This window comes from Notolepis coatsorum (assembly GCF_963971535.1).
Source record: "Notolepis coatsorum genome assembly, chromosome: 7".
NCBI lineage: Eukaryota > Metazoa > Chordata > Actinopteri > Aulopiformes > Paralepididae > Notolepis > Notolepis coatsorum.
This window is the reverse complement of record NC_140171.1, coordinates 59,290,715-59,434,893: the sequence shown is the minus strand read 5'-3', so window position 1 is coordinate 59,434,893 and position 144,179 is coordinate 59,290,715. Positions and strand designations below refer to the sequence as shown.

Sequence of the window (144,179 nt, the reverse complement as noted above, 5' to 3'; positions counted from 1 at the left end):
TGCGAACATGTGTGTGTGTGTGTGTGTGTGCAAAAACACACGCACGCGCTCATGTTCAAATGGAACGCTGCAATCTATAACAACCACATTTAAACCCCTATTAAAGTCGATATTGAAAATGATCCTAGATGACTAGCACTCTGACATTTATGTCCTTCAATGTTAAGGGCATCAATAATCCCATTAAAAGGAAAAAGATTCTCAACTATTTAAAGAATCAAGATTGCGGCATTGCATTTATTCAGGAAAGCCACTTAACTGATGCAGAGCATGTGAAGTTGCAAAGAGATTGGGTTGGGTCAGTATTTTATTCCTCATTTAATTCCAGATCAAGAGGAGTGGCCATACTATGTCACAAACAGTTAAACCTAAAAATACGTTCTCAAGAAAAAGACACTGCAGGTAGATGGATAATCCTCAAATGTGACATAAATCACGAACCTTTTACACTTATTAATATATATGGCCCCAACAAAGACGATGCACCCTTTTTTAGGAAAATTCTATTATCCTCTGCTCAAAACTATGGCACATGTATCCTTGGAGGTGACTATAATTTAACACTGAGCACATCAGATAGATCTAATAGCATCCCCCAGCCATTAAGTGCCGCAGCCAAAGTAGTAAGGGACGGTATGTCTGAAATGGGTTTGGTCGATGTTTGGAGAATACTTAACCCACTGGAGAGGGAATACTCATTTCATTCTGCGGTACATGACACTTATTCCAGATTAGACTTGTTTTTAACAACTAAATCACTACTTCACAATGTAATTGAATGTAAATATCTAGCCTCTACAATATCGGATCACTGTCCTTTGAAATTGAAGGTGAAACAATATTTGGACAAACCTAAAACTAAGGGTTGGAGATTCAAGCCATATCTCCTTAACGACCCAGATTTTGTTAACTTCCTAGAAAATCAAATTGATGACTTTTTAATAATTAATGTAAACTCTGCCTCCCCAAGCATAATCTGGGAGACACTGAAAGCTTACCTAAGAGGTCAGATAACGTCTTTTGGAGCTTTTAAACAAAGAAAAAGTAGACAGTATCTAAACACACTAGACAAAGAAATTCATGAACTAGAGAAAAAACACGCAGAATCCAATAGAGCAGATACTCTGCACATACTAGTAAAAAAGCGGCTTGAATATAGCAACTTAACTACTAGCCAAGTAGAAGCAGACATGGCCAGAACTAAATACCACTACTATGAAAAGGGGGACAAAACCGGCAAGCTACTCAGCTGGCAAATAAGAAAAGAAGAGATGGCAAAAACAATAGACTCAATCAAAACTAAGGATGGTGATGTATTACATAAACCTGAAGAGATAAACCAGCGTTTTGAAATGTTCTACCACAATCTATATACGTCTGAAAACCAAGACTCAACTGCTACAAAATGCGAGGAATTCTTGGGAAATTTACCGATTACTAAGCTTCCTGTAGAAGTGAGAACTACTCTTGAAACAGAAATATCAAAGGAAGAAATCACCAAGGCTATTAACTCATTGCAAACGGGCAAAGCACCCGGTCCCGACGGCCTACCTGCTGAATTTTACAAACTGTTCATAAATAAATTAATCCGCCCTTATATGGACATGCTCAAAGACAGTCTCAATAATGGTAAATTACCACCAAGTCTAGAATTAGCAACAATCAATGTACTTCCTAAGCCCTCTAAGGATAAACAACTTTGTGACTCCTATAGGCCCCTGTCAATGTTAAATGTGGATTATAAAATATTTTCTAAAGCACTCGCACTAAGAATGGACCCTGTGATGTCTCTCTTAATCCACGAGGATCAGACGGGTTTTATTCAGCAGAGACAGGGATCTGACAATATCAGAAAACTTTTTCATATCATTGAGCTCTCTAAACAAACGAATGACTCAAGACTTGTAATCTCGATGGATGCTCGAAAAGCTTTTGATACAATAGAATTTGAATATCTTTTTTATACTCTGAAACAGATGAATTTTGGTGATGTTTTCATTAATTATATTAAGATGCTTTATTGCTCTCCGAAGGCACAAGTGTTGACAAATGGTATACTTTCCAAACCCTTCCAATTGGGACGTGGAGTACGACAGGGCTGCCCACTCTCCGTATATCTGTTCGCCGCAGCCATTGAACCGTTGGCGGTGGCAATACGGAACAACAACAATATATGTGGCATAAAGACTGGAGCAAACGAATCCAAACTCTCACTATATTGTGATGATTTACTAATTTATATTACCCAACCAGATATATCCTTGCCGCAATTACTCAACATACTAGAAGCATACAGTGCCATATCTGGTTACACGATAAATTATGACAAGAGTGAAATAATGCCACTAAATAGTGTTACCACCCAGAATACCCACCCAATGATTTCCCATTTTAAATGGGCACCAAAAAGCTTCAAATACCTGGGAATCCAAATATCTAATGACCTGAACCAAACATACCAAAATAACTATCTACCTATTATGGAAAAAATCAAAACAGACCTATACAAATGGAAAGATCTACCAATTTCTTTAATTGGACGTGTTAATGTGGTCAAGATGAATGTTCTGCCTAAATTAATTTATTTGTTCCAGTCAATTCCACTCAGCTGTCCACCAAGCTTGTTTACATCACTGAATAAAATCATTTCAATGTTTTTGTGGTCCCAGAAACGGGCTAGGATCAGATTAAAAGCACTACAGGCTCCCCTGAATAAAGGGGGCTTAAACCTCCCCAACTTCAGACTGTACTACCTAGCCTGTCAATCACGTGTTATTTGGTGTTGGCTCAACAGTGAGAGGCTGCCCACACAAGCATGGGTTAAACTGGAAGAGAACATAATCCATCCTACTCCACTACAGGTAATCCCCTATATAGACACGCAAAAAACCCTTAACTCTATCACTAAAAACCAGATTATACATCATACCTTTGCATGTTGGAAAGAAACTATTAAACTAATGGGAAATCAAAATACCTTGTTAATGAGCATGCCCCTGTGGAACAACCCTTGTGTCCCCAAAATTATTAGTGATGGAATATCTGAAAATTGGAGAACCAAGGGAATCAGCGAAATAAGAGACTTGTATAACCAAAGCATCTTTTCTGATTTTAATTCCCTGAGAGCGAAATATAATTTACCTTCATCCATCTTTTTTAAATACCTACAGATACGGAACTGGGTCAAAAATAACAGTTATAGCTATCCCCATATGTCTGAAACACCAATAGAGAAACTGTTTAACACTACAAAAACATCAAAGGGCCTGATATCTAAAATCTACACACTGATGAACACTGAACAGAAAGATGATAGGATGCTACAACAAAAAGATAAATGGGAAAAAGATATTAAACACAAATATACCATGAAAGAATGGCAGTCATTGCTCCAGAACTCCCAAACAACTTTAACAAATACCAACCATAGGTTAACACAATTTAATATACTACACAGAATTTATTATACACCTCACAGATTATATCAATTTAGCCACGAGACATCACCCAATTGTCTTCGATGTCAACATGCTAAAGGGGACCTAATCCACACGTTCTGGAATTGCCGGAAGTTAAATTATTACTGGAAATTTATATTTGAACAACTTTCAAAAATTATTGGAAAGACGATGACTCCTGACGCACGAATAGCTATTTTGGGTGATATCTCTATGCTGATTAACTTTGACAACTTTGAAAATAAATGTATCCTGTTAGGAATGTCTGCTGCAAAAAAATGTATTCTTTGTCATTGGAAATCTGAACCCCCTCCCCCGACTAAACAATGGTGGGCAGAACTCCTATCCTATTGCACACCTGAAAAAATCATGTATAATGTGAAAGGAAAAATAATACACTTTCAGAAGATCTGGGGTCGGGCAATGGATTACATACCAAATATGGGTATAGAACTGGAGAGAGCCAATTGAAGCATAGAGATTGTGGATATTGTCTTTTTATATTCTATATTTGTCTGCCTGTTTTTTTCTTTTTGTTGTCATATTTATTATTTTATTCAGGTAGTAGCACAGACAATCATGGTCTTAAAGTAAATCATGCATTCGATAGTTTTTTCTTTTTTTTTTGTACTAGGAAGGGTCGGGGAAGGGTTAGTAATTGTTTAGTTAGGAAATGTAATTTATATATTTATAACTTGCATTTTACAACTGTATGTAAATGAAATGTTAAAAGCAAATAAAAGATAATAATTGAAGAAAAAAAAAAACGTATCTTACTGGTTATCTGAGTAAGATGTACTGGCAGTTTATTCCAATATGACATGGCTCTATATAACACAGTTTTCTTTGCTGCATTGGTTTTTGGTAGTAGCAGTGTGAACGTTTCCCTACAGGCATGCCTAGTATTATACTTATGTCGATCATGTGTACATGTTAGCTGTGAATACAAACAGATAGGTTCTCTTGAGATATATATATTCCTCATGAACAAGATCAGGCTGCAATCCAGTCTGTCTTCCACCTTCAACCACAACAGCTTGGTATGCATCCCCTCCACACTGTTTCTCATTGAGCAGTTCAGGGCCAGACAGGCCGCTCTGTTCTGAGTGAGCTGGATCTTATTGAGCTCTTGTCTTGAGGCATTAGACCAGACAGCTGGACAGTAGTCAAGGTGAGAAAGAACTAATGACTGTATCACTTGCTTCAATATCAGATCGGCTAGAAAATACCTACACCTTCTGCTCATTTTGGCAACCACATTGTTGTTGTGAGTTGACCATGAGAGTGTTCCATCAAGTGTGACACCCAACAGCTTTGCCTCTCTAACTTGCTCAATAGCTGTTCCGTCTAAAGATATACTTAGCTTCACGTCTTTTCTTATAGTATGCTTGGATCCCAATATTAGGCTCTTGGTTTTTGAGATGTTTAACTTCAGCCTGTTTTCAGACACCCAAGTGGACACTAAGTTCAAATCTCTCTGAAGGACTTCATTAAGCTCTTCTGTCTTGTCTGATGATGCATACATTGTAGTATCATCGGCGTACATAACCATACATGTATTTTCTAATACCCATGGCAAATCATTTGTAAAAATGGCGTAGAAGAGGGGCCCCAGGCAGCTTCCCTGTGGAATTCCACACTGTAGGGATTTAAAGTTGGACAGGGTACCATTAAACACAACACATAGATGTCTGTTACATAGATAGCTTTTTATCCAGTTAACAGCTGCAGTTCTGAATCCATATGCAGTTAGTTTTATGAGCAGCAACTCGTGATCTACGGGGTCAAAAGCTGCACTGAAATCCAGTAGTACAGTACCCACCATTTGCTTCCTGTCAATTTGTTGTAGCCAGTCATCTGTTAATTGTGTTAAAGCTGTACATGTAGAATAACCCTCCTTATATGCATGTTGGAATTGAGAATTTATACTGTTTTCTGAGAGGTAATGCTGAATCTGTTTAAAAACAACACCTTCCATGATTTTGCTTAAAACTGGCAAGATACTAATAGGTCGACTATTTGCTCCATTAAAAGGCTGTTTAGCATTTTTTGGAAGTGGAGTGACCTTAGCTATCTTCCACATTTGAGGAAAAACACCCTCACTTAGACATAGATAAAAAATATGACACAGTGGCTTTGCTACAATTCTGGCTGCCAGCTGGAGCAGTTTACCATCTAAGTTATCATGACCACAAGGTTTGTCACACTGTATGGACAAGAGAAGCTTTTCCATTTGCTCTAGATTTATATCCATAAAATCAAATTCACATTTTTTTTATGCATAATATGCTGTTTAATTATTGATTCAGACAGCTTACCATCCACTGGCAGCATTTGATTCCTTATAATCTCCACCTTATCAATAAAATAATCATTAAAATGATTGGCTATATCTCGAGGTTTGGTAATAAATCCACCAGCTGCTTCTATAAACGAGGGCATCGTATTTGTTTTATTCTTTCCCATGACCTCATTTAAGGTTCTCCATAACTTTTTGCTGTCACCTTTAATTTCTTCAAACTAGGATTTATAGTATTGTTTTTTCTTCTGTGTATTCATTTTCGTGACTTTGTTTCTCAGAAAACGGTAGGCCTGCCAATCATCCGAGCCACCGGATGCAATAGCATCCTTTTTCAATTGATCCCTCTCTTTCATACAGCTTCTCAACTCCAAATCAAGCCAAGAGGCTTTAGTTGTTTTGACTGTTAATTTCCTCATAGGGGCGTGTTTGTCACAGATGGATGAGAACAGTTTCATAAATAATTGTAAGGCATTCTCTGTACTCGTTAGTTCAGTCACATTATCCCATTGTATCTCGTTCAAGTCTTCAACAAACACATTTTCATTGCAATTATTGTACATTCTCTTGTATATAACTTTAGGCCCAGCTTTTGGCACCTTAGTTTTCCTTGCTACTGCAATGATGTTATGACCACTAAAGCCTACTGGCACAGATACTACTTTTGAACACATCTCCACAGAGTTTGTGAAAATGTGATCAATGCAAGTTGAAGATCTTCCTGTGCACCTGACGTTAACTCTGGTTGGTGCATTCACAATCTGTGATAGATTGCACACATTGGCCACATCACTTAATTTCTTTTTTAATGTACATGTTTTGGAGAACCAGTCAATAGTAAGGTCTCCAACAAAATATAAATTTCTGTTAATATCAGTGACTATTTGTAGCATCTTGCATATATCTTCAAGGTACTGTATGTTTGAGCCTGGTGGTCTATAGCAGCAGCCTATTAGAACTGGTTTAAGGTGAGGTAGATGAACCTGTAGCCATAGCATTTCCACACCAGGTGCACTTAGATCTATTCGTACTTTGACAGGTATATGTTCTTGAATATAAAAAGCAACACCTCCTCCATGCTTATTTCTATCAAGCCTGTATAAATTATACCCCTGTATTGCAACCTGATTGTCATATATTGATGTGTCTAGATGTGTCTCAGATAGGGCTGTAATATGTAAAGCATTTTCAAATAGGACAGAACTCAGTTCTTGTACCTTGTTTTTTTGACTACAAATATTTAGATGGGCAATTCTTAGTCCCTTCTTCGGTAGTTGTAAAGTCATTATGACATTATGATGGATGATCACTCTTCGGTCTTGAACCCTGTGGGAGATATTCTGCGAGTCGAAGGACATGATTGTCCAGGAGATCGAGCGCAGTGTCCGCATCTTCGACAAGGCCAGGCCGACATGCCTTGCCACAGACTGGTCGAAGGAAGGCATCGGATTTTGGTTGTTTCAGAAGCACTGCCTGTGCACACCAGTTAGACCTTTCTGCTGCACCGACGGGTGGAAGATCACCCTAGTCGGCAGCAGGTTCACGCACACAGCGGAGTCCAGATACGCGCCTGTGGAGGGCGAGGCCCTCGCAGTTGCAGACGCCCTAGACAAGGCGCAAACTTGATTGTGGCAGTCGATCACAAGCCGCTACTGAAACTCCTTGCGGACAGAGCACTTGACGACATACCCAACCCCCGCCTCAGGAACCTCAAGGAGAAGACCCTGCGGTATCGCTTCCGCATCGTCCATGTCCCGGGCATGAAGAACAAGGCGGCAGATGCCATGTCCCGCAGGCCGGTCGGCACCTCGCGGCCGCCACGTGCTGTCTCTCCTGCGCCGAGCTGAGCCGGAGGACGACAGCGACATTGAGGATGGTGACCTGACGTGGTGCGCCGCAGGGCTGGAGTCATTACGGTCTGTGACATGGGATCGTGTCAGGGATGCCACTAGCAGTCAAGTCAAGTCAATAGTTTTATTTGTCACGGCATACAAGTATACAATGAAATGCGGGTGGTCTTGCCCGCAACAATGTGCATTACAGTGGTACAAAATATGTAGAATCCAATTAAAAAAGAACATTGTGCAATAAACAGTTAACAGGTAACAGGTAACATGGTGTGACATCTCGGTATCTGTACATAGTTATTTACAGAGCATATAGGACATGCTAGGTAGCTTTAGTAGTGCAATACACTGTTCCTGTTGTTATACTAATTTAAAGTGGCCTTTCCTTTTGGCCATAAGTGTGCGTGTGTGCGGCATGAGTGTGTGCCCGCTCATGTTAAAGTGTTAAAGTGGCTGCTAGTGTGTGAGCGTGCACAGCGTGCGTGTCGTGTGTGTACTCATGTGTGCTTGTGTGTGGATAGTAGCGACGGCGATATGCGCGCCTTGGAGGTGATGGTGGCTGATGGCTTTCCTGAGTCAAGGGTCGGGATGCCGGAGGCGATTCGCGGCTTCCACCAGTACCGTGAGGACGTCACATCCACTGACGGGGTGGTCCTGTTCAAGGACAGGGTGATCATACCGCCTTCACTACGAGGTGAGGTACTGAGCGCCCTCCATGCTGCACACCAGGGCGTCTCGATGATGACGGCTCGCGCGGAATCCTCTGTGTTCTGGCCGGGCATGTCAGCCGACATCAGCGCCGCTCGGAACAGCTGCGAGCAGTGCCACCGGATGGCGCCCTCGCAACCTGGGGCCCCACCGACCCCCGCCCATCCCCGCCGTTTACCCATTCCAGGCGGTGTGTTCTGACTTTTTCATGCACAGGGGGGTACACTACCTCGTGACGGTGGACCGTTACTCGAACTGGCCGATTGTCTCAAGGACATCAGGCGGCGCTCCCGACCTCATATGCTTTTGCGACATACGGGACGCCTGAAGAGCTCTCATCAGACGGGGGGCCTGAGTTCACCTCTGCCGAGACCAGGTCTTTCCTGCGAAGATGGGGCGTCCACCACCGCCTTTCATCAGTGGCGTTCCCCCACAGCAACTGCCGTGCGGAGATTGGGGTGAAGACCATGAAACGGCTGATCACCGACAACACTGGCCCGAAGGGCGACCTCGACACCGATGCTGTGCAGAGGGCGATTCTGCAATACCGCAATACGCCTGACCCAGACACGAAGATTTCCCCCCGGCCATGTGCGTGTTCGGCCGCCCGATACGTGATTTCATCCCGATTGCCCCCGGAAAGTACAGGCCGCATGAGACTTGGCGCGAGACGCTGACAGCGAGGGAGGAGGCCCTCCGCAAACGCCACATCCGCACAGCGAGCACCTGGGCAGAGCACACTAAACGCCTCCCTCCGCTCGTAGTGGGGGACTTGGTCCGTGTGCAGAACCAGACAGGGCTCCACCCCAACAAGTGGGACAGGACAGGCTGCGTCGTGGAGGTGCGTCAGCACGATCAGTATGTGGTCAAGCATGGCTCCGGCAGGGTCACGCTTCGGAACAGGAGATTACTGCGCAAGTCCTGCCCGGTTCGCGATGACCGGCTTCCGCCCCGATCGATCTATGATGATCTGCCAGTCCGCGTCGCCGCGCCAGTGCCCGTCGTCATTCCTCGGCTGCCTGGCCTCACACGCAGCTCTGGGTTGCCCGTGACGGGGCCTCGGTCCGGCCTGCCACCTGCACCGCCGTCGGCAAGTTCTCCTCAGCGCTGGACACGGCCCGCCTCTGCCCCGCCGGTGACACCGGCTCGGGACCCGCTGCCGGCCCCCGTGGCCCCGGTGGCTCTGTCTCCGCCGCCGGACGTTGTCGCGTCGCCGCCGCCGGTGGCATTGGGATTACGCCGGTCTGCCAGGGCGACCTGCGTACCCGCCTGGCACAGTGACTTTTCTATGGACTGACTTTACATGGGTGGTGCTCATGTTGTATGCTATACTTGTTGGTTCGCAACTGGTGCACTTGACTCTGCTGTTTACTGTTTGCTTTTGCAGTGTTACTATTCTAGGATTGTTTTATTTTAGCCTTTATTGTAGTTGTGTTAAAGACTCGGGAGGAGATAGGGAATATTGCACTCCGGTTACATATTGGTGCACGCACCGGAAAGGGAAGTAGTTAGACTACTGCTATGATGTAAACAGACACACGTTTCCCCCGGCTCATGACTTGTTAGATTATTGTCATTTCGCCTATTAAAGCAAGTGAACAAATAGAATGTTGTTCTTATTTACTAACATTCTAATTAATTAGATATTGGTTATACATGCAACATGGACAATTATAGAATAGAACACTGGAACTGAACATCTTTAAAAATAATCTTCAACTAGGCATCAGCTGTTCCCTCCTTCTCTTGTTAATAGCATGAACCCAAAATCTTCTCCTCCTCCTCTGGAACATTCGAAGCAGGAGCCCGCGAGTGCATGCACGCTACAACTGATTCATGCCATGGGCATTTCATTAAAATTTTCATGCAGTTCTCACTTTTGATAATTAAGTAGGTAACTCATTATCTCCACCAAGCAGAACCTGTGATCGGTTCTGTGTCTGTGAGTGAGTCTGTGACTCTATCTGTCTGCAGCTAATCTTGCAAACTACAAGGCCGATTTGGATAAACCGTTGCACATAGGATGGCAGCAGGCCATGGACCTCGATTCTGGACTCTTTTTTCCCCCAAATGGCTCAACGACAAGTATTTTAATTAATTCCCATCATTCTGCATTGAAATATATTCAGTATGAAGTTACACCTTTTGAACGCAAGAGTGCGATACTACACGGCCTCTCCACTTCTTCACTATGAATTGAAAATGGGGGACCCTGATGTAAACAAGACAAACGTCTTTCTCTGGTCTGCATCCCCTTAACAATTGTGTGTATTGAGCCGTACTGTATTGTACCCATTCTGCAATCTGTTAAATAAAGTTTTCATTCATTCATTCATTCATTATTTTCACCTGACAGCAAGGAATTTCACTGGGAGAGCGTAACATGCGCAGAGGTTCACGCCATCTCTCCCAGATACCCTCCCTGCGGAACTGGCATCGACTAGTAGGAGTCACGATTGCAATGACCAGGACGCCTGAATTCTTTTACTAACAGATTTTTTGTTCCGCGTTCGCGTTCTGCGCTCTGATTGGCCACTGATGTTTCTGGTCGCGCCAATCGTGTGAGGGCAAGTTCTGCCACCGGTTAAGGTTTAAGGTTTAAGGTCTGAAGTTGGTTAAGGTTAGAGTTTGTCTTAGAGCAGGGCGATAGAACACCAGCCCTGATTCCAAACTCTAACCTTAACCAACTTCGAAAGAGTCGTCTAAGCCTAACCAGTGATAAACAAGGCGTTAGGTAGTTTGCTGCTGTTCGAGGCGGAAATGGGCGCGTCACGCGATTGGGCGCACATGTCACATGACCAGAAACGTCAGTGGCCAATCAGATCGCACCAGAAACGTCAGTGGCCAATCAGATCGCTGAACGCGAACACGGAACTGGAAATCCGTAAAAGAATAGACGCGACCAGGACTCATACCCCAATGTTTCCCACCAGTGAGTCAATTGTGTTCATAAGGATGTCTGGCCAAGCCGGAGGTACCGCTACCGGAAACTGAAGCTAGGTCTCAGCAGCGGTCGGCGACGTCCCAGTCTCTTCATGTTTGTACCTGTTTTTGTTATAGTTTTCGGTTTTCTATTTTATGGGTTAGGCAGCCAGGCTGTCAACCTTTCTTTAGTTCTTGCTATTTTTGTATCCTGTGTATCCTTCTTCATTAAAGGAGTATTCACCTTAATAATAATAATAATAATAATAATAATAATAATAATAATAATAATAATAATAATAATAATAATAATAATAATAATAATAATAATAATAATAATAATAATAATAATAATAATAATAATGCAGGACCTCTTTAGAGGTCTTTATTCGGCATGCAACAAGCTGGGACATGCAATGGGAGCGGCACACACACAGTGGAATGCACACACAGGCATTGTCTTTTTTCTCAGTCGCAGATGCGATTGAGCTCTGCGCTTAACCCATCCCGTCGTCCTTCCCCCCAAGGGCAGCCGGGAGCAGACAGGGCATCGGCGAGGTACCGTGCCCGGGGACCAATCCATGTGCTCCTGCCCATCTTCGTCAAGGACGCGACAGCGTCAGCGATCTGTTGTGTGCATGTTTTTCCATTGGGTTTATCTTATCGGGGGGGAAACCCTTGCGAGCACGGGGAGCACATGCAAACTCCACACAGAAAGGCCTGGGAGATCCCCCACCTGGGTACCTGTCAACAGGGTTTGAGTTATCACCTGAGAGCTATGGGGGCCCCCTGAATTATTTGTTTTACACTTTTTTTCTGACATTTTGGCCGTTTTCGAAGTCATATTTAGAGGAATATCTCATTAGGATCAGAGTCTAATACTAATGAAAACTAATTAAACTGGCCCCCGTAAATGTCCAAACGCCCCCTCCCACCCCCTCCTAATGTACTGTAACAGTTTCCTCCCCCTCGTATATATATTTTTTCTGTTAGGATCTCTGTTTAACAGTACTGTATATTTGTATATATTGTATGTCACAAATGTAACAGTACTGTATATCTGTATGTCATCATGTATGTCATTAACACTTTGGTCGCCGGCCAGAAATCCGGAAATAGTTACCGAACGTGTTATAAAGCAATTTAGACCGGGATGGATGGATGTATGGATGGTTTGATTGATTGATTGTTTTATTGTTTGATTGATTGATTGTTTTATTGTTTGATGGATTGATTGTTTTATTGTTTGATTGATTGATTGTTTTATTGTTTGTTTGATTGTTTGATTGATTGATTTATTGTTTGATTGATTGATTGATTGACAGTCCGACTGACTGACTGACAGTCCGACTGACTGACTGACAGTCCGACTGACAGTCTGACTGACTGACTGACAAACTTGAAATGCAGTAATACTATTATATCGATCAGGTGGGAATATATTGTATTGATCAGGTTAGTAGATAGTGTACCGATCAGGTATTATAGATCATGTGCATGCAATAAACAAACAAAAAAAACATTTTGACTGTTTCTCATTCATGTACTGTGCATAATCTGCTCCTGTGTTGTAGACACTGTGTTGCTCTGAACCTTCAAGTTTCTTTAATAGTTGTCATACAGAAGTACAGAATACTTTTATACAAAATGCTTCTTACTGTTACGCTCCAGAGACTGTGCAAGACAAGATAAGTATGAAATAAAATAACATAGTATAGCATGTACATTAGAAGTAAAAAAAAAGGTCACAGTGTTCAGTATAGACATATGTACAATGTTCGATGCAGAATAGACGTAACTCAGTTACCATATAATATACAATATACTATGCAGTGTACTAATATACAATACTATATAGTGCAAGGCAGAAATGGGATGAGGTGCAATTTAGGTACAATTTACAGTAGGTGTACGAGTTGTAGTGCAAATCCTTTATCAATAAATATAAAGTGTGTTTGTGTGATCTAAAGTGTGGAGAGTGGGTGCTGCAGTGTGTTGTTTGTTTAAGTGAGTGTGTGCGTGTGGGTGTGTGTGCTGTGTGCATTTGATGGTTGTTGCATAGTGTTTATTGCAGCCTGATGGCCTGGGGATAGAAGCTTCTTCTGAGTCTTTCTGTGCTCGCCTTAAGACTCCGGTATCGCTTGCCTGACCGCAGCAGTTCAAAGAGGCAGTTGTTTGGGTGGCTGGAGTCCTTGATGATTCTCTTAGCCTTCCCCCTGCACTGCTTGTTGTAAATGTTCTGGAGGGTGGGAAGCCCCCCTCCAATTGTGCGTTCGGCTGAACGTGTCACTCTTTGTAGTCTGCTACGGTCTTGTGCAGTGCTATTCCCAAACCAGGAGGTGATGTTGCCAGTCAGGATGCTCTCTATTGTACATGAGTAGAAGTTCCTAAGGATCTTCTGACTGACTTGGAACTTCCTTAGGCGCCTGAGGAAGTAGAGGCGTTGTTGTGCCTTCTTCACAACACTGTCAATGTGTGTGGTCCATGTCAAGTCCTCGGATAAGTGGGCTCCGAGGTACTTGAAACTGTTCACTCTCTCAACCGGTGCCCCGTCGATGCTGAGGGGGCTGTAGTCCTTGACCCCCGACCTCCTGAAGTCCACAATCATCTCTTTTGTTTTGCTGACATTCAGGGAGAGGCAGTTCTCCTGACACCACTGTGACAGATTCTCTACCTCTTCCAGGTAGGCCCTATTGTCGTTGGCAGAGATCAGGCCCACCACTACTGTGTCATCAGCAAATTTGATGATTGTGTTGTTGTTCCGCTGTGCCACGCAGTCATGTGTGTACAGGGAGTAGAGGAGGGGGCTCAGAACACAGCCCTGGGGGGCCCCTATGTTGAGCGTGATGGATGAGGAGGTGCAGTTGCCTGCTCTTACCACCTGGTGTCTGCCCGTCAGGAAGTCCAAGACCCACTGGCAGAGGTCATAGTTCAAGCCCAGGTCCCTGAGCTTGGCTATGAGTTTGGAGGGGACTATGGTATTGAATGCTGTGCTGTAGTCGATGAACAGCATTCTCACATAGTTCCCCTGCCTCTTGTCCAGGTGTACCTACCTGTTTTCCAATTTATTCGTCCATACATGATAAACACATTCATAAAGTAATAATATATTGTATTTGTAACTGAGGGGTACAATTCCCTGACTGTATTAATCAAGTACTGATATCATTAAATCACTACCGTCTATGTACTCCTGGCCAATACTGTACATAAGTATGTTAGATTAGAACACTCCCACAATAACACGGTTTTCCACACAAAATACTCGTTTACAATATTTATTACATAAAAGGGATATTAGGTTACAGTACTTTGGTCACTTGGGATGCGCTTATAAGGCAAATATAATGTGCAGGCAAATCAATAATGAATAGTAAGTATTATCTCTATGGTTATTCTGGGAAAGGGGGTACTACCGGTTGTAAGCCAGCAGAGGGGGCCAAAGCTCTATGCAAGTCCAGGGTTCAAGGAGGCGATGTCACCCCTGGAGCGGCGGGGAGAAGCAGCCTGGTCCCAGGATGCGCGCCGTGTAGGTGAGAGCCGTGGAGTCTCTGGTACGACAGAAACGGGCTTGAGTGATGTCCCCACGGGCACATGGATCCCACAGCCGTGGGTGTAGACGGTTCTCTGCTTCCAGTAGCTTGGTGAAGAATGAAGAATAATAATCCTTGCCGGAAAAGTGGCACCGCGGGCGGGGTGTAAATCCCCCGTGGTGCTGCTGCTCCGGTGTAGATATCCTCCGGTGCGGTAGTGCACGGTTGACCTTGACGTTACTATACTATTAGCACGGGCAATAAGTGCTCTATTATAGACGCACAATTACTCACTCCACGTGGTCTTTGACTCGTAATGAAGGTTTACTAATAAATAGCGAACGATACGACAAACAGACGTATTAGGATAACACGAGGCTCTATCTTGGGGCAATGCGGGCCCATGCTCTGCCCACGTTGCGTAGTGGGTGAGACGTTGCTTGGATAACTGAACCAGACTGAACTGAAGGCGAACTGAAAGGGAACTGCAAGGGGGGTTCTATATTTGCCGCGCCGTATTTATGTGCACGGTGAACAAATAGTGCCATTCTGCTTTCGGTAGCCGTATTAGTGGGCAGAAGCTGGGCATGTACAGACATATCTCGTCGGTACCTTTGAAGTCAGCTCGAAGGGGTAAGGCAGTGGCGCCTAGGGGATCGCTTCCAATAGGAGAACGAATATTATGGTCTGTCCTGGAGACTAAAGGGATATTCAGTGCATATTGTACAAGGAATATACAGGGGATATCAAACGATATACAAATATTATACATGGGATCTCAGGCAATAAATATATATATTCGGTTTAATCTGACCCTTTGTAACAGCCGCCCCCTAATTAGTCCCACCTAATTAGCTAAGCAGGGACAGATTAACCGCACTGTCCACTACTCAATGTCTGTGAGGGGTCGGGCAGTTCACAAGTCAGGGGTCATGGTCGTCATTAGGCGAGTCGGGGAGCCTTGGCGACTCTATCAGCCTCGCCACGGGTCGGTTGTAGATCCGCCCTTGGCCGAGCACTTCTGCCACTCTGACCTTTCCGTCGGCACCAGTGGTCACTTTGCTTACGCGGCCGGCCGGCCACGCAGCTCGGGGTGGTGACTGGTCTATGGTCATGACGACTGGACGGGATGAAGGGGGGCTTAGGAGGAAGCGGGCCTGAGACTGCTTTGATCTGGGCTTGGCTGCGCTTTCTCCTCCTCCGTCTGTTTCTCTTGTTCGCTCTGTACCCCGTATGAGGAGGGGCCGGTCCCGGCCGCCCCGTCAAGGAGTCGCTTGGGGTGCTGGGTTCGTGGTCAGCTACGTCTGAAGCGCAGCTGAGGGGGGTGGAGTTCCGAACTCCCTCAGGTACCCACGGTTCTCTCACAGGCTTCTCGCTTAATTTCAATAGCCTCTGCTGTACGGGGGAGAGGCCGGTGTCTTCTTCTGTCGCTCTGGAGTGGAGGCAGCTAGTGGCTGCTGTTCGGTTGAGAGATTTAGCGAGGGGGCCTTGTAGTGTCCACCCTAGGCGGGTCTCGACTGCTGCAGGACAGCCTCGGGTTCCGGTATGGACCCGGTCTATCGGGACGATGAGGTCTGCATGGTCGGAGCCTATCAGCAGGGTCGGGGTGGCGCCGTCTATGAGCGGGATAGGTAGTTGACGCAGGTGCACACACTTATCCATCAGCTGTGGGATGGGGTAGGTGTACTGTGATAGTCCTATTTCTTGGCTGGTGAAAGCATTTGTAATCCTATACCGTCGCTCTGGCTGCCCGCTTGCTGCGATAGTGAAGGAGACATTCTCGCCCTTTATCGTCTTTAAATCTCTTCTTATTGTCCGAATCGTCATTTGGTTCTCGCTCCCCCGCAGTCCCAGCTGGGCCGCAGCGGACGCGAGCAGAAGGGTCTTCTCTGACCCGTCATCAAGGACGGCGTAAGTGTCCATGACCTTGTCCCCGTGGCTCAGGAGCACTCTGACCACTTTGAGGAGCACTCGGGGGGTCTCGCTGTGCTGGTCAATGTGGAGCACTCCTGTTGGTCGGTTGTCTTGGACCTTCTGGTGGGCTCTGCACCGTGCTGCGCGGTAAACGGCGCCCGCCTGGGCCGCCTGGCGCCACTGGTTCACTTGGACGGGGTTCAGTGTCTTATATTCGGCGCACTGTGCCAGCCAGTGTCCGCCGTCGCAGTAGGTACAGTAGGGAGCGGTCTGGGGGCTCTTCGGTGCTGGTGCCACCGCCTCGGCATGGTACATTACCGCGACGGGCCCACTCTGTTGTCCTGGGTGACGCCTGTTGATGTCATGCAGGACCTCCAGGTGGGTGCCACCGCACCTGCTGCACTTTTTCTTCAGGCGGCACTCAGCTGCTAGGTGGCTGCGCGCGCAGCGGAAGCAGCGGCGGTGGTCCTTGACCCACTGGCTCACATCATCCGTGGTCAGCTTCTTGAAATCTTCGCACTGATGGAGCCGATGTTCTCCCTCACAGTACTGGCACTCAATCTTCCACTGGTCCTCTTTCGTCGAGGGGGTGTTGTGGTTCTGGTGCTGCGGTACTGACTCTGATTGGTGCATGACAGTCACCGATCTTCTTCCATCATTTATTCTCCTGGGTCCCTCTCTGGAGCTTGGCGTGCTCCGCCCGAAGGTGTCCAGTCGTAAGCTGCTGACCTCTCTCGCCAGGAAGTCGGCCAGATCAAGGAGGGATGGCTCGGGGCCGTCGGGGTCGCGGTAGTCCCTCTGCCGCCGAAAGCGCTCCTGTCTTGCGGGTGGCAGCTTCTCCAAGATCCTCTCAACGTTAGAGTTGGCGTATATAGCTCATGCCTGCCCTTTTCCCGTTGCGCTCCCAGCATCCCCACCAGGGACTGCACTTTGATTGACAGGTCGTCTAGTGAGCGATTGTCTGTGGCTGGTACTTGGTGGGTACCGAAGGTCGGGTACCCAGGTGCTGTTCCTCGGGGCTGACGGTGCGTCAAACTCACCCGTGGGTTGAGTCGGGGTTTGTAGCGCAGGGCCTCGGGGCTGACTTCTGGGCTGTACTGGACCTCCTGGTCCTGAGTACGTGGCTGCGGGTCGGGGCTGTACTGGGCCTCCTGGGCCAGAGCACGTTGCTGCTGGTCGGCTTGACACTCCTCCTCTTCCTCCTCCTCTTCCTCTGCTAGGACCTGGAGTCTTCTGTTCAGTCTCTCGGCGTGGTTCGGTTCTGTACCCCGGTTGCTAGGTCTCGTATGGACCGGCTGGGGAGGGGGTTCGGAGACGTGGACAGGCTCCTCCTGTTGGCGGGGTCCCGGGTCGCTTCGTCGGGTAGGGGAATGTGTCCTAGACCCGTGTCTGGACGATCTCTGAGAGCTCCGTGCGGAGTGAGGGGGTGTCGCCATGGCAACCAGTTTGTCCATCAGCTCCGCCTGCAGCCGGTCGCGCTCTGCCTCGCGCCGGGCATGGGCTGCGTCGCGCGCGGCTTCGCGCTGGGCATTGGCGATGTCGCGCTGCGCATTGGCGCTGGCCTGGGCAGCGTCGCGCTGTGCGTTGGCGACGTCGCGCTGGGCATTGGCGCTGGCATGGGCGGCGTGGAGCTGTGCATTTGCGACGTCGGCGCGGCTTCTCTCGATGTTCTCTTCTGTCTGGAGGCGTCTGGTCTCCAGCCTTATGCGGTCGTCTTCGCTCCTTTGTTGCGCCTGGAAGCGCTCTCGCTCACCTGCGAAATGTTCGCGCTAGCACGTCTGTTGCGCTTGAAGTCGATCGCGTTCGGTGGAGGCTGCCAGGGTGGCGATGAGTGCCTGCGCCAGCATCTTGTCCGCCTCGCTGGGGGAAGACGCCGTTCGGGGCGATCGGCTCCCGGCAGTACTGGTTGGAGATCCATTCTCCTGTTGCGTACCGAGGAGATCCATCCCCTGGGTGCGCGTCTCTTTAGGGTTGTCTTCCTCCCGGAGCTGATCGGGGGCTATTTGGTCGGTATTGTCTGGGGGTAAAGTCGTGTCAGTTCCCTCCTGGTCCCCACCGTGAGCTTGGTCAGTTACATTAGCACCCACTAGGGCCTCTGTGGTCGGGGTAACCTGGTTGTTAAGGTCAGACATAATTTTACTTTCTACTTTTTCCGCGTTTAACTTCCCTTTAAAGCTAGGTATTGGACTGACAGAGTATGCCTCTAGATAGGGAGGTGGCTGTCGTCTGCGCTGCGGGCGATCTAGCTTAGGAGAACCGTTTGTGGAGTGTTCGTCATCGGCCATGTCAATATTAATATTATATTAATATTACGCTAATTATTCTCCGGCTATCGAAGGACCAATTGTAACTGAGGGGTACAATTCCCTGACTGTATTAATCAAGTACTGATATCATTAAATCACTACCGTCTATGTACTCCTGGCCAATACTGTACATAAGTATGTTAGATTAGAACACTCCCACAATAACACGGTTTTCCACACAAAATACTCGTTTACAATATTTATTACATAAAAGGGATATTAGGTTACAGTACTTTGGTCACTTGGGATGCGCTTATAAGGCAAATAGAATGTGCAGGCAAATCAATAATGAATAGTAAGTATTATCTCTATGGTTATTCTGGGAAAGGGGGTACTACCGGTTGTAAGCCAGCAGAGGGGGCCAAAGCTCTATGCAAGTCCAGGGTTCAAGGAGGCGATGTCACCCCTGGAGCGGCGGGGAGAAGCAGCCTGGTCCCAGGATGCGCGCCGTGTAGGTGAGAGCCGTGGAGTCTCTGGTACGACAGAAACGGGCTTGAGTGATGTCCCCACGGGCACGTGGATCCCACAGCCGTGGGTGTAGACGGTTCTCTGCTTCCAGTAGCTTGGTGAAGAATGAAGAATAATAATCCTTGCCGGAAAAGTGGCACCGCGGGCGGGGTGTAAATCCCCCGTGGTGCTGCTGCTCCGGTGTAGATATCCTCCGGTGCGGTAGTGCACGGTTGACCTTGACGTTACTATACTATTAGCACGGGCAATAAGTGCTCTATTATAGACGCACAATTACTCACTCCACGTGGTCTTTGACTCGTAATGAAGGTTTACTAATAAATAGCGAACGATACGACAAACAGACGTATTAGGATAACACGAGGCTCTATCTTGGGGCAATGCGGGCCCATGCTCTGCCCACGTTGCGTAGTGGGTGAGACGTTGCTTGGATAACTGAACCAGACTGAACTGAAGGCGAACTGAAAGGGAACTGCAAGGGGGGTTCTATATTTGCCGCGCCGTATTTATGTGCACGGTGAACAAATAGTGCCATTCTGCTTTCGGTAGCCGTATTAGTGGGCAGAAGCTGGGCATGTACAGACATATCTCGTCGGTACCTTTGAAGTCAGCTCGAAGGGGTAAGGCAGTGGCGCCTAGGGGATCGCTTCCAATAGGAGAACGAATATTATGGTCTGTCCTGGAGACTAAAGGGATATTCAGTGCATATTGTACAAGGAATATACAGGGGATATCAAACGATATACAAATATTATACATGGGATCTCAGGCAATAAATATATATATTCGGTTTAATCTGACCCTTTGTAACAGTATTGATAATATATCAATTAGTTTCACCTGGAAATACTACTACCTTATCAACCACCATGCCTGGCGCTAACGAACAAGTAAGTTATAACTACTGGTGTAGGTCCAGAAAACATTATTATAAAATACAGAATACTTTACAATGCAGAAAACTTGAAACTTTGATGAAGTGAAATTTTTATTTCACAATATGTTCAATAAACTGGGTGACAGTCATCAGTACCAACCATTGTTGCTGTGCATTAGACACATATGGTGGTAACATTCACAGTATACAATTATTGTAGCGGCAACATGCCGGTGCCGCTTCCTGGTATAGACGGGGAGTGAATCCATACGCGCTCAACGTCCAAAGAAATAGTCTTCCACACATTAAGCTCCGTTATCAGACACCGATGTGGTGATCCGATTTAATTAGAATAGGTAGGTTACATGGGAGGGTTGATCAAAGCGATCCTAAGCATCATATAACCTGGTCTAATTACTTAAAGTGTTTCCTAAATAAGACTAATCTAAAACGTTCCTGAAGCTTCCTGAAGCGCTGAAGCGGTAAGAAAATCATATGCTTTCCCCGTCGGCTACCAACCCACCAGCTGATTCCTATCACCTATTTAATGATCTCCGCCGCGCTGTGGCCGATCACCTGACAGGTGCAGGTGATCCACCCACAGTACAACAGAGTCCACCCAACAGGTTACACAGAATCATAACATTCCCATAAATCATTACATTCCCATAAATCATTACATTCCCATAAATTGATGATAATAATAATAATAATAATAATAATAATAATAATAATAATAATAATAATAATAATAATAATAATAATAATAATAATAATAATAATAATAATAATAATCAATAATAATAATAATAATCAATAACAAAAAAAACACTCGTTCGGCCTTTACACCGGCCCCTAATTGTGCCTACACAATTACAAAATATGGTCGGGCGAGTGTTCATTACAGCTGGCAATCCTCCTTTGACTCCAGTAGTAGGCCCTTGTTATCCGGAAAGGTTTCCAGGATCCGCCCAAGTGGCCAGGAATTCCTGGGCGCTGTGTCGTCCACTATGACCACCAAGTCGCCAGGGGCGAAGTTCTCTTTGGCTATTTATGTTATCAGCTGTGCCGTGGCAGATTCACCTGTCACGTGAATCACCACAATACAACTGAGAACATTCCACGTCACAAAATAACAAATCATCAAGTGGATCCATAATCCACTTCACTCCAGAGTTTGCCATGGTGGTGCCTTGGAATGACGATGTGAATCAAACACCACTCATGTTCTTTCCACTTTCTTTCTTTCTTTTGTGATACACACTGTGATGGGGTATGTACCAGACACAGCCATCTTGGCTTGGTTCTTGAAGAGGTACATTCTCTGTGGTTTTAGATATTCCATCCCCTTTCCTCTTCGATCTTACAGTCTTCTCTCTGCTCTTAGATCTTCCTGTTTTCCTTTGCAGGCTTATGGCTCGTTGTGTTGCCACCTGTCTGTACTCTGCATGGTACCCTTCATCCTTCCTCTTCTTTTGCAGGTGCATGGCTCGTGTCGCCACCTGTCTGTTGTTGCGTGTCATCACATCTCCTTTCCGAAAGGAGAGTGGCAAGTTATACTGACCATCTTTTAAGTTTATCGAACTGTTGGTGATGGCTTTGGGTCTTCTTGTCACATCCACCACGTTGACGTTCAGTGGACCATATCTTCTTGTCACATCCACCGCGTTGACGTTCAGTGGACCATAGACCGCCCATCCCAAGAGTGACCTTACAGCATATGGTCCGTCATCCTGGCTGTTCACTATCTGCCGAGGCTCCATGGCTCTCGGAGTATTGACTCCAATCAGAAGCTCCACATCTGAGTCAATGTAAGTGATGTGAACATCCTTCAGGTAGGGCCATTTCTTCAGTTCCTCTTGAGTAAGGATGTTTTCTTTTGACACTGGGATTGCTGGTTGAGTGTATAGCGTAGGCAGTGCAATAAATGTGTCATCATTGATGTTGCCTACCTCCAGGCCTGAGATCTCATATGCTGGGACATGTTTCTCTTGTGCCATTGTCTTAAGGAGAATTGATGTTTTCCGGCCCTTAGCGTTCAGCTTCCTCATGAGGCTCTCTGCAAAAGGATGCCGAGCTGCCATGGTCCAAGAAGGCATATGTCGTTACATACCCACTTCCGTCAGCCTGTTTCACCTTTACTGGCACGATGGGTAAAGCACAGTCCTTACCGGCCCCATTATGTTCACCAAGCCTCACCAGAGCACTACCCACAGTCTTCTTGGTCAGGGGTGGTGTCCTCTCCTGTTGAGGTGATTTCCATTCCATTGTCCGGTCCTTCTTGGTCATTTGTCTCTATGTGTAGCAGAGTCAGGTGTTCTTTCTGGCAATGCTGACACCTCATCCGCTGGCTACAATGCCTACTGAGATGTCCCTTGGTGAGACAACCGAAACAAAGTCCTTTCACCTTTAAGAACTCTATTTTGTTCAGATGTTTCTGAGCTCTTATCCTCCTGCAGGCTTCAAGTGAGTGATCGCCTGCACAGTACAAGCAAGGAGTTCTAAAAGCTACAGAGCCATCTGCCTTGGATCCTACATTACCGACGGTTGACGGTATGTTTGCGACTGGTGTCACTGTCGTGACGAAGCTGCTTCTCTCTTTAACCGGTGCAGCCGCTGTTCCTGCTCTTGTTTGCCATACAGAGGCTGCAGTCTTGAGGTACCTTGGGGCAGCTCCGTCAGGACTGTAATCCTGAATATTGCCCCACAATGGGTCGGAGGCGATTTTGGCTTGTTTCTCCAGATAAGCCACAAGATCCTTGAATTTGGCTCTTTGCTGGGTGCGCTCCTGGATGTCGTAGGCCGTGGACCCCCACCTTTCTCTGATCCTAAAGGGTATCTTGGATAAGATCAGTCGTAGGTTAGATGGATTGTCCAGCTCATCCATGTAGTGAAGCTCCTGCATTGCATTACTGCATCCTCTCAGGTAGAGGGCGTAGGCGCGCAAAGCTTGACTATCCTCTGGTTTGATGCTGGACCAGTCCAAGGCCTTCTTTATATAAGCATTTGTTATCCTTATTTCATCACCGAAATTCTCTTTAAGTAGTCTTTTGGCTTCCACATATCCATCCTGTGGATGCATGTGTAGGCAGCTCCTCACAAGATCTTTAGGTTGCCCTGTGGTGTATTGTTCCAGAAAGTAGAGTCTATCTTGCTCGCTGGTGGTTCTATTTTCTATGCCGTACTCGAAGGCTTGCATGAATGACCTAAAGTTCATAGGATCTCCGTTAAACATGGGAATCTCCCTGGTTGGGAGTAGCGCCAGATTCTGCTGTGTGACAAGTATATCTGCAATGTCGTTCTGCCTTGCCATGACATTTGATAGAACCTGGTCTGTTTGGGTTTGACCCTGTTGTCCTGCAGTAGCTACAGATGGTTGTAGCTGAAGCTGCACAGGGTTCTGATGCTGATATGGTGCATGTGGTTGTTGCCAAGGTTGTGGCTGAGGTAGCACATATGGTGGTGGTCGATACTGTACAGGTGGTAGTGGCTGTACATATGGCTGTTTGGGTCTCACTACTTGTGGAGGCCTCTGTTGTTGTTGTTGTTGTTGTTGTTGTTGTTGTTGTTGTTGTTGTTGTTGTTGTTGTTGTTGTTGTTGTTGTTGTTGTTGGTGTTGGTGTTGTTGTTGTTGTTGTTGTTGTTGTTGTTGTTGATGCTGTTGCTGTTGTTGATGCTGTTGTGGTTGTTGCTGTTGTTGTTGTTGCTATTGTTGTTGTTGCTGTTGTTGTTGTTGCTGTTGTTGTTGTTGTTGTTGCTGTTGTTGATGATGTTGTGGTTGTTGCTGTTGTTGTTGTTGTTGCTGTTGTTGTTGTGGTTGTTGTTGTTGTTGTTGTTGTTGTTGTTGTTGTTGTTGTTGTTGTTGTTGTTGTTGTTGTTGTTGTTGCTGTTGGTGTTGTTGTAGCTGCTGCTGTTGATGTTGTTGTGGTTGTTGCTGTTGTTGTTGTTGTTGTTGTTGTTGTTGTTGTTGTTGTTGTTGTTGTTGTTGTTGCTGCTGCTGCTGTTGCTGTTGATGCTGTTGTGGTTGTTGCTGATGTTGTTGTTGTTGTTGTGGTTGCTGTTGTTGCTGCTGCTGTTGCTGCTGTGGTTGTTGTTGTGGTGTGTGCGCCCATGCATACTGGTCCAAGAGCTGTCTTTGCACAGGGGTTTTTGGAACAGCATTTATGGATGCATATTCTACCGTGGATTGCAATATCGGTAGTCCTTCTGAGGTGTCTAGAGCATGTGCTTGGTCAACATATTCATTCATACCATCTCTAGGTTGCATCTTGTACACATATCCGTCCTCTTGAGAGGGTGGCTGGTTAATTTGTGATGGATACCTCATGGTTCTAGATGAGTTGGTTTGTGATGATGTCTCATAATCATCCAGTATCTTGAGTTTGGCCGCTGATACAGCCATGTCTGTGTCAAAGTCAATTTTATCCTTCTCAGCCTTTAATTTAGCCCTGGCTTTAGCCTCCTGCAGACTTAATTCAGCCTCTAATTCAGCTTCCTTTAGGCTTAGAGATTGTCTGGCTGAAAGTGCAGCGGCTTTTGCCTGAATGGTGGCCCTCTCGTTTTCAGCCCTTCGACGGGCGGCAGATAACCTGGATGATTGGCTTCCACTTGATGATTTGGATGATTTTGATGGGGTCCTGGAAATGCTATCCTCTGGGCCTATTGTAGCCTGAAGGTCCCTTTCCAGCTTATCTTGAGTCTCTACTGGAGACTCTTGGATCCCAGACCCAGTTGGACTTTGGGCTGGAGTTTGCCTTTCCTTATTCCCTTCCATCAACCATTTTTCCATCACATTAATAAATGCATTGAATTCAATCTATTCTTGGTTTATACCGTTGTGTTTCATCATCATCGTCATCCTGTAAATATGGCTGTACAGACTCAATTGCTATCTTAAAAGCACTGAGTGTCTTATTGAACAATGCCATGTCCGTTCTTACTCCTTGTTCATCATTTGATTTCATCATCAGAATAATCTCATTTTTCTTGCGGGTGCATGCTGCAAGCCTGGCTTTACGTGATGCCATTAATTGTTTCAGCTCAATATCCGCATGTGTCAAATCCATGTTCTCTGTTTCAATATCTGACATCTTGTCTATATTTATCCACCACTTCTTAAGACAGCTTTATAATTTGGCTTATATTCCACAGCGCCGTTTGCGCGCGCCACGTACGCAGTAGTGTCTATTCCATTCATACATTCTACTCGCGCACGTTCCATTTGATGTCCTCGAGCCGGGAGGGAGGATCCTCCCCTCTTGGTGGTGATGCTTTCGTTGATCGATCTGTCCTGCTGATCACAGGCAGCGATGTCCTCGGGCTGTGATCATTCACTGTGTGGTGGTAGTTGATCGATGATCGGTGATTGTCTCTCTCAACAATGCTGGATCCTTGTCAGTCCTCTTGCGAGTCCTCCTCGTCAGTTGTCCTTATTGACGCGCCTCTGCCTTGGGTCGCGTCAATATCTGCGCGAGTCCTCTTTCACTTTATTGAAGCTCGCCTGGTTTCAATAAAAGCGATTTTCTTACTTAATGTAGCGGCAACATGCCGGTGCCGCTTCCTGGTATAGACGGGAAGTGAATCCATACGCGCTCAACGTCCAAAGAAATAGTCTTCCACACATTAAGCTCCGTTATCAGACACCGATGTGGTGATCCGATTTAATTAGAATAGGTAGGTTACATGGGAGGGTTGATCAAAGCGATCCTAAGCATCATATAACCTGGTCTAATTGCTTAAAGTGTTTCCTAAATAAGACTAATCTAAAACGTTCCCGAAGCGTCCTGAAGCGCTGAAGCGGTAAGAAAATCATATGCTTTCCCCGTCGGCTACCAACCCACCAGCTGATTCCTATCACCTATTTAATGATCTCCGCCGCGCTGTGGCCGATCACCTGACAGGTGCAGGTGATCCACCCACAGTACAACAGAGTCCACCCAACAGGTTACACAGATTCATAACATTCCCATAAATCATTACATTCCCATAAATCATTACATTCCCATAAATTGATGATAATAATAATACTAATAATAATAATAATAATAATCAATAACAAAAAAAACACTCGTTCGGCCTTTACAATTATGGTAATTTACCAAGACAATACCTTATAAAAAGTGAACACTGGATGATAACCAACCATTGTTTCAGTGCATTTAGAAGTTTGCTGGTAACATTCACAGTATAGGATTATGGTAATTTACCAAGACAATACCTTATAAAAAGTGAACACTGGATGATAACCAACCATTGTTTCAGTGCATTTAGAAGTTTGCTGGTAACATTCACAGTATAGGATTATGGTAATTTACCAAGACAATACCTTATAAAAAGTGAACACTGGATGATAACCAACCATTGTTTCAGTGCATTTAGAAGTTTGCTGGTAACATTCACAGTATAGGATTATGGTAATTTACCAAGACAATATCTTATAAAAAGTGAACACTGGATGATTACCAACCATTGTTTCAGTGCATTTAGAAGTTTGCTGGTAACATTCACAGTATAGGATTATGGTAATTTACCAAGACAATACCTTATAAAAAGTGAACACTGGATGATAACCAACCATTGTTTCAGTGCATTTAGAAGTTTGCTGGTAACATTCACAGTATAGGATTATGGTAATTTACCAAGACAATACTGGGTGACTGTCAGCAACCATTGGTTCTGTGCAAATGGTAAAAATGAGGGGGGAAAAAGATAAATAAAAAAATAAACTATATACACACACAATGCAAATGATGAATGGAGTCGACACAGCTAGATCGCTAACATAACGTCTCATCTGCAAGTAGTCCAAACATGCCTATGCAATATCGACAACTGTGTCCCAAATACATGTGTTCAACGCATTTGTCTTGTACAGAAAACAGTTCAACTACCCATACCCTATACTATACTATACTATACTATACTATACTATACTATACTATACTATACTATACTATACTATACTATACTATACTATACTACTCTCAGCTAGCTATACTATGTACCGGAGTGGTACACATTGTTCTGTCTGTATCACACAATGATGGGTTATTTAGAAGTACTCTGTACTTCTGTGTGCCGGATTATTTAGAAGTAGTCTGTACTTCTGTATGACAACTAATAAAGAAACTATTTAGAAAAATCCTTCTTTGTGTGATACAGAGTGAAGCATTTGTCACAATGCAGGGGGACTTTGCACGATGTGCAAAAATATCTGGTTTCACCCCTGAGGCCACGCCTAAGGCAGACCCGACATTTCCTACATGGTAGCTTTCGCTTGGGGGTGGCTTTGTATGCCACCATTACATGCTTCCCAAAGCCACCCACTAATCTGCTCTGCGGGTCCCCCGGTGGGGCCCTAGGGTCGCGCTGCCTGTCACGCCCCACCTGCTCAGCCCCTGCCTCCTCCTCACCCCCACCGCCGCCCTCCTCCTCCTCCTCTGCCACCCCAGGAATCTTCAACTCCTGAGCCCCTGTGTAGGTCCGCGCCACAGCCCTGGTGTACCGGAAGAGGTTGTATTAATACCCTTGTGGGTGCCTGGTTTTGTACAAGACAAACGAGTTGAACATACATATTTGGATCAGATACAGCACAAACTTTTTGGTCTACTTTCCAGTCTTACGTGTAGCCGGATAGTACGCCAAATTTTGATCCAGCTGGTCGACTCCTTTCATATAGCGGTTGTAACACATGATGGTTGACGGCTTGAGCATCTCCACCCTCACCGCTTTGCCCTTCTTCCGCTTCTGCCACACTTTCGCCATTTCCATGGTGTCCTCATAGAAGCTGGTGATAGTCTTCATGATCCGTTTATCACGCCATGCCACGATCATGACCTGCTTGTTGTTGACCGCAATGCGCTCCCCCACACCGATGTCAGCATTGGTCAGGTTCTTTATGATGGCTGGCTCCCCCCGGTGCTTCCTGAGGGTACCACAGACGTCGGTCCTCAGCTGTCGGAGCCTGGTGCACATGCTCACCGAGTTATAGAAATTGTCCATGTATAAGGTATGCCCTGCTCCGGCCAAACGTCCAAGCAGACCGACGACCGTGTCCCCCAGGTTCGCGCTATCCCGGCAATATGGCTTGAACGCGAAGCAATATCCTGTGCGTGATTCGCACAGGAAGTATGACTTGATGCCATACAGGGTTGGCTTGTTGGGGTTGTAGACACAGAAAGCCAGGCAGCCTCGGCATGCCATCATACCCTTGTCAATGGCAAGCTCATGTTCGGGCTGGTACAGTTCCTTGCACCTCATGTTGACATGGTCAACTACAGGGCGTACCTTACATAGTTTATCTCTAACATCTAGGGATGTGTTGTCGGCAAAGTGGAGGAATCGCCAGATCAACTCATACCAGTTGCGTGGCATGGTGGCTGAGTAGTACGGTGTGAACATCATCTCATCAGTGGTCCACATCATGTCCATGCGAGGCTTCCAAAGGACACTGCTCAGGAAAATGAGTCCAAGGAACTTCTTCAGCTCCTTCAATGTGAGGGCCTTCCAACCCAGTGCCCTGCTACTGGTTAGCGTGGGATCCAGCCGGGCAATGAACTGATCAGCGTAGAGGTTGGTCTGGGCAACAATGGCGTTGAGAAAGTCATCTGTCAGAAACAGGTCTAGCCATTTTGCAGGCCGGTGCGAATTCAGTGCCGCGGCGTCCTGGAGCAGCCGCGGTTGGGATGTGAAGGGGATCCTGCGAGGCACCCAGCCCTCACGAGACCAGGCATTCTCCTGGTCCTGACGGATCGCAGACCTGCTCTTCGCTCCTCCACGTCGCACGCCACGACCTGTCAACGTAGTTACAAACTGTGTGTGAGTGAATGAGTGTGTGTGTGTGGGGTTCAGATGTCAGAGCTGGACGTGGTGTGGGGGTCAGAGGTCAGAGCTGGAAGTGGTGTGCAGAGTGAGGCCAACTTACCGCGCTTAGATGTGCGTTTCCGCCCTGCAACTGGTTCCGGCATGTCCTGACTATCATCCAGTTCTAGAATCACATGATGTAATACATTACACTAGGGCAACGTATTGTCATTTTATTTACATGATATATGTGTTATATTTTCAGGTGACTGTGATGCTATGTTGTGTGGGCCATTGCCAGTCTCTGCGTCACTCTCTGCGCCATAATCTGAATTGGATTGAATTCATTCAGTAAGTAAGTCTCATAAAACACAATAGTAATACATTTACATACATGAATGCAGTTAGTACATACCCAAGTATGTGGGTGTACCACCGCCGGACGCTGAATCTGTGTCGGATCCTGTAATGTACATAAAATAAATCAGCGGCCATTGTACTCAAAGTGATGGTCACTCCTCCCCCCATATTAGTTAGATGAAATGGGGAGCACATAAATATAAATCAATGCCTATATGACGATATAATCTCCTAATAAAATAACTTGGAATTACATTCAACAAGGCCATGACCTCCCCCACATTAGTTAGATGCATATCACATGTGAATCAAGGCATATATGACACACACACACACAAACACACACACAGACACACACACACACACACACACACACACACACCTGTACATCAAAGCCATGTACTTCAAAGTGAGGTCACGCCTCCCCCCATATTTTAAATGAAATGGAGAGCACATGTAGTGAATAAAGATAAATCAATGCCTATATGACGATATAATCTCCAAATAAAATAACTTGGAATTACATTCAACAAGGCCATGACCTCCCCCACATTAGTTAGATGCATATCACATGTGAATCAAGGCATATATGACACACACACACACACACACACACACACACACACACACACACACACACACACACACACACACACACACACACACACACACACCTGTACATCAAAGCCATGTACTTCAAAGTGAGGTCACTCCTCCCCCCATATTTTAAATGAAATGGAGAGCACATGTAGTGAATAAAGATAGATCAATGCCTATATGACGATATAATCTCCAAATAAAATAACTTGGAATTACATTCAACAAGGCCATGACGTCCCCCACATTAGTTAGATGCATATCACATGTGAATCAAGGCATATATGACACACACACACACCTGTACATCAAAGCCATGTACTTCAAAGTGAGGTCACTCCTCCCCCCATATTTTAAATGAAATGGAGAGCACATGTAGTGAATAAAGATAAATCAATGCCTATATGACGATATAATCTCCAAATAATGTAGCTGTTTGAATTACACATGTACACAATATTATACTTCATCGATTTGAACCTGCATGTATATACACTATTATTCACATTGCATTCGTCAAAATGACTTACCCTGCTCCCCTCGACCACCACCACCACCATGGCCCTCGTCATGGCCCTCGTCGTGAGATGAATCAGATTCTATAATAAATAAATGGACAACGTTGGTCGTCGAATATACACCAAAATAAATAACATGGATCAAAATGTGCTGCACTTACCATGGTATCTCCGACCAAGATCAAGGTTGTCGTCAGAGGACTCCTGATCTATAATAAATACATACCGGCGTTGGTTGGCGAACTAGCGTTACATATTCACAGTATACAATGAATCAATTAGCATTAGGTAAAGCATTATCAAATATACACGTTTCACACACACAATCACATCTACACGACCTTACCTGGTGGTTTCCAATCGGCGCTGCCGTCCGATTAATGAACAGTTGAATCGCTGTCCGATGAGTCTGAAGAAGACTCAACAGCCACCTTCCTCTTCCTCGAACTGCGACGGGGAGATACGCTGCCGGTACCGGGGCAAGACACGCCGCTGGGCCCAGCGACGGTCTCACGGCGCTCCCCGGTCGGAGCTACCAACGGACCGGTCGTTGTTGATGCAACAGGTCCAAATGCCAGCTTGGTTTGAACAAACCGATCCCCCGTCGGCCTGTCCCCACGCTTACCTACACTACGTCTCCTCATACTGAACTAATAACCTAAATAGAATAACTAACTGATCAAACTACTATTACTACTACTAAAATATACTAACTAGACTACACACTAATCCCTCACAATAGTACTACTAGTTAGCACGACTAGGTACTTCTAAAGCACAGCTGAAACCTTACAATTATTCTGATACTATCACTAATACTGTATAAAACTATAACTATACGACTATAGGCTGATCTTTTAATCGAAACCGGTCTCTCAACCTCCCTGACGGCTCATACATCCCCTCTTCCTGGACTACCTCTCGCCCCCCTGCCACCCCCACCCGCCGCACCGCTAACTTCGATAACCTTCGCTCCTTCCTCCCTGCTCCCCCATCCATCTCCCTTGCTCTCCTCAACACCCGTTCTCTCTCTAACAAATCACCTCTGATCTATGAACTACTACTGGACAACAACCTGGACCTACTCCTCCTCACTGAAACCTGGCAACAGCCCTTGGACTTCTACTCCCTCAACCAAGCTACCCCCCCAAATTACAGCTTCATCGCCAAGCCCCGCCTCTCTGGCCGAGGGGGGGGTCTTGCCGTTTTTCACAAACTCTCCCTATCCATCACTGAACTGCACCTAAACCTCCCTCCCATGCTATCCTTCGAATACCTTGCCCTCTCCCTCCCCAACTCTATCACTGCACTACTCCTCTACCGCCCTCCAAAGCCTCATCCCTCTTTCTTAACTGAACTTTCTGATCTCCTGACCATAGCCTCCACTCTCTCCACCCGCCTCCTACTTACCGGTGACCTCAACATCCATGTTGACCAACCAAACTCAAACCTCACTCCTGACTTCCTCTCCCTCCTTGACTGTTTTAGCCTCACCCAGCACATCAACTTCCCCACCCACAACAAAGGCCACACACTTGACCTTGTTTGCTCTGCCTCCCTACCCATATCCAATCCTCACCCCATCCCATTCCCACTCTCTGACCACTACTGCATCCTTTTCTCTGCTCCCCTTCCCCCACCCCACCACTCCATCAAACGCACCATCTCTTTCCGTAACATAAAATCCATCGACCCTCTCACACTGTCTCAATCCATATCCTCTGCCTTTCCCCCTGACTCCGCCCCCTCTAACCCCGACGACTATGCCCTCCTCCTCAACTCTACTCTCTCTGACTCCCTCGACTCACTGGCACCCCTGAAAACCATCACTGTCTCATTCACCACCTCCTCCCCCTGGTACACTCCGGAACTCCGCTCCATGAAGCAGACCGGCCGTCAACTAGAACGCCTCTATAAAAAAACCCGCCTCACCATCCACGCCGACCTCCACAAACAGCACGTCTCCTCCTACCGTGATGCACTCCAAGCTGCCAAATCTGCCCACTACTCCACCATCATCAACAGCAGCAACCGCAACCCCCGGACCCTCTTCTCCACTGTCAAGAAACTCTTACAACCCCCGGACAATAACTCACTCTCCTCCCCTGACCTCTGCAACTCGTTTCTCCTCTTCTTCAATAATAAAGTATCTTTAATCAACAGCTCACTGACTGCCCGCATCGCCAATTCCCCCACCCTCGCCCCCCCCACCAACATTTTTCCCCCACCTGACTCCATCCCTCCCACCCCTTTTACTGCCTTCGCCCCAGTTGACTCCTCCTTCATCATGGACCTCATGACTACCTCCAAGACCACTACCTGCTCCCTTGACCCCCTACCCACTACTCTCACCAAAGCCTGCCTCCCTGCTCTCATCCCCCACCTCACCGCCCTTTTCAACCAGTCACTATCCCTAGGCCACGTCCCCTCCCCCTACAAACTCGCCGCTGTCACCCCTGTCCTCAAAAAACCCACTCTTGACCCATCCAGCCTCTCCAACTACCGCCCCATATCCAATCTTCCTTTTTTCTCAAAAACACTGGAACGTATTGCTGCCTCCCAACTCCACTCCCATCTCCAGTCCAACACCCTATATGAACCCCTTCAGTCTGGCTTCCGTCCCGCTCACAGCACCGAAACTGCACTGGTAAAGGTCATCAATGACCTCCTCATCTCCGCTGACTCCGGTGCCCTCAACATCCTGATCCTACTCGATCTCAGTGCAGCCTTTGACACAGTGTGTCACTCCATCCTCCTCCAAAGGCTGCACCAACTGGGTGTTGAGGGCACAGCACTTGACTGGTTCTCCTCCTACCTCACTGACAGACACCAATTCATCTCCCTCTCCGGCCACACCTCCCCCCCCTCCCCAGTCACACAGGGGGTCCCCCAAGGCTCAGTCCTCGGCCCCCTGCTCTTCATCTGCTACATTCTCCCCCTTGGTCACATCATTCGCAAATACCACCTCAACTTCCACTGTTACGCTGACGACACCCAAATATACATCAGTACACAATCCCCCCACAGCCCACCCCTCAGTCACATCGAATCATGCATCACCGAACTCCAAACTTGGATGACCCACAACTTCCTCAAACTCAACAGTGACAAGACTGAACTCCTCATCATTGGCACCAAAACCACCCTCACCAGATCCGGACCCATCACACTCACCATCAACGACTCCACCATCACCCCCTCCCCCCTAGTCCGCAACCTTGGTGTCCTCCTTGACCCCACCCTCTCATTTGACCCCCACGTCCGCTCCATCGTGAAAACATTCTACTTTCACCTCCGCAACATCGCAAAAATCCGTCACTGCCTCTCCCCCCCCGCTGCTGAATCCCTCATTCACGCCTTCATCTCCTCCCGCAACTCCCTCCTCACTGGTATCACCTCCCGCTCCCTCCATAAACTGCAAATGGTCCAAAATTCAGCCGCCCGCCTCCTCACTAACACCCGGTCCCGCGAACACATCACTCCTGTCCTCCACTCCCTCCACTGGCTCCCGATCAAACACCGCATTAACTTTAAAACACTACTCCTCACCTTCAAAGCCCTCCACAGCCTGGCCCCCCCCTACCTGACTGATCTCCTTCTCCCCTACCGCCCAACCCGTTCCCTCCGGTCCTCCTCCACTGCCTCCCTCACTGTCCCGACATCCAAGCTTAAAAACTTCGGTGATCGGGCCTTCTCTCGCACTGCACCCCGACTCTGGAACTCCCTCCCCCAGTCCATCAGAGACTCCCCTACACTCTCCACCTTCAAAGCTCGCCTCAAAACCCACCTGTTCTCCCTTGCCTTCAACCCCCCCCACCCCTAAACCCCCCCCTCCCCTCCAACCTGATTGATATGTCTCTAGTCTTTTTTTTTTTTTTTTGTGCCTTCAGGCTGTCTCCCCCGTTCCCCCCATGGTCTCATGTTCCTTTGTTTTTGTTTCTTTGTTGTTTTGTTTTGTTTCTTTGCTTTCGTCTCTTTGTTTGTACCCCTGCTCCCGACTACTGTCAGCGACTTCGGGTTATTGAGAAGCGCTATATAAATTAAATGAATTATTATTATTATTATTATTTATCTCAATGCAAATATCTCTCTCTCAATCTCTCTCTCTATCTCTCTATCTATCTATCTCTCTCTATCTCTCTCCCCAACAAAACCTTGTCAATTCTGGGACGGCGTAAACTTTTATACCTGCGGTCAGGTATGCTGGCCAATCAAATATCAGCTTCATTGTAGGCTGCAATATCATTCTATTGGGATACAGTGTTAGAAAATAGGGGGACACTGCCACCTAGTGTAATTTGAGAGGAAATGCAGTTTCCGGTTCAAACTCAAGTCCAAAAGCTCCGTGGTGAAGTTTATACTGGGAAAATGGAAAAAAGATGTAAACAGATCAAAGACGCTGTCCAGCGTCTTCGGCAGAATAAGCATGGCGGGGAAAGATGCTGCCCAGCGTCTTCGGCGATTAAAGTGTTAACTGAGAACCTTAAGTCACAGTAACAGACCATATTTCAGTTGCCTTAACTGAGAATTGTAAATCTTAGCCAACTGAAAACATTTGAGTTGATCAAAAATTTGAGGCAGGAGATTACGTAATTTTTTTTACGTTCTGGAAACTTATTGGGTTTTACAGTGCATAATTGTTAAGGGGATGCAGACCAGAGAGACTTTCGTCTTGTTTACAATCAGGGACCCACATTTTCAATTCATCAGGACATGCATGACATACAGATAGACAGTACTGCTACATCTACACATTTGAGAGTATATACATTTGACGAAGAAATTGTACATTGGAGGAGGTTGGTAGGGGGTGGGCGGTGGAGGGTAACTGTACATTGGATTATTGACGAAACCTTACTTGGTTCCAAGATGCTGAACGTGTTTTTGTTGTGCTGTATGATGACAATACATTTGAATCTAATCTTATTTACCCATACGTTACTATTGGCCACTCGTGTTAAACTAAATGCCCAGTGATTAATATCTCACGTTGTCGCTTGTTGTTTCAGAAACTGGGTTTGGACATTTACGGGGGCCAGTTTCGAATAGCGGTCTCCGAATTGCAGTGCTCCTTGAGAGTGGTTTTGAAGGTGGGTAGTGATTCACATTCCTTTACAGCTGTGGGTAGGGCGTTTCACATTGATGTGGCATAATTGCGAAACGTGTTTAGTCCCTTGTTTGAGCCGAATCTGGGTTTAACATGATTTGTGGAGCTCCCTCTGGTGTTGTGATCGTGGTATTCACTGACCTTTGGGAAGTATTTTGACATGTACATGGGTACCTTGGTCGTGTAGTGTATCTTGTAGACCAGGCCCATTGCAAGTTGCTGTACTCTGTCGTCTACTCTAAGCCATCCTAGGTTGTCAAAGTGGGCAGGGGAGATCAAAGTCCTTTTAGCTTGGCCCTCAGAGCCCACCACTTCTAAATATTCTATATATTTTTTAAAGTGACATAAAAACGCCACTGTGCGTGCGTGCACGTGTATGTGTGTGTGGGGGGGCCTCCACAAGAATCTGGCCCAGGGGCCTCTGAAGTCTTAATCTGGCCTTGAACAAGCCGCGTATTTGTAAGTCATGTGTAACACTGTGATTTGCCATATCTTGCTATGCTCGCTCATGCCTGTATTTTTTATGTCCGTTCTATTTTATAATTTTTTGACTATTTTTAAACTGAATCATTGTAAACTATTTTTACTATTTGTGTTACTGAAAACTGTAAGCGGAGAGCCTATTGGGATGCTAGATCCTAATGTGAAACACTGTGATTCTACCTGTCTATCTTTTTATGCTCGCTTATGCCTGTATTTTTTACTGTTGTGAAGCACTTTGAACTGCAACCTCTGTATGAAAAGTGCTATACAAATAAAGTTATTATTATTATTATTATTATTATTATTATTATTTGTAAGTCAACCTAAGATTTTCTCAAACTATTTTGAGTTCCTTCGTCTTTCCCTTATTTCTCTTCTGCTTGTTTTGATGCTGTGAAGCCAGATGATTGAGATTTTGGACATCACATTCTTACTGTGAGTGCTGATCTAGAGTTGGTTCCAACCTTGTTACCTTAACTACGGTCATGTAGATAATTTCCCCTGTGCACTGACCCAAGACCAGCACTCTGTGTGCTTTGTCGACAACCCAGGTTGTTGTGCACCAAGAACCACTCAGCATGTCTTGATTTCCTCTGTCTTGCAGTACAACTTGAGAACAGAAATTTGAACTCCTCTCTCCTCTCCTTGTCTCGTGTGGCCAAGCCGGTCCGGCCTCCACACGCTGCTACCGTTGTTGCCGGTCCTTCCAGGGGTGAGATGACATCAGACTCTTGTGTTCCACATCCCTCCCTGGTTTTGTTTATGTAGATTATAGTGAGCGGGCCCGATCACAATTATTACACGAATCAATGATTTCTCCCACCCCTACTGAAACGTGTGACCCAGATGTCCTGGTCACAGAAGGATAAATATTATGCGTGTCTACTTTGCTTATAACTAGGGCTGCAACTAACGATTATTTTGGTCTACTATCTGTCGATTATTTCTGTCACACCCTCCATCTCTGCTTCCTGTGGGCGCGGCTCCTTTTCCGGGCTCTTAGCAGACTTCTTAGCTTAACATAACAGACCGACAGTAAGTTTGGGGGAACTAATGGGATAACTGGTGGGGTTGCAACAAAAGTGCAACTAGGGCTAAAAACGCAATGAAATAAAATAATAATACATAATATATCCTTAGCAGACTTCTTAGCTTAACATCCCAGGGAACTAATGGGATAATTGGGGAAGTTGTTTGCTCCTGACAAGAGTCTCAAAGTCTGGGGTGATGGTAGACGAGCAACTCTGAGGTCATGCTCAATGTCCTCTGCTTTGTCTTCAGCTGGACCAGAGCTGAGAAGCCACTTTCACAAAGATAGGTAGTGCAAAAAAAATAAAAATCTGCGTCGACGAGTTTTTATGATCGTCGTCGATTATGTAGACTAATCGTTGCAGCCCTACTTATAACACAAGTGAGCTGGACGCTCTTTCCATCTGACTTGATGGTAACTCTGTAGGACTGTCTTTTGTCACTTTTAGAGTAACATAGGTCTGAACTTGAGTTGTAGAAAAACTTGTTACTCATGTCTTTCTGTGGTAGTTGGTAGTATTTCCGAAAAAATACACTGGGTCCATAGCCCGAAGTCTTGTGTAGTACATGTCCAAATTTAATAAAAGCCTGTTCAGAAATGAGTGATTAGGAGCGATTTTGGTTATAAAAAAAACTAAGCTGCAGAAAACGTGTTCCTCATTGACTCCAATGCATTCTGCGGAAATTTCTCTTCCTGTTTGCGCTCATGACTTTTCAGCTAGATCCCTGATTCCAGACTCATTGGTTACAACTAGGGATGGGCATTTTATTAAAAAAAATCCAGTTTATCGCATGATGTACTCGAGTAGTGATAGATTACTCTTGTCTTCTCTCCTCCTACAGCAAGTTGTTGACGCGCACACACACTCACACCCGCTGCTCGCAGTGCCCTCATTGCCCCTCCCCCTCACAGACCCATCTGTCAACATTCGCTCTGAAGATGGCAAGCATGCAGCTCCCCTTTTAACATCACTGAAGCATTAAACAAAATGGCCCAGTGAACTTTCACTTTAGTTTAATACACAGCATTGTCTAATGTTATCTAGCTGGCTAGCAACTGTAGCTAACTAATATGGGCTGTGCTGGCTGGCTACCTTAATTCGGAATAGAGTGGAGCTAACTGTACAAATCGATGTGATTGTTGGCTGAGACTGTATTTTGTACGGCTGGCTGTTATGGATTCGGGTAGCTAGCTGGCTGACAGTTCATAGTGCAGTAGCTGGCTGGCTGTTGTAATCTGTCAATCGATTACTCACGCCCATCCCTAGTTACAACCCTGTCCAATAATCTTCAAGATTGAATTGAATCTTCAAATGATTGACGGAGGTAGAGGCTCGGGAGTCGGGAGTGGTATTTGAAAAAATAGTCTGCCGTGTACTTCGGCGCACGCCTCTCATATCTGCATGTAACTCGAGAACCGCTGACCGGATTTTGGCAATCGATGGGCAACAAATGGGGATTTAATTCGATCTATATATTGTATTAAAAATATGCACACCCGAGCCGCTAGAGGTCGGCAAAGTGGCACGTCGTGCCAGTGGGCAAATCGTCCTCAAAAGGGGCCAGGCCATTGCATGTTAAGAGGTTAATATGTAGAAGACATTTGTAGGCTGGATCATCTCTACAGCACAGAATTTACACATGTACCATTTGGCGATTGCACTAGGGCCATGTTGTGGTTTAGATGAGATTCAGATTAATTGTTCAACCCTAATTAATTGATGGATGGTGTAATTTATCTTCAGCCACAGGTGTTGGTGGGGCGGCCAGGGGGGCCACCCACAGGCCTGCCTGCGACTTGAAGGGCAAGGTCACAGACATGGAAGTGAAGATCCTGACCTACCAGGGGAAATGGGCTCTCTCACAGAGGTGAATGATAAGCTGAAGGCTTCTACGGCCCAGACCTGGCAGATGGTCATCAAAACGGAGCTAGATGTTAAACTACTCCAGACCCAACTTCGGTAAACATCTGCATTTTGTAGCTTATTTTCACATTAGTTTCAAATGTATTATCATTATACAGCAGTACAACAAAAGTTTGGCATCCAACGAGTGCAAATAACCGTAAGGTGCAATAGTAATATAGAATGTACAGGTGATTAAACTGAGTATAAAATATATAAATTGGTGCTAATCTGATGTATTTACAGAGTTGTAGTATTAATATGTATAAATAAAGACACTATGGTATTTACAGAGTTGTAGTATTAATATGTATAAATAAAGACACTATGGTAGTATAAGTCATACTGACCAGCAGCGTAACTAGTAAATATATTGGGGATGGGTGTGAATAATCGATTACTTAATAGGCTCACTTAAGTGGTTTTTGAGGGTGCTCCATTCTTTAAATATTTTTTTTTATTTAGATTTGTTTGCCACCAAGTACCTGTTTGTGTGAAACGGAAAACTCTCTGAAATCCTGCGAGGTGTGAATAGTTGCAGGGAGCGATGGAGCATTGATAGTACACCTGTTGGGAGTGAAACGTTTGCTAACTTAGCATTATCCAAACGATAACAGCGGTTGGTGTTTTTGCGAAGATGGGGATAATCTGTTAACAGCAGCTAGTGTGGTCCAGGGGCGGATCTAGGATTGTAGGAGATCCGGGGCTTAGCCCAGATGGGCCCCCCCCTTTTTTTTTTTTACATTTTTTTTTTTTTTTTTATTTTGTGCAGGCAAGGGGTGGTTTGACAGATTGACAGATTTTTTTTGAATTTAATTAACCTGTACGTGCAATTTCCTGCAATATAGAGCCTTCAATCTTGACCAATAAAGCTGCTCTTTTCACTATAAAACTCAGTTAACCATAACGTAGTTATGGTTAGATTTATATATGGGGGGGGGATATATCATATTTTTCATATGATCAAAAAGTGGTGGAGCAAGACCATACCTTTGCTCCCCCAAGTTCAATAGTGGGAGAGCAGAGATGCTCCGAATGCTCTTATGGCCAGGCGTCTATGATTCACTGATACAAAGTAAAATAGTGCAGTGCAATAAAATAGTTAGTAAAATAGAATAAAATAATGCAATAGTGCATTGCAATAAAATAGTTATCATCGTATTTTTTCGGGAGGCCGGTAAGGAGTGCATTACAGTAGTCGAGTTGGCTTGAGATAAAGGCATGGATCTGGTTTTCAGCGTCCTTTTGATTTATAAATGGCCGTACTTTAGCTATGTTTCTAAGGTGGAAGAATTACGTTTTTGTCAACTTGTTGATTGTGATTTAAAGCTTAGATCTGAGTCTACCATAACACCAAGACTTAACTCACTTAAATACAGTTAGCAGCTGGATAGACCACAGATGGAAATTAGCTTCTGCTAAATCTGGTGCAAACATATTTTCATGTAACAATGATGAATTGTAAAAAAAAAAAACAAAAAAAAAAAAATCATTTTTTTATTTTTTTTTTATTTTTTTTAATTTTTTTTTAAATAGATTCGGGGCTTTTCAGAATACATCCGGGGCTTGAGCCCAGGTAGCCACCCCCTAGCTCCGCCCCTGGTGTGGTCCTTGTCCTGTTTCAGTCACAAAGAGGAGGAGCTACAGTCTCTGTTGGGGGTGAGGGAGCAGCTGCAGCAGGTGACAGGGGAAAGGGAGGAGCTTCAGCGAGGCAACACCAGCCTGAGGGAGCAACACCGGGTGCTTCAGACCCTAATAGGCAGCCTGGAGACAGAGCTCCACCATGTCAAGGTACAAGTCAAGTCAAGAGTTTTAATTGTCACGGCATACAGGTATACAATGAAATGCGGGTGGTCTTGCCCGCAACGATGTGCAATACAGTGGTACATATAATAGAATCAAAAGAAGAAACAACATTGTGCAGTAACAGGTAGCAGGTAACATGGAGTGACATCTCGGTATCTGTACATAGTTATTTACAGCGCATGTGTGACATGCTAGTTAGCTTTGGTAGTGCAATACACTGTTCCTGTTATTCTAATTTAAAGTGTCCTTTCCTTTGGCCATAAGTGTGCGTGTGTGCGACATGAGTGTGTGCCCGCTCATGTTAAAGTGTTAAGTGGCTGCTCGTGTGTGAGCGTGCACAGTGTGCGTGTCGTGTGTGTGTTCATGTGTGCTTGTGTGTGGACAGTTCAATGTTCTGAGCACTCAATGTACATTGTTCATGGCTCTGATGGCCTGGGGGAAGAAGCTGAGCCTAAGCCGCTCTGTCCTAGTAGCTGGGATTTGCAGGCGTCTGCCTGACCTCAGCAGCTGAAACAGGCTGTTATTGGGGTGGTGAGGGTCTTTCATTATCCTGCAGGCTCTGGATTTGCACCTCTTGTTGTATAGAACCTGCAGGGGGGGTAGTGCAATACCCGTGGTACGCTCGGCTGAGCGCACCACTTTCTGTAGGGCCTTCTTGTCCTGTGCCGTGCTGTTTCCATACCAGGCAGTGATGTTTCCGGTCAGGATGCTCTCTACAGCTCCTGAGTAGAAGGACTGGAGTATCTTCCCCGATACTCTGAACTTCCTTAACTGTCTCAGGTGGTAGAGACGCTGTTTCGCCTTCTTTACTACTGTGCCTATGTGTGTTGACCATGTCAGGTCCTCTGAGATGTGGACCCCCAGGTACTTGAAGCTGCTCACCCTGTCCACGGTAGCCCCGTTTATCATCAGTGGTGTGTGTGTCTCCTGCTGTCCTATAATCCACGATCAGTTCCTTGGTTTTGCCAATGTTCAGGAGCAGGCTGTTGTCCTGGCACCAGCGTTCCAGTACCTCAACCTCCTCCCGGTAGGCCTTCTCGTCGTTGTCCGAGATCAGCCCCACCACCACCGTGTCATCTGCGAACTTCACTATGGAGTTGGAGCTGAACTTGGCCACACAGTCGTGTGTGTAGAGTGAGTACAGCAGGGGGCTCAGAACACAGCCCTGGGGGGACCCGATGCTCAGGGTGATGGTGTTGGAGGTCTGACCCCCCACCCTGACCGCCTGGGGTCTTTCGCTCAGAAAGTCCAGTACCCAGGCGCTCAGGGCGGAGCTCAGACCTAGCTCGATCAGCTTGTCCACCAGTCTGGTGGGGACTATGGTGTTGAACGCTGAGCTGTAGTCAATGAACAACAGTCTCACATAGCCCCCCTTCTGACGGTCAAGGTGCGAGAGGGTGCTGTGCAGTACCTGGGAGACCGCGTCGTCGGTGGACCTGTTTGTCCTGTATGCAAATTGCATAGGGTCCATATCACTGGGGAGGGAGGCACAAATGTGGTCCTTGACCAGCCTCTCGAAACATTTCATGACCACAGAGGTGAGTGCCACCGGTCTGTAGTCATTTGGACATGCTGGGGAGGGTTTCTTCGGCACAGGGATGATGGTAGACCTCTTGAAGCAGGCAGGGACCACTGACTCCGCCAGTGATTGATTAAATATGGCGGTGAACACAGGGGCCAGCTGGTTGGCACAGGTCTTGAGTATACGTCCTGTTATGCCATCTGGGCCAGCAGCCTTCCTGGTGTTCACCTGCATAAATGCTCTTCTCACACTGTGTTCCGACAACGAGAGAGCGTCCCCCCCCCCTCGCGGTTGCCCCCCCCCCCTCCACAACAGCCGGCGCGCCAGTGACGTCACTAGCCGGAGAGCCAGCAGCGCCACTGTCTACACCAAACCGAGCGTAGAAGGTGTTGAGCTTGTCCGCGAGGGAGGCGTCGTCGCTCCCCATTGAGGGGGCGCTGACTTTATAGTCAGTTATTGTCTTCAGTCCCTGCCATAATCCTCTTGTGTCGTTTTGTGCCATTTGTGTCTCCAGTTTGTCAGCATATGTCCTCTTAGCAAGTTTGACAGCTTTGCGTAGAGTATAGACTGAAGCCTTATACTCCTCCATGTTTCCTGACTCTCTACCCAGGTTGTAGGCGGTGGTACGAGAGTTCAGAGCTGCTCTAATAGTGCTATCCACCCACGGTTTCTGGTTTGGGAAAATCCGCACCGTTTTCCTGAGGACAATACCATCAGCTATTGTTGTTATGTAGCACACCACTATGTCTGCTAGTTCACTGACGTCACTGGCGCTTCCTATGAACATATCCCAATCCGTGTCTGCAAGCACGTCCTTGAGCGTGGCCTCTGATTCGTCGGTCCACTTCTTTGTCTCACGTGACACGACGGCGTCACGTGATCTCTGTTGATATGCCGGAAATAGCAAGATGGAGTCATGATCGCTCGAGCTTGTGGACCCCGTTAATGGCGGAGCAGCTACTGCCTTGTAACCCGCTTTGAACGGGGAATAGCAGTGGTCGAGTGTGTTCTTCCCTCTGGTGGAGCAAGTGATGTGCTGAAAAAAGGACGGCATCACTTTCTTCAGGTTGGCCTGGTTGAAATCGCCGGCCACTACCATCGCTGCGTCTGGGTGTTTGATCTGGTGTCTGTTGAGATGATCGTGTAATTCGCCCAGCGCTTTGCCCGTATTCGCGTGTGGGGGAATATACACGGCAGTCATGACAACTGCTGTGAACTCCCTCGGGAGGTGAAACGGACGACATAGGATAGAAAGATGTTCCAAGTCCGGCGAACACGAGTTTGAGAGGACCTGCACCCCCTCGGGATTAACCCAGGAATTGTTCGTGATGAGGCAGACTCCGCCGCCGATGGTCTTTCCTGAGCCAGCCTTGCGATCTGCACGTAAGACTGTGAAGGCATCCGAGGGAGAGACGCTTTTGTCTGGGGTCGTCGACGTGAGCCATGTCTCTGTGAGACATATAATGTTGATGTCTCTCATCTCCCGTTGGAACCGGACCCTCGCTCTCAGATCATCCATCCTACCCTCCAACGAACGGGCATTCGCCAGAAAGATGGATGGAATTGCTGGGCGGTAAGCAGCTCTTTTTAGTCTCAATCTGATACAGGTACATACTTGTCCTTATCTGTCCTATTCCATGTGACTATTCATGTTTTCCCTGTGTTCACATGAATTTCTGTGCTGAAACGTGTTATTTATAAACTAATGCTCCTATTCAAATTGAGCAGATGACTTGCTTACAGCACAACATATAGGATGCATTGTGTTGCAGGGTGTCTGGCTGTCTGCGGTGTATTAAAGTATTGCATTTATAATTCTCAATTTAAGGCCTTTAAAGTGTGGTTGTGAAATTTGTATTACATTTAACTCTCTGTAGTATTAAAAAGGTATTACAATTCTTACATTTAACTTGTTGAAATCTGCAAATACCCTGTTCTATTCTGTCCTTTTCAGTCTGGACTGTTGTACCCATCACTAATAATAATGATGGTAATAAAAAAGTCAAGTCTGGCTTTATTGTTTTTACGAACATCCTAGGAAACATAGTGATTTTATTGGTTTCGAAAGCATGAAGATGCCGTCTGAAACGTGTATTTTAACCGGCTGTTTAAATCTCAGTCACGCATGAGTCACGCAAATGATCCAATTACAGAGTTAAGAAATTGTAAAACATCTTTAAGGGACCCCCATCTCTCCCTCCAGACCCGGATGTCTGTTCAGAGCTCGACCTTGTCAGACTTCCAGGCCACTCTAGCCGACACGAAGGCGGTGGTCTGTTCCATGGAGGACACGATGGCCCAGCAGAGGGACACGATCACCCAGCAGAGCGACGAGATCCACACCAGTGAGATGGCACGCCGCCTCCTCCACAACACCGTCCAGGAGCTCAAGGCAGGTTCACAAGACTAACACTGTACAAAATGAGGTAGAGGGGTAGTGCAAATCTTTTGGTAATAAATGGATCAAATATGGTAAAGCAGTGGTTCTCAACTGGTGGGTCGCATGGCCATTTAGAGTGAGTCGTGGATGTGTTGTTAAAAAAATAATTGGTCGTTTCCGCACCTCTGGTAGTCCAGTTGTTCCCCCCCCCCCCTCTGGTAGTCCAGTTGTTTCCCCCCCCATCTGGTAGTCCAGTTGTCTCCCCCCCCCCCCCCTCTGGTAGTCCAGTTGTTTCCCCCCCCCTCTGGTAGTCCAGTTGTCCCCCCCCCCCTCTGGTAGTCCAGTTGTTTCCCCCCCCCCCCTCTGGTAGTCCAGTTGTTTCCCCCCCCCGCGTCTGGTAGTCCAGTTGTTTCCCCCCCCCCCCTCTGGTAGTCCAGTTGTTCCCCCCCCCCCCCTCTGGTAGTCCAGTTGTCTCCCCCCCCCCCTCTGGTAGTCCAGTTGCCCCCCCCCCCCCTCTGGTAGTCCAGTTGTTCCCTCCCCCCTCTGGTAGTCCAGTTGTCTCCCCCCCCCCCCCCCCCCCTCTGGTAGTCCAGTTGTTCCCCCCCCCTCTGGTAGTCCAGTTGTTTCCCCCCCCTCTGGTAGTCCAGTAGTTCCCCCCCCCCCCCTCTCGTAGTCCAGTTGTCCGTCCGTCCGTCCGTCCGTCCGTCCGTCCGTCCGTCCGTCCGTCCCCGGTAGTCCAGTTTCAGTTTCCCCCTCCCTATGTTTTCAACAACCAAACGGGTGCCCGGCCCCTGACTAACCAGGTCTCTTGTCCCCTGCAGGGAAACATCAGGGTCTTTTGCAGAGTGCGCCCCGCAACGGCCGGGGGTCAGATGGACCACATCCAGCTGCCTGTCCATGACAACAAGGCCCTGAAGCTGGCCAAGACTGAGGAGGTGAGTCTCTACCCTGGCCAACGCTTCAAATGTATTGTCGTCATGCAGTACAACGAAGAGAAGTTGTTTGGCATCCAACCAGAGTACAAATATGTACATATACATACAAATATACATTGGTACTACAGAGTAATAGTGCTAATCAGATGTACAGAGTTGTAGTAACCTCTTAGTTAAACAATTGCCTAAAAGTACATACCCAAGTAAATTGAAGATTGTTCCCAGTGTCAGAAATATTGAGTATATGCTTCAGTAAATTGTAATGAACCAAAGGAGAATATAAATGATTTATTTTTTTCATATTTGACTGTGAATAACACCATGCTAACATTAAAAGTAAAAAAATTGCCACTGAGCTCGTCCAGCAGCCTCTTGAGATGAAGTAAAAATCTAAGCAAATTAACAAAGGGCAGATGATATGTGGTAGGTATATATATAGTGTGTGTATACAGCACTATTGTACATCAAGTCAAGTCAAGTCAAGAGTTTTAATTGTCACGGCATACAAGTATACAATGAAATGCGGGTGGTCTTGCCCGCGACGATGTGCAATACAGTGGTACAATCTTATAATAGAATCCAATAAAAAAACAACATTGTGCAATAAACAGGTAACAGGTAACATGTGTGACATCTCGGTATCTGTACATAGTATTTACAGAGCATATAGGACATGCTAGGTAGCTTTTGTAGTGCAATACACTGTTCCTGTTGTTATACTAATTTAAAGTGGCCTTTCCTCTTGGCCATAAGTGTGCGTGTGTGCGGCGTGAGTGTGTGCCCGCTCGTGTTAAAGTGGCTGCTAGTGTGTGAGCGTGCACAGCGTGCGTGTCGTGTGTGTGCTCGTGTGTGCTTGTGTGTGGATAGTTCAGTGGTCTGTGGCACTCAATGTTCATTGTTCAAGGCTCTGATGGCCTGGGGGAAGAAGCTGAGCCTAAGCCTCTCCGTCCTAGTAGCTGGGGTTCGCAGGCGTCTGCCTGACCTCAGCAGCTGGAACAGGCTGTTATTGGGGTGGTGGGGGTCTTTCATTATTCTGCAGGCTCTGGATTTGCACCTCTTGTTGTATAGAACCTGCAGGGGAGGTAGCGCAATACCCGTGGTACGCTCGGCTGAGCGCACCACTCTCTGTAGGGCCTTCTTGTCCTGTGCCGTGCTGTTTCCATACCAGGCAGTGATGTTTCCAGTCAAGATGCTCTCTACAGCTCCTGAGTAGAAGGACTGGAGTATCTTCCCCGATACTCTGAACTTCCTTAACTGTATCAGGTGGTAGAGGCGCTGCTTCGCTTTCTTTACTACTGTGTCTATGTGTGTTGACCATGTCAGATCCTCTGAGATGTGGACCCCCAGGTACTTAAAGCTGTTCACCCTGTCCATGGTAGCCCCGTTAATCATCAGTGGTGTGTGTGTCTCCTGCTGTCCTCTCCTATAATCCACGATCAGCTCCTTGGTTTTACCAATGTTCAGGAGCAGGCTGTTGTCCTGGCACCAGCGTTCCAGTACCTCAACCTCCTCCCGGTAGGCCTTCTCGTCGTTGTCCGAGATCAGCCCCACCACCACGTGTCATCTGCGAACTTCACTATAGAGTTGGAGCTGAACTTGGCCACACAATCGTGTGTGTAGAGTGAGTACAGCAGGGGGCTTAGAACACAGCCCTGGGGGGACCCGATGCTCAGGGTGATGGTGTTGGAGGTCTGACCCCCCACCCTGACCGCCTGGGGTCTTTCACTCAGAAAGTCCAGTACCCAGGCGCTCAGGGCGGAGCTCAGACCCAGCTCGATCAGCTTGTCCACCAGTCTGGTGGGGACTATGGTGTTGAACGCTGAGCTGTAGTCAATGAACAACAGTCTCACATAGCCCCCCTTCTGACGGTCAAGGTGGGAGAGAGTGCTGTGCAGTACCTGGGAGACCGCGTCGTCAGTGGACCTGTTTGTCCTGTATGCAAATTGCATAGGGTCCATATCACTGGGGAGGGAGGCACAAATGTGGTCCTTAACCAGCCTCTCGAAACATTTCATGACCACAGAGGTGAGTGCCACCGGTCTGTAGTCATTTGGACATGTTGGGGAGGGTTTCTTCGGTACAGGGATGATGGTAGACATCTTGAAGCAGGCAGGGACCACTGACTCCGCCAGGGATTGATTAAATATGGCGGTGAACACCGGGGCAAGCTGGTTGGCACAGGACTTAAGTATGCGTCCTGTTATACCATCTGGGCCAGCAGCCTTCCTGGTGTTCACCTGCATAAATGCTCTTCTCACACTGTGTTCCGACAACGAGAGAGTGCCCCCGCCCCCCCGCGGTTGCCCCCCCCCCCCCCCCCCCCCCCACCCCCCTCCACAACAGCCGGCGCGCCAGTGACGTCACTAACCAGAGGGCTAGCGGCGACACTGTCTACACCGAACCGAGCGTAGAAGGAGTTGAGTTTGTCCGCGAGAGAGGGGGCGCTGACTTTGTAGTCAGTTATTGTCTTCAGTCCCCGCCACAAGCCTCTTGTGTCGTTTTGTGCCATTTGTGTCTCCAGTTCATCAGCATATGTCCTCTTAGCAAGTTTAACAGCCTTGCGCAGAGTGTAGACTGAAGCCTTGTACCCAGGTTATAAGCCGTGGTGCGAGAGTTCAGGGCTGCTCTAATAGTACTGTCCACCCAAGGTTTCTGGTTTGGGAAAACCTGCACCTTTTTCGTGAGGACAATACTGTCAGCTACTGTTGTTATGTAGCTCACAACGGTATCAGCGTACTCGCTGACGTCACTGGCGCTTCCTTGAAACATACATGCTATCATACAGAGTTATATGGGTAGTTTAATCGGAGATAATAAATAGAGGGTGGTGTTCATGTGTGCATTGGCACAAATCTGGCATGTGGTGATTTCCATTTGAAGCGTCATCCTCCCGTCTTCTCCTCAGTCTCATGTGGGCCGGACAGGAGACACCCAGAAGAGCTACAGCTTCAGCTTCGACCGGGTGTTCAGCCCCACGGCTTCCCAGCAGGAGGTACACACACAGACATGACTTATCAAGACCATAATATACATTTCTTCTTAATTTTCATAATTTCATTGAGCTGCATTTAATACTTCCTGAAGTGTATCATAATGACATCACACATTCCAACTCTTTAAAGCCCCAATCTGTGTTTTGTGTGTTTAACCATGTAATTGGGTTATATCCTCTTGGTTTATTGATGGGAAATAAACTCTAGCAAAACATTTATGAATTGTGTATATAAAATGTTCTATCTCCACCCATTTGCTAGGCCATATACTAGGGTTGGGTAAGTTACTCAAGTACTTATCACTAAGTGCTCATTTGTGCCACTGAAACAAATCTTACTCTGAAATCCTGCGAGGCGTGAGTTGTTGCAGGAAAAAACACTAGTCAGCTGTGGAGCATCACAGCGAACCGTGAACACGTTGTTGTGTTAAACTAGTTTAGACTTACTAAAAGTTAAAATAGCGAGTTTTGTGTTTGCAGTTCCAAATTGTGCCAACATCATGTAGCGTTCATAGACTATTGATGCAGATTTCTCTAATGAAACCACCATGACTAATGGGCCAATACAATTGTATTCTCTCGGCTGTAGATCTCTTGTTTTCTGCTCCGTTCCCTCAGGTGTTTGAGGAGATATCTCAGCTGGTGCAGTCGGTGCTGGATGGCTACAATGTTTGCTGCTTCGCTTACGGTCAGACAAGCAGCGGGAAGACCTTCACCATGGAGGGAGGCGAGGCAGACGAGACCAGAGGAGTCATACCCAGAGCCGTGCGGCAGGTCTTCAAGGTGGTCCGGAGCCTCGAGGAGCAGGGCTGGGAGGTCAGTTGATGAGCTGGTTAGGTCTTTAAGACCACCTGGAGGAGCAGGGCTGGGAGGTCAGTTGATGAGCTGGTTAGGTCTTTAAGACCACCTGGAGGAGCAGGGCTGGGAGGTCAGTTGATGAGCTGGTTAGGTCTTTAAGACCATCTGGAGGAGCAGGGCTGGGAGGTCAGTTGATGAGCTGGTTAGGTCTTTAAGACCACCTGGAGGAGCAGGGCTGGGAGGTCAGTTGATGAGCTGGTTAGGTCTTTAAGACCACCTGGAGGAGCAGGGCTGGGAGGTCAGTTGATGAGCTGGTTAGGTCTTTAAGACCACCTGGAGGAGCAGGGCTGGGAGGTCAGTTGATGAGCTGGTTAGGTCTTTAAGACCACCTGGAGGAGCAGGGCTGGGAGGTCAGTTGATGAGCTGGTTAGGTCTTTAAGACTACCTGGAGGATCAGGGCTGGGAGGTCAGTTGATGAGCTGGTTAGGTCTTTAAGACCACCTGGAGGAGCAGGGCTGGGAGGTCAGTTGATGAGCTGGTTAGGTCTTTAAGACTACCTGGAGGAGCAGGGCTGGGAGATCAGTTGATGAGCTGGTTAGGTCTTTAAGACCACCTGGAGGAGCAGGGCTGGGAGGTCAGTTGATGAGCTGGTTAAGTCTTTAAGACCACCTGGAGGAGCAGGGCTGGGAGGTCAGATGATGAGCTGATTATGTCTTTAAGACCACCTGTTAGAGACCACCAACTATTGTCTCCCTTGTATGGGACCACAAAAATGTATGGCATGCCCTGCATGAACACATCAGAATTCAGGGCCAACACAGTAAATAACAGTTGATTGTACACTTGTTCAAGTCATTTACATTATGGAATTTATAGATGCTGTTAATTTGGTTGCTGGTTGTAGGGATATATATATATATACAATGTGTGGCTTGCTTCTCATCCTATATCAAATATTGTCACCTACATGGCTAGATGATGATGATGATGATTATATAGATATTAATATTGGATGGTTGTAGGGCATACTATATATATTGGGTTGTAGGGCTATTTATATATTTCCAAAGGTAATTTGACTAACGGTCCTCTACAACGCTCGCATGGGCCAGTAATTTATGAAACCTTTCCAAGTGAAGACTAACTAGATCGGATGGATCGTTGGAGCTGGTTGACTTAATGTCTTTGTCACAATCACTGATCCCGGATCACCTTAAATGTAAATAAGATGTGTAAAAGACCAGACTACTTTTCGTTAGGGCTGGGCGATTAATCAATTTTCAAAAAAAAAAAATTCAAGAGTCACCTTATTTTACAAAAAGTGATGTTTGGTTATTTGCACCTTATTAATCCCAATAGGGAAATTCATTCTTGTTTGATTATCAAGAGGCACCTTTTCATTTTTAAGTAACGTTTGGTGAAAAAGCAAGTTGTTGCACTATTAATCCCAATAGGGACATTTATCTTTGTTTGATCAAGAGTAACCTATATATAATTTTTTTTTTCCAAGTGAAGATTGGTGAAAGTTAGGTTTGCACTTCAATCCCAATAGGGAGATTCATCTTGGTTTTGTGTCAAAGGTTATTTGAATGATTTCCTTGGTGTTTTTAGTTAAAAAAATCTATATATATATATTTATATAGAAATCTCCCAGCCTTACATTTTTTCTTTTTTTTTGTAACTGTCCCCCATGTTGTTGTCGTCTTCAGTACAGCTTCACTGCCAGCTTTGTGGAGATCTACAACGAAGCCCTCCGCGACCTCCTCTACACCGGCAAGGCCAAGGAGAGGCCGGAGTATGAGATCCGCAAGTCTGTCACCAACGAGATCTCCATGACCAACCTCGACTACAGGAGCGTCACCACAGAGGACCAGGTACACGGATCTCGGAGGATGAAGGAGCCGGTTAACCCTTTCACTGCCACACTACAGAAGGTTAACCCTTTACTATCACACTACCGACGGTAGTGTGATAGTAAAGGGTTAACAGTTTGGTAGTGTGGCAGTGAAACCTGTGTATTGTCGCAGTGAAAGGGTTAACCCAGGAAACTTGAGGCGTATATACTGTAAATATTCTTTATTGATCCCCTTGGGGAAATTCTGGCATCATAGCAGTAGGGGGAGGTACAGGTATGGGAAGGGTAATGGTAGAAAAACATAAAATTAGGAACTATATAATTAACTCTGAATATGAGAAACAAATTGTAAACAATATTATTATATAATTAAATGGTATACACAAGAGGTACCCTAATTGGTATGTTATTTGTATTTTTATACCATGGACCATTATCCAGATTTAGTACATTGTGTGTGTATTTTGTTTAGGGCTGTCCTCCATAAAGAAATTATTTTGAGTTAGTTGATCGAGCTTGTAAAATTGTCTTTCCTACATGCTCCCTTTTCAAGAAATTACTCGTTCAGCTTAAAGGCATAAAAAAACCTGACCAATTAAGCCCAACGGGCCCGGTACAGGGCAGAGATTCATATCGCGCCATAAATCGATCAATACGGAACGTATTAATTAATGTTGCGTAACTCTGTCAAAGCGGCAATAAACGTGTGTATTTTCAGCACTACATTTGTTTACATGATTTTAAGCCCTAGCCATATTATCTTTTTTTTTAATCGCCTAAAAATATACATAAGTAAATGGAAGACTTCATACTTCAAATTGCATGTGTCCGGATGGCAAAATTCAGTACTCATCTACAAAATCATCTGCCCTTTATTTATATTTCTTTGTACACCTGATCTCAAGAAGGTGCTGAATGAGCTCAGTCAGTGGCGTCTTTTTCACATCTGGTCAATGTTAGCATGGTGTCAAAGATGAGAGAGAAAAAGAAAATGTATATTCTCCTTGTTACTATAGGCTTGAGTAAATTGTAATGAACCAGACGCAATATTTCTGACACTGGTAATTACATTCCCTGAGGTCCTTAGATGCCAAGAACATGCAAATGGACCTTATGTGGAGCAATCTTCCATTTACTTAGGTAGTTTATTTTTAGGTGAATTTTCTGAAAATATAGCTAGGGCCTAAGAGGTTAATTGATTAAGAAGCTGTAGCCATAATTCCCTAAAAGGGTAGATTAAATGTAGTGTTGTCGTGCAGCACAAGCACAGTACAACGAAAAGAAGTTTGGCATCCAACCAGAGTGCAAATGTAACTGTAAAGTGTGAATACAATGTACAGGTGATTCAACTGATATATACATTTAAATGGTGCATTTATCCAAAGCACTTTACAATAAAAAATCCTCTTCACCCAAATTAGTACTACTGAGTAATAGTGCTAATTACATTTACTGTATGTACAACAGAGTTGTATTATTAAATGTGTACAGGTATAAAGACACTGGTAGTAAGTCATACTGGCCAGCAATGTAACTAAGAGATATCTATAGATGTGAAAAAAGGATTATATGCAGCAATGTACAGACTGATGTGGATATATATATATATATATATATATATATATATATATATATATATATATATATATATATATATATATATATATATATATATATATATATATATATATATATATATATATATATATATATATATCAGTGCTGTGCTGTCAATCGATTAAAATATTTAATCACATGATTGTCCATAGTTATTTTCTTAAAAAAGGATTATATGCAGCAATGTACAGACTGATGTGGATATATATATTAGTGCTGTCAATCGATTAAAATATTTAATCACATGATTTTCCATAGTTATTTTCTTATCTAATCAACACGAGTCAACAAATGCTTGCTTTATGCAGCCATTTAACACAAAAGGATGACCCTCATGCATTACAAATTTGCATCAAATTCAAAACGGAGTGATGCACAAAATAACTTAAAAGAAAATAATAATTTACAACCATGAATAAAGTGCATGAAATAATAGGGGAACGAAATGTTAGGAACTTGTTACATTCACCCACACAAGGGCTGAGGACTCACCCCCCGCCCCCCCCCCCTCTCTCTCTCTCGCACACACTCTCCCAGCTCTCTTTCTCTCGCCCCTTCCTCATCTCTCACACACACTTTGAGTCAGAAACAAACGTAGTAGCACAGGGCTGTACAATGCTACGAGGGCATAGCATATTGCCCCTAAAAATAGCCTGTGCTAGTAGTGAGAAATATTTGGGGGCACCCTTGCTAGTACTGATTTCAACCCTTTCATTCGTATTTCACTCCTTTTTTTCAAGGAATTTAAACATTGCGAACTAATCTTGTTGGCCGTTTTCTATATGTATTCTCTCTTGCCGTCTGCCCGAGGAGCGGGGCTATTACTTACACTCACACATACGGGTACTTGAGAGGTGCTGTCCGTGCTGAAGCAGAGCTCATCATAGCGGAGAGAACGAAATGTTCGAAAAAAAACATTCATAGCGCGACTTGTGTAACATTAAGTTACACTGTTATCGTTAGCAAGCTAAGCATGCATAGCATGACCGGTGTAACGTTAAGGAACTTGTGTTCCGTGGGGAAAGACCGGTCATCACTGCATACAACTTGGTTGAATCCAATATCCATTCAGAAACTTTGTATTATGAAATAATTCTGGGATGTATTTCCCTATGCCTTGTTTGGTGCAAGTTCAGCTGACACTGTTGACACGCCCACTATGCAAAGCATCATGCATCACTCAACTCATCACTCAACTCATGGAAAATATATCATCAGGCTATTTATCTCTACTAATAAAATGGAGTATTGAGCCGTTTTTAACAGTGGGGTATTAGGTGGGACATTCTGATTTAAGAACTTGACTGCTTGTATTAATTGATAAAAAAAGAAGCCATGTGCAGTAATATAGTTATATAAAAGAATAATAAGCAATGTTGATTATGTTAATAAAAAGAAAAAAGATTCTGTGCCTCTAGTGAAAAAGCTTAGCGTACAGCCCTGTATCAATAATACACCTGAGTGAAGTCTAGTAAAGTTAATCGTGAGTTAAAAAAAATAGTGGCGTCAATAGAATCGTGCGTTAACTTTGACAGCCTTAATATATATAATCAGTGTAAGTATATGGGTGGACTATAGTATGAGGTAGGTAGATGGGTATAAATTGATCCGTTTTTTCGTATACTACACATCCTTCTCACCCCCTCCTGTCTGCCAGGTGTACAACCTGATCGCACTGGTCAATCGGAGCCGCTCCACGGCGAGGACCAACGTGAACGAGCACTCCTCCCGCTCGCACTCCATCTTCAAGCTGGGCGGCATGTCAGCAGGGACGTCAAGTGCAAGTGTAAGTATCTATTTTATTTGTATTTATTTCGCACCGTTTCAGCAAAACGGTAAAAAATTGAAAACATTGACCATGACAAAGTGTATATAAAGGTGCTGAGTAAAGGCAAGAGACCCATGCGGGCATATACAGGGCCTCAACTCATTAAATCATTGAATAAAAAAAAGTTAAGTGAAATAAGTTCATAACACTTTTTCATAATAACTAACATTAATATTAGTCTAAACAAATTAAGTGACATTAATGGTTTTATGAGATTGAAGCTATTCATTTAACAATGTATATTTAAGCTTGGATTTGAGTGATGAAATGGATGAGCAATCTTTGTTGGATGAGGGTTTTGAATTCCAAATTGTAGGAGCTCTAAATCTTATACTGAACTGACCTAATGTTGTGCGGAAGAAATTATGATTATTATTTGATTGCCTTGTTGGATATGAATGAATACTGGAGTTTGATATGGAAAACAATAGGAAATAAATCTAAATTAAAAGTGCAGTTGAACATAAATACATATCAAAGATTGATAGTATTTTAAGTTGTTTAAAAAGAGGAGCAGATGGTTCATAGAAGTAGTGGCAAGCCTTATCCTTCATTTGACTACAGTGCTGCTACAGGTAATGATTATATTCTACGTATTTCTAACATCAATGCCCTGGTTACTCATTATCGCATGTTATGTCATTAACAGGATTTATAAAAAAAAAGTCTAAAAGTACAGTCATGGGTTACATTCACATGGCAAGCCTTGGTGCTCAATTTATTTCTCGGGTCAGATTCCAGTGTGAACTGGTCACTGCTCCTGAACTGACCGCATGTGCAAATGAACAATAAAGAAGATGGGATGTAAACATGGTCAGCTAATTAAAACGCATCTGACCTGTATCTGATTCAGGACCACATATGAAAGTGGCACAATAGAAAATATTAGATTCCATGTCATTTGTGCTGTTCACTGTTTTGAAGAAGAGAAAAATAACCCTCTTACACTCCGCACTATTCCTAATTATACTAACATACAGTACACTAGCACCCAAGTCTTAACACTTTGATGAACATGCTGATAGAGTTGTACCCTTCCTACTGATTTGTCGTACAGTAAGTCGCTTTGGATAAAAGCAGCCATAGTATCAGGCTGGAATGGCCACTTGGCACAAATGGAGCATAGCGTTTATTTCCACTGGGGCTAAACAGGGTTTGCACTCGTGGTGCTTTAGTAACTTTAGACAACAGCATCTACCCAGTGGCTTTCCCTTTTATTGTGTTCCAAACTATTGCTATCAATGATTTTCACTGTATCTCGCTCTGTTTGTAGCCTCTCTGTGCCTGGTGGACTTGGCTGGCAGTGAGCGTGTGGACAAGAGTCTGTCACAGGGGGACCGGTTCAAAGAGATGACGGCCATCAACGGCTCCCTCACCAACCTGGGCATGGTCATCCATGCCCTGGCCAACAAGGTGAGACCACATCCTGCCCTGTACTGAGGTCGAGAGGTCCTGCCACCCCAGCATTTAAAACCCTGTACTGAGGTCGAAAGGTCCTGCTTGTAAAGTCAACTCTTGCTTTCCACTCCAAAGGACATAAGGAAACAACTCCAAGTTCCAACTCCAAGTCACTTTTTATTTTCAACTTTTCAACAGTTTTAGTTGCAGTTGATTCTTGACTGGTTGGTTCTTCATATAGGTTGAAAACCTTCGAAAACAAAGAAAAAGGTTTTAACAATGCAATAAACATAAACAATAAACAACAATAACCATCTTTTCAAACCAATAAGTTCTTTTTAAACATGGTTGATTTTAAACATTAAATATATATTTTAAATAATCAAACGTCTTTTAACGATAGTGTTTACACAATGAATGCCAAAATGTAAAGTATTAAATTACCTTATAAAGTCGACATTTTAACACAGTCTTAAATTAACTCGACATTTTAACCCAATTATTAAAGTAATTTTCAATGAATCATTTCTGAATTGTAACCTTTAATAAATGATTCAAGTTAGTAAACATTTGATTCAAGTCAAGTAAACATTTGGTATTTTAAATTGAATAAGTGAAGAAATATAGCTAAACTTTAAGCTTGTAGATCAGCTCTGATTGAACAAGGCATTTTAAACCTTTAAACATGAGTTGTCGACCTTTTTAGTAGTCTTTCAAATTCTTAAATCATTTTAACATTTCTAACTTGGTCTTAACTTGTAAAGATACTTTTAAACATAAATGAAAACCAACTCTCAAGCAAGTGAATGTGTAGACTGAAACAGTTGGAGCTACTAAACACACAATTGAATTAGCCTGATTTTAACCACATTTAAGCAGAAGTATAAATAAACAGTAGAATAAGTAGAACATAACCGACCATTGGCGTCTTTGGGGGTAGAGCTCCTTGGGTCGACCTTCAGCTTGCTTTGTTTGTTTGTTCTGTGAGTGTCTCCACCACCTTCAGCTTGCTTTGTTTGCTTGTTCTGTGAGTGTCTCCACCACCAGCCTTTAACCCTTAGAAGTCTAACCTAAATAGCTCCTCCTCCTGAGAATTTCCCCCTTTTTTTTTGTTACATAATATAAAATTACAGATTCATACCTTCAAAATAAGCCATCAATTGTCAAATTTGAGACGATAGTTTTCAATCAATGTCCTATCAAACATTCTGGTAAAATCCTAACACCTTTTCAGTATAGGACTTTGAACTAGATCCAAGTTCATTCAGCTATCTGATGAGAGAACTACACTCCCAGAATTCAATGTGATCATTGTCACTAGCACCATTTCACACCTGAGCAAAGGCCCAGTCATTCCTTTGTTATTCCAGTGAATGGACCCAGCAGGAGGCCTAGCCTGTGTGTGTTTCTGTGTGTGTGTGTGTCTGTGTCTGTATCTACAGTACTGTACCATATCAAAAAAAAATAAGCAAACTAGACTAGATGTAAATGTAATGTGTAAATGTGTAAATGTAAATGTGTGTGTGTGTCTGTCTAATGATTTTGAATAGACTAAGCCTAGCTAGTAGCTAATGTTAGATTTCTGAGAAAGTAAACTATCATCTAACAAAATAACACAATAGCTATGCTAAGAACTGTATTACATCGGTTTAAAAAGTATTATAATGATAAAACAATTGCTAGCACTATTATATTGCTATAGCATCGCAATAGCTTGAATTTCTTCACCTCCTGGGGTAAAAAAAGATAGTGAGAAGGCTTTTGATAAAACTGAACTCTTTTACATGATGCATTTAGCGAATGAGACAGTATTAGTTATTTTGTTAAGCTTGTTGATACATTACATTACAATATTTTACATTTCGTTCCATAATAGCAAAGCTGTAGTCTGATTTACCATCTAAATGTGTTTACTTAAGTGTACATATTATATGAATATTCAAATGATATATATTTTGAAAACACACACACACACACACACACACACACACACACACACACACACACACACACACACACACACACACACACACACACACACACACACACACACACACACACACACACACACCTTAAATGTCAGGCACATGGACAGTGGACTATGAGGTGTAATGCACAGTGAGCCTTTAGATATGTTGTGGTCTTTATAGCTGGATCAGGACTGAGCAGCCAGAATGGATGGCTTTTCCATGAAAACCCAGCCGATTCTCTTACAGAAGGTAGGCTGCCTTGATGGAAACAGACATGTGGGTTGTTAGAAACTGCACTGGGCCAAATGGGCATCAGGATCTACCAGATTATTAACACTTGTGACTAAATAGCTCCTCCTCATGAGAATTTCCCCCTTTTTTTGTTACATAATATAAAATTACAGATTCATACCTTCAAAATAAGCCATCAATTGTCAAATTTGAGACGATAGTTTTCAATCAATGTCCTATCAAACATTCTGGTACAGTCATTACAAATTTGCCATAGAAACTGTGCATTGGGGGAGGTTGGGTAGGTGGGGTGGGGCTGTACATTGGAGGTGGGGGGGTTGGGTAGGGGGGGGGGACACTGTACATTGGAGTACTGACATACATTTGACATGGAAACTGTACATTGGAGGAGGTTGGGTAGGTGGGGTGGGGTTGGGTGGGGCTGTACATTGGAATAGCCATGCTTGGTCTTTATTGTACAACTGGGTTAGGACATTTGTAGGGGCCAGTTTTGAATTGCAGTCTCCCGTAGGTGTTCTTTGAGAGTGTTTTTGAAGGTGGGTAGTGATTTACATTCCTTTACAGCTTTGGGTAGGGCGTTCCACATTGTTGTGGCATAATTGCGAAACGTGTTTAGTCCCTTGTTTGAGCCGAATCTGGGTTTTACATGATTTGTGATTTACATGACTCAGACCGGGAGTAGTCTCAGAGAGGGAGATACAGAGGAGAGATGGAGGGAGAGAGAGGGAGATAGGGAGATATAGATAGAGAGAGGGAGAGAGAGAGGGAGAGAGATATATATAGGTTAGAAAGCAACCTGGGTTCTCAGACAGACAGACAGACAGACAGACAGACAGACAGACAGACAGACAGAGAGAGAGAGAAAGAGAGAGAGAGAGAGAGAGAGAGGCGACGTCATCTTTCCTTCACAAAGCGCATCGAACGCTGTCAACTAAAGCACCGTGTTTACTACAGCGCGCGGGTGACCAAAACACCAAACGCGTCACACAGTAGCCAGAACCTGGGTTCTCAGACAGAGAGAGAGAGAGAGAGAAAGCTCCCGTCTGGTAGAGATTTGGGCTCTACTGAGCCTACCTTTCTAGTTGAAACGTTGCAATTTTTACATCATGCGTAAGCTGTCAACTAGCGAGATGCGTTGTACTTGTTACAGAGCTGGTTACAGAGCTGGTCCACACTGCTATTATGAAATGACCCGAAATGTATGTAATTTTGTCAACTAAAGCGGTCCGTGTTTAATAATAATAATAATAATGACTTGGATTTATATAGCGCGACAGCGCGGATGAGCAAACTCGTCACACAGCAGCCAGTGATCATTCATACCTCGTATACACAGACGCACTCTGCCATACAGTAGTTAATGTTAAATAAAGCCCATTTGAATTGAGAGAGAGCGAGAGTGTGTGTATGTGTATGTAAGCTTTTTTTTTTTTTATCTGAGAGAATGTCCGCGAATGTCCTCAGACTCCTCACGCAGGAGAGGAGAAACGACTGCAAAAAGTCGAGTCCCGTGGATATTATTGCAACAGATAATTCATACATTATTATGTTTAGAATTTGGATGGGGGGGTAGGCTCTGATACCAGTCTCACGCCTCTGCGGGGGTGTAAGTGTAACACCTATTCACAGCGCACACGCCGCTATTGTGTGTGTGCGCGCGTCCATGTATGTGCGTTTCGTGACGCGATTGTAGTTCTTATCGCAAATGGAGATTATTACAATCATGCCATCTAGCAAGAATTAAACGTATTTACAATTCGTATTAGGTTTAGCAAGTTGGGGGACGTATACCTTACATGTCAAAGCACTAGAAATGGCAATTTTTCTATTTTTATCGATTTCTGAAAAGATGTCCTTTTTGAGCATTTAAGAGGGATTCTAATTTCTTTTGTTGTCCGCCGACGGGTTCCAAGCTCCAGTGTGACCCCTAAGGGTTAACAGCTGTTCAATCAGCCAACGGCAGCCATCTTGCAGCTGATGCACTCTGGGAGATGTAGTTGGTAGTTGTCTGAGGTGTCTTGACATGCTCCACTCATGAGTTTTAACTCAACACCTCCCACTTGAGCTCCTGGGTTCTTAACCACAGAGGTCACTCAAGTCCTTCACGCCTCTGTTGTTCTTCAGTAGGAAGTAGAATGACCAGCCGTCTGACATCTCGATGCAGAATTGTGGCCGGGATTTTGGTTTTCACTATTTGATTTTGTGGGCTTTCCTTTGTCATTTGCTTTCGTGATGGGGACAGGATAGCTGGGAAAGGTCCTCACCAGCACATCTCTTACGATGCCTTTGCGGTCAGCGTTGACACTGACTACTCTAGCCAGCTTGTACTGTCCTCTCAGGGCATTTTGGTCAGCCAACCAGACCACATCTCCAACAGCAACATTTCGCTCTTTGGTGTGCCATTTGTTCCTTATGAACAAATTAGGACCGGCCAATTGGCTCCATTTCTTCCAGAACTTGCTGACTTCTGCCTGAATATTCTGAAGTCTTTTGTATGGGTAGCCATCAAACTGAAAGTCTCCAGGGTCACCTTTAGGATGGGCACGTCCTAAAAGCAGAGAGTTTGGAGTGATGTACTCTATGCAGTCTTCCCTGCTTTGAGTTCTTGCATCGATGGGTCTCTCATTAGCAAGGTTGGCTGTCATGAAGAGAAACGTTTGGAATTCTCCCCATGTGAAAACACCTTCTCCACCAAGGTTGCTTAAGGCCCGCTTCACTATTCTGACAGCTGCCTCTGCTGCACCGTTCCTGTGGGGAGAGTCTGCGGGGTGGATCTTCCACGACCATTCTGTGCCATGTTTGGCAGCTCTTCCTTCAAGTTCAGGCCTGTTCAGTTGGTCAAGGAATTTGTAAAGCTTTTCCAGAGCAGGCTTGGCTCCCACAAAGTTAGAGCCAGGGTCTGACCAGAGTTTCCTGGGGTGTCATCTCAGCGAAGTGAACCTTTGATAGGCGAGCAGGAATCCTTCGGATGACTGGTCACTCACCACTTCAGTGTGCATGGCTCGGGAAGCCATGCAGCAGAAGACGATTCCCCATACCTTGAGTCTGGTCCTCTTTTTGACCTCATCCTTCACTTCATAGGGGCCGAACAGGTCCATGGTGGTGAATTCAAAGGGTGCAGCTGGGCCTGTTCGCTCTGGAGGCAGGTCAGCCATGATTTGTTGACACTGTTTTACATTGTTCTTTCTGCAAACGACACAGCTGTCAACCACCCTCTTGGCAAGTTTCCGGCCTTTTATCACCCAAGCCTTTTTCCTCATGCGAAGAAGGGTTCCTGCTACTCCCTCATGGTTTGCTTTGTGGGATTCTTGTGCCAGCAATGTAGACACCCACGATTCAAAAGGTAAGACTGGCACTGCAGTCTTCACTTCGTTGAACATCTGGATTCTGCCTCCACAAAGTAGGAGTCCAGAGTTCACGTCTTTGTATACTGCCAATCTGCTTAGAGTCGTCTCTGGGAAGGCTATAGCTTCTTGAGCAGCGAGGAAAAGGTCTTCAGATGCGGTCAATTTCTTTTACAGTCAACCCAGCTTGTTTGGGTGATGCCTCCCACTTTGACTGCCCTGGCACCTGGCACTTCCTCTCTAGCCACTGCTTGACAGCTCGATAGACCCAGGCGATGACTCTCACCAGTTTGGACAGGTTGCTGAATCTTCTTATTTCCACAAGATCTTTGACCCAGCCAGTGGGCTTCCTTCTTAGAGGAGTTGGCATTTCCTTTTGACTTTCCTGTGTGGTCAGAGGGTCGTCTTCCTGCGGACTGATTTTAGCTTGAGCTCGTGTGATTGCAGCTGAAAATGCCTTCCTTTGGAGTCTGTTTACGCTCTCCCTGGCCTGGGCAGCTACCTCTCCAGCTGATTTAATGGGCCACTCCTCCACTGGCCACTTCAGGAAATCTGGTCCATTTTGCCAGGTGGAATCCTCTTTTAAATCTTCAGGAGTGCCTCCTCTTGTAATGATGTCAGCTATGTTCAGACCTCCACGGATCCACCACCAGTCCTGCACTGGTGCAGTCTTTTGGATTTCACCCACTCTGTTGGCAAAGAAGCTTTGGTACCCATAACTGTCTCTCTGGATTGCCCCAAGGACCGTCTGACTGTCCAGCAGATGGAACCATCTTCATTCGAGCATGCTTTTCCACATACTTCCTGATTCTGGCTGCGAAGACTGCTCCACAGATCTCAGCTTTTACAGCTTCTCCCTTTTGATCCAGAGGTGTCAGTTTGGCTTTTGATTCCACGAACCGAACTTCAATGCCATGACATGTTTCCCACCTTAAGTACATCACAGCTCCAAAGGTTTTGTCACTTCCATCAGAGAATGTGATGCCCCAAGGGTTTCCTTTCCAGTCAGCTGGTGTGAGGCTTCTGTAGAATTTCACCTGACCAAGCTGTACATATTCTTCAAAAAGCTGTATGGCTTCTTCTCTGATGCTTTCCGAGAGTGGTTTGTCCCAGGTTTCTTGGGTCAGCTTGCCACCTCCTCCCTCTTGGAATGCCTTTCTGACAAGAATTGCTCCCTTCTGCTTGACCGGTGCTACTAGGCCAATTGGGTCGTACAGCCCGGCTACTTGGCTTAAGAGAGCCCTTCTAGTCAGTGGGTTTGGTGTTTCGGTTCTCACCTCTTCTTTGAGGAGATCTTTGCCAACTCTCATTTTCTTCTTTCTTTTGGAAAAGTTAACAGAGGTCAACATGTAGAGCTTGTCTTCGTCCACTTGGTAGCCGATGCCTAGAGCTTTGTTGTCTTCTTCCCTCATTTGATTTGGGAGAATGAAGGTTTTCCCTTGTTCCTCTTTTAGGACTTCCTTCTCTGTTCCTTTCCTCCCACTTTGCCCTGACCGGACCCATGGTTTGAGGAAGAAGCCTCCAGCTCCCAAAATCTCTTCAACTTTTGCAGTGATTTTGTCGAGTTGATCCAGGTTATTGTGGGAGGTCAAGAGGTCGTCCACATAACTGTCCTCTTCAATGACTCTGCGTTCATCTTCCAAGTGAACAAAGCTGGGCAGGCTCGCCGTTTCTCTCATAGCCAACTGAGCGATGCAACCAGCAGGTTTGTCCCCGATGTTGACTCTGGTGATTGCATATTCACTGATCTCCTCTTCTGGGCTGTCTCTCCAGAGGAATCTGTGTAGATGCATCTCACGCTGCTCCAGCCACACAGAGTTGTACATCTTCTTTATGTCTCCTAGAGCTGCATGCACACCTTCTCTGAACCGTAGCAGTACAGCTCTAATAGGGTTGAGTACATCTGGTCCCTTAAGAAGGATGTCATTCATGCTCATGCCTTTGTACTTCTGGCTGCTGTTCCAGACAATACGAACTGGTGTTGTCACTGAATGGGGGTTTGGCGCCACCAGGTGGCTCACATACCACACTGGTCCAGTCCACTTGTCAATGATGTCATCGGTGAGTTTTATGGCTGCTCCTCGTTCGACCATTTCCTGGATTTGGGTTGTATATGCGACTTTCCAGTCTGGTTCTTTGCTCAGTTGTTTTTCCATCCTTAAGAAGCAGGCCTGGACTGCACTTTTGTTGTAGGGGAGAGAGACAGGATCTACGGTCCAAGGATATTTTGCATCCCAGTGTGGAGATGGGGTGTGAGCATCCTCCTCTTTGTAGGTGAGGCCTCCTTTAATGATTTCATACTCCCTCTCCTCTGCCAGGGTCATTTCTTTTCCTCCTGGTGGACAGTTTCCACAGCGACATCCTCCACATTTTGGTTCACATGCAGCTCCGATGCTATCCCAGTGCCACCACTCAAGGAACTCACGGTTACTGGCAACTGTGAATGTCTCTTGATATTTGACTGCTGCTGTTCTCATGGAGCGAGCAAAGTGAGTTCTTGATTCATATGCTTCCACGTCCACCTCTTCATGCAGATCAGGATGTGCTCCGCCCACCGTCTTCCCCAGTGGACTCTCCCATAAGACAAGGTCTCCAACTACTTTTACTCTTTGGGGAGCAAGTCTTCCCTCTCGGTGGCTTATGAGTAGTTCAACCTCTTCTGGCCTTTCCAGCTCTTCAAGCTTGACCTCCGGGAAAAACCTTTGCAACCTCTCTGGTTGAATCACTTGATGGACCTTGGCGATTTCATCTAGGCCGTAGCAGACTAGTTTGTGGGCTCTTTCAGTGCCTGTAGGAGTCTTCACTCTAACTTTGAGGAGGTATCTCTGAGTGTCCACCTTCATGGCCATTCCTCCAACCCCATGCACAATCAATGTTATCTTCTCTCTTCTCAACCCAAGTCTTTCAGCAGCCTTATGGGTGATGTAGTTTGTATCTGACGCTAGGTCAATCAATGTCCCAATTTTCTGACCAGCGTTTGCAGTGACTTTCATCAGCATCATGATGACAGGAAGCTCGGCGAGACCATTTCTTCGCAGTAGTTCAGACTGGCCGGAGGTTTTGAGTGCCACTGTAGTTTTGTTAGTAAAAGCCCTTCTGCCTCGATCTGCCATTTCAGAGGAGAGTTCAGACAAGAATGACTCTTGTTCCTCTGTGAGTTTGCCTTTGTTGCCGTCTCTTCCACCTCTTCCTTCTTCCCATCGAGGCTTGAATTCTCCTTTTGGGCAGAGGATATAGTGGTGGTCTGCAGCATTTCCTCTGTTCTTACAGTCTGCATTTCTGCATAGGAATGTCTCTCTGCAGTATGCAGTTCCGTCATGGCATCCGAGACATTTCCTGCATGCTCCCAGCTTCTTCAAGGCAGCCGTCTTCTCCGAAAGCTTCAGTCCCTTGAACTTCCGGCAAAAGAACAGTTTGTGGTTATGTCCACTGTCGCCATAGACAACACATACGTCAAGCTCTAGTCTCTTTGTGTTCTTTGTCGAGGCAAACTTTCTTTCATTCTTTTTGTCCGGGCGATCTGGCTTGTCAGTCTTCTCCACAATTCTTAGTTGATCAAGCCTCTCCAGTACGTCTTCCTGGTTCTTCAAATATTTCAAGAGCATGTCAAAATGGTTCTCTGCTGTGACATTGCTGCTGGGATCTACCATGAACATCAACCAGTCTCTCTTGATAAAGTCAGGTAACTTGCTTTCAATTGATTTGATCACAAGTGCGTTGTTCATGGCCCCAGAGTTGCCCAATTCAGTGAGATCTGACAGAGCCTTCTCCACAGTTTGTATAAGGTCGATGACCTTTCTTGGCTGGTTTCCTTTTACATATGGTATCCTGTCGAGCTCTTCAAGGATTTCCACAGTGATGCTTGATTTATTTCCATGCCTGTTCTCTAAGACTCTGAAAATTTCTCTGGCTGTAGTGTAGGTAGAAAGTCTGAGTTCTTTGGAGATTTTCTCCTCCACGCTGTCCAAGAGCTGGATCTTTTTAACTTCAGGGGATCCGGATGGCTCTCCCTGCCTTTGCAGGCTTTCCCAATCTTTTCTCCATCTGTGATATTCTCTCTTATTTCCAGAGGAGGTAGGTAGGGTGGTTGGCTTTATCCTCACCAACGGTGTCGTCGGATGGTGTGGTGCAACTCCTGTGCCTTGCTCAGCATTCCTCAGGCTGCGTGCAGATGTAAACTGAGGTTTACTCATCTTCAGCCTGAGAAGGGTGTCTTCTAGCTTCTTGAGCCTCGCATTCAGTTCATCTCTGGATTCGTCAGGTATCCATTTCTCCCACGTGGACATTATAGAGATGGCCTTGTCTCCCATCTCGTCTGAGAGCGTTAGGTGCTGTTCATAGCACTCTAAGGATTCAGTCCTCACTGGCACAGTTCCTGCTGCTTCACTTACTTTCTCAGCTCCATCAATAGCTGTTTCCAGCTCATGTTTTCCATATTTGGACCACAGGATCAGCTGCACAATGTCTTTGATCTCTCCCATCTTTGTTTCGGCTTCTTTTGAAGTATGTTTGAGGTCGTCCTCTTCCTTCTCGTCAAGCCCTTCATCCTCAGGTTTTACTTCAGCCTCCAGCCCAAACCTGAATTCATCATTTGCCTCAAGCACGGCTCTATAACAGAGTGAGAGTGTGCTGAACTCATCCATCAGCTCGGATCGCAGCATGGCGTCTGCTCCTCTGGCAATGTGGTTGGCTTGTTTGGTGAAGCAGCGTTTTGCTGTGGTCCTCTCCTTCTTTAGTTCTTTGACCTCCGCCATATCTTCAGCCATCTTTCCCTTCCGTGTCAGCAGTATTGGGTCGAAGCAGTTTTATCCTCGTCCTCCACTGCTAGCACTTGGTTTTCAACTGTAAAGTCAACTCTTGCTTTCCACTCCAAAGGACATAAGGAAACAACTCCAAGTTCCAACTCCAAGTCACTTTTTATTTTCAACTTTTCAACAGTTTTAGTTGCAGTTGATTCTTGACTGGTTGGTTCTTCATATAGGTTGAAAACCTTCGAAAACAAAGAAAAAGGTTTTAACAATGCAATAAACATAAACAATAAACAACAATAACCATCTTTTCAAACCAATAAGTTCTTTTTAAACATGGTTGATTTTAAACATTAAATATATACTCATAGCCAAGCTCAGGGACCTGGGCTTGGGCTATGACCTCTGCCAGTGGGTCTTGGACTTCCTGACTGGCAGACCCCAGGTGGTGAGAGCAGGCAACTGCACCTCCTCATCCATCACCCTCAACATAGGGGCCCCCCAGGGCTGTGTTCTGAGTCCCCTCCTCTACTCCCTGTACACACACGACTGTGTGGCTCAGCGGAGTAGCAATACAATCGTCAAATTTGCTGACGACACAGTGGTGGTGGGCCTGATCTCTGCCAACGACGAGAGGGCCTACCTGGAAGAGGTCAAGGTCCTGGCGGGATGGTGCCAGGAAAACAGCCTCTCCCTGAACGTCAGCAAAACAAAGGAGATGATTGTGGACTTCAGGAGGTCGGGGGTCAAGGACTACAGCCCCCTCAGCATCGACGGGGCACCGGTTGAGAGAGTCAACAGCTTTAAGTACCTCGGAGCCTACATATCCGAGGACTTGACATGGACCACACACATTAACAGTGTTGTGAAGAAGGCACGACAACGCCTCTACTTCCTCAGGCACCTAAGGAAGTTCCAAGTCAGCCAGAAGATCCTTAAGAACTTCTACTCATGTACAATAGAGAGCATCTTGACCGGCAACATCACCTCCTGGTTTGGGAATAGCACTGCACAAGACCAAAGCAGACTACAAAGAGTGACACGTTCAGCCGAACGCACAATTGGAGGGGGGCTCCCCACCCTCCAGAACATTTACTACAAGCGTTGCAAGGGCAAGGCTAAGAGAATCATTAAAGACTCCAGTCACCCGAACAACTGCCTCTTTGAACTGCTGCCGTCAGGCAAGCGATACAGGAGTCTCAAGGCGAGCACAGAAAGACTCAGAAGAAGCTTCTATCCCCAGGCCATCAGGCTGCTAAACGAACAATGAATGAACACTACACAACAACAACCACCAAACGCACATAGCACACACATCCACACGCACACACTCACTTTAAACAAACACACTGTAGCACCCACTCCACACACTTATAGCACACACCCACTTTAAACAAACACACTGTAGCACCCACTCCCCACACTTTATATTTATGGATGAAGGATTGCACTACAAACTCGTACACCTTACTGTAAATTGTACCTAAAATTGTACCTCATCCCATTTCTGCTTTGCACTAGATAGTACTGTACATTAGTACACTGCATAGTATTGTGTATTGTATATTATATGGTAACTCAGAACATTGTACATATGTCTATACCGAACACTGTGACCTCATTTTCTTCTTCTAAATTCATGCTATATTATGTTATTATGTTATTTGATACTATCTTGTCTAGCACAGTCTCTGGAGCGTAACAGTAAGAAGCATTTTGTATGAAAGTATTCTGTACTTCTGTATGACAACTATTAAAGAACTTGAACTTGAACTATATTTTAAATAATCAAACGTCTTTTAACGATAGTGTTTACACAATGAATGCCAAAATGTAAAGTATTAAATTACCTTATAAAGTCGACATTTTAACACAGTCTTAAATTAACTCGACATTTTAACCCAATTATTAAAGTAATTTTCAATGAATCATTTCTGAATTGTAACCTTTAATAAATGATTCAAGTTAGTAAACATTTGATTCAAGTCAAGTAAACATTTGGTATTTTAAATTGAATAAGTGAAGAAATATAGCTAAACTTTAAGCTTGTAGATCAGCTCTGATTGACAAAGGCATTTTAAACCTTTAAACATGAGTTGTCGACCTTTTTAGTAGTCTTTCAAATTCTTAAATCATTTTAACATTTCTAACTTGGTCTTAACTTGTAAAGATACTTTTAAACATAAATGAAAACCAACTCTCAAGCAAGTGAATGTGTAGACTGAAACAGTTGGAGCTACTAAACACACAATTGAATTAGCCTGATTTTAACCACATTTAAGCAGAAGTATAAATAAACAGTAGAATAAGTAGAACATAACCGACCATTGGCGTCTTTGGGGGTAGAGCTCCTTGGGTCGACCTTCAGCTTGCTTTGTTTGTTTGTTCTGTGAGTGTCTCCACCACCTTCAGCTTGCTTTGTTTGCTTGTTCTGTGAGTGTCTCCACCACCAGCTTTTAACAGCTGTTCAATCAGCCAACGGCAGCCATCTTGCAGCTGATGCACTCTGGGAGATGTAGTTGGTAGTTGTCTGAGGTGTCTTGACATGCTCCACTCATGAGTTTTAACTCAACACTGCTACCCCAGCATTTAAAACCCTGTACTGAGGTCGAGAGGTCCTGCCACCCCAGCATTTAAAACCCTTGACTGAGGTCGAGAGTTCCTGCCACTCCAGCATTTAAAACCCTGTACTGAGGTCGAAAGGTCCTGCTACCCCAGCATTTAAAACCCTGTACTGAGGTCGAGAGGTCCTGTTACCCCAGCATTTAAAACCCTGTACTGGGGTTGAGAGTTCCTGCCACACCAGCATGTACCCCATCTCATACAAGTTCCTTGGGGTACACCTGAACAATAAACTGGACTGGTCTGACAACACAGAGGCCCTCTACAGCAAGGGACAGAGCAGGCTGTTCTTCCTGAGGAGACTCAGGTCCTTCAATGTGTGCAACAGACTGCTGCAGTCTTTTTACCAGTCTGTTGTGGCCAGCATCCTCTTCTATGCTGTGGCATGCTGGGGAGGCTACATCAACTCAAGGGACACCAACAAGCTCAACAAGCTGGTGAGGAAGGCTAGCTCCATGGTGGGAGTCGAGCTACCTAGACTTGAGGTGATGGCAGAGAGGGGGATGATAAGGAAGCTGGCTGCCATCATGGAGAACCCCTACCACCCCCTCTACGACGAGCTAGTCAAGATGAGAAGCTCGTTCAGCCACAGACTCATTCCCCCCCGACACTCAACTAACCGCCTCGGACAGTCCTTCATACCAGCGGCCATCAGGCTCCACAACAGTGGGCAGCGACTAGCAGCCTCCAGGCTCCACAACAGGGGGCAGCGACAGCGACTGCTACCAGACATTGACCTGGGACTTATAGGAACCCAAGGAGGACAACCTACACTACCTTAGGCTTACTGCACCTTATGTGGATACTGTGATACTGTGAATAATGTATATTTCAGTGGATACCGTGATACTGTGAATAATGTATACTCAGTAGATAGTAAATTATAACACTACCTTATGCATACTGCACCTTATGTGACACTGTGAATAATGTGAATATTTCTTCAGCTAGTCAGATAGTAAATTATATTGACCATATTGATCAAATTGTTTACACTGCCTGTGTTGTTTTTTACTACCTGTACACTGTGTTGTTTTATTACCTGTACCCCCCCCCCTCCCCCCCATGCTGCTATGATGCCTGAATTTCCCCAAGGGGATCAATAAAGGAATATCTTATCTTATCATTTAAAACCCTGTACTGAGGTCAAGAGTTCCTGTTACCCCAGCATTTAAACGCTGGCCAAATCTATCTGTTCTAAGTCTATTTCATAAACTCTTGTCTTACCCACTGCTGAATGCAGTATTTGGAGTAGAGCACTGACTTATAATCAGCCTCGTCTTTAAAATAACCAATGACATGGCCAAGACCTTTCAGCAATCTAGTATCGGAGCTTGTACTCTGATACTGATGAATGAGAATTTTCTTCGGTAAGAAGAGATTCATGATTATGATTTCAATGTCCATTTTCCTCAATTTATCCAATTCAGTGAGACTACCCTTAGTTGAGCCACAGTATTTGGTTGGAGATGATGATGAGGCGCAGCGCGAACCACCTGATTGGACCGTAGCTTTCTGTACTCTGGGTTCCTCCTCCTGGACTTCAGCCTGTTCTGTATCACACTAGCTCCCGCTCAGCGTCTCATTGCATATATCTCGCTTCAGCGTATATACACTGAATAAATTTCAAAATGTACCTTTAAATGCCAGCATTCATCTGGCCACACCCCCATCCGCTTACCTACATAAGCAGGAGTGGTGCCACACACTCATCTCCTTCTCAAATTTCATCACAAGCAACGTGCTGCTCATATGCCCACTTGACGTGGAGAAAAATATTTACTCTGAGGAAAGGAAGAACAAGGAGATACGTTGACATCATATCTTTATTTTCTCTCTCACTATTTTCGAGAAAATACGGCGATATTGTCTGCGTCACTGGAGTGTCTGGAAGATGGTGATCATTCTAAAACCTCCACCGGGTTTGTATGGGGAGCACGCCGCTACATGCCTCTCAACTACAGTTCTTTGCTGTGTCTGGTTGCGGTAAAACCTTCAGCACAGCTGAACTGTAGGACGCGCCGCTGTTGTGAGAAGCGGTGTTTTCCAGGTTGGTGAGTATTGTTTTGCATGCAAGCTTCACTTGTCTGTTAGTGCTACGGGGGCTAGCTGACAATGTTTACGAACACTGGCCCCAGACTAGGGTCTTTTGTTCAGCCTCTTAGGCAACAGCAGAAGACCTTGGTCTGAAGCCCATTAGTTAACTAGTGGGCCACGACCATTAACACTGGTGATCCCTGTGTTTTCTGGACGAGTGGATTTTTCTCTGTCACCGTGTAGGCCCCGTCTTTCATATCCAAATGAGAGTATTCCTCACGAGGAAATATAGGCATAGATGTTCGTTAGCGGAAGATCTGTGTTCAAGCCAACTACAGACCAGAATGATGGGTATTGTGCTGGCTCCGTCGGGTGTTGGTAAAATCACCGTTGTAAAACTGTGTTAACATCTTGTTTCTCTTTTCTCTTAAAAAGTGAGGAGGGTTTCAGAACGGCGGCCTGTCTGAGTGAGTGTTATGTCATGTATTATTGTGTACAAGTTCAGGTGATAGCTGCTTAGCTTACGTGCTAGTGGTGGCCTACTGTTAGCCAGTCAGCTGTTAGCTGCGGCGCTAGCCTGCTGTGATCACTAGGCTAGGAAACGAGGCTAGGCTAGGAAACGTTAGCTTGCTGCAATCGGCCGAGGCCCAGCGCGGGGTGGCTTCGGCCCCTCGCGCGCCGCTGCGGTTCTCAACTCCCCTCTCCCTCACAGGGAGAGGCAGGTGGGATTCCCCTCTGGTCGCGTGCGCCGTTCGCTCGGCGTCTCGCGGGCAGGGGCGGTAGCGCCCGACGGTTAGAGTGGCCGTTAGCTTAATGCTACACTGTTGAACGTGCTTTGATTATAACATGTTTTAAACACTCTTGACTACGACGTCATCTTTGACAGAGGATGTTCGTCGACCCTGCCCTGAGCCAGGACGGCAAGGACTGCGTCAACAAGGGGGACCGTAGCGACGGGATGGAGCGGCGAGGCTGCCCAGGTCAACAACACAGAACGGCTGTGTTTACTACGGTGCCTAGAGACTGCACTTCGCTTGATCTGCGCTCCGGGTAGGCTAGGTCTGGACCAGACCTTGAACACTTTTTCTTGCTTTCCCTTCTAAATGTTTTGTAAATAACGATGTTTTCCAAAACGTGTGCTGCTGCACTACATTTAGGATACAATGCGAGTTATGTGTGAATTGTCTTGTCACTGGTATTAGCTTCTCCATGCAAATAGGGTTGTTTATTACAGATGTGAAAATTATCTGGTTTGTTGTGTTGAGAAACATCATGTGTGTTCTTGTACCGAGCACTCTCAACTAAGGGGGTTAAACTAACCTATAAAGTTATGCTTAGTGACATATGAGTAAAGAATGATTATTTTCTCAGCCTGTAATGACAATGAACAGTGTGTTCACATATTAACAGGTTTACCTGTTCAACTGGCCGTATTAAGGGTAAAGTAGGAGGCTTGTGTTTCCCCCCGGTTCCCTGGGGACTTCTTCATCCACCTCTCAGACATGTTGTTGCACTACATTGTGTCACTGTGTGGTAGGGATACGATGTAACCCTTAGCTTGATTGCTGAGGTTGTGCTAAAACAGCTGGAGAAACTTTATTTTCCTAAAAGAAAAGATTGTTTGGTCGCTTTCGTGTGTGCTTAGCAAGGCCTGTGGCCGATACTAATCGGGAATTATGTATTCTCTCATTATGAAAAACGGCGTTCCTCTGTAGAGTGTTTTTGCCATTTTTTGTAGGTGATGATGGGTTGTGTGTGTCATGTGACCTACAACTGGGTTGGACTGGCCACAGAAGCACATGTGTAAGTTTGGTACCGGGGCTCTTGGAGAGCCCTCTCTATTCTGTGTTTTTTCCTTAGTAAAAATCAGATAGCAGGTTAGCTCATGCGCTGTGTGAAGCTGTCAGATGCTTCATGAAGCTGACTATGACTGTGTCATACTCTCTTTTTGTCATTACATCGTATCATGGGTGTGGGGTCGTAAAGGGGTGAACTGGTAACCTTTCCTCCCCCTTTTTTCTGTTGGTCAGGGGTAAACCCACCTGTCCTTCAAGGTTCCTGTCACATTGCGGTTCGGCACGTTACAGGGTGAGGAGGGGGGGGGGGGGGGGGGGGAGTTTCCTGGTCCCACGGCCTGGAATATTGGGCGTGTGCACCGCAGAAATTCCCCCGCCATAGAGTACGTCACTGTGCGTGTCTCTGTTGGTAGGACTTCCGTGTGCTGTTCAGGTCCATGTGATGGATCTGTTTCGGGTGGATGGATTCCTTCCGTGTGAGGGAGCCTCCTTCAGAGTACAGAGCCTCCTCCTCAGATTGTCAAGGTGAGTGGACCCTCAAGAAGGAGTCCTACTCTATTGTGTATGTATTCGATTCAATTCGATTATTGAGTGTGTATGGGTTCAGTGCCTCCTCCCCGGAGAGCCCTAAAACCAATTTTTTACATGGCTCAAGGTGCAATATATTCTTTTCAATCTGTACAGCTCGCGTTGGGAAGTCTCTCTGGGGATTCCCGTCTCCTTCCTATGGGAGGGTGGTGGGATGTAAAAATGTGAAAACATTTTACCCCCGGCTGTGTAGACTGGGATACATACTGTTGGTGCTTCCTTCTTTTCTATTAAAAAGAGTTGGAGTTAGGAAGTATCACACCCCTCTTGTCGTTCCCCTGGGCGCCTTGGGGATTCAATGACAGGTCTAAATAGCCTGTTCATTGTTGTGGGTGTGTCCCGACGCACGTATAGTGCTAGCTCGGGGTGTTCTGTAAACAGGCGACTGACTGGCACGCCTTGGTTGCTTGAGGTTAAAACGGCGTTTTTATAAAGAAACTGGGATGGAGGTTTTTCCTCTTCCGACGACCAAATCCGACGACCTGGTTTGGTTGTCGACGGATTCTCGTTCATATCTGGGGGATGATGACGGAATGGATCTGAACATATGTAGAGGGGTCTCACGCCCTGGGGGTGGGCCACCGGGCGCGGTTCGCCCGAACGTCTGGGTGGCGCCTTCTTTTCATGTTTAAGATCAACACGCATATCTGCCCCTTCTCCTGGAGTAGGCATGTCGGCGTGGTTAGGGCACGGGACTGGTTCTGGTCACGCTGGTCCGGATCAGTTGAACCCGTTGTCCGCCGGGGATGCAGATCTGCTGTTCTGGTACCCTGAGGGACTTGGGCTTTTTTCAGGGGGAAAAATGCCAGGTCGGTCCGGGTGTCACAGGGTTAAGCGCTATGGAGACCCTGGTTGGGTACATTTTTTACGGCCATGCCAACCTGTACACGCTCGATCTCGTCAGATCTCGGCCGCTACACAGGTTGGTCCTGGTTAGTACTTGGTTGGGAGACCGCCTGGGAATATCAAGTACGGTGTGCTTGGGGCTGGTTCGCCATTCTTTTTCGCTCCTCTCTCACGCATGGCGAAGAGGGGCCTGTTGGGGTGGTCTTTGACCTCCTCTGGTGACCCTGTGCTTCCCGTATCGCCGGGCCCGGTCCGAAGTCATGTTTCGTCGACCCGTAGGCCTGGGTCAACCCTTTTTTGAAAACTGAAACACTTGTACTGCGGTATAGCCGGTGTATACCCGCAGGTGTGTTTTGGAGTTTTTTTCTTGAGGGGTTATAGGAACAACCACCGCATTGGGTAACACCAAGGTGGTTGATTCCCTGGTGTGTTGGAGCAGTGTCAACTCCCGGGTTCACCGGTTGAGGGTGCCCCTGCACGTTCATGACGTCTGCCAATCGTGTCAGCCTTCTCTGCCTCAACCCCTCTGGGTGGGTTTTTTTTTTAAATGGAGGCTGCAACAACGCCAGCTTACGCCCCTTCCGCCGGTGCGGCTGTGTCCAGCTGTCCCCTCTGGCGCCTGTCTCATCCACAGTCTCCAGGCTAGGGTTAACAGCCTGTTGCCTGGTTTTTCCCCGGTGCGCTGCCTACTTCCGTTGGTTAACCTTTTTTGTGTGCTTACGGCCAATGCTGACTGCCTGTTCTGCAGGGTCAGTGTGCCAGGCGGTGTACTATTGGGGGGACAGGGCCCGCTCGGCTGAGGGGCCTTTGTCCGAATACGCTGGCGATGTGGGGGGCGGGGTCACTAAGTGCCCACCTGGTGGGGTCTTGATGCTGGCATCATGGACTTCTCCGGGCCCCCGTTCCAGGGGGTCCAGTCCCTTTGGTGGGTCGGGGTCTTCCTTTGTGCTCCGCTGCTACGGCCTTGCCACGGGGTTGGGTTTGCCCTTGACCCTGTGATTCTGGGGGCAGTAACGAGGTTATTCCCTCCGTTCGTTCCCGGGTGGCATGCGGGTTGTGCGTGTGTGTAGTCGTGGGGTCAAGCCACGGCCTGCTCACCCTGTGCGTTGAGTTGCTTGAGTGCCTCTTCGCATGGTCGGGTCCGTCGCCCTCCCGTGAAGCCCCCAATAGGGGGGGTGCCCTCCATTAGGGGGGGTCGGGGGGGCTCGGTCCTCCCTGATCTGATGGTTGTGGGGGGCCTCAGCGGGGTACATTTGTCGAGCTTCTAGCTCCCGCTCAGCTCCTATTATGCAATGAGACGCTGAGCGGGAGCTAGTGTGATACAGAACGTTAGGTTATGACTATAACCAAGTTCTGTTAACACTAGTGGACGCTCAGCGTCTAGACCCCGCTGCGGCCCTTGATTTTTCATTGTGGTGAAATTTGTTGGGAAGGAGATGAGTGTGTGGCACCACCCCTGCTTATGTAGGTAAGCGGATGGGGGTGTGGCCAGATGAATGCTGGCATTTAAAGGTACATTTTGAAATGTATTCAGTGTATATACGCTGAAGCGAGATATATGCAATGAGACGCTGAGCGTCCACTAGTGTTAACAGAACTTGGTTATAGTCATAACCTAACGTTTTCTAACCAGCTGTCAGAACCACAGTGTTGTGGACTAGGTCTCCCAAAATGAGTTGTAAAACAAGTCGACTTTCAGCCCAATAACCAACGCAGGAGATTGTGTTTGTGTATGCATGGAGTCGTTGCATGCTTTATACATGTAGTCATTACATGCTTTATACATATTGATCTGTCAACAAACGACCTCCATCTATAAAAGTAGGGATATTCGATATTGGCTTTTTTACCTATACCGATATTGTCCAACTCTTAATTTCCGATACCGATATCAACCGGGGTTGCAGGGTTCCCCCCCCCAAAAAACTGAATAATTTCAGGTAATTAACATTACATATCTCTTGTTGTGGAATTAACACTTTGCATACTTTTGACAATACATAAAATCAGAATTTGTTCTTACTTGCTTGCCTGGGTAAATAAAGGTTAAATAAATGAGAATTTCTTTTTTGAAAACCGATACCGATTTCCGATATCACATTTTAATGCCAATATTGGGAGATAATATCAGACATCCCTAGTTAAAAGTATATCTCCTGTGATTCATGTACATGGTAGTTCTACTTGAGTTGCATTAAGCTCTCGTCGGACCATCCTCACTTTTAACATTTCATCAGGCCTACATAATCACCTAGACTATCACTTATTTAAACTACAACATTCACATATCCAATTGTCCACAAGTACATTTCATAACTAGTTAGATTTTCCACCAATCTTTTTTGTGCTTCGTTTGTCTTACGTTTGTGGTCTTGTCTTTCAGGATAGCCATATTCCCTACAGGAACAGCAAGCTGACCTACCTGCTGCAGGGCTGCTTGGGAGGGAACAGCAAGATGTAAGCTTCACTTCCTCGACTTCTTCAGTTTTGATGGACTCTTTATTTATTTTGACTCATGAATGCATACTAGGGATGGGCAGGAGTCATAGACGTAACTATGCACAGCAATATACCTGATGTAACTTTAGCAGAGGGGCTGGATATAGGAGGACATTAGTAAAGAGGCTGGATATAGGAGGATGTTAGTAAAGTGTGACAACTTGCGCCAGAGCCAGATTTCGGCTTCAGCGGCTAAACATTTTTGGTGGTAATATTTTTAGCATGTTTGTTTTTACCTGTAACTGCTGTAAAAAATAAATAAAAAAAAAAGTCTTATTTCCCCTGCAGGCTGATGTTCGCCAACATCTCCCCGGAGCTGGACAGCTTTGGGGAAACTGTCAACTCTCTGCGATTTTTGCCAGCAAGGTCGGTGACCTTAGTTGATTCACTTAATATGGAGTAGGGATGAGTTAGAATTTTCGAAATAGCCTGACAGTCGCCACATTCGATTTTCATGTCTGAGTCGAATTTTATATCTTACATTTTTTTTTAAATGAGAAGCAAACCACCATTCTTACTTAATTCATTTGTATATTTAGAGGCAGCCTAATTGAGCTAAAAGATGCACATGCTACTGTTTCTGTTTATTAAAACCGTTTGATGGGCCAATGCAATGCTGATATTATAGGATACGTTGGTGAATGGTGTAATTTTGATTTATAAAACTATTTAATATAATAAAATTTCGAAAATGATTTTGGTCGTCATGCACATCCCTAATATGGAGAATTCGTCACATCATGCATTCCAGAGCTTGTAATCTGGCCATGTCTTACAGTGTTTTTTTTCTTTTTTTGTATAGTTGTGAATTTGGCATTACATTTTGCTCTAAGAGGTATTACAAGTCTTAAATGTAACTTGTTGAAACCAATAACAGTGTTTTTATTTTGTTACAGGTGAACAACTGTGTGATTGGCACTGCCACAGCCAACAAGTCGTCATCTGGCCAAGAGTTGACTGGCTAACCCTGACCAAGAGTCAACCGTCTCCCTTGCACCCCCCCCCCCCCCCCCCCCACACACGCACACGCACACACACAACATTAAGGGATACATGCCATTATCTTTTACACCCCCCTGTTTATGCTAATGTTGTTTATGCCTTACTCTTGTTTTTATATTTAATACTGTTTTTATATTTTTAAGATCTAGGACTGTGACGGCTAGCACCTAGGGCTGCATTTTTAATTTTTTTGTTGTAACAATGACAAAGATCATTGTATATCATTGTATTGTATTGAGTTGGGTTAGACAGTCCAACTGACTCCCGACCCAGAAGTTGAGTTGGGTTGAGCAGCCCAACTGATCTTCTTCTTGGCCCCTTAACTCAAAGCGGAGCGTAGGCCGACTCTCGACGACTATTCTCCATCCAGCACGCTTTGGGCCGTATTCTCCGCCTCTCCCCAGCTGGTACCACGTCTCTGCCTCGGTGTCCCGCCTCAAGCTGTTTTTGGGCCTTCCTCTCTTCCGCTTCCCCTGGGGATTCCACGTCGGGGCCTGGCGTGTGATGGTATCCATCCCCACTTCCGTCTCCGGATCTGGCCCTCTACTGGGTCCTGGCTCCCTCTCTACCATTGCCTATTTCTTTTTTGTCATTGTGTTTTTAAGGTTGATCTATTATTTTACTAATAAATGCGTTTTTAATGATTTGTGGTCCAAATGAGTACTTTTCTAATGTTACATATCCACACTTAGTTATAATAGATGGATCAGTGTACCTCTTCACCAAGCTTTTTCGTATGCTTTAACGTTTTATACATGCCTTGTGTGTTTTATGCCTCGTTTTTTTAAAGCCTATGTTTTTACCTTGTGGCCGTGCTTTGGGATTTGGCTCCAAATGTAAAGCACACTTATTAAGTGATGTAATTTCTCAAAGACGAGCTAAATTATATTGTATCCCTATATGATATGATAATAGATTCATCATCACACCGTTTCTGATAGTGTCGCCTGTGTATCAATAGATTCATCACCGTTTCTGATAGTGTCGCCTGTGTATCAATAGATTCATCATCACACCGTTTCTGGTAGTGTCGCCTGTGTATCAATAGATTCATCACACCGTTTCTGATAGTGTCGCCTGTGTTGTATCAATAGATTCATCACACTGTTTCTGATGGTGTCGCCTGTGTATCAATAGATTCATCACCGTTTCTGATAGTGTCGCCTGTGTATCAATAGATTCATCACACCGTTTCTATGGCAATGGACCAGCAGTCTAGACAGATGTGGTGTTTTTGTGTCGGCCCAGTCTGTCTGGGATCCTGTTAAAGGCGACGCGGCGCTGGCTCTCTGTCTGCAGAACAAGATGGAGATGCATCCAGCTGCAGGACGGCAGAACCATACAAGGCTCCTCCCACTGCCACGCTCTCCGGACCCCCACGCTCTGCGGACCCACGCTATCCGGACCCTCGCTCCCAATGGCTGATTTGGGTCACGTGACTGTCCAACCCAATGGCTGAATTGGAGTATTGCACTGCGGGATTGATTGATTGATTGAAAACTTTATTAACAGATTGCAGAATGGGTACACGTGACCGTCACAGGCCGGATTGATTGATTGATTGATTGAAAACTTTATTAACAGATTGCAGAATGGGTACAGTACAGCTCAATACACACAATTGTTAAGGGGATGCAGACCAGAGAAAGACCTCAATGCAATACTGTTACATTTGTGACGTACAGTAAATATATACAAGGGGGAGGGAACTGTACATTTATGATGAATTGAAAATGGGGGACCCTGATGTAAACAAGACGGAAGGCTTTCTCTGGTCTGCATCCCCTTAACAATTGTGTGTATTGAGCTGTACTGCAGATATATTTCAATTGCCTTACTTAAGTATTATAGGCCTACAGCAGTATTGTACAGACAGTAACTATACTTTTGCTCACACAATATCTTGAATGAATGAGTTTATTTATTTCGAACATAAATTGAAAATAAATAATAATAAAAAACAAGTAATAAACAGATACAAAAAAACGCATGTGTTGGATATCAAAATTGTACAATTAAAAATACTACATGGGGCCTATAATCTCCGCTACGCCACCCGACCGCCTGGTCCATCCATCCTTTTCTATCTTTCCCTATCTCCTTATCAATAAACAAATAAACCTGTTCCGTTCTCTGATCTTTTAAAATTGACAAAGTGGTTTAGGCTACTTAGATTACAAGTCAGTTTTGGGAAAGTTATGTGAACACAGAGGGGCAGAGCTCGAGTTTTATATTAAGATATTATGTGAGCAAAAAAGAAAAGAGAAATATATAAAGTATATATTTTACTCATACAGTATGTACATCCTCTGGCCTGTTTGTAGAACTTCCCTGTGTTGACAAAGCTAAACCCTATTGATATGAAGTCTAAATAACATGAGAAGATGCCGTCATTATTGCACTACTTATTTGCTGCTATGTTTCAATATTATGAGAAGAATTATAATAATACTTTTGAGTTTTATATTGTTTAAAACTTCAACAGCAGAAGCTTATATGCTAACCATCAAAACATTAAAGAATATTTGGAGCAATTCCATAAACCTTTCAATATCATAGCAATATCCGAAACTTGGTTTAGCTCTGAGAAAATAGTTGACATTGAGTTGAATGGATATGAACTCAATTATATTAACAGGATTGGAAAAAAAGGTGGGGGTGTAGCCCTATATATAAAAAATAGCCTGAGGTCTTTCTCTGGTCTGCATCCCCTTAACACATCCTGCGCCATTCACATTGTACGACGTGTTTTAAGTTCATGCGAATTCTGCCAATCCACGGCGTACAACGTTATTGAGATCATATTTAATTTGTTCGCCATGTTATTCATATTTCCCTCACGGAACCTGGTCTGATCCAGTGTGAGCCGGCACAACTCTTCAGCGCTTCAATACTGCCCCCTGGGGGATGATCGGCGAGTTGCCAAACCGGAAATGGCCGAGTCGATCTCGGTGCGTCTCCGAAATGCGTCCGGCCACTCGCATATTGTTGCGGGACTGTAGACGCACGTCCGTGTGTAGCGATCGCTGCCATAACGCAATAATCGATACGATTTGGCCGTGTATTATGATTATACAAAACGGAAATGGATTTAGGCGATCGCCGTCAAATAAGTGGGATCTTTTTGCTCCAGTCTCACCGGCCAACGGTAAGAGTACGCTGACGTTACTTTCAGCCTGTTTGTTTATTATTATCCATGCAAACTGCTCTGATCAATATATCACCCATACTACATAAAGCATTTAACGCCGATCACGGAATTATAAACGACCCCCCCCCCTATGTTCATCCGCGCATGATCAGTCATAACGTTTAGGATCATGTACAGTTGAAATTTTTTATATAGCGTGGATCGGCAACAAACGGCATTTGATAATCTATATGCGTTTATGCCTATATCTCACGTTCTAGGAATTACTGCAGAAAACGATAAAAACATATTTATATTCTAGACGGTATTTTTGTATGAATGTATGCATGAAAAAGTTAAACGTTCCTACATCCTGAACGATAGATAATCGATGTTGAATGGGCCATAGTAATGTCAATTTAGCAATACAATTTAAAAAGTTATAGCCCTGCAAAGAAGGTGAACATCTCCATAGACTTACAGTGCTGGCAGAGAATGGTATAAGATGCTAAAATAGCGTGGGAGGGAATGTGTTAACAATTGTGTGTATTGAGCTGTACTGTACCCATTCTGCAATCTGTTAATAAAGTTTTCAATCAATCAATCAATCAATCCGGGCCTGTGACGGTCACGTGAACCCATTCTGCAATCTGTTAATAAAGTTTTCAATCAATCAATCAATCAATCCCACAGTGCAATACTCTAATTCAGCCATTGGGTGGGACCGTCACGTGACCCAAATCAGCCATTGGGAGCGAGGGTCCGGATAGCGTGGGTCCGCAGAGCGTGGGGGTCCGGAGAGCGTGGCAGTGGGAGGAGCCTTGTAAGGTTCTGCGGTCCTGCAGCTGCATACTATTGACAAGATGGGAAGCAGCGTCTTTAGGAAGAAGAACTCACCAGTTTTAGGGGCATGGTGGACTGCTGTGTCTACTTAGCTTCAGATTGTACAGAAGCTCTACATTTGCATTAAGGCGCAGCGTGATTTTAAACTGTGAGTTGAATCGCTAGCTTGTTTATTGTTAGCTGGCTGGCTAACGGACCTAGCTTGCTCGACTTGCCAGTGTTTCATTCTGCTAACTGCATGAAGGTGAAGGTTTCGTCATATTGATTCCTAAATTATCAGGGTGAGAAATGCAGTGGCCTGGCATGTTTATGATCATAGTAACGTCGTTAGGAAACCTAGCTGCTCAAATACAATTTCATAATAGTCTTTTGTCGTGCTGTGTTTTTGGTCGACACACAAGGGCTAGAGATGTGGCCAGTCAAGATGATATCCTATATATCTCTTCTCTAAGTTCCAACACCTTGTCATGGTCTTCACATGAATCACGTCCTCTCCTCCAACATGTGAAACATTCGGTGATCATCGCCCTGGTGTCTGCAAATACATCTTTAATGATGTGATTGATTGATTGAAAACTGTATTAACAGATTGAGTGGGTACAATACAGTACAGCTCAATACACATAATTGTTAAGGGGATGCAGACCAGAGAAAGACGTTCGTCTTGTTTACATCAGGGTCCCCCATTTTCAATTCATCATAACATACATGACATACAGATAGACAGTACTGCTACATCTATACATTTATGATAGGGATGCCCGATCGGTATCGGCCGATATTCAGTATAAATATGAGATCGGTGATAATGCTTTATTTTCGCCGATCATCAAAACCGATCGAAAAACATGATCCAATTATTAGCGGAGATCTCACTGCTGACTTCTCTCTCAGACACACAGAGCTGCTTGCAGCATACGGCCGCTCCTCCTCCTCCTGCCCCTCCCGCACTCATGTAAACAAGAGGCTCCAGCTGCCTCCGGCAACAGTCTGCTCTAGTGCATGCGACGTGAGCTAACATTGGCTACCTACCGAGCTAACGTTACTGTTTAAACTAAATGACCCAGTCAACTATTCACTTTTAGTTTAATACATGAGGCATTGTCTAACGTTATCTAGCTGGCTAGCTACTGATAGCTGCTGATATCAACAAATGCTCCAGCAATAGTCGAGTGCATGATAAGTTACCTCCGTTTACTCGGTAGCTCACGTTAGCTCACGTTAGCTCTAAACTAAATAGTTCACTGAGGCGTTGTGTTAACGTTATCTAGCCGGCTAGCAGTAGCTACAGATATCTCCTGATATCAATGTCTTATAACATTGATTCAATGCGTATTCGAGCTGAGGGCATGCTGAATGTGATTTATACCAATAGGGTCCAGCTGCAGTGCCGGAGAATCCTGGCTGTAGCTGGAGGCTACTCGAGTACACACAGACAGTGGAGCTGTTTGCAGATAGCGAGCATTTTGATTTGTTGCGTGGTGGCGATGTCTCGCAGATAATACAACTACAAGTACAAGTCTAATTATATAATATATATATTTTATATAAAAGAAATTATATAAAATACTTTATTTTTATTTTTTTTTAATCAAAAACGATCTGTATCGGATCGGTATCGGCCGGTATGGCTCAAGACGATCGGTGATCGATATCGGTGGCAAAAAACGTGATCGGGGCATCCCTAATTTATGACATACCAGATTTACAAATACAGTACTGTTTTTGATACAAAAAGAGTATACATTTGACGAAGAAATTATATACAGTGATCATTGCCATGCTTTCTGCAAATCCATCTTTAATGACGTGTATGAGGCAAGTGTTGAATCCCTCTGGCCAAACATCCTGAAACACGTTGATTGATTGAAAATTGTTAACAGATTGCAGAATGGGTACAATACAGTACAGCTCAATACACACAATTGTTAAGGGGATGCAGACCAGAGAAATACTTTAGTCTTGTTTACATCAGGGTCCCCCATTTTCAATTCATAACATTTATGACATACACAACATTCCGAAGTCCAGTGGTTTAAGAGTTAAAGCCGCAGCATGCCTATGAATCACATCACCATGGTCTAAAATGTATAAGAAAACAGCTTCAACAATCCTCTTTCTACTAATCATGGGAAAGCCGGATCTATTTCTGTACAGGAAGACTATTTTCTGTCGCAACTTGGAAGCAAGAATATCCATATATAAATGCTAATTTCTTGTTGAGCCACAAGCCAAGATATTCTTACTCTGTGCCACAATATTAGAACCTCTTACAGTAGATATGTACTTCATCATAATCAACATTTCTGGCTCTGGAGAACAACATACATGTAGTTTTACTAGCATTGAGGACTAATTTAAGATTGATAAAAGCTTCCTTAAGATAAAAAAAAAGATTAAACTGGACTTTGAAAAAGTCTTTATCATCATTCATTCGTCAGGGACGTGACATGATTAGCGTTCTGCATGTTTTTCCATTGGGTTTATCTCTTTCTGGAGTGGAAACCCTTGCGAGCACGGGGCAGAACATGCTAACTCCACACAGAAAGGCCCGGGAGATACCCCACCTGGGTACCTGGCAACCTGGTACCCAAGCGGGAATCGAACCCAGGACCTTCTTGCTGTGTGGCGACAGTGTTAACCACCTCACCGTACCAACATTAAAAGAAAGCTGCAAGTTCTCAGTGGCCAACTGAACAGTGTCAGCGATACAGAACACAATAGTATCGTCGGCATACAAATGTCAAATAAGAAACAATATCATTCATATAAATAGTAAAAAGGACCCAGCACTTAACCTTGTGGCACACCTTTAGTTATGGACAAGAATTCAGATTGAGCAGATTTCACACACTGACGTCTAAAAGATGGATAATCCTGAAACTGAAACCATTCACATGTACCACTATCCATGCCAATACGGCGGCACAGTGGTGTAGTGGTTAACACTCACAGAAAGAAGGTCCAGGGTTCGATTCCCGCTTGGGGACCAGGTTTCCGCGATGCCAGGTACCCAGATGGGGTATCTCCCGGGCCTTTCTGTGTGGAGTTTGCATGTTCTCCCCCTCTGTGCTCGCAAGGGTTTCCCCCCTGATAAGATAAACCCAATGGAAAAACATGCACAACAGAACGCTGTCGCGTCCTTGACGAAGACGGGCAGGAGCACTTGCATTGGTCCCTGTGTGCGGTACCTCGCAGACGCCCTGTCTGCTCCCGGCTCCCCTTAGGGGGAAGGACGACGGGATGGGTTAAGCGCAGAGCTCAATCGCATCTGCGACTGAGAAAAAAGACAATGCGTGTGTGTGTGTGCCACTCCCATTGCATGTCCCATGTCATGTCGTTGCATGCCGAATAAAGACCTCTAAAGAGGTCCTGCATTATATTATATTATACTAGATAACCTTTTTAAAAGCAGGTGATGATCAACTGTATCAAAGGCTTTTGGCAGATCTGTAATGAGATCTACACATTGTAAACATTGTGCGTTGTGTTGAAAAAGCATGACAGAAATGCAGTTTGCATTGATCATTGATAAGTAATAAAACACATGGTAAATGCTTTTTTATATAGAGCCTTTTTCCAAAGCGCTTTACAATTTGTTACTCACATTTTACCCATTCACTCACACATTCACACACCGACGGTGGAGGCAACCATGCAAGGTGCCAACCTGCTCATCGGGAGCATTTAGGGGTTAAGTGTCTTGCTCAAGGACACATCGACACGCTGCTCGGGAGGAGTGGGAATCGAACCGGGAACCTCCGGATTGCCAGACGACTGCTCTACCTCTTGAGCCACTGTCACCCCCACATACGCCCAGATATACTGTATATGAAATTCATAGTTAAAGTGAATTTGTACTGGATGTATTTTTTATACTGTATAACTAACCGTCTTAAGTCCTACATGTACAGAGGAGTTTCCTTGGATTAACACTCTCTCCTGTCCGTCTGTCCTGCCCAGATGCAGTCTCTTGATGCGGGCTGCAGCAGCTCGGGCTCTGACCCCTGCGTGGTCCAAGTGAGCTTCCCCAGCGCCCAGGCATCCGTGCTTGACAGCCTGAACTCCATCCAGGTGCAGGGGCAGGTGTTCAAGGCCCACCGCTGCGTCCTGGCTGCCTCCTCGCCCTACTTCCACGACCAGGTGTGTGTGATTGATTGATTGATTGATTGATTGAAAACTTAATTAACAGATTGCAGAATGGATACAGTACAGTACAACTCAATACACACAATTGTTGAGGGGATACAGATCAGAGAAAGACTTTCGTCTTGTTTACATCAGGGTCCCTCATTTTCAATTCATCATAACATATATGACATACACAAGATACAGGTATACAAATATAAATATCTAATCTAATAATCTAATCTAATCTAATCATGACATGTATGACATACAGATATACAGTACTGTTACATTTGTGACATACAAGATATGCAAATACAGTACTGTTAAACAGAGATCCTAACAGTAAATATATACATACGAGGGGGAGGGAAATGTACATTAGGAGGGGGTGTGTGTGGCAGGGACACAGGTGTGTGTGTGTCAGGGTATCTGCGGGGTATTAAAAAGTCTGGAGAATTATTACATTCAGAATTCTTTCCTACATGCCCAGCTGTCAGGTGATTATATAATATAAAAATATATGAAAAGTCTTTTTGCAGGAGCTTGTGTGGAACGTGTGAGAATTAAAAAAGTACAGCTGCCAGTTGTTTGAGAGGACTAGGAGCTCATACCTCTTCAGACAGCAGGATAGGGTAGGCGGGGTGGGGTAACTGTACATTGGATTATCGACTAAACCTTGGTCCCAAGAAGAGGGTCTTGTGTATTATTGGGTTTAATAGGACATTTACTGTACATTGGAGGGGGTTGCGTTAGGACATTTACAGGGGCCAGTTTCGAATTGCAGTCTCCCGTAGGTGCTCTTTGAGAGTGGTTTTGAAAGTGGGTAGTGATTCACATTCCTTTACAGCTTTGGGTAGGACGTTCCACATTGATGTGGCATAATTGCAAAACGTGTTTAGTCCCTTGTTTGAGCCGAATCTGGGTTTAACATGATATGTGGAGCTCCCTCTGGTGTTGACAAAAACAACTAACCCTAACCCTAGGGATAGAAATAAGCCTAAGAATAAAATACGGTCCGGGATATACATTTCCTATATTACATTCTAATATAAAATATACAGTAAAAATATACAGAAATATACAGTAAGTGTACATACCTCAAACAACAACAAGGGACCCAGCACTGAGGCATGTTGAACAGACCAGACATCAGCCAACGCAGGAAACTCGGCCCCCGGAAACTGTTTATAGGAAGGTCGATACGTCGCGACTTAACAACCCCCTCCCACCCCTCTGCCCCCCCCCTCCTCCATATACACCCAGGTACTCTTAAAGAACATGTCCACGGTCTGCATCCCGGCCGTGATGGACCCGCTGGCCTTCGAGAGCGTGCTGAGCTGCGCCTATATCCGGTGTCGTGTGCGGTGTGTTCTGTGTTTTTGATAAACATCCATCACGAAGAAATATTAGTTTTGTTTTTAGTTTGCTTTGATATAACAGGTTTTATATATCGTGTATGCGATCCATGTGGATTTTACCCAAAGCTGTAAAATAATATAAATCACTACCCACTTTCAAAACCACTCTCAAAGAGCACCTATACGGGAGACTGCGATTCGAAACTGGCCCCTGTAAATGTACAGTAAATGTCCTGACCCAATAATACACGAGACCCTCTTCTTGGGACCAAGTAAGGTTTTGTCGATATTCCAATGTACAGTTTTGCTTGTACAGTTGTACAGTTTCACCTACCCAACCTCCTCCAATGTACAGTTTCAACGTCAAATGTATACTCTCTTTTTTAGACTCTTTGTATCACAAACAGTACTGTATTTGTAAATATGGTATGTCATAAATGTATAGATGTAGCAGTACGTATCTGTATGTATGTCATATGTTATGGGACACCTACGGGAGACTGTAATTAGAAAATGGCCCCTGTACATGTCCTAACCCAACCCCCTCCAATGTACAGTAATTTACCTAGTATGGTTTTGTCAATATTCCAATGTACAGTTTTGCTTGTTTGTACAGTGTCTCCCCCCCCCCCCCCCCCCCCCAATGTACAGTTTTGCTTGTTTGTACAGTGTCCCCCCCCCCAACCCCCTCCAATGTGAATTACCCAGTATGGTTGTCAATATCCCAATGTACCCAACCCCCCCCACACAACCCCACCCAACCTCCTCCAATCTACAGTTGTTACGTCAAATGTATATACTCCCTTTTCTGGACTATTTTTGTATCACAAACAGTACTGTATTTGCAAATCTGGTATGTCATAAATGTATAGATGTAGCAGTACTGTCTATCTGTATGTCATATACTGGTCTGCATCCCCTTAACAATTGTGTGTATTGAGCTGTACTGTATTGTACCCATTCTGCAATCTGTTAATAAAGTTTTCAATCAATCAATCAATTCAATCAATCAATCAATGATGAATTGAAAATGGGGGACCCTGATGTAAACAAGACGAAAGTCTTTCTCTGGTCTGCACCCCCTTAACAATTGTGTGTATTGGAAAATCATCTCCGACCCCACTCACCCAGCACACCACATCTTCCAGCTGCTGCCCTCCGGGAGGCGCTACAGATCCCTGACCACCAAAACAACCCGGTTCAAAAACAGCTTCTTCCCCACTGCCATACGGACACTGAACTCCCTCCCTGTAGCACCCCCCCTCCCCCTCCCTGTAGTACCCCCCGCAACCCCCCTTACATCTGCTGACATGGACATGGACAAACTCTGAACTGTATCTATGAAATTGTGTTTTCTTTTATGTACGCTGTAAGTGATGTTATATGTTCTATGTTTTTTATGTTTTTATGTTGGAACTGCTATGCTATGCACTGAAACCAAATTCCACCAGCCTGGCTGGGTGGTCATTAAAGAAATTGAATTGAATTGAATTGGTATTGAGCTGTACTGTATTGTACCCATTCTGCAATCTGTTAATAAAGTTATCAATCAATCAATCCACAGTGCTCCGATTACTATTTCGATAACCTTCTCTCTGAACCAATAACTACTGCAAGCCAGTTCACCAGCATCACCACCAATGCATACAATAATGTTTGATGTCTAGGAATTAGGGCCAGATCCTACTCCTGTTCTTGGACAGTAGGGCTGGTCATAAACATGTAACAGGTCTAAGGACAGGGTAAGGACAGCAAGATAAGATAAACCTTTATTCATCCGTAGGGAAATGCAGGTGTCATAGCAGCAATGAGAAGAGGTAGGTAGGAATAAGGATCCAAACATACCAGGCTAATTTAAATAAAGGTCTGGATCGCTGTGAGTCAACAAGTGGGGCATAAGTATATCAATAATGTTACAATATGCGCTTATGTACAACCCGGCGATCGCAGAGTTGTTTACATACACCTGCCACTTTTAACTGACATGTAAATAGTCTGTTCTGCTTCATGTATTACCTTGTAATTGTATGTCATATATTCTATACATTTCTAAGGTTAATTTCAGTGCATTGAGGTTGCCAACTAGAGGGAGAGAAGGAGAATGGTAATGTGGTTCCTCTCATCTGACTCCCAAAAATAGCCAGAGAGGAATAATTAGTGCAGTCAGACAACAGAGTTCTAATTCAAACTCATATTTTATTGCCTCGGGCCCAAAGGTAAAATGCAGCAGTTACATACAGGGATAATTTCATAGTACATCAAAACATGTTGTACAAAAGGATTGATAAGGTTTGCACATCAAACCCAGTCTGTACATAAACAGTAGTCATGTTTATCAAATGAAATAGAATCTACTGAGCATTACACTTGAGTAAATCTGGTCAACAGATAGGAATCTGTACATTACTCTAACCTAAACAACAGTGTTTTTTCCATGATTTACACATGTAACGGCTCACAGTATTCTCTGGTGGAGTGGCGGAGGTGTGAGGCGCAGACCTGGTGTTTCGGGTGTCTGGCCTGCTCTCTCTAACAATGAGTTTCTCATTTATACTCTGGCATCCGCCAATAATAGCACATTCTATATTACGTTGGTCCAATCCGGTTGTCTTGATTCTATATATGGAGTTCTGTTCCAATTGGTTCTTGATTCTTTGGGGGCCGTCTGTCCCAAGATCTCCTTGTCGTGTGTTCTTCCTGCAACAACAGAGGGGGGGTCTGCCTGGCCCCCTCCTTTTGGGCTGGTTTTTCTCAGTTGGACAGAGGGGGGTCTGTGGCCTGTGTCCCCCATTGAATGAATCAAACACTTTAACATTCCTTGATGTACCATTTTGATTTTCCAATGTACATGGTTCATGCAATGACCTATAGATATCTAATATCACCCCAGTACAGTCATTGCTTCTAGGCTGATAGCAAACATCATAGGAGACATCACCTACCTTTAACTTTGTAATATAACTTTGATAAATATACCAGGATTCTTAACAGTGAAATAACACTATTACTTTCATAACCAGGTTACATTCTAAATTACATTCAAATACCTTTTATCTAATAAGTCAGTTTAATTAATATGATCTTGTTTTGAATTAGTCATTACACACAGATATTTGCAGTTTTCAGTGATGATGTAACAGTGTGTTTTGTCTCCAATCTATAATTGTATTGATTTAAACAGTTCTATTCAAGTGAGTCACACAGTCCTCAGTCATTCGAGTGGGGCTTGAGTGACTGTTCCTTGTTATCAAGTTTGGGCTGGTCTGCTGGTTCAGCTGTTTCTAGCATGGTTCCTCATGTAGTACTGACAACTGAAACTCAGTTTGTTCCAAACGGCACACCAGGCTCTTTGCATATATTTCTAATTATATACACCTATTTGTTATGAAATGCCAGTCAAGGATGCCACGTGTATTTGGTTGTTTGTTTGATGTGTGTTTTAATTATTTCCCTTATTTCCTTTCCCATTCTTTGTTTTTAAAAGTTTCAGTCCTGAAATTAAAGGACCTGGTGGATTACAAAACTGCCCAGTTCATGTACAGAGTCATACACCACAGCCTTCCTGACAAGATACAGAAATTGTTCTGTGAGAGAGCTGGACTTCAAAGATATAACCTTAGAGGGAAACTCAAACTGGAACAGCAATCTTCAAGAACAACCAGGAAGGCTATGTGTATTTCTCTGTGTGGAGTCACCTTGTGGAATAATCTGGAGGAGGAGATCAAATCCAGTCAATCTATAAGTATATTAAAGAGGAAGTTCAAAAAGATGGTGTTCACAAATTATACCAGGGAGGAAGACCAATGTATTGTATGAGAATGATTTGAAGGGTGACACGGGAGTATAGTCTAGTGTGTGTGTGTGTGTGCATGTGTGATTGTGTTGTGTGTAGTTGAAGTATTTGTAAATTGTATTGTATTATATGTATTGGTAATCGTGTCATACTTGCTGAAGTATATATAATATTATATATATAATATAGTTATTGATGGGGGATGGAAACTAATAAGCTTTGCTTTTTCCATCTCCTTTTCAAACAGTGTATAGTTTCTGGCTGTTTTATTTTTAAAAAAAATTTGGGGGGGGGTCCTCTTTTCCCATTTCATTTATTTTCAAATGTTGTTTTGCCGGACAATGGTAAATGTTGCCGAACTAACACTGTGGTTTGAAATAAAACTATTGAATCTTGAATCTTGAATCCTTACCTCTGTGATGTGTCTCTCCTATTTTAGTTTACTTTATTTTGTCCCCTTTCCCTGTCACCCTTCGAGAGCCTCTTTGTCCTCTTGCCAGGCCATCATTGTAAATACACTACAAAAATCACACTACAGATGGTTACCGCTATGAAAACCAGAGACAAAAAATGCTCTGAGTTTCATAAAAGTCAGTTAAAGCTTACCAAAAGCTCGAGCAGTGAACTCCAAGCCCACGTGACTGAACTCAAACTGCAAAGAAACAGACTAAGAAATGAATTAAACTCCATGATCAAAACTGCAAAAAAGAATTTCATCAATGACAAAACTGAGGAAAACAAAAATAAAAGGTCTGATGACCATATAGAATGTAGCTGGAGCGGGCTGTACATGAAAACCAGCCCGTCCAGTAGGCGCTTTAAGCACCGGTCCCGGCAGGCAAGAAACAACACAAGCGTTTTCCAAATGGTAAATAATATTTATTGTATTGGGGATTTAAACTCACAACAATATTCGATCAGGGAAAAGGGCTAGGGGAGAACAAACAAGGAATACATACAGACAACCAAACACTTAGCAAAAATATCAATGTGTCAGTCATAGGACATCAGAGGATTAATCCACACCAAGTGGTAAATGGCACAAAGCCACACAATATCGCTCCACAGATACAGCTAGGTAAGAAGGGCAACCTCCCCACTCCACTCTGGAACGTGGCAGTGATTCAAATGAGGCAACCCCGATGTGTGTCATCTTCCAGGTTAATAACCACTTGTCTCACACTGCCTGCAGGTGCAAACAGCAGGTGCAATCAACCCAATCAATGAGACGAGTGGCATCTGGGAAGGGGAGAAAGAAAAAAGGGTTTAGGAGATGACACACATCACACATAAACAAAATAACACATATTACATATACTAACCTGATGTTACATGGTGTTAAAAATATGGCAATAATGATAATGAACAACCCACGTACGTGACACCTCCCCCCATAGAAGTGAACCTATTGGGTGAGCAAAACATTATTACCTGTTCAACCAACATCAGATTAGTACCCCCAGACCTACCCTCTGGACAAGGCATCGGCCACAATATTGTCCATGCCTTTCTTGTGACGTATGACAATATTGTAGCCCTGCACCAGTAGGGCCCAACGCATCAACCTCTGATTGCTGTTGTACATCTGGGCTAATAATACAAGGGGATTGTGGTCCGTGTAAACTAGCACCGGAATGGAGCTGGACCCCACGTACACCTCAAAATGCTGGAAGGCGAGGACCATCGCCAGCGTCTCCTTCTCGATGGTGGAATAGTTAAGCTGATGTTGCTTAAACTTCACAGAGAAGTAACAAACCGTCGCCCTCTCCTGCCTGCAACAGCACAGCTCCAGCCCCAGCAGCACTCGCGTCGACCTCCAGCTGAAAAGGAGACGCAAAGTCAGGGGCTGCCAGAACAGGTGCACTGCACAAGAGGGATTTAGCAGCCTCGAAGGTGCACTGACATTCCGTGGTCGACACAAATTGCACAATAGGGCTACATAATGAGGTGAGGGGAGCTACCACCACCGAAAAGTTCCTACAAAAACAACGGTAGTATCCAGCCATTCCCAGGAAGCGCCGTAGCTTGCGCCTCATGGAAGGGGCTGGATATGCAAGGATCGCTGTGACCTTTGCGTCCACTGGGCGGACCTGTCCATGTCCCACTTGCTTCCCCAAGTAAGGCTTTACCAAATTCACATTTAGCGAGGTTCAGGGTCAACGACGCCTCCGCTAAACGTGCAAATAACACCTGTAAGTTAGCAATGTGCTCCGCCCACGTGTCAGAGTACACCACCACATCATCTAAGTACACATTGCACTTAGGCACACCCCCCAACACCAGGTGCATTAAATGTTGGAACGTGGCCGGCGCGTTCCTCATCCCGAAGGCCATGACGGTGTACTGCAGGAAATGGTCGGGTGTAACAAACGCCGAAATATCCGAGACTCGCTCTGTCAGGGGAACCTGCCAGTACCCCTTCAAGAGGTCGAGCTTCGTGATAAACACAGCGGGACCAATACTATCTATGCAGTCATCCATCCTGGGTAACGGGAATGAGTCAGGCACCGTTACAGCATTCTCCTTCCTGTAATCAGTACAGAAACGGGGAGACCCATCAGCCTTGGGAGCTAAAAGGCAAGGAGAGCTCCAGGGACTACGGCTAGGTTTAGCCATCCCATTCTCCAGCAGGTACAGAGCCTCTTTCCTCATTACCTCCCTCTTCGCCATCGGACATCGATATGCGTGTTGCTTAATGGGGTTTGCACTCCCAACATCAACATCGTGCTCCAGGACGGTCGTTCTAGAAGGCACATTAGACAACAACACTGGATATGACAATAACAGTTGTCTTACATCATCACCCTGTGACTCGGGCAGGTACAACAGATGAGCAGTGACGTCACTCATGAACTCAGAGTTAGTCAGACGCCCCGTCTGCTGACCCTCGGACAGCACCTTCAAATCATCATCCGGCAGGGGGTTTACACATGTTAACAAAACAGCTGGAACAGCTCCTGGGCTACCAGACTGCCCCTCCTGCGTACTCCCACCAGCTCGGGTGAGATATTTCTTTAACATGTTAATATGACACAGCCGTGTCTTCCTGCGTCGCTCGGGCGTACATATTACATAGTTAGTGTCTGACACTTTCTTCTCCACTTTATAGGGCCCTGCAAAACGGGCAGAGAGCGAGGACCCAGACATCGGAAGCAATACCAACACCTCATCGCCAGCCTCGAATCGCCACCCCACCGCCTTTTTGTCAAACCTCACCTTCATTTCCCCCTGGGCAGAGGCGAGGGCTTCCCTAGCCAACGAGGACGCACAGTGGAGACGCTCCTTACACCGGGAGACAAAATCAAATACATTTGATGTAGGAGGAGAACCAGACACCATTTTCTCTTTGAGCATTTTTAATGGCCCACACACACTGTGACCAAACACTAGCTCTGCAGGGCTAAACCCAAGTGACTCCTGTTTAGCATCCCTAATAGCAAACAGTACAAATGGCACACCCTCATCCCAACCACAACCTGTATCAACACAGTATTTTTTTAGCATTGCCTTCAGTGTCTGGTGCCAGCGCTCCAGTGCCCCCTGTGACTCAGGATGGTAAGCACTAGACACTGTGTGAGTGACACCCAAGGCCTGCAATGATTGATTAAAGGTTTTAGACATGAAATTCGTGCCCTGATCACTTTGTACAGTTTTTGGCAAACCGAAAGTTGCAAAGAACTTGTTTAACACTTTCAGCGCCCACCAGGGGGTGCCGCAAAACACCCTTGAGTGCCCAGCCCTTAAGGACCAGCCACGAGTTTATACGGGTTTCGGTGCCATGCGTTGTGTACCAGAGGCACGTATATAGCCGTGGCATTTGTTATTGCTGTTATTCCATTTTAATAACCGGCTCAAGGTCCCCGACCGGCTCTGCAGATCTACCCTCGTCTGTGAAATCGAGAACATGCAATACCGGCCAGATCCTCTTAGGGGCGCCATCGCTCCACTGCAGTATGCCTTGTGGGAGAATGGAATTATTTTTTTTTTCATTCAGTTTCAGTCTCATTGTAGCCGGATCCTGAACCAACACAATGCACCGTGGATTACGTTTCGAATCGCAGATTTCACCATGGAATAATGGGATATATCATCAGCCAATGGACATATCGATCTACCAGATGCCGATCGATAATGGGGAAATGCTGGGGGGTATCCCACGGGCTCACGGTAAGACCTTTTTCACCTAATTTACAGTCAGATCGCTTGCTGTGAAGGATCGGAGCTTGCTGTGAAACGCAAGCAGCCGATCAGTGAATGTGGCTAGTTACACGGACACTGTTATTGGTAATCAATAATACTAAACGACGTCCCCTGCCCCCCCCCCCTTTCATGCATACATGCTCTGGGATAGCCCAGATCATATGCAGTTTGAGTTATTTCTTTAGCATATATAAAACGGAAATTCCGTTGAATATAACGTTAGCAGTTATTAGCTCCATAACTAGCTTTCCAGAAAATATATGAGACAAAATCTGCGATAAAGCTTATATTCACGGCGCTATAAAATGACAACCTATTGATGATTTTTTTTTTCTTTAAGCCGTTTTTAAGGGACGGTTTATGAACTCAATTGACAATGAGAATGGACAGATAGCAATACTATAAAGTATAGATATAGCTGTACAAAAAGACACCGGTCTGTTGACAAACCCTGGTCCTCAACCACTATATTAGACGCATCCCAGCGGTCGCCAAAGTGTTAAGGCCGGCCCTCATTTATCAACGTTGCGTACGCACAGATATGTGCGTAAATCGTGCGTACAATCATTTCTAAGCAAAGTGTGGGACTTTGTGCGTATATTTACGCACAGCTCAGGCCATGCGTACCTGCCGCCCGGCGGTAGAATATGGATACTGCAGACGGACGGCATATGCTTTCCTCAGTTTCATGCATTAGTTTCAACGCGGAAATAAGCTTTTGTTCATTAGTTTGACTGACGTGTTCTGTATGACCCCCGTAATTCATTATAGTTCATTGTAAAATAGCAACAGTAGTGTAATTATGGTCAAAACCCTATAAATAGCATTTGGAATAATAGGTCTTTCCTTCCGAATGAATGCGTCCGAATGAAGCGTCAGCTAAATGACTAAATGTAAATGTAAATGTAAATGAATGCAGCATGGTTTATATATAGCGTTATCGGAATATACGGGGTGCACTGACTGCGCTCCGCGTAACTCAACTCGTTATTATTTTGCGCATAGATTGCAAAAATACAAGAACGTTTTGATTATATTTAAAAGGCTTTGCCATTGTTAAACTAAATAAGTGGAATTTCGAAGGTGAAAGCAGAATACAAGTCATATGAACACGCACAATATAGTGTTCTTCCCCCTTCCTACTGTATAAGAAATAATTAAAAATACATTGCAACGAGAACAGAGTTTATGTGTATTACAAAACCCTTGTAATAAATGTGTCTTAAATTAATGAAAAGCATACATGCTCTGGATATACAGGTAGCATATATTGTGTGGGTGATATGACTTGTATTCTGCTTACATAACTTCAAAATTCCACTTATTTCGTTTTACAATGTCAAAGCCTTTTAAATATAAATCAAAACTTTCCCGTATTTCTGCAATCTATGCGCAAAATAATAACAAGTTGAGTTCTAACAAAGAACGTATTACATGCTGGGTAGGCTGATAGAGTAAACTGTAAATGAAATAGCGTATAACATCATAAAGGATAGGCTATAACAGCAGGGTCTTCCCAACCTTTATTCCCCAGAGCCCCACGATTCCTGGGAGACATATAGGAATATGATATGTATAAGGTATACAGGTCCGTCAGCGAGGAGATTTAGCCCACAGCGGATAGCCATTAAATGCCATTTGAGAATATAGGCTATTAATGCAAAGCGACGGCCTATAGCCTATACATATTATTTAATGTTTTCATAAGCGTAAAGATGCAGCTAGATGAACGATCAAGTTAGTTTACTGTGCAGGCTTCGCAGGGCTGTGCCATGTGCTATTATATATGCGCAAGTTACTGTTGCATAATGTAGGCTATGGCTGCTATTATATGTAATTCATATAGGCTACCTAATACCGACAACAAAATAGATTGTATGCCTCTACAAATCATATTATACCCGGTAGCCAATCGAACAAAACTGATAAAGGCATTCATATTCCAGCATGGTTATGATGACACACCAACGCCAAACAGTGGTTAACGGTCTTTATTAGTATTTTGAGCTGTCCAGGTGTAACGGAGGTCCGTGAGTATATCCACAGTCACAGAAACAGGCGTGTTGAGAAGTGACTGTGGCAGTAAGCGGGCTGCGAGTTAAACTCACTTCCTCATAACAGGGTTAATAGATGCACGTACGGTACTTAGGAGTGGATTCACTTCTTAGTGCAGCGGTCTATGTCGTCGCCCGCGGAGCGGGAGACCCCAGTTCAACTCTCCCTCTGGACATCAGCCTTTAATACACAACACAGAGGAGTCCGATACGATCTGTCACACTGGTGCCGCGTGACCCGGATGTTCTGAGGTGACGTGAGTTTAGGGAGGTGAGTGTAGCGGAGGTCCGTGAGTATATCCACAGTCACAGAAACAGGTGTGTTGAGAAGTGACTGTGGCAGTAAGCGGGCTGCGAGTTAAACTCACTTCCTCATAACAGGGTTAATAGACGCATAGGTACGGTACTTAGGAGTGGATTCACTTCTTAGTGCAGCGGTCTATGTCGTCGCCCACGGAGCGGGAGACCCCAGTTCGACTCTTCCTCGGGACATCAGCCTTTAATACACAACACAGAGGAGTCCGATACGATCTGTCACACCAGGCAGAATTGCAGCAATGGTCTTAGGGAGTCGTTGATATCTGACATCACCGTGTACAAGTCTGCCTTTTATTTATCCCATAACACAGGTTGTGTCTTCTTGGTTCAACAGCGCCTCCGTGAACAATCTCGCTCGTGGAGTTTCTCAGAGTTCGCTCGGGTTAGTCCGTTATTGCACATCCCATGGGGGGTGTTTCATTACCATATATTGATAATCATGCACGAGCATGGACGGTAAGAACAAATGGTATTTATCAATACAGAGTGCGTACACACATTAAAAATTCCATGCGTAGGAACGGAAATAGAACACTTTCTACGCAATGTTGATAAATGAGGGCCCAGGAGTTTTTATCACGTCTTCAGTGAGGAAATGCCTGCTACACACCCTGCTATTAGAAGTGATGGTGAAGTCATCCCTTCTTATGTTGACAAGCCACTTTGCTCTAACCTCAGCATCAGCTGGGAACATATGAAAACTCATGGAACAGAATGAAGCTGATGTAGAGCAAAGAGGGACTGAGCAAAAATCGCGAGAACTGACCGCCCTCTTCATATATTTCACGGTGCCTTTCTTCATTCTGGAGCAGGGATAGCAACAGTGGGTCAGGGATGTTGAATGAATGGTACTCGCAGGTCCCTGTATGCAAAAACGAGATGTGAAACGATTAGATTTTCATAAAGAATCAGTCTATTTTGAGAATCACACAAAGAATGCTGCATTATTTTAGTTACAATGTCTTGCACATAGAAGTATATTTGTCTTGGTGAGGTTGGTGTAGCCTGCAGATAGCATTACATGCAGGTAAACAACAGGAGAAAAGACATGCATGCAGCATAATAAAGCTTCCCAGATGGGCATAACATGATAAAATGTCTTCTGATTATCAAACAAGTCAAGTTTCAAGTTTCAAGTTTCAAGTTTCTTTAATAGTTGTCATACAGAAGTACAGAATACTTTTATACAAAATGCTTCTTACTGTTACGCTCCAGAGACTGTGCTAGACAAGATAAGTATGAAATAAAATAGTATAGCATGTAAAATAGAAGTAAAAATAGAGGTCACAGTGTTCAGTATAGACATATGTACAATGTTCGATGCAGAATAGAAGTAACTGAGTTACCATACAATATACAATATACTATGCAATGTACTAATATAATATATTATATAGTGCAAAGCAGAAATGGGATGAGGTACAATTTACGTACAATTTACAGTAAGGTGTACGAGTTGTAGTGCAAATCCTTTACCAATAAATATAAAGTGTGTTTAGGTGATCTAGTGGGTGTGGGTGCTGCAGTGTGTTGTTTGTTTAAAGTGAGTGTGTGCGTGTGGATGTGTGTGCTGTGTGCATTTGATTGTTGTTGCATAGTGTTTATTGTTCGTTGAGCAGCCTGATGGCCTGGGGATAGAAGCTTATTCTGAGTATTTCTGTGCTCGCCTTGAGACTGCGGTATCGCTTGCCTGACCGCAGCAGTTCAAAGAGGCAGTTGTTCGGGTGGCTGGAGTCCTTGATGATTATCTTAGCCTTACCCCTGCACCGCTTGTTGTAAATGTTCTGGAGGGTGGGAAGCCCCCCTCCAATTGTGCGTTCGGCTGAACGTGTCACTCTTTGTAGTCTGCTTCGGTCTTGTGCAGTGCTATTCCCAAACCAGGAGGTGATGTTGCCAGTCAGGATGCTCTCTATTGTACATGAGTAGAAGTTCTTAAGGATCTTCTGACTGACTTGGAACTTCCTTAGGCGCCTGAGAAAGTAGAGGCGTTGTCGTGCCTTCTTCACAACACTGTCAATGTGTGTGGTCCATGTCAAGTCCTCGGATATGTGGGCTCCGAGGTACTTAAAACTGTTCACTCTCTCAACCGGTGCCCCGTCAATGCTGAGGGGGCTGTAGTCCTTGACGTTCAGGGAGAGGCTGTTCTCCTGGCACCATCCCGCCAGGACTTTGACCTCTTCCAGGTAGGCCCTCTCGTTGTTTGCAGTCCATATGGGGGTCTAACAAACACGATGGTGACAACACCAATTCAATGATCATGTCTCATAATATTAGCTAAATGCTAATGTGGCTAACTAACAGTAAATGTTTTTACATGAAATACAGCCCAAAAACCTTAAAAGACCCCGCTGACTGAGGGCGGCTGGGTGGCGCAGCGGACATTGCGCTCGTCACCAACACAAGAGACACCGGTCTCGAATCCGGCTGTCAGCGTTGCCTCCGGCTTGGGCCGGCCGTCATACTGACTCAATTGGCAGAGTTAGCGGGAGGGGAGTCGATGGGTGGTAGTCTGATCATTGTAAACAGCGACTCCTACAGGTCGGTCAGGGCGCCTGCACAACAAAGGCAGGAAAATGGCGGGGGCAGTGTATAATATAACTATATAACTATATAACTATAATATAATAATACAAAAGTTTCATTACCTCTCTGTTTGGCTGTCCACAACTCCACAGTCCACACGCATTTTCTTTTGTAAAACGTCAACACATTGACAATACTAACGATAAAAACGAACGGTGAACAGATTAACAATACAAACAAATATAATTTGTAAAAGTAAAAAATTAAAAAAAAATAACGGTAAAGTTGTTTAATTGACGGGAGAAAAGTTGCTAAAGTCTACGCGTTGTGATGGGACCGGAAGAAGCCTACACCGCCGGAAGAAGTAACCGGAAATGCCGCCTCCACGTTGTGCAAGTGGAGAATGTCATTGAACTGAATACAACAACAACCGCAACCACCATTCTTCAGGGTAAAACGTTATTGAATAGAGAAAGAAGTGTCATGCAGGTCCCTAATGGTAAATACTATTTCCTGTTTCATGCCAAGGAAAATATATCAATTCATGTTTATCACACCTTGTTTGGAGGCACGTTGCTGTGTATGAATGTCCGTTCTATATGCCGCAAACTATCATTAATTTGATCTCCGAGAGACAGCCCCTTCTCAATCTAGCACCAATCCTCCTCACACACAGCGAGGGGGTGTGTGTGTGTATGTGTGTGTGTGTGTGTGTGTGTGTGTGTGTGTGTGTGTGTGTGTGTGTGTGTGTGTGTGTGTGTGTGTGTGTGTGTGTGTGTGTGTGTGTGTGTGTGTGTGTGTGTGTGTGTGTGTGTGTGTATGTGTGTGTGTGTGTGTGTGTGTGTGTATGTGTGTGTGTGTGTGTGTGTGTGTGTGTCTGTGTGTTCGCCACACTATCCAGCCCTTTGCGCAAGTAATATTTTGGTAAGGGGTGAACTTGGAGTTTTGAATTCAATGCTGCACACAAAAGAAGATTCTGCACGCCTGTTCCGTTGGTGGTTAACGTACCGTTGCATTTGTTCGGTACACAGCACATACTGAACCGAAGGTCCAGTACTGAAATGGCTCAGTACGGATACGTGTACCCAGGGCAGCCTGGGAGAAATGCGAGGCCCTGTGTGAGATTTAAACGTGAGCCCCCCCCCCCCCCCCCCCTAAAAGGTAAAAAAAAATAAAAAAAAATTATTGTTTCATACAGTCAACATATTCTTAAATAATAGCGCTGCCCGAGGCTGGGCATGATACAGTCAACATATAGCAAGAGAGACAGCGAGAGAGAGCTCCCGTTCTACAGTCAATATACAGTGTTATCGTTGCACAGACCCGGCAATGCCCCTGACCCTCCACCAGAGCAAGGCCAGAGAGAGAGAGAGAGAGAGAGAGAGAGAGAGAGAGAGAGAGAGAGAGAGAGAGAGAGAGAGAGAGAGAGAGAGAGAGAGAGAGAGAGAGAGCGAGAGAGAGAGAGAGAGAGAGAGAGAGAGAGAGAGAGAGAGAGAGAGAGAGAGAGAGAGAGAGAGACACATTGGAAAGAAACAACCCAAAACCAGAGCAAATTGAAATGCTATTTGGCCCTAAACAGAGAGTACACAGTGGCAGAATACCTGAGCACTGTGACTGACCCAATACTAAGAAGATCCTTGACTAGGTACAGACTCAGCAAGCACAGCCTAGCCATCGAGAAAGGCCGCCATAGGCAGACCTGGCTCCCAAGCGAAGACAGACCCACTGCACACAAGATGAGGTGGAAACCGAGCTCCACTTCTTAACAACCTGCCCACTATACCAAGACATATACTTCCCACAAATTGCAAACACCCAAAGAGACTTTGAAAACATAGACAATAACTCAAAACTCCCATACCTACTGGGAGAAATACAAGAATGTGAAATAAAGCCCATTTGAATTGAAGAGAGAGAGATAGATAGAGCATGTCTGTGTGTGTTAGAAAGAGAGAGATAGAGAGAGAGCATGTCTGTTTGTGTGTGTGTGTTAGAGAGAGAGCATGTATATGTGTGTTAGAAAGAGAGAGAAATATAGAGAGAGCATGTCATTTTGTGTGTTAGAGAGAGATATAAAGCATGTCTCTGTGTGTTACAAAGGATCAGATTAAACCGAATATATATATTTATTGATTGATATATATTGCATAATATTTGTATATCGTTTGATATCCCTTGTGTATTCTTTGTACATATACACGGAATATCCCTTTAACCTACTACAGGCCATAATATTTCGTTCTCTTATTGGATGGCGTGCCACCAGCGCCAGTGTCTTACCCCCAGAGTCGAGTTCAAAGCTACCGTCAAGGCTTGTCTCAACATGCCCGGTTCTGCCCAGGACTACGAGACAGGAATAAGGCTGGTACTAGTTTATTCCCCGTACATATAAATATGGCGCAGGTGAATACAGAAGTAGTTCAGTCCGCAGTCCGTTCAGTTCAGTCTTAGTAACAAGTGAAGCCTCACCCACTATGCAACGTGCGGTGAAGTAGGGCTCGTATTGCCCCAAGATAGAGTCTTGTTTATCCTAATACGTTTGTTCAACGTATCGTTCGCTCCTAACTAGTAAGCCTTCATTACGAGTCAAAGACCAAGTGAAGTGAGCAATTGTGCGTCTAAATAGAGCACTTATAGCCGCGTGCGAATAGGATAGTGGAGTATCAGAGCTTGGTTGAGTAACGTCAAGTTCAACTAACTTGGTTGGTGTGGAGTACCGCGCACCGGAGGATCTACACCGGGGAATGCAGACCCCCTCTCCGGCTGGATTATTATTCTTATTGCTTTTAACCATGCTGTTGGAGCGGAGAAGAATCGTCTACACCCACTGCTGTGGGACCTGCCCGTGAAGACCATCATTCGAGCCCGTCTCTATTGGAGAGGCTGACCGGCTTCCACCTGTGCTGCGCGCACACTGGGATTACAGCTGCCTTTCGTCTGCCGAGCAGGGAGTAATATACCGCCTCCCATAGCAGGAGCCTATATTGAGTCCCCGCTGACCTAGACTTTGCATTCGAACATTTGCTCCCCCTGCTGGCTTACAACCGGTAGGAACCCCCCTACCAGTATCCCCTAGATATAATTCCTAATATTCAAGTTGTATTATTATCTCATGCGTAATATGAGAATGGACATTCATTATTGATTTGCCTACGCACATTCCTTTGCCTTACAAGTGCATTCAATTAAAGTATATTATGTATTCTTGCTGCTAATAAATACTTAAAGACAACTTTGTGTAGAACCGATTCATTGTGGGGAAGTGTTCTCATCATATACTCGTGTACGGTATGGCCAGTATAATGTACATAAGACGGTAGTGGTTTAATGATACCATACTTGATTAATACAGTCAGGGAATTGTACCCCTCAGTTACAATTGGTCCTTCGAGCCCCGGATAAGAATTAGCGTAATATTAATATAATATTAATATTAACATGGCCGATGATGAACACTCCACAAACGGTTCTCCCGAGCTAGAACGCCCGCAGCGCAGACGACAGCCACCTCCCTATCTAGAGGCATACACTGTCAGTCCAATACCTAGCTTTAAAGGGAAGTTAAATGCGGATAAAATAACTAAAGCGGATAGTAAAATTATGTCCAACCCTACCGACCAGGCTACCCCGCCAGTAGAGACCCCAGTGGGTTCTAACGTAACTGACCAAGCTCACGGGGGGGACCAGGAGGGACATGACATGACTTTACCCCCAGACAACGTCGACGAGGTAGTCCCCGGAGAGCTCCAGGATAAAGAAAGCCCTCCCGGGATGGAACCCGACCCACCACAAGAAGAGACGTGCACCCAGGAGATGGATCTCCTCGGTACGCGACAGGAGAATGGATCTCCAACAAGTACTGCCGGGAGCCGATCGCCTCGAACGGCGTCTTTCCCCAGCGAGGCGGACAAGATGCTGGCGCAGGCACTCATCGCCACCCTGGCAGCCTCCACCGAACGCGATCGACTTCAAGCGCAACAGACGCGCGAGCGCGAACATTTTGCAGCCGAGCGAGAGCGCTTCCAGGCGCAACAAAGGAGTGAAGACGACCGCATAAGACTGGAGACCAGACGCCTTCAGACGGAAGAGAACATTGAAAGAAGCGCGCGACGCAGCCCATGCCCAGCGCGAGGCAGAGCGCGACCGGCTGCAGGCGGAGCTGATGGACAAACTGGTTGCCATGGCGACACCCCCTCTCTCCGCACGGAGCTCCCGGAGATCGTCACGACAAGGGTCAAGGACGCATTCCCCTACCCGACCAAGCGACCCGGGACCCCGCCAACAGGAGGCTCCTGTCCACGTCTCCGAACCCCCTCCCCGGCCGGTCCATACGAGACCCAGCAACCGGGAAGAACCGGACCACGCCGAGAGACTGAACAGAAGACTCCAGGTCCTAGCAGAGGAAGAGGAGGAGGAAGAGGAGGAATGTCAAGCCGACCAGCAGCAACGTACTCTGGACCAGGAGGCCCAGTACAGCCCCGACCAGCAGCAACGTACTCTGGACCAGGAGGCCCAGTACAGCCCAGAAGTCAGCCCCGAGGCCCTGCGCTACAAACCCCCGACTCCACTCACGGGTGAGTTTGACGCACCGCCAGCCCCGAGGAACAGCACCTGGGTACCCGGCCCTTGGTACCCACCAAGTACCAGCCCAAGACGACACGTAAGAGGAGACTCGCCTAGGAGGCCTCTCCCCCAACGCTCACCGATGTGCCAGTCATCCATGGCATCGTAGCTTGGCACACCGACGTTCCCGGACTTCACACACGAGAACAGAGCACAGTACACAGAGCTACGAATGTGCTTAGAGACTATGCTGTCCGACGTACCAGATGAACCGTACAAGTATGCTATCCTACTCAAGCACCTGAAGGTGCCCAGAGCGCACAATATAGCGCTGGCATATTCCAGCTCTACTACCCCATACACCGCGGCTCTAGCAGCACTCGACCAAAGATATGGACGCATATGGGACTATGTGATACAGGAGATAAGAGACATTGACCGTCTCCCCCCAGCCAGAGACAACAGAGCATTAGATGACCTCTCCATCAAGGTACAGTCCCTGGTAGGGATGCTGGGGTCCCAAAAGGAAAAAGGGATCTATGAACTGTACGCTAACTCTAATGTAGAGAGGATACTAGAGAAGCTCCCTCCCGCCCGACAAGAGCGCTTCAGGCGGCAGAGAGACCACCGCGACCCCAACGGCCCAGAGGCATCCCTCCTAGACCTATCTGAGTTCCTCGCAAGGGAGGTCAGTAGCCTACGACTCGACACGTTCGTATGGAGTGGATCAAGCCCAAGACTCGGACCTCGGGGATCAACAGATAACCGTCGGTTGGTGACCGTTATGCACCAAGCCGAATCAGTACCACAGCACAGGAACCACAACACCCCCTCGACGAAAGAGGACCAGTGGAAGATTGAGTGCCAGTACTGTGAGGGAGAACATCGGCTGTACCAATGCGACACTTTCGGGAAGCTGACCACGGACGAGGTGAGTCAGTGGATCAAGGACCACCGCCGCTGCTTCCGCTGCGCGCGCAGCCACCTAGCAGCTGAGTGCCGCTTGAAGAAGAAGTGCAGCAGGTGCGGTGGCACCCACTTGGAGGTCCTGCATGACATCAACAGGCGTCAGCCAGGACAACAGAGTGGGCCCGTCGCGGTAATGTACCATGCCGAGGCGGTGGCACCAGTACCGAAGAGCCACCAGACCGCTCCCTACTGTACCTACTGCGACGGCGGACACTGGCTGGCACAGTGTGCCGAATATAAGACACTGAACCCCGTCCAAGTTGACCAGTGGCGTGAGGCGGCCCAGGCGGGCACCGCTTACCGCGCAGGGGCGGCCCAGGCGGGCGCCGCTTACCGCGCAGCACGGTGCGGAGCCCACCAGAAGGTCCAAGGCAACCGACCAACAGGAGTGCTCCACATTGACCAGCATAGCGGGACCCCCCGAGTGCTCCTCAAAGTGGTCAGAGTGCTCCTGAGCTACGAGGACAAGGTCCTGGACACTTACGCCGTCCTGGACGATGGGTCTGAAAAGACTCTCCTCCTCGCTTCCGCAGCAGCCCAATTGGGCCTGCGGGGTGTCAAAGATACCATGACCATACGCACCATCAGAAGAGACCAGAAGACCATAAAAGGTGAAAAGGTCTCCTTCAAGATAGCAGCGGTGGACCAGCCCGAGAAGCAGTATAGTATAACCAACGTCTTCACCAGCCACGACATAGGCCTGTCGCAGTACACCTACCCCATCCCACAGCTGATGGCCAAGTATGTGCACCTACGTCAACTACCTATACCGCTCATCGACGGCGCCACACCGACCCTGCTCATCGGCTCCGACCACGCGGACCTCATTCTCCTAATTGAGGCGGCCCACATCGGACCCAAAGGATGCCCAGTCGCGGTTCAGACCCGACTGGGATGGACGCTCCAGGGCCCCCTCTACGGACTTGACAGTCAACCCACGTCTACACGCTGCCTACACACAAAGGCGAGCGACACCGGCCACTCCCTCGTACAGCAGAGGCTATTGACATTAAGCGAGAGGCCTGTGAGAGAACCGTGGGCACAAGAGGGAGTTCGGAACTCCACCCCCCTCAGCTGCGCTTCAGACGTAGCTGACCTGGAACCTAGCACCCCAAGCGACTCCTTGACGGGGCGGCCGGCACCGGCCCCTTTTCAGACGGGGTACAGAGCAAACAAGAGAAACGGACGGAGGAGGAGGAGGCACAGCCAAGCACAGATCAAAGCAGTCTCAGGCCCGCTTCCTCCTAAGCCCCCCTTCATCCCGTCCAGTCGTCATGACCATAGACCAGTCACTACCCCGAGCTGCGTGGCCGGCCGGCCGCGTAAGCAAAGTGACCACTGGTGCCGACGGAAAGGTCAGAGCGGCAGAATTGCTCGTCCAAGGGCGGACCTACAACCGACCCGTGGCGAGGCTGATAGAGTCGCCAAGGCTCCCCGACTCGCTTAATGACGACCATGACCCCTGACTTTGTGAACTGCCCGACCCCTCACAACAGACATTGAGTAGTGGACAGTGCGGTTAATCTGTCTCTGCTTAGCTAATTAGGTGGGACTAATTAGGAGGCGGCTGTTACAAAGGATCAGATTAAACCGAATATATATATTTATTGATTGATATATATTGCATAATATTTGTATATCGTTTGATATCCCTTGTGTATTCTTTGTACATATACACGGAATATCCCTTTAACCTACTACAGACCATAATATTTCGTTCTCTTATTGGATGGCGTGCCACCAGCGCCAGTGTCTTACCCCCAGAGTCGAGTTCAAAGCTACCGTCAAGGCTTGTCTCAACATGCCCGGTTCTGCCCAGGACTACGAGACAGGAATAAGGCTGGTACTAGTTTATTCCCCGTACATATAAATATGGCGCAGGTGAATACAGAAGTAGTTCAGTCCGCAGTCCGTTCAGTTCAGTCTTAGTAACAAGTGAAGCCTCACCCACTATGCAATGTGCGGTGAAGTAGGGCTCGTATTGCCCCAAGATAGAGTCTTGTTTATCCTAATACGTTTGTTCAACGTATCGTTCGCTCCTTACTAGTAAGCCTTCATTACGAGTCAAAGACCAAGTGAAGTGAGCAATTGTGCGTCTAAATAGAGCACTTATAGCCGCGTGCGAATAGGATAGTGGAGTATCAGAGCTTGGTTGAGTAACGTCAAGTTCAACTTGGTTGGTGTGGAGTACCGCGCACCGGAGGATCTACACCGGGGAATGCAGACCCCCTCTCCGGCTGGATTATTATTCTTATTGCTTTTAACCATGCTGTTGGAGCGGAGAAGAATCGTCTACACCCACTGCTGTGGGACCTGCCCGTGAGGACCATCATTCGAGCCTGTCTCTATTGGAGAGGCTGACCGGCTTCCACCTGTGCTGCGCGCACACTGGGATTACAGCTGCCTTTCGTCTGCCGAGCAGGGAGTAATATACCGCCTCCCATAGCAGGAGCCTATATTGAGTCCCCGCTGACCTAGACTTTGCATTCGAACATTTGCTCCCCCTGCTGGCTTACAACCGGTAGGAACCCCCCTACCAGTATCCCCTAGATATAATTCCTAATATTCAAGTTGTATTATTATCTCATGCGTAATATGAGAATGGACATTCATTATTGATTTGCCTACGCACATTCCTTTGCCTTACAAGTGCATTCAATTAAAGTATATTATGTATTCTTGCTGCTAATAAATACTTAAAGACAACTTTGTGTAGAACCGATTCATTGTGGGGAAGTGTTCTCATCATATACTCGTGTACGGTATGGCCAGTATAATGTACATAAGACGGTAGTGGTTTAATGATACCATACTTGATTAATACAGTCAGGGAATTGTACCCCTCAGTTACACTGTGTGTTAGAAAGAGAGAGAGAGCATGTGTGTTTGTGTGTTAGAGAGAGAGAGCATGTCTGTGTGTGTGTGTGTTAGAGAGAGAGCATGTATGAGAGAGATAAGCAAGACAGCTAAGATGAGCCCCTAAAGGATATTCAACTTTTAATGGAAGAACAAAACAGAAGGAAAAGCGGCCCGCTTTGGCTCAATATAACATTAGCTACAACAGCTAGCTGGCCCGTTTGGCTCAATATAACATTAGCTACGTTAGCTAGCCGGCCCGCTTGGCTCAACATAACGTTAGCCAACATAAAGTTAGCCTTAGCCACGATAGCTAGCCGGCCCGAGAGAGAGAGAGAGAGAGAGATATATCCACGGCGGGAATAGAATAGAGTGCATTAAAAACTCACCAAACGTCCAAGAAGATGGAGACAACCGCGTGGAGTTGACGAAGTTCATCTGCCGAATGACAGTCCTCTTCATCTTGGCATAACAATGCTGCATGCGCTCTCTCTAGGTTAGCTAACGCTAGTTAGCCTTTAGCTAAGCTAGCTACTAGCCGACACATGGCTATCCCGACTGAACCACACGTTAGCACTCGATATTATAACGTAGCTAAAGCTAACTAGCTGTCCCTGCCTTTAGCTAAGCCGACATGGCTAGCCTGACTGAACTGTCTAACATGCAACAACTTTCATTTTCAGTCCATCTGCCGAACGAGTCGGAACGACCGTCCTCTTCGCCTTGGCTGGCATAAGCATAACCTCCAATGCTGCATGCGCGAAATAGTCAAACGCAGCTGACGCACGCCGGCCGACTGTACACATGTAACCCCTCCCTTCGTTGAAACCAATAGTATGTCTGCTGCAGAGCCCCAGAGCTCCAATAGTGAGTATGTATGCTGCTTATATATGTGAAATATATAAGCATAAAAGCAAAACTAGATTTTAGGTCTGTGATGAAAAAGGGCCTCGCGGGAAGGGGAACCTCGCCAAAAAAAATCAAAAAAAAAAGAATATTATAAAAAAAATAATAAATAATTTTTTTTTTTTTTTTTTTTTTTTTTTGTGCGAGGCCCCCCTACCACACTGCTCGCACACCCCCTGAGGCGGCCGTGCGTGTACCGTTACACCCCTAATCGCTATGTATATTAATGCTGTGCACTGTGCACAATGTACATTTATATGTACACTTCTACTTGTACTATACATTGACAATACATTGAATCCAATCCAATCCATAACTGTGTGAGTAGGTAGGCTATAAGCATATGGGTCATATGGGTGTGTGTGTGTGTGTGTGTGTGTGTGTGTGTGTGTGTGTGTGTGTGTGTGTGTGTGTGTGTGTGTGTGTGTGTGTGTGTGTGTGTGTGTGTGTGTGTGTGTGTGTGCGTGCGTGCGTGCGTGTGTGCGTGCGTGTGTGTGTGTGTGTGTGTGTGTGTGTGTGTGTGTGTGTGCGTGCGTGCGTGTGTGTGCGCGTGTGTGTGTGTGTGGGGGGGTTACAAATGGGCCCTTTGGAGTAGGCGCCATGCAGTGATCGGGTTAACACAACACACTTAATGCATTTCAACGTGACCCCGCACAACAATATATTACAATACGATATTATCTCCTGCTTCCCATTGACCCATCAAATTCCTCCCTGTTCCATTCAGTACACCTACCCGTTATCACTGCTGGTAAGCTGTTGACTTGAGAGAGAGAGAGAGAGAGAGAGAGAGAGCGACAGAACAGGTGGGTTATGTGGGTATTATTTCATGCCATTCTGGTGGGAGAGACTTGGCTTGGTTTTCAAAGCCTGCTGCCAGATGGTCGGAGCAACTTGCAAGGCAAAGCAGAGGAGAAAGAAAAAGCCAGCTTGACTCTGTAATAACGGGACCAGATGAGAAGATGTCAACTACTCTCTCCCTCTCTCTCTCTCTCTCTCTCTCTCTCTCTCTCTCTCTCTCTCTCTCTCTCTCTCTCTCTCTCTCTCTCTCTCTCTCTCTCTCTCGCTCTCTCGCTCTCTCTCTCTCTCTATCTCTCTCTCGCTCTCTCGCTCTCTCTCTCTCTCTAACCAACCTCACATCCCAGCCTCAGCTTCAAAAGACACCTTTAACCTTGCATAATCATTGTTCCATTTGAAATCGAATGTGCTGTATAGTACAGGTATAGAGTATAGAGCCAAAACAATAAAAACCTTAATAAATGTTTTCATCATATTTTGTTCATGGATTTCATAATATGTGTCACTGATATATTCAACACATGAATATCTTCAGTAACGTTTTACATTGGTCTCATTCCAATGTATTAATCTGTGAAATATCAAAGGCAATTATATCAAAGTCTGGCAACACTTGATAGGAAGGGAGCTTGTTTGATATTGATAGTAGAGAGGAATAATAGAGTTACCGTTGGTAAGCTGTCACTGCTCTTTATAACCATGTATGACACTCCCACACTGTCTGGGGTCAGTGTGCCTTATGAAGCATTTCACATATTTTGTTATGTCCTATTATTGGACACCTCAGACTTTGGCTTTCACCTTGGGTCCATTTCACATTAACTCTGATGCAGTTGGATTGTGGGATTATAATATATTGATAGTTGATGGTTGTAGAGTAGATCAGTGGTTCCCAAAGTCGGGGTCGCGACCCAAAGGTGGGCCGCGAGCAGCCACGGGTGGGCCGCGAGATGATTTAAAAAAAATAAAAATAAATTAAAAAAAAATAAAATAATATATTTTTTTTATTTTTTATTTTTTTATTTTTTATTTTTTTATTTTAATTTTTTTTGTCAGGCCACTGAACTTAGAAGCAGGCCAGGACAGTGTTTCTAGTTGTATTCTAAAATTCTATTCTATTGTATTCTAAAATGTGACTATATGGTTTTATATTAACTTAATAAATAAACAAAAACGAAAAATCTACTTATTTCAACGAACATTTCAAACTAAATAACAGATTATGCACATAAAACGCTGAAAACAACCGAAGCAACAATAGTATTTTAATGAGGCTATTATTATTATCATTATTATTTTGCAACAAGTTAGCCCTCTCATAAATAGCACATATAAATGAATAACTAACTTGAACTAACTTAATAGGATTGAAGTGATACCTGGCAAAAAAAAAAAAAAAAAAGCCAGACGATGTGCATTGGGCCGCGGCTCTCTGACGCCTTATTTTCTGGGCCCCGGCCTGAAAAGTTTGGGAACCCCTGGAGTAGATGACTGTATTGTAATGTAGTATGCATCATATCATCAATATATATTTTATCATTGTACCATTTCAGAACAGAGTACAGTACAGAGCCAGAACCACAACAACAACAACAACAACAACAACAACAACAACAACAACAACAACAACAACAACAACAACAACAACAACAACAACAACAACAACATGTGTCACTGGACTCAGACACTGTATAGCAGTGGTTATCATTCTGTGTGAAACAGCCATGGCATCACGTCATGGTCCCTCAGTGACAAAGGTGTTGTGTTAGCCAGCATATGGTGAAACCAGACAGCTTACAACCTATTTGGACTGGCCAGAGGGTGCAAGTCGGGCTAGGCTGCTCAGCCAGAGATTGTGCTGACATGACCTTGCAAAGCAGGCAGGAACAGATTATCCTGACTTTTGCACCCCCCTCCTCATGCCCCAACACACAGACACACACAGACACACACACACATGTGCACACACACACACACACACACACACACACACACACACACACACACACACACACACACACACACACACACACACACACACACACACACACACACACACACACACACACACACACACACACACACACACACACACACACACACACACACACACACACACACACACACACACACACACACCATGCATGCATACACACACCCCCACAAGCTGCCGTCACCCACCCCTGCAGTATTGACTTGTCCCAGTGTTCTCATGCCACCAGCAAGCACACTTATTATCTTCTATATGAGTACAATGGCCAGACATGAACTTTTGTTTCCATGGGTAAATGGATCAGACAAATGGGATAGATTTAAGTTGCATTAAAGTAGTTGTCGAATCTCAGACAAGATCTCAGACACGCTAGCGTGTCCACCACAAATGTGCATGTTTAAAAGTGTTAGGCTAATTTCATTGCATTAAATGGCCACAGCAGTAAGTTATTTGTGTTAATACCACTTTGTATTGTGTGTCCTGTTATTAACCTCAAGTTATGCCAAGTAAATATGGTACTTCTATCTGACTTTATTAGCAGGTGATGCAATTTTTATATTTTTTTCTTACATAATACAGTATAGTTCAGGTTAGGTTTATTTCATTTCACATGGACATCAGGAACTGCAACATACAATTAAACACAAGCACCAAGTCAAGTGTTCCTTGGAGACTTTCAGACGTCATAGCAGCATGGGTGACGGGGGAGGAAAAAAGATGATAATTTAAACAATAAGAAGTATATAATAATAATAATAATAATAATAATAATAATAATAATAATAATAATAATAATAATAATAATAATAATAATAATAATAATAATAATAATAATAATAATAATAATAATAATAATAATAATAATAATAATAATAATAATAATAATAATAATAATAATAATAATAATAATAATAATAATAATAATAATAATAATAATAATAATAATAATAATAATAATAATAATAATAATAATAATAATAATAATAATAATATAAAATGATCAAATAACAAAATAATAATATATAATATAAAAGTATATGAATAATAATAAGTAACATGCACTGTACTTGGTGTTTGTAATGAAATGCTAATTTATATAATATATTTTTTTAAAGACAAGAAAGGAAAATAAAATAAAATACAGGTGTGTCTACCCAGATAGCAAAAGGTGTTAATTCAATGTTGATTTATGGTCAAAATGCTTGATTTTTGGTTAAGGTCGACGATTGATGGTGAATCACCCATTAACCGCTGAAGCAATTGACTAATGTTGAAAACATATCATTGAATCAATATTGTTTTGTGGTTGCATTTTAATGATTGAAATGCCAATATCTAATAAATGTTGAATCAACGCATGCTGTTCAACGTATGCTGTTTGTCGTCATTACGTTGGACCGATCCGAATTCCCCCCCCCCAATTTAAACAGATATGGTACGTCCCAGCATGCAGCTGAGCACTCTCTCAATGTGAACTGCAGAACAGCACGTCTGGTTCCCCCGGATTTGATTCTACTGAGTGCTTTACAGTAAGTTTTGGCTATATTACTTTTATCTTAACTGTGTTCTGTGAAAAATAACGTTATTGTGAGTGTGACCAGTGGATCTTGACGGCGTTGTGCATGTGCTTATGCTGCAGTTTGGTAGGTAAATATATATATACGTCAACTAAGATAAATATTCATGAATATTCGTTAGCGTGTGCTTAATATAACTCTGGAGAGTGTGCAAGTGGAATCGTACGGTTGTTTAAGTTATTTCGATGTAAATATTCTAGCGCCAAACGAATAGAAATTGCGTGGTCCAATTGCGTGCGTTGGTACTGAATGACGTTGTGCGACTCAGCCAATCAAAAGCATGCTTATTGGGTGAACAGGAAGTAGTCAAGGAAGCATGCGCTAGCTGGCCTAGTAAACACGTGGATCCGTAAATGCAACGTTGCCTACCAGACAACGGGACCGCGTGTTTCTTTTTGTATGGCTGTTCAAACTAATTTTACAGTTCTGCTAGCTACATGCAGTATTTAGCGAGCTGGGTTAGCCGGTTAGTTGGCTTTGAATCCCGGCTGCGGCTAGGTAGCCAGCTAGCTAAATGCACCGCGACGGTGATGTCACCAAACAAAATGGCGGCGCCCATGTTGATAAAGCGCTTCACATAACAAATCGTTTTTTCTTAGAAACTGCTTATTTTTATAACGTGATTTTTTTCTGTGGCTTATCTAAATACTAATTTGATGCTATGACTATGTTTATATCGCTATATGCTTCATCTCCCCTTGCACTCTTTCTAAGTTGGTTAAGGTTAGAGTTTGTCTTAGAGCATGGCGATAGAACGCCAGGTAGTTTGCAGGCTGTTTGAGACTTAATTGTTCTAGCCAAGTAAATACCACAATTTATGTACCATTACATTGACTATATAGTTAGACGTTTGGTTATATACATGGTATTTTCTAATGAACAATATAACAATAATATAATAATGGACTCTCTTGATATTGATCAAAATGTAGAATTATGCAAGCGTTTCACCCTGCACATTGCAATGCAGCACATTAATGTCGACCCTCCCCCCTTTTTTCTTTCTTTTTCCAGAATCACGTACCAGTTTCAATAAGCCGCACGTTGCAGCAATTGAAGCAAAGACCTGTTCTAGCCAAGTAAATAGCACAATGTATGTACCATTACATTGACTACAGCACCTCATCACTATGTCATCTTATTCTCGGGCTAAAAGACGTAGAGTCAACAAATTAGTGAGAGAGACAGAGCAGGCTATCCTCACTGATTATAAGTTAATTGTTGCTGCTAATTCAAGGACAAACCATCACTCTTTAGAGAACACAGATCCTGTCACAGCCTATACTGAGTGCCTGCTCGATTTACCAAAGACAGACTTGCCACTAGATTTAACAACTAGATCAGACTTGCCACTAGATTTATCAACTTCAGACTTGCCCCTAAACAGACCACTAACTATCAGTGATCAAAGTGCAAATATTGACTCACCAGTATAGCTGGGGATGACGAAATTGAACCTGAACATGTCTTTGACAGTGATGAGCATAATGAAGATTTCCTCATGACAAGTTTAAAATATTGGGCAACATCCTATTCAGTCTCTCTGGTTCATCTTTGCTGTCCTTTTTGAAGATGTTTCACCCCACCCTTCCTAAAGATGGAAGAACATTGCTAGGAACACAAAAACATGTGCCTACCACTAAGATTGAAGGGGGAGAATACTATAATTTTGGTTTAGTCAAAGGGGTGCTTTCACGGTTGGCATGTTTGATTTTACCGGCAACTCTGACAACTCTTAATTTACAGTTTAATATAGATGGTTTACCTTTATTCAAAAGTTCTAAACTTCAGTTTTGGCCCATACTTGGAAGTCTCAAATGTGACTACACAAAGTCCCCATTTGTTGTTGGCATTTTTTGTGGTCTAAGCAAGCCAAAGAGTGTTTTTGAGTACCTAGAGCCGTTTGTCAAAGATCTTAAGAATGTACTGTCTAATGGCATTATTTATAATGACAAGCAATTTGATGTACAGATTTCTTCTTTCATTTGTGATGCCCCGGCTAGAGCTTATATTAAGCAGACCAAGGCATTTAATGGCTATTCTGGTTGTGACAAGTGTTTTCAGGAGGGTGTATGGAGAAATAAAATGACATATCCTTGGTAGGTAAACAACTTAGGACAGACTTAGGACAGACTCCAGTTTCTCAGACATGGTTGATGAGGCACATCACAATGGGATGAGCCCTTTAACAGGTTTAGTTAAGATGGTTTCTATGTTTCCAACTGATTACATGCATCTCTGTTGTCTCGGAGTTACAAGGAAACTGCTTAATATATGGTTAAAGGGGAAGAATTTGGCAACAAGGGTCCCTTCCAAAACTGTACAAGCCATTTCAGGTAAACTGCTAAAGCTACGTCCCTACATGCCTTGTGAATTTAAGCGTAAACCAAGGGAACTGTCAGAGTTAGATCGCTGGAAAGCTACTGAGTTGCGATCCTTCATGTTGTATTGGGGTCCTGTTGTTTTGAAGGATTCCCTCCCCAGTGAGCTGTATGACAACTTCATGTTGTTTTCTGTTGGAATGTACTTGTTGCTGTCCCCTAGTATTTCTGAGGAAATGTTGGCCTTTGCGCACAAGTTGATGGTTTCTTTTGTTGAACACTTTGGGACAGTGTATGGAAGAGGTGAAATTGTGTACAATGTACACCAGCTTATTCATTTGGCTGAGGAATACAGGAAGTTTGGCACTCTAGATAATATCTCAGGATTCCCTTTTGAGAACTATCTTGGACAAATTAAGCATCTTCTACGCAAGCCACATCAGCCTCTACAACAGGTAGTGAAAAGGTTGTCTGAAATTCCACATGTTGGATCCCCATGTCCCACAGATGATCCAATTTTGCGTAATATTCACACTGATGGGCCTGTCCCCCCACAGTTTACTTCTTCACAACAGTACAGGAAGGTCTCCACTCATCGGTTTACTTTGTCCACAAAGAAAGGAGACAATTGTATTGAGGTTGGAGATGGATTTGCATTAGTAGAGAATATTCTTAAATCAGAGGAAGAGGTATATATAATTTACACAAAGTACAGACACAAACAGCCATACTACATGTATCCCTGTGAATCATCATACATTGGTACATACAAGGTCAGTGGCTTGCAAGAAGATATAGGGATAGGTAAACTTCGCTATATCAAGCGCAAATGTCTTCTCTCTCCAGACGGAGATGGTGCCATTGCAATACCACTACTTCATTTAACAGCATAACCATACTGCCCTACAAAGCTAAAGTGCAGTAACTATATTGACACACTGACTCTAACGTCGGATTTCGGGGCATAACTTACCTCATTAATAAATACACAATTAGTACAATATTACATGTACACAGATAACATGTTTGGCTGGCCAATTGAAACGCTTAAAGGAAAACTCCAACATTTTGTGAAATTAGCTTATTTAACATCTTCCCTGGAGTTGGACAAGAAGATGCATACCTTTTTCGTCTCTCTGCATGCTTTGGGCTTAGGGAACGCCTGGACCGTTAGCCTAGCTTAACTTCATCACTGGAAGTGGGGCAGACATCTAGCCTAGTTCACTACAGTCAGGAAATATACTCCAAATACAACTCCCAAACGTTCCTGTAAACATGTTGTGACCTGTGTGTTTACCCCGTCTCCCAGTCACACAAGTCACACGAGTCTCCCAGTCACATGAGTCTCGAGTGACTGGGAGACTTGTGTGACTTGGAGACTTGTGTGACTTGTGTGACTTGGAGACTTGTGTGACTTGTGTGACTTGTGTGACTTGGACTTGTGTGACTTGTGTGACTTGTGTGACTTGGAGACTTGTGTGACTTGGAGACTTGTGTGACTTGTGTGACTTGGAGACTTGTGTGACTTGGACTTGTGTGACTTGTGTGACTTGTGTGACTTGTGTGACTTGGAGACTTGTGTGACTCGTGTGACTTGGAGACTTGGACTTGTGTGACTTGTGTGACTTGGAGACTTGTGTGACTTGGAGACTTGTGTGACTCATGTGACTTGGAGACTTGTGTGACTGGGAGACTTGTGTGACTTGGAGACTTGTGTGACTCGTGTGACTTAGAGACTTGGACTTGTGTGACTTGTGTGACTTGGAGACTTGTGTGACTTGGAGACTTGTGTGACTCGTGTGACTTGGAGACTTGGGCTTGTGTGACTGGGAGACTTCTGTGACTTGGAGACTTGTGTGACTCGTGTGACTCGTGTGACTTGGACTTGTGTGACTTGTGTGACTTGGAGACTTGTGTGACTCGTGTGACTTGGAGACTTGGACTTGTGTGACTTGGAGACTTGTGTGACTTGGAGACTTGTGTGACTCGTGTGACTCGTGTGACTTGGACTTGTGTGACTTGTGTGACTTGGAGACTTGTGTGACTCGTGTGACTTGGAGACTTGGACTTGTGTGACTTGTGTGACTTGGAGACTTGTGTGACTTGGAGACTTGTGTGACTCGTGTGACTTGGAGACTTGGACTTGTGTGACTTGTGTGACTTGGAGACTTGTGTGACTTGGAGACTTGTGTGACTTGGAGACTTGTGTGACTCGTGTGACTTGGAGACTTGGACTTGTGTGACCTGTGTGACTTGGAGACTTGTGTGACTTGGAGACTTGTGTGACTTGGAGACTTGTGTGACTCGTGTGACTTGGAGACTTGGACTTGTGTGACCTGTGTGACTTGGAGACTTGTGTGACTTGGAGACTTGTGTGACTCGTGTGACTTGGAGACTTGGACTTGTGTGACCTGTGTGACTTGGAGACTTGTGTGACTGGGAGACTTGTGTGACTTGGAGACTTGTGTGACTCGTGTGACTTGGAGACTTGGGCTTGTGTGACTTGTGTGACTTGTGTGACTTGGAGACTTGTGTGACTTGTGTGACTGGGAGACTTGTGTGACTTGTGTGACTGGGAGACTTGTGTGACTTGTGTGACTGGGAGACGTGGTAAATACACAGGTCACAACATGTTTACGGGAACGTTTGGGAGTTGTATTTTGATTGTATTTGGAGTATATTTCCTGACTGTAGTGAACTAGGTTAGATGTCTGCCCCACTTCCAGTGATGAAGTTAAGCTAGGCTAACTGTCCAGGCGTTCCCTAAGCCCAATGCATGCAGAGAGACGAAAAAGGTATGTATCTTCTTATAACTCCAGGGAAGATGTCAAATAAGCTAATTTCACAAAATGTTGGAGTTTTCCTTTAAATGCTTCAAAAATGCAATGTGTGCGGACTAATTAGGAGGCGGCTGTTACAAAGGGTCAGATTAAACCGAATATATATATTTATTACTTGAGATATATTGTATAGTATTTGTATATCGTCTGATATCCCTTGTATATTCTTTGTACATATACACGGAATATCCCTTTACCTAGTACAGGCCAGACCATAATATTCGTTCTCCTATTGGACAGCAACCCCCCTAGGCGCCACGGCCCCAATGTCTAGTTCAAAGTCACCGCTAAGACGTATAAATACGTTGCAGGTGGATACAGTGTGTGAAGTGTGCCCGTTTTGCCCCAAAATAGAGCCTTGAGACCGCGTGCAAATTGATAGCTGAAGTGTCAGAGTTTAACGCTATATCGTCGAGTTCGACCTATTCTATTATTAAGTATTAGTCTATTATGTATAGTGTATCGTGCGGCTACCATTCTACAGTGACCAGCATTACCAACGTTTCATCGTACCGAGCTAGTGTGCTTATCCAGGCTGGGCGGCCTAACCTTGTGCCGCCATCCGAGGAGCCCTAGACGAGAACCGTGTGGATATGTACACTGGATAACCTACACCGACGACTACAGACAGAAATAAGGCTGGTACTATAGATTATTCACCTTACGTATAAATACGTTGCAGGTGGATACAGCAGTTAGTTACCCCAATAAGTTGAAGCCTTCACCACGATACAACGTGCTGTGAAGTGTGCCCGTTTTGCCCCAAAATAGAGCCTTGAGACCGCGTGCAAATTGATAGCTGAAGTGTCAGAGTTTAACGCTGTATCGTCGAGTTCGACCTATTCTATTATTAAGTATTAGTATATTATGTATAGTGTATCGTGCGGCTACCGTTCTACAGTGACCAGCATTACCAACGTTTCATCGTACCGAGCTAGTGTGCTTATCCAGGCTGGGCGGCCTAACCTTGTGCCGCCATCCGAGGAGCCCTAGACGAGAACCGTGTGGATATGTACACTGGATAACCTACACCGACGACTACAGACAGAAATAAGGCTGGTACTATAGATTATTCACCTTACGTATAAATACGTTGCAGGTGGATACAGCAGTTAGTTACCCCAATAAGTTGAAGCCTTCACCACGATACAACGTGCTGTGAAGTGTGCCCGTTTTGCCCCAAAATAGAGCCTTGAGACCGCGTGCAAATTGATAGCTGAAGTGTCAGAGTTTAACGCTGTATCGTCGAGTTCGACCTATTCTATTATTAAGTATTAGTCTATTATGTATAGTGTATCGTGCGGCTACCGTTCTACAGTGACCAGCATTACCAACGTTTCATCGTACCGAGCTAGTGTGCTTATCCAGGCTGGGCGGCCTAACCTTGTGCCGCCATCCGAGGAGCCCTAGACGAGAACCGTGTGGATATGTACACTGGATAACCTACACCGACGACTACAGACAGAAATAAGGCTGGTACTATAGATTATTCACCTTACGTATAAATACGTTGCAGGTGGATACAGCAGTTAGTTACCCCAATAAGTTGAAGCCTTCACCACGATACAACGTGCTGTGAAGTGTACCCGTTTTGCCCCAAAATAGAGCCTTGAGACCGCGTGCAAATTGATAGCTGAAGTGTCAGAGTTTAACGCTGTATCGTCGAGTTCGACCTATTCTATTATTAAGTATTAGTCTATTATATATAGTGTATCGTGCGGCTACCGTTCTACAGTGACCAGCATTACCAACGTTTCATCGTACCGAGCTAGTGTGCTTATCCAGGCTGGGCGGCCTAACCTTGTGCCGCCATCCGAGGAGCCCTAGACGAGAACCGTGTGGATATGTACACTGGATAACCTACACCGACGACTACAGACAGAAATAAGGCTGGATTATATTAGTTTAGGACGGTATGGGAATGGCTTGTAAGGAGAGATCATTATGAGTACCGTAAATTCTCATTTCAGCCCTTTGAAGATGAATGGTGAGGTGGTGCTGTGGTCAGTTGTACAGTTCCCAAATGGTGGGACAGCAGTAGTTCTAGATAGCTGGTTTAATGCTAAAGACCAGACTGTGTTATGGCCCCCTAAACACATAAAGCTCACAAAAGCCCTTCGAGATGGACTGCAACCAGATGATAAATGGATCACCTATAAGGATGTACGTGAGCTTACTACGTGTGGTGAGTATTTCGTGCAACACATACACAAAAAGTGAGGACGCAAATTGTGACGATGCACATATGATAAGAGGTACATATATTTTTTCGTTAAACACTGGACTGCAGATATGTTAATTGTCATTTTCTCTCTGCTCTTTCCAGAGACCCATGATGAGGCCAAAAAACGAGAGACCAAGTACACCTCAACTATGTGTCCAACCTCTGAAATTGAATCTGAGGACGAAGGAGATCTCCGCCAGAAAAGAAGATCCAGGTACAGTGTTCACTTTGTTAAAGGGACAACTCTCCCTAGGGTGTTGTAAATAATGGCACTGCTGTTGTAGTTGCAAGTAGTGCTAAAAGGATAACACACAGTGGCCTGAGGGCCTATGTATTCAGACTTTAGCCTTGACTAATAAACGTAGTATCATAACTACATTTATTTATATGTGTGTATATATATACTTTTTTTTATGCCAAATCAGCAGTATGTGCACTCGGACTCTGACTCGAGTGGCGACGCCAAAAGAAAACGTTTTGCCAAAGCACCTGATGTGGGTTTCCCAGGTATTGATGCAATGCATTTATTTTATATAGGCACTTTGGAAATGATCACTGCTACAGTTAATAATAATAATAATAATAATAATAATAATAATAATAATAATAATAATAATAATAATAATAATAATAATAATAATAATAATAATAATAATAATAATAATAATAATAATAATAATAATAATAATAATAATAATAATAATAATAATAATAATAATAATAATAATAATAATAATAATAATAATAATAAACAGTTAAACAAATTAGTCTGACCATGTACCGACAAATTGAGCATTTTAATTTGATTGGACTTCTGCATTTCTTGCAGTTATTCTATAGTTGGCCCAAAATATATACATTGTGAATAACATGCCAACTAAAATATGTTGTAGGACAGACTCCAAAATCGAGCCGGTCTCGTAAGGCGCTAAGATCCGGCAACCCTCCAGTTGTTGGCCAAGAGCCTACAATGAATGGTATGTTGCTATGAATGTTAAAATGCCAACTAGATGACTGTTTAAACATGATTTGTAGCATCTTCAATTCTCACCCTGGCTTACCTTTTTTAGATTCTTTGGATGGTGGCATGATCTACAGCTATTTAGATTCGTTGCAGACTCCTGATCCAAATAACAGTAAGTGAACCCATATCTGTGTTCTTGTGAGGAGCTTGCTGGCAGGTCGCTGGCATCATGCATGCAACAGAATACATGTTTACAATGTGCATGCCAGCCCACTACAAAAATTCAAAGCCTTCACAACTTGCAAGCAATGTCACAATAAAAATGTGTAGTTGTACATAATGCTTTTATATTGAGCACAATTTCCACCATGTTTGAGTCGCAACTTATTTTACATTTCCCCTTTGTAGATCTGGTTACTAGCAACTACCGGCAATCGCTAACTCAACATAATGGTGAGTTATCAAGCAATCTCATAACATAATATTCTGGCATGTTTAAAATATCTGTATTGTCTCGCATTGTCTTTGATATTTTTATTAAAGTAGTATTTGGCAGTGCACGTGAAATCAGCTGAATGGAAATCAAACATTTTCTCACATGGGGGATTACAATAGCGTCATTTGCTAATAACTTTGTGTATTTCCTACTGTGTTTCAGCCGAGATGCCAGGATTTGATATTGTACAGTATCACCAGCAGCAGCAGGCCTCACATGTCCAGCAGCTGCAAGATCGACAAAGTGCAAGTAGTGGTATGATACTGTACTCTTTCAGTAACAGTGTTTTGAGAGACGGGGATACAACTCCTTACACCCCTTCCTGACATAGAGCGACGCGAGCGAGCGAGAAAAAGTGATTAAAATGTATTCGTTTCAATCAGACTATCCTGACCTGCCGCGAGCGACAGTGAACTGAGCAGCGATGTCGTTCACCCCTCAAATATTCGCTCGCTGTGTCTCTAGTTGAGCGATTACGCGGCCGAGTCCCGCCCCTAAACACTTTTTATTGATCGAGAATCCAGGTAACACACACTCGGACACGCGCTGCGTCATATCAGGACAGTGTCGTGTGCGATTTCGTCTCCAGTTCGCTCGCTTGCTGCCTGTCAGGACCCGGTGTTAGTGATTATGACATGTATGTTAATTTGACTGACAAGTCAGATTTTGTATTTTTAAATATAATGATTTGTTTCTACAGGGATGTCGGGATGCAGCTCGGGGCAATACTACAGTCCCCCTGGTCTCTCACAACATGCACAAAATGGTATGCCATTTTAGAGGGAACTACCACCAGTTTGATCCAATGCAGTCAAACTATAGTGAAATATATAACTATGATTTTGTTTCTACAGCGATGTCAGGACACAGCTCAGGGCAATCTGGTGTTTCACAGCGTAGACAGATGGCCGGCGATGACGGGCAGCTTATGAAAGGCAAGTCTATTGGACATGGTGTAATTCCTCGTGTGATTTGCTGCTTATTTTTATTTCTCACTTAATGATTTTAACTCTTCTTCTGAAGACCTTACCATCCAGAAGAATAATTCAATGCTTGCTGAATTACTTGTCGTGGTGAAGGATCTATCGAGAGATGTGCAGTTCATCAAGACCGAGTTGGCTGAGGGCAACATATCTGGTGGGACCAGGGGACACAGGGTGGCCACCACAACCACTATGCTCCCCTTCCAGCTGCCAATCGCCAGTGAACAAGACTTCAATGAGGCAGAATCATTACTGATGGAGCAATCAGTCCGTCAAAAGATGGTAATTTATTGAACTGCATTCATTTATCAAATGTAGATCGTTTCAGTGTGGTCTTGTTCAGGGGAAAAATGTGTTTAGCACTTTCTAGTTCAAAACATGTTAGAGCTTGTATATCTGCTATTTATGAAACGTTTTGAAATTGTTCAAATATACCGTTTACATATGGACAGGAGGGTTAATGTGGTTAAACCTAATGACTGGCATGGGCTGGAATATCAGTGCATGCATAAGGTGTGTGTATAAACAAGTTGGTTGCTCTGTGTTCATAAAATAAACGTTATGCTGTTTCTAACGCAGGGCCTTCATTTTCTTCTCTCTGATTTAGATTTCTCGCCTGGCTTTGGTAGGAGGCACCAATTCAGAGAACCTGATCAGACTGATGTTGAAAACTGCTATGACCAACGCCCTGGCCAGTGGGTTCAACTGGGCTGGAAAGAAAGACAAGCGTTGTTCAGAAAGCAAGAAGCCATTCAAGCACACCACACTACAAGCCTGCATGTTTGGTGAGCTTCCTCCCCTGCAAACTACTTCATAGGTTAAGTTTAGGTAGTGAGGTGGTGATGCTGGTGATGCTGGTGATTCATAATATAATTATGCTGTTGCAAAAACTTAAAAAAAAAGTGTTATGTTGGAATAAAGTGATGAAAGTGCAACCTATAAGAAATGGACAACGTAATTGGTGAGCTTTAGAGGTGCATGGATACACATTGTATTGCCTAGATGGTGTCAGGCTAGGCGATTGCTTAATTCTCTTTCCTGTCCAGTCTAACTGGATGCTGACTGTAGCTTGTTACTGTAGACCTACAGAGTGAGTAATTGAGTGATTAAAAAAAATCGCACTCGTGTGAAGTGAGGGGTGCTCTTATCATCGTACATCATCTCACCCACCTCTCTTCCTCACTTTTTTATTTTTGTGTCTATCAGCTGCTGCTCGACAGTTTGACCCCAAGCTGACCGACCAGGACTACAGCGAAACTGTCAAGAAGTGGCTTCGTTATGCGCCAGACCGGGAGGGAGGCATCTCAAGGAACCGAAGTGACCCAAACTTAAGTCAAGCGAACCAGAGTCAAACTTAGGGTACCCCAGCACAGCACACACTGTTTCCCTGGTTCATACAGTACAAGGAATTACCCTCATGGACACTGTTCTTCCATGGACGGCATCTACTTGAATGACTTATGCTGCTTCAGCCTGTTCTTGGAACCGAAGTGACCCAAACTTAATTGTCAAGCGAACCAGAGTCAAACTTGGGGTACCCCAGCACACTGTTTCCCTGGTTCATACAGTACAAGGAATTACCCTCATGGACACTGTTCTTCCATGGACGGCATCTACTTGAATGACTTATGCTGCTTCAGCCTGTTCTTGCAGTGTTTATTTTTTTTATTTTTTTTTTTAACCTTTATTTACCCAGGGTAGGTTCGCTGAGCACGGATGCTCTTTTTCAGCTACGCCCTGCTTCACATTCACAGAGTTCCATTCACACCTGGGAGCTGCCCAGGCCTAACAAAATTAATAGTTGGTTTCAGGTTGCCGACCGACCCTGCCGATTTAGGTGCGACCCAATATATTTTATGAGTTTTTAGAAAAAATTATAAAAAAAAAAAAATATCCTTTTTTTTTTTTTTTTTAATAACGTTTCATAGAAATCTTAGTCAAACATTTAGTATTATGGATATTAAACATGCTGGCAGAGTACATGCATCCATGTTGTTGTGAACATTTTAATTAAATAAAGAAATTCCCTATCCATAGTCGCCGTGGGAAAGAATAAAATAAAAAAATAAAATAAAATAAATTCCACCTACCCATGGCCAAACTGACAACCAACCTGAAACCAACTATTAATTTTGTTAGGCCCCAGTACAACCACAGTCTGACACTGTTGGCCACTGAGCAACTCCACTGGAGCAGCTGGGGGTTTAGTGCCTTGCTCAAGGGCACTTCAGCGGTTGGTGTTAAGGGTATGGGAGAGAGTTATATGGGAGAGAGTTATAGAAACATTAGGGGTGTAACGGTACACAAAATCCACGGTTCGGTACGTACCTCGGTTTTGAAGACACGGTTTGGTATTATTTTCAGTACAGTGGGGGGGGGGGGGGGGGGGGGGGAATCCAAAAAAATTGCTTTTCATTTATCTATTTATTTAACTGTATTAAACAATATAAAACGAATTGGCCATAATTGACTGAGCAAGCTAATGCTTACTGCTGTAACCTACTAATAACACTTAAGTACATCTGAAGATTATTATATAGCAGATGCCTTGGAGGATAAGTCGTGGACAACTGTAGATCATCTAAGCTCCACTGTGTTTAAATTCAAATCCTATGCCATTGTTATTTAACCCTTGTGTCTGAAAACTAAAGTATTATACTCTTATTAGGGGACTAAATTGAAAAACTCCATAAAAAGATTATGTTGAAATAATTTCCCACTTTCTTTTCCATAAATATTTTATTCAACTTCAGCCCTGATCATAACCATTTTTTATATTATTTTTGTAATGAAATACTCCCACTTTTCTGAAAAGAGTTGTTAAATATGACAAAAAAAAGAATATGTGGTGATCGGGCTGAAGTGGAATAAACAATTTATGAAGAGTAAAAAAAAAAATACAAGATAATTAAAAGATTATGCCACATATTATGTTGGCTACAAACATAATCACTGCAAAGTTATCAAACAAATACGAATCTGATCAGACACAAGGGTTAAGTTGTTGTTCCCTTTCTAATTTCCTCAAACATCTAGTCTAGTTAATGTGATCAATATTATTTGACAATTGATGCTTTTTGTTGGACATTTCAGTCAGTAGTGAGCTCATACTTTGAGCTCATAAATTTATAGTTAAAATGGTTGAGACAACGCAATCTTGTCTTCGTTGTGCATGAATGCGTGTGCTCACCACACACAATATGTGTGTCACTATTCTGGCAGTGGCTATATATGTATTGTTAATGAAAGCCTGTTATAAGGTCTGTTATTTTTTTTGTGTGTAAAAGGTATGGTCACTGGAAGTATGATACCCTAGAAAAAAATAAATTTTCATATTAAAGCCATGTTGTCATTTTTGTTCACACATTTTTGGAAATATGGTCATATAAGAATTTTATTATTATTTATTTAACAATAGTGTGTTTAACAGCAGGAAAAAAACATGTAATGTTATGATGTATACATATCAGCAGCAATATTTTAATGTAAAATGTACATTAATCAGTATTGATTCCTTAACTTTACAAGTTACAAGTAGATGTACAAGTTACAAATGTACAAGTAGAGTACCATTTAGATTATGGTTGAATAAACATTGATGTCTAACATTGATTCAATATAAAATCAACTAAAATGTGCATGTAGATTACCATTTAGATTATGGTTGAATAAACATTGATGTCTAACATTGATTCAATATAAAATCAACTAAAATGTGCATGTAGATTACCATTTAGATGATGGTTGAATCAACATTGATATAGTATCAGTTATGGTTGACACCTAACGTTGATTCAACATGTAAGTCATAGACAACGATCTGTATAATTTCGATGTCAGGCTTCAACATAGATTCAATATTTCTGCCGAACCCTATTTCAACGTTGATTCACTCATTTTTTGCTATCTGGGTATACAGCTGTGTCTATACAGGATATTTGGTTGTTTCTCTTTTATATATACAGTACACATCAAAGAGTAATTTAGTCCAACAGCAATGTAGATATGTAGATAGAAATATGCTGCTGGCATAACATGGACATCATGTTTTGCATTCCATACACGTCTAGGATTTTAACATAAACATTAAGTAATTACCTCTATCCACTACTGAGACAACAGAGAGTGCTTCTAATCACAGAAGCACCTGGCCTCAAATTGGTTATTCAAATCACCGTATAACAATCCAGAAATTTCTAAAAAAGATTTTCATTAAACACAGACAGCAGACTTTATGCCACAGGATGTACTATATAGTATGTAGAGAGGCTCGATATACAACTGAGCTAATGGATGGTCTCTACGCCGCATTCCTTCAATCATCTCAAGTCTGTGATTGACAAGCTAATACTTTAAGAACTTTGGGGGCGGGACGCGAGGCCATGGAGCCCGGGTTATTTGTGTGAAGCGGTCAGGGAAAGAGGATGACAGCACATCTGAGATAATAAGGTGTGGTGTTAGCTGAAAGATGTGCCAGCAGCCCAAACCCAAAACCACCTGTGGATTTAAAGCCTATACTAGAAACTTTCCAGAGTTGGCACTTGGCAGTGTTGTCAATCATGCTGATGAGGTGCCCTAATATTCCAAATATTTTCCATCACATTGTTTTCATTATGTATAGTGACTGGCGGACTTGTGAGTAACCTACAGGAGATGATCCAATAGCACTGATTTAATTGTTCTGATTTATGTGGATGCTCATCAGGATTATTGGGGTCACTTAAATAGTGAGGTGAACATGCCCCCTTTGTCCCATCAAGTCTTTGATTGACAGGTTCAGCATGTTGCTCGACAGTTGGGACAACAGGAGGGCATGGATGTATAATAGTGGATGTCTGCAATGTGCACAAATGGGTCTGTCAAATAGGATGTGGGCATTGATCTGTGAGTATTTCCTCTGTTTGCCATGACATGTAGGGTACATTGGGATAAGACGCCCCCCATACATTGAGAAAACGCCTGAAAATTGCATACCCAAAGTAATCTGCAATTTATTATACTTTATATGTATAGCACATGCATAAGTCTGGTCTCTTTTGAAAGGAAACATTCAGAATTTTCATCCACAACAGGAAGAATCACTGAGTGCTTTTGACATTTTTAAGTTAAGTTAAGTTAAGTTTGAATTTTTATTTTTTTTACTTCCATTTTAATTATCTTGCAAACAGAGGCCTCTTACAGGTTCCAGCTGATAGGTATGACCTGGAAAACACAATGGGTCCATAGCCTAAAGCCTTAATAGTACAGGTCCAAAGTTGATAACAATACCACATCAAATTAGTGTTTTACACAACTTCTTCTAATGATATGTCTATGCGTTTTTCCAAAATGGCCACTTGGAGTCTCTAAGGTCGCTTTCACATATAGTTTTGGTGGCCTCGGTGCGGTTCTGGGGGTGAAGTTGCAACATTGTTGCATTCTTCATTTGGTTCGCCTGCTTTCACACAGATATCTGTGAGGCGGACCGAGACCTTCTGAACAATGTCACGCGGTCGAAAAGGGCGCTTGTCTATTGCAGTGGTTCCCAAAGTCGGGGTCGCGACCCAAAGGTGGGCCGCGAGCAGCCACGGATGGGCCGCGAGATGATTAAAAAAAAAAAAAAAAAAAAAAATTTATTTAATTTTTTTTGTCAGGCCACTGAACTTAGAAGCAGGCCAGGACAGTGTTTCTAGTTGTATTCTAAAATTCTATTCTATTGTATTCTAAAATGTGACTATATGGTTTTATATTAACTTAATAAATAAACAAAAACAAAAAATCTACTTATTTCAACAAACATTTCAAACTAAATAACAGATTATGCACATAAAACGCTGAAAACAACCGAAGCAACAATAGTATTTTAATGAGGCTATTATTATTATCATTATTATTTTGCAACAAGTTAGCCCTCTCATAAATAGCACATATAAATGAATAACTAACTTGAACTAACTTAATAGGATTGAAGTGATATTTGGCTTAAAAAATCGGTCGCCTGGCAAAAAAAAAAAAAAAAAGCCAGACGATGTGCATTGGGCCGCGGCTCTCTGACGCCTTATTTTCTGGGCCCCGGCCTGAAAAGTTTGGGAACCCCTGGTCTATTGGACAGTGGAAATGTGTGTGTGGCTGCGATCCCGTGTGTGTGCGCGCGCGCGTATGTGTGTCTGTGTGTGTACTGCGGAGCCCTCCAGATCAGCAGAGCCGAGTTTTGACATGGCATTGATCCATTGTTCTATTGAAGCACATTACCACCATCCTCTTGCTAAACAACTTGTAGACCACAGTGTTTTTATGAGTGCCCACAAGTAGCTGTTTTAATAATATAATAAGCTGCGCGCCTCGGTAATAATAATAAGCCGCGTTTTTTCTTCCTTCTTCCCAAGATGCACAGATATATAGATAGATAGATAGATAGAGAGATTAGATGCAGTGTGCTTGTTTTGCAGTGAGTGCTGCGAGCAGTGGTAATAATAATCACTTCCTATATTTGGTTCGCGTTTGGTTCGATGAAGCCGAACCGAGACCTACGTTTTCAGGCGGACTAGAGTTCGCCTGCTTGGTCCGCGGACCGAGTTCGACGCGCATTGGACCGATTACCGGAAGGCGAAACAGGAGGTGGTCACTTTTTCAGAATGACGCTTGTTGGTTGTTTCGTCTTATTCCCGGAGATTGCGAGCATCTAATACGTTGAGTACCATGTCAATCGAACAGTGACAATCTTAGATTTCAACCAATGTATTGGTTCATTGGCATAACAGCATTGGATCTCCTTAAAAACGAGGCCAAAGTGTTGCGAGTGCAAAAAAGGCTCGTATAAGACACAGTGCATGTTAAGAGGTTAATAACAATGTCTGTTATCTATTGATATATATATATACTTTGAATATACATTTATTTTCTACTTGCCTTTCACTTTCCTGCATTGCCTTTTAATGTCCCTCATTAATCCAAGAAAGGGAGTTCTGTTTCACACTGTTTTAGTTAAAAGGTGCAATAGAGTCAAGAGTATTCAAGCAGGATTCGATAAAATCTGAAAATAGCTCATCAGTGTAGTAATGAGGCTGCTTAGAGGCAGCCAAGAAGGCCTGGTGGAAACTCTGAGCTGAATGTTAATTGAATGAAAGTGGATGGAGGTGATAGAAGCATTTGTTTTTCATATGTGTATATAATGTAAATATCTGTAGATGACAGCAGACATCTACTCTTGACACTCAGGCTTTATAATTAACACTGACAGGGCCTTTAAGCTGGGGAGCAGACAGGGTAGGCATAGTGTTAGAGCAGCGTGTGTGAGTGATAGCAGCCAAGGTCATCATCCACAGCAGCGCTGTGGCAGTCTGGTCATCACTTCTAAGTGATGGGGGCAGGGTAGAGAGAGAGAGAGAGCTGTTGCTATGGCTAACAGCCGTTGCTAGGGAAATACACTTTTATAGCTGGGGGTTCTTCCGGGTTGAGTCAGACTAGGATGCGAAGCTGACACGTAGGGACGTTGAGAGAGAGACAGCAGAAATTCCTTTCACCCTCCGATAACCGGTGGGGGGGGGGGGGGGATGCCACAAGATTGCTAGCTTCGGCTAAAAGGGAAGGCTTTTGGCTAACCACTAGGCCTCAACCATCATCGAACTGATAGCAGGAGAGACCGGTAGAATTAAGGAATTCAATAGACCTTTCAAAGACCTTTCAGAACTGTTTTCCATCGTGAGGATATGTTTATGGAATAAACATAACGTTCGAAGGAAAGGTATCACGTTTCCAGTGTGTCGTTTTCTTCTGAGTCGGATGCAGTAACGGGGTAGATAGAGTGTGCCAGCCAGTACGAGGAGTAAGGTATAAACAACACAACGCAGACTTCATGGGAAACAGAGAGAATACTGGCTGATAAACACGAGAATCCAACAGAGGTGTAGGTGTGCGTGGGTGCAGGAGGAGGGAGCTGGGTCTGGAAAGTCACTGCTTTATGTTAGAGTCAGGGATGTCTAGCAAGTGTAAATGATCCAGAGACAAATCACAAGACAGCACAAGGTGAAGGGTATAGAATCAGTAGTAAAGGAGAGAAGACAGCACAAGGTGAAGGGTATATGACCCCTGTGTGGGATATTTGTGGATATCCTGATGAAGAATGTTCTCAGTCAACCGAGGTTTGGATAATAACAAGGTTTATTAACCAAACAGATAGATTACATAGAGAGAATGGCTGAGGGCTTCACCCAGGTGATCAGCTGAAATGACCTAGGTAAAAGACCTCGATTGTGGTTGGGAGGGGCCCTATATAGTTCAACAAGGGGGGGTGTGTGGTCCCATTTGATAGGTCAATTGGGGGGGGGGTACAGGTTTGGGGAGAAAGGGGAGGGGAATGTCTTATTCCACAGAGAGGGGGGGGGGGCACAGGTAAGGGGGACACAGGGGAGGGGAGTATATTTACATGAGGACATTATATTATACCACAATACTCACTTTTCTCTGTTATAATGTGGGTGAGATTAATGTATAATATACCAGGATTGTTTGGAACAGGTAAAAGTGAAAATAGAACAATTAAAATAATGAAAATTTTGGCCGATGTGATGTTGGTTGGCATAACAGTTTAAAATAGAATTATTTATATACATGATTCATGACATGATCGACTGGACTGCGGTCTGTGTTATTTTGATATCAGATATGTGGGAATAGATATCACCGTTTTCTTTTATTAATCGCTCAAAATATCTATATCAATGAGTGGTCCTCAACTCTGATATCAAACAATAATTAACATAATCATTTGAAGCTATAGCTGTGCAAATATCTTGGCATACCTTCAGTCGTTCATGTCGTGACTCAGGGGAGCTAATGTGATGGTTGTGCATACAGGCATAGTAATACAACTATTACATACACTGTCTCTGTGTGGTCAGAGTGCACAGGGTGAAAAACAAAATCGTGTGCATAATTATTAGGAATAGGATTTACACATAAGGCTAATGTGTACAAAAACATTTTAACAACCGCTAACCTGGTGGTTAATAAAACTAACATGATTGATTATGGGAAAATGTTCAAAAATATATATATGCACATTTTATAATAATTCTTGATGAAATTACTTAGGATCCAGTTGTATTTAACCTGAGTTTGAGTGTCACTTTCATCTGTGATTGCCTCAGTTTTGTTGGTCTTTACCTAGAATCAGGCACATTTTTCCATTTCTTCTCTATAAATGAGGAGATAAAACGTCTTATGCATCGCTTCTGTATGTAATTCTAGTGCATCAACTGTTCACCATACAGGTGCAAAACAACAACGTTACATGTCCTCTTCTATGAGAGAATAAACCAACTGATTCTTTCTTGTCTGACAATACAATTTTGTAACTTAAGTAATTCAAATGTGATGTAATGTGATCATGTGACCACTTCTTCCTTCAGCAATACATTTTAGCTCATTATTACTAACCATTGTTAATGCTTTCTCATTGATTTCTTTTCATCACATCCCTAGTTCATCGTTTTGCAGATGCATACAATTGTGTGAAAAGTTTCCTGCTTGTGAAGGTATTAATCTGAATGATGTTGCGTCGTTGTTGACAATGCAGTCGGGAACATTCACTGGTCGCCGTCCATTCCCTGTCAAGGGTTATCTGTAGCAGTGGGGCGGTCAACTATAGTGGCCTTGCAGACTCTTTTCCTGGAGCCTGCGCTGCTTTCCATCACCACCACACATTCGCCACTGTGCTCACGCTTGGCCCCCCTCAGGCCCAGAGACATGGTGGTCAGGGCGTTTTTGAATGTGTTGTGCTGGTTTCGCTGTCCTCTCCTCGTCATTGCGGTACCACTTGATGGAGGGCGAGGGCCCGCCGGTGTAGTGGCTAGTCAGTAGGACGCTCTTTCTCACCAGATGAGAAGCTTATCATCGGAATCCATCTTGATGGTCGGGGCTTTGGTTCCCATCTGCAGGTGATGGGTTTGGTCTGTCGTGGTCTGCAGTGCCGGGGTGGAGGTCGTCAAAGGTTGATCTCCACTTCGTCAGTGTCTCCTTGGTCAGTCTCCTTCGTGGTCCCCTGCTCCACTTTCTTGGGGATGTCTGTGGACTGGGTTGGATGGCGGCTCTCCCATGGTTGCTGTCGTCGTCCTGGTTGTGTCCGCAGCTCCTTGGCGGCGTCCCTGGTGGTTGTATGCTGTCGTGGGTCGCTCAGGTCGCTGGGTTGTGTTCCTCCTTGCCTGGTCGCGCCGTCGTTCGTGGTTCAGGTCACGCGTCGTCTCACTCGTCCTGTCCTCTCACCAATTTATGGTCTGAGGATGATAAAAAACTGCCTTAGAAAACCTCCTCACGTAAATGATTCAACGCCTTTCTGCTAAAGAGGAAAATCATTTATGGTTAATTCAATTCATTGTGTAATACCATCATGCATTTGATATCGTTTGGATCCGATCTTTGCATGGAATCAGAACATTTCTTTTTATCTTTATAATCTGTGATGTCAAATTGAAGTTGATCTTACCTCAGGATGCGTGCGATGGGTGTACCTCAGGATACTTACCTCGCCACGCCTTCTCTGGCGTTCTTCACGTCTCAGTGTGGCTCGTCATAATTTAGCATGGGGAAAAAACATTAAATCTAGGCAGCCAGTTAATTTTGCATGAAAAACAATCATTCATTTTCTCGTCTACTCTTAAGTAGTATTAATTTAATTACCTCTAATATACCTTGTGCATTTTGATAATCATTGTGTAAATGATTATCCTGCTTTCAACTGATACAAATAATTCTAACCCTAGCTAACCTTACTGTCATGCATTTGTCCTAATAAACTAACCTACACTGTAGCACTCAACACTTTGATGACCATTGTTACTCAGCTGATAGAGTTGTGCCCTTTTTGATGTCCTGTCATACAGAACCTGTGAGTCGCTTTTGGATAAAAGTGTCAGCTAAATGATCAATGTATGTGTATACCTTGTACATTTAGATAATTGTGCTTCAATTTTGGTGGTTGATATTTTGCAGTCATGGAAATGTATTAGTTGTTAAAAAGAATAGACTAAAGAATAGTCATGCATGTTATTGGTTATAAACAGAGAATAGAAGGAGGAGATTGTAAGTAAAGTTGTTTTCATCATTAATCTTTCATCTCGGGCACTTCTACTTTGTCTGGTTTTATTCAGAATTCACCTCTAATTTGTGTGCCTCTTGAAAAGAGATGATGAAAACGACTGGTTAGTTATTGTTAGTATGGGAATTAGGTAGATTTTCATGACTGCAACATCATCACCTGTGTTTATACTATACTAAGTTGAGTCTCTAGGTGTGGTCAGAGTACATGCTGTTGCATAGCTTTGTCTGCTCCTGCCCTTTGTTTTTAAGTGCCCATCCTGAATAGTGTCTGCTATCGTCTCACAATTGATTTCCCTTTAGCTCCAAACTGCTTTGTGTTCAAATGTAGATTAACTCAGTCCCTTTTTGTCTCTTGATTGTCTGTTTGCTTCCTGTAAACACAATTTATATGTGGGTGTTTGGATGCAGATTTGTTTTAACTGGTCAATCGATTGTCTTTCAGCTCCACACATGTTGGCATGCAAATTGTTGGAGTTTCAGTCTTTTGTGATACCATTTGGGTGTAGGTCTCTGCATCTCGCCTCAGAGCCTGACTGAAAATAAAAACACATGTTAATTTTCCACTCCTAAGACCATTTGAGTGGGTTCTTTGTTGATTGTCTGTGAGCTTAACAAAAACATCAGCTAGTTCTCATCCATCCCATCCTAGGATGTAATGATAGTGTTATCATTTATCAATCATATCGCATATGTACACAAGCATCATATGAATGTGGAACCACACATTTTGAATCATGTTTAAAATGTCTTATGATGGAAAGGGCTAGTTATCTTTCATTGGTTCTTTAGATAAACACATTAACTCAAGTGAATATATACTTGTTAACCTAAACATCTTACTTTTAAACATAATCTATGTTGTTTGTGTCCAAGTTTTCAACATTAAAAGCTTATAAAGTCTAATCTAACGCTGTTTATGTGGACTCCAATTCCTGTACTGCCATATACCGGAAACCGGAAGTGTTTGTTTAGCTCCCCGTATTGGTCAGTATGACCGGTACGCCCACAGATGTATTATAATTCTGAAACAGACATTGTAATTAGCTTTATGTGATTTATAATGTGTAAATTAAAGCAACATAAACACTCAAGTGATCTGAGATAGTTGTAATTTACTGTAACTGAGATGATAATTGTGTATGTACAGTTTCTACGTCAAATGTATATACTCTCTTTTCTTGACTCCTTTTGTATCACAAACAGTACTGAATTTGCAAATCTGGTATGTCATAAATGTATAGATGTAGCAGTACTGACTATCTGTATGTCATGTATGTCATATATGTCCTGATGAATTGAAAATGGGGGACCCTGATGTAAACAAGATGAAAGTCTTTCTCTGGTCTGCATCCCCTTAACAATTGTGTGTATTGAGCTGTGCTGTATTGTACCCATTCTGCAATCTGTTAATAAAGTTTTCAATCAATCAATCAAAGCATCTATATTTATGATTTTCATACTCACCGGGGAAAGCTGTTGTGTTGACGTTGGATCCTCACAGTTCAGTTCAGTTATTGAATAACCCTATTAACTTACCCCCTTTTGTGCCCATGTGTATCTTTAATCGAATAGTGGTTCCTGAGGCTGTAGCACGTTACGTGTCGTCAATGCAATGTTCGGTTCGTTTCTCCGGTGGTCTGGGATAATGCAACCCTGGAAACACTCTTCTGCATCTCGCCATCGCAACTCAACATTTTCCAATAGCAGCGAGCACATACATATACAAATAAAACATATACTACACGTGGATTTCACGCACCCTCGGCCTTGGGCACATTAAACTTTACGTTCGCCTATGGATAGTTTCATATAAAATCATAACTCCACAGTGCGCATAGCGTGACGTCATCGCTCCAAGCGACGTTCGTGCGTTCCCATTCGCCTCGGAAATAACGCTTTGCAATCCTTATATTAGTTCCGCGAGCTCTCAATAGCCTGGAATTTACCTTAACCCAGCGTTTTGTTACCGAATGAACGAGCCTGTGCATATGTGAAAACGTAAACAAACTGAAACGATAAAACTATACTTCCCAAATGGTCGTTCCCGTGGGCCGGTTTTGTTGGTTCCGGAAATTACTATCCTAGTTTGTCGCGTGAATTGCACCTCAATGTTATTCTCTGTATAACGGTACTCGTCTCTCAATGCTCGGCGCGATATCAGTCGGCATATTGTGCGTATACAAACGAGACTTTAAACAGACAAACAAACATTAATACATATAAGTTAACGTGTGTGTATATCTGACTGTTTTGGATCGCTGTTCGTTTAGTCGACCAGCATCTGCTGCGACAAGGCATTTATCCCTTGATATATATCTATACATCGTTATTAAAGTCATAACGACCGAACCTGACTTCGAAATTTACCAGCGATATATTAGATGTGAATATACCGTTTAATCATACTCTCGGTCTCTTCAACTCGCGACTAATGTCCCGTTTAATGTACTTTCCGCGATTGATGTCCCGTTTAATGTACATTCACGTACTCCCGGGGCATCGCGTAATCATGTACTACTAGGACATCGCGTGATCATCTTCCCGCTATCTGTATGATTAATTGGTTAATTCAATCCAAATACATCGTTTTCAGGAATGGAAGAGGTTGTGAGCTTAGTTTGAGGTTGCATCTATGAATATATGACGTTACTCTGTTAAATCTAATTAGATTATAACAGCTTCTCGGTCCTAACTTCCCGCCTCTTTGCCAAAAGAATCACAGAATAGTTTCTAAGAGAGTAGCGTTTTCCAATGATATCACTCTAATAAGCTCACGTATCTCCTTTTGTTGCCTATATTTCAGTCTGAATTAGACTTGGGTTAGCAATCCAACAACCTGTATTGTGTGCCTTACCTTTTGCTCGGCTCCAACTCGACCAGGAATAGCACTTCAACCTTTGTGCCTAAACTTTCGGGAATAGCACATATAACCCATCCTCTCAGAACCGCCTGATAAGGACCCAGGTACACGCGCGCCCTGGTAACGATTCTCAATACAGATCAGATATATTAATGCACATTATTCTTACTCAGCCATGATCTCAATATTTGACAACATTCTGTAATGTTCACCTGGCACAGAGAAAAGCGGGAAGGTTTTAATTCCTTGCCATACATTTTTGGTCGACCATCTATTATACTCACTTTTCTCTGTATAGCTGAAACAATACAGCACGCCGGTAGGACGCAAGAGTCCGTCACAAGTTCGTAGACGCCAATTGTGGGTTCGTAGACGCCAATTGTGGGATATTTGTGGATATCCTGATGAAGAATGTTCTCAGTCAACCGAGGTTTGGATAATAACAAGGTTTATTAACCAAACAGATAGATTACATAGAGAGAATGGCTGAGGGCTTCACCCAGGTGATCAGCTGAAATGACCTAGGTAAAAGACCTCGATTGTGGTCGGGAGGGGCCCTATATAGTTCAACAAGGGGGGGTGTGTGGTCCCATTTGATAGGTCAATTGGGGGGGGGGGGTACAGGTTTGGGGAGAAAGGGGAGGGGAATGTCTTATTCCACAGAGAGGGGGGGGGGGGGGGGCACAGGTAAGGGGGACACAGGGGAGGGGAGTATATTTACATGAGGACATTATATTATACCACAATACTCACTTTTCTCTGTTATAATGTGGGTGAGATTAATGTATAATATACCAGGATTGTTTGGAACAGGTAAGTGAAAGTAGTGAAAGTGAAAATAGAAAACAATTAAAATAATTAAAATTTTGGCCGATGTGATGTTGGTTGGCATAACAGTTTAAAATAGAATTATTTATATACATGATTCATGACATGATCGACTGGACTGCGGTCTGTGTTATTTTGATATCAGAGAGGGGGGCCAAGCGTGAGCACAGTGGCGAATGTGTGGTGGTGATGGAAAGCAGCGCAGGCTCCAGGAAAAGAGTCTGCAAGGCCACTATAGTTGACCGCCCCACTGCTACAGATAACCCTTGACAGGGAATGGACGGCGACCAGTGAATGTTCCCGACTGCATTGTCAACAACGACGCAACATCATTCAGATTAATACCTTCACAAGCAGGAAACTTTTCACACAATTGTATGCATCTGCAAAACGATGAACTAGGGATGTGATGAAAAGAAATCAATGAGAAAGCATTAACAATGGTTAGTAATAATGAGCTAAAATGTATTGCTGAAGGAAGAAGTGGTCACATGATCACATTACATCACATTTGAATTACTTAAGTTACAAAATTGTATTGTCAGACAAGAAAGAATCAGTTGGTTTATTCTCTCATAGAAGAGGACATGTAACGTTGTTGTTTTGCACCTGTATGGTGAACAGTTGATGCACTAGAATTACATACAGAAGCGATGCATAAGACGTTTTATCTCCTCATTTATAGAGAAGAAATGGAAAGATTTGCCTGATTCTAGGTAAAGACCAACTAAACTGAGGCAATCACAGATGAAAGTGACACTCAAACTCAGGTTAAATACAACTGGATCCTAAGTAATTTCATCAAGAATCATTATAAAATGTGCATATATATTTTTTTGAACATTTTCCCATAATCAATCATGTTAGTTTTATTAACCACCAGGTTAACGGTTGTTAAAATGTTTTTGTACACATTAGCCTTATGTGTAAATCCTATTCCTAATAATTATGCACACGATTTTGTTTTTCACCCTGTGCACTCTGACCACACAGAGACAGTGCTCACATGTATGTAATAGTTGTATTACTATGCCTGTATGCACAACCATCACATTAGCTCCCCTGAGTCACGACATGAACGACTGAAGGTATGCCAAGATATTTGCACAGCTATAGCTTCAAATGATTATGTTAATTATTGTTTGATATCAGAGTTGAGGACCACTCATTGATATAGATATTTTGAGCGATTAATAAAAGAAAAGGGTGATATCTATTCCCACATCTCTGATATCAAAATAACACAGACCGCAGTCCAGTCGATCATGTCATGAATCATGTATATAAATAATTCTATTTTAAACTGTTATGCCAACCAACATCACATCGGCCAAAATTTTTTTTATTTTAATTGTTTTCTATTTTCACTTTTACCTGATCCAAACAATCCTGGTATATTATACATTAATCTCACCCACATTATAACAGAGAAAAGTGAGTATTGTGGTATAATATAATGTCCTCATGTAAATATACTCCCCTCCCCTGTGTCCCCCTTACCTGTGCCCCCCCCCCCCCCTCTCTGTGGAATAAGACATTCCCCTCCCCTTTCTCCCCAAACCTGTACCCCCCCCCCCCCCCCAATTGACCTATCAAATGGGACCACACACCCCCCTTGTTGAACTATATAGGGCCCCTCCCGACCACAATCGAGGTCTTCTCACCTGGGTCATTTCAGCTGATCACCTGGGGGGGAGAAAGGGGAGGGGAATGTCTTATTCCACAGAGAGGGGGGGGGGGGCACAGGTACATTTAGTCATTTAGCTGACGCTTTTATCCAAAGCGACTTACAAGTTCTGTACGACAAGACAGCAAGAAGGGTACAACTCTATCAGCTGAGTAAGAATGTTCATCAAAGTGTTGCGTGTTAGAGTGTAGGTTAGTTTATTAGGACAAGTGCATGACAGTAAGGTTAGTCAGGGTTAGATTTTTTTTTTTTTTTTTTAATCATTTCAGATAATGGTTGAAGAAGTGAGTCTTTAGTCGACGGCGAAAGATTGGACGGGATTCGGCTGTCCTAACTGGGATGGGTAGTTCATTCCACCATTGTGGGGCAAGGACTGAGAATAGGCGGCTTCTCTTTGATGACCCTCCGGGAGCTTGGATAGGAGTAGGTCTGAGGCGGCCAGAAGATGCAGAGCGTAGGGGTCTTGAGGGTGTGTAGTTAGAGACCATTGACCGGAGGTAGGCGGGAGCGGTTCCCTTTGCCGCACGGTATGCTAGGTCGAGGGCCTTGAAGCGGATACGTGCAGCAATGGGGAGCCAGTGTAGGTCCCTAAGAAGTGGGGTGACATGGGCCGACTTCGGTAGGTTTGAGATCAGGCGGGCCGCTGCGTTTTGAATGAGTTGAAGAGGCTTGGTGGCAGTGGCCGGGAGGCCAGCTAGCAGTGCGTTGCAGTAGTCGAGGCGGGAGATGACTGTTGATTGGACGAAGAGTTGGGTGGCTTCTTTTGTCAGGAAGGGGCGTATCCTTCTGACGTTGCTCAGGAGGAATCTGCAGGTTCTGGTTGTCGCTGCGATGTGAGCAGAGAAGTTCAACTGGTCGTCGAGGACAACACCAAGGTTCTTGGCGGTCGGGGACGCGGTCACAGCTACATTCTCGACTGTGATGGAGAGGTCGGTCAGGGGGGAGGATTTGGCCGGCAGGTGGAGCAATTCTGTTTTGCTTAGGTTCAGTTTGAGGTGGTTGGTCGTCATCCAGGCGGAGATGTCGGACAGACAGGCCGAGATCCGCTCAGAGACGTGGATATCTGAGGGAGGGAACGAGAGGAAGAGTTGAGTATCATCGGCATAACAATGATATGAGAAGCCATGAGACGTGATAATGTTACCCAGTGATTTAGTGTAGAGGGAGAAGACAGCACAAGGTGAAAGGTATATCACCCTGGCACAATAGAATCAGTAGTAAAAGAGAGAAGACAGCACAAGGTGAAGGGTATAGAATCACTAGTAAAGGAGAGAAGACAGCACAAGGTGAAGGGCATGACCCCTGTCATAATATAATCAGTAGTAAAAGAGAGAAGACAGCACAAGGTGAAGGGTATGACCCCTGTCATAATATAATCAGTAGTAAAAGAGAGAAGAGAGCACAAGGTGAAGGGTATGACCCCTGTCATAATATAAACAGTAGTAAAAGAGAAAACAGCACAAGGTGACGGGTATATAATCACTAGTAAAGGAGAGAAGACAGCACAAGGTGAAGGGTATAACCCCTGTCATAATAGAATCAGTAGTAAAAGAGAGAAGACAGCACTGCCACCTACCCTGGCCGTCTCTGCTGAGTGTATCCAGCCTGTAAGCAGTGTCTTGCTCTGCCTGCTACCCTGGGCATCTCTGCTGAGTGTATCCAGCCTGTAATTGGTGTCCTGCTCTGCCTCCTACCCTGGCCATCTCTACTCTAGGTGATTTGCCTCCACGTCCTGAGGTGTGCATTCATCGTGTTTCCCAGAATCACTGTGGGTGGTTAACCCCTTGGATATTAATCTTTATGGACGTTGTGGACGTTATGGACGTTCCTTTACCATCTCACAAAGTTGTGTGTTTGCTGTGATGCTCTATGATCATCCTGGGTGGTAACTTGTTGTGTTGCTCTATTATCATCCTGTCCATCCTTATCATCATGTTGGTGCAGTCTCTATGGACATTGTTATGCCATGTTGTCTCTGCTTACCAGTTATGCCTTTATATTATTTCCCTTGTATTGTTTATTATCACTATTCTTTTTATTATCATTATTACAATTATTACTTCTTCATTGTATTTATTTTCTAAATCGTTGCCCACTCCAACACCTACAGCACTGCATATCTGGCACACTTGTTGTAGGGATTTTTCATGTAATTGCCCATAAGGTTTCTTCCTATTTTTCCTTCTCTTCTTTGGGGGGGGGGGGGGGGGGGGTAAACCAGAGGGGTGTTGTACCTTTGTGGGCCTGTGAAGCCCATTGGGACCTGTGATGTGATTTTGGACCAAACAAATACATCTGACTTGACTCAATATGACAAAAGAGAGTTGCATTTTGGGGTCCATTCATTATTCATCTCTCTCTCTCTCTCTCTCTCTCTATCTCTCTCTCTCTCTCTCTCTCTCTCTCTCTCTCTCTCTCTCTCTCTCTCTCTCTGTCTCTATCTCTCTCTCTCTGTCCTTGCTATTAAAATCTGTGGGTATTTTGGTCCCCACTAAATGAATTATGCCCATTATTCTCCCTGACAACTCGGCATTGAGTGCGTGTGCTCCAATTTAACATTGTTCTAATTCCTCTCAGTATTATTGCAATAAAGCATTCATCATAATAATTAACCAATTTGACATCTAATTTAAGATAATTAATTTGAGAGGAAAATGCTTATATGGAGCTCAATGAAGATTGCCATGAAAATTCTGCGCATCATGGGCCCAGCTATGAGCGGAGCTGAGTTTTACATGTCCCAAAGCACAGACACAGACCCACACTTAAGACATGGACACACACACAGATGCACACACTCACATACACACACACACACACACACACACACACACACACACACACACACACACACACACACACACACACACACACACACACACACACACACACACACACACAGACACACACACACACACACACACACACACACACACACACACACACACACACACACACACACACACACACACACACACACACACACACACACACACACACACACAGAGACACTAACATTCCATGGGTCACCTGTACATTAAAAGACAATGACAGTGATCCATCTTGATAATGGCTGATACCCAGAAGGATAGCCAAGGGCACCCATTCTCATGTGTGCCAACTTAATGACAGACACTTGACAGAAGCTCACTTCCTTCAACTGTTAGCACTGTAAACTATGTGGAATTATGGATATAGGGGGGGGGGGGGGGGGGGGTAAACCCACATGGACTTAGTTTACCCATTTATTTTTTGTATCCAACATTTAAAGCTGACATACATCCTGCTTAAATTGATAATATATTGTGATGAGCCTTGTGGTGTCCAGGTTCGACACTGACCAAAACAAACAATTCCAATGTTCACACAAGCACAATTTCAATAAACAAATTATATTTATTGATCAGCAGTACAAGTCCACGGCAATAGAATAGTCATATAACAGTCCAGGGTCAAAACACGTTCCAGGCTCTCGTACAAAAAGGGAATGTTCAATACTCAGGGTTTGTCGTCCGGTCCAGGGTCAGTTTCCAGGGGCAAGCGAGTGGAAATACACGACGAGCGTGCCGTGGTTCGAGGGCGTCGTCCTCCCACACTAGACACAAGAGAAGAGAGGCTTAGTTAACGAGCAAAATATTTAACCAAGCTACAAGGGAGAGAACGAGATTAGGTTTAACAATTGGTAGATATAATACACGCATTAGCAAAACAAAGATTCAACTACATCAGAATACTGAAATGCAATCACAATATGAGGAAAGACAAAATAGTCAAGAGGAATAATTACAATGCAAAACCTACTGTTCCAAGCAGAACGAACTTGCGTTGTCCTCTGGGCTGGTCAAACGTTTATACTCTCCCCCGTTACTGGGAAAGAGACAGGAGCCTCTGATTGAAGATTCACATCTGGTGTGGAATGAG

General features: G+C 44.4%; 1 protein-coding gene across 1 annotated transcript; it reads left to right on the top strand.

Annotated features, from left to right (window-relative positions):
• Positions 1-39,079: 39,079 nt before the first annotated feature.
• LOC311231667 (carboxy-terminal kinesin 2-like) lies at positions 39,080-87,454 on the top strand (the record flags this gene model as incomplete). Its single annotated transcript, XM_084318295.1, is given in 15 exon segments — positions 39,080-39,189; positions 40,758-40,923; positions 44,664-44,852; positions 45,662-45,775; positions 48,681-48,767; positions 49,386-49,583; positions 51,275-51,439; positions 54,695-54,800; positions 54,803-54,823; positions 56,139-56,278; positions 76,850-76,923; positions 77,254-77,331; positions 78,372-78,474; positions 85,904-86,083; positions 87,335-87,454. Coding segments are annotated over 15 exon segments (1,851 nt in total).
• Positions 87,455-144,179: the final 56,725 nt, after the last annotated feature.